Genomic DNA, 144,179 nt, shown 5'->3' on the forward strand with positions numbered 1-144,179 from the left:
AGGAATTGAGCCCCTGCAGGACGACTAAGTAAGGTAAGCATATACAGTATGCATGGACTTCTTACTTTGTTAAGACCGCAACTGCCTGTGTATCTTGTCTTTTTGAGTTGTTTCTTTTCGATAGATGTTGTTACAGAATTATCAACAGTTCCGTCTGACATGTTCAATCATGTTATATGCTCTATCAGGATAGGAACTCTACAACATAAGAAATATATATTTCAACTCGAAAGTTGGTATTCTATTAGGTTACAGTCTACCGGGCGGACATTTCAAATAGCTGTCCTAAGATAAATCTTCGTACGTGTGTAATTTTGTGCTCTAGCCTACGATAGCTTTCTTTAATATTCAGAAATGAATAAATAAATAACGTAGGCCCTAATCTTCAGCAGTAGATCTCCCCTCAGACCCCTCTGTTTAGTTTCGCACAGCTCAAAAACTGCTCCTCGTCTATTTTAGGTAATATGCGCAGCACTGTATGTCCGAACACGAGACGTTGACGGGTCGGAGGTCGATACTACACGCTCAGCGAATCACAACTCTTTCTTTGGCTGAGGCGTGGACATGCCTTGTTTACATCAGGATTAAACTCTCGTGAATTTTTTTTTTTTTTTTTATAGAAGCATGAACTATCTTTTTGATATAAATATGTCTTATGGCTGGGGGAGGGTCAGTGATTATTGTTTTAAGAGGAAGTACAACAAGGCAACCATCCTCTATATAATACTAATCAGAGAGAAAAACATGGAAGGGATCCGACACTTCGAAATATGAAGGTACCGGCGAAAGGAAGACATGGGCCACGATGGGCGTGAAAATGAAGGACTCCCTAGGCCTCCTGATGTAATACCGTTGTGGTCGGAAAAGAACAAGAGTTGACCAAGGAAGGTCGAATAGGATAAAGTGACGAGTCTGGCACAAGTAAGTGGAAGCAATGTCAGGACTCAGCTAAGGGCCCCGTGGTCACCAACCCACGCTCCCAAGTTCAGAGTCCCTGGGGCCCCTTTTAGTCGCCTCTTACGACAGGCAGGAGATACCGCGGGCGTTATGCTACCGTCCCCACCCACAGGAGGATTGATGGATGGCCATGACCGAGAGACATATTTATGATCATTTGATTTTCTCAAAGAGAAAAATAGTTTCTTTTCAAAATGTTCAGTATCTCAAAAATGAAAAATCCTACTTTAGGTCGCTTTCCGGGTAACGGATCACTTTGAGAAAGAGAGAGTGTATGATGGAGGATATACGGGAAGTGCGTGCGTTCTGCGGATTGATAAGCGAGGTATGAAATGGAAATATGTGTAACAGTGTTAATAATGAACACTGTGACATCAAGTAAGCACATTATGTCAAAAGACTCCTGTGACTAAGGCCGCTCTTCATCCAGGCAGTGTTGATACTGTTTTGGGGCATCTGGGAACTTGTAACGATCGGAGAGTGTTAGTTCACCGCGCAAGTTGGGGCCGTGCGGTTAGGGACGCGCGGCTGTGACCTTGCAGTCTAGAGATAGAGGGTTCGAACCCCACTGTCGGCACCCCTGCAGATGGTTTGTCGTGGTTTCCCAGTTTCACACCAGGCTGTACCTTAATCTTTTTTTTTTTTTTTTTTTTTTTTTGAGAATTTGCTTTACGTCGCACCGACACAGGTAGATCTTATGGCGACGATAGGATAGGAAAGGCCTAGAAATGGGAAGTAAGCGGCCGTAGCCTTGATTAAGGTACAGCCCCAGCATTTGCCTGGTGTGAAAATGGGAAACTATGGAAAACCATATTCAGGGCTGCCAACAGTGGGGTTAGAACCCGATGCAAGCTCACAGCTGCGCGCCCCTAACCGCACAGCCAACTCGCTCGGTGTGTACCTTAATTAAGACCACGGCCGCTTCCTTCCCACTCCTAGCCATTTCCTAGCCCATCGTCACCATAAGATCTGTCTGTTTCGGTGCGACGTAAAGCCAATTGTAAGAAAAAAGTACAAGTTATCCCTGATATTTAATCCGAGATGTTTCAAGAAGGCAACGCCGTCAATATGGTATTCAGTTTTCCTGGCGTTAAGCCATATTTGTCGAAGCACATTTTCCAACGTTGGATCAGACGACGCAGATCTTGACGGAATTCACAGGCGACCATGATATCGTCACCACAGAGTAGAGTTCAGCGGTGTGGTGTTAACAGTTCTGTAGAGATGATGTCGAGGCGAGGCAGACAATGCCGATCCCTCATGAACACCAACCGGAATGAGAAAAGTTTGCGAAGTTCTTGCACATCGGATATAACTGGTAGCTATCATCATGCATTGGGAGATAGTGGGTTCGAAGTCCACTGTCGGCAGCCCTGCAGATGGTTTTCTATGATTTCCCATTTTCACACCAGGCAAATGCTGAGGATGTACCTTAATTTAGGCCACGGTCACTTCCTTCACACACCTAATCCCATCGTCGCCATAAGACTTTTCTGTGTTGGTGAGACGAAAGAAATAGAAGATAATTATAGCTGGTGACATTCCGATACAGTAGCCAGAACATCCGAACACATACTTAAGGTAAACAATGCACTCGAAGTGCATACCAAATAATAAGGCGTTTTAGCCCAGTACTTCAAGATATAACATATGTTTTTACCAACTGGCTCGTTGCTATAAGCCTAACACTGAACCCTCCTCCTTTACTCGAACTTGGGGCGGGCAACAGCAACTACTGAGCTACTCAGCTCACCCAACAGACGCAGAGCGTGGAGTCAAAGCCAAGAAAATTAGAAATAGAAAGCCATTGAATCATCTATTAGATGTTGTTTAAAGTTACGTTTCAGGTTGTTAATTATTTTTCTTCAACAAGGCCAGTATCGTCAGAGACGTTCTTACCAAGACAACGAAAGCATTCGTTTGATGATATGCATTTCATATTGAAGACTGACAGGACTACGAGATCATAATTTTCTAATTATATTATTAGAAAATTATTTATGACGGTTTAATTGTGATTAGTTCAAATATCAGAGGTGACATTCTTTCGAGTTCGACTACAAATCCTTTTCATTTGTCTGTAAGAACGGTGTCATCGGCAAACTCCAATTTTGTTACTGATAGTAGGCCATCCAGCATTGTGTAGCAGAAGAGACAGGAAGCCTTTTAACCACATATCATTTCTCTTTCCTTCACGACTAGGAACAAGGAAAACAGTCTGACCGCCATAACTAAGCTGGTAAACATTGCGAGTTTCCTGTTAATAGAACATCACCACAAAAATGTAGATTAACTGTAAATATTGATACACGTGTCCGAAACAAAATGCAAAGCGAAGTCATCTGGGTACAGGCCTCGAAGGCCCTTGGAGGAGTAGAAAGTAGTCTTCCACTATCCGTAACCTCGGCATGAAGTGTATACCCGGCCGCCTTTGCCTCCATGAATTACCCTGGTACTCATTTTTGATGAAGGCTGAGTGAACCTCAGGGCAAAGTGTAGCCGAAATAAAACTAACCATAACTCTTTTGAAGGTTTCATTAACGAGCAATTATTAGTATGTGCTGCTACATATTCTTCTTCCACCTTGACATTATCCCAAATATTTAGGGTAGAAACGTGATATGAATTAGGCTCTTTAAAGCAGGATGCCTTTCCTGCCGTCCACCCTGCGCAGAGGGATTTATTCACTATTGCATGTATTTGTGGTGGTTAGTAGTGTGATTTGCCGAGCAACTTGGTCGTGCGTATAAGGTTGCGTACTTGTGAGCTTGCATTCAATAGATGGTGGGTTCGAATCCCACCGTCGGCAGCTCTCAAGATAGTTTTCCGTTGTTTCCCATTTTCACACCAGGCAAATGCTGAGGCTGTACAATACGGTAATTAAGGCCATGGGTGCTACCTTCTCAATCCCAACCTTAAGCAGCCGAAAGCTTCCGATGGTTTCTTTTTCTGCTAGTGGCTTTACGTCGCAGCGACACAGATAGGTCTTATGACGGGACAGGTTTTTCTCCGGGTACTCCGGTTTTACCCGTCATCTTTCATTCCAGCAACAGTCTCCATTACCATTTCATTTCATCTGTCAGTCATTAATCATTACCCCAGAGGAGTGCGACAGGCCTCGGCAGCCGGCACAATTCCTATCCTCGCCGCAAGTTGGGGGCTTCATTCATTCCATCCCTGACCCGGTCAATGACTGGAAAACAGGTTGTAGGTTTTCATTTTCACAGGGCTTAACGAAATCAACCAAGAATGACTCAATACAAAATGCTATGGAGTACTCACCCGATTTTTCCCTATTTCTATAATTTCAGCACTTTTTCTGCTCAGAGGCTTGCTCTTGAATTTGTTTAATAAATCACAGTCACTAGTCACTTTCTTTGCGTTATTATCAAGAACAGGCCTGAAAAATGTTGTAAGTATAACGTATGTGATGTGTGCTTGATCACAGTCGCGGCACTGAAACGTCTCTTTAAACTTTGGAGCGGTAAGGAATTTCAGCTTTCGGACAAGGTTACATTTTCCGAGGTACCCTAACGCCCGCGTTGTAAATATTAATACATTTTTAAGAAGAAGACGAATTTGCGTCGGCACTTTGTCGAGGAACAGAATTCCCCCCACAGTACTTACACTGTAATCTGATTCGACAAAGTGCAAGCTACGTATTCTGGAGTTGTCATTAGGAGTGCAAAGAGATCATTTTCTGCTGCTCTGTCGAGAAATAGCAAGCCTCCATTTCTCCCGTAAACTCGGATCTTTAGGAAAAAGATGAACATTTATATTTGTGTATATTTCTTTGCTGTGTCGGATGTCCAGTTACACGCAACAATAAACCATCTTAACCTACAGAATGGAAAGAGAAACTTGACGGTAATTGGCCCCAGGAACTCTGAACTTTGGAGCGTGGGTTGGCGACCATGGGGCCCTTAGCTGAGTTCTGGCATTTCTTCCACTTACTTGTGCCTGGCTCCTCACTTTTATCTATCCTGTCCGACCTTCCTTGGTCAACTCTAGTTCTTTTCCGACCCCGACGCTGTTAGGTTTCCGAGGGCTAGGGAGTCTTTCATTTTCACGACCTTCGTGCCCTTCTCTTCCTTTGGGCGATACTTTCATTTTTCGAAGTGTCGGGTCCCTTCCAGTTTTTCTCTCTGATTAGTGTTAGCCTATATAGAGGATGGTTGTCTAGTTGTACTTCCTTTTAAAACAATAATCACCACCACCACCTTGACGGTAATTTGGAAGCACATAACTAAACAAATGTTAAATGCATCTCAGCAACCATCCCTATATTGCAAATTGTGACACCAAATAAATTAAAAAACGACAAAACTCTTCATATTTCATGTTAGATAAGGCCTTACCTTATAAAATGAAGTTTAATATGTTATTTCTTCTCATAAAACATCTTGTGGTAACACACGTAATCATGGAATTCGCGCCAAACAACAGAACATAAACGCGAACCTAGCGGTGGAAAAGAGAAAAACTATCACCCCGCTTTTTATGCAAAAAATTGGCTTTCTGTCCAGGCCTTTCTTTCATCTTGTTGCCCCCAACCCAAAAGTTCTTAGAAACACTCGGAGCAAGACAGTGTCAAGCAACCAGGAGATCGCCATAAGACATATCTGTGTCGGTGCGACGTAAAGCAACTAGCAACCAGGAGACCCAGATTACCATGAACTGTAGGAGGAAGCTTATGTTATCGAGTAATTCTGAAGAATATCCCAGTGATCCTAATGTAAACCCTGACTATCTTCCTCATATAGCATGTGAAATTTCCTCTGAAAGTGGAAGTGTCGCTTGGCATTATTTTGACCATAGCAAAAGTTTCCGCCATTGTTGCTGGGGTTATGTAACTTAAGTCATTACGTTATGCTTTAGGAACCGTTATAACACACTCTTGGATATATAGCAAGTGGCTTTTTCAGTTCGAAGTTTACTCTGGTTAGTTTAAGGCCTTTGTTGACCAACATTCGCAAATATGCATTGTGTGGCTTGGCACTATATTGTTCCAATTTGAAATCTGTTGCTGTCAGTCATCATTTTTCTCAAGAAAAGTTACCAGAGGTTTATACGAGTTAACAGAAAAAACTAGTGCATAATTTTGCAGCACTCTTGTTAAAGTAATCGTTATTAGTTACATAACAGAGGATACAACATGGGTATTTCTCGTACTAAGACTTGGTGTTTTGCACTGTTTAGGTTATCCTGGATCATTCACGGTCACCGTTACATTCGCGCGAGAAAGGTCCGAATTCTAGGAAGAGAAAGAGACGTATTAAGAAGATACAGATGAATAAGAAGAGGCGAAACGAAGGAAGAGAATATGTAGCGCTTAAGACCGGAAAAGTTGTTCCAGGAGCTAAAGTTGGAGAGCTGTGTTGCTGTCCCCTGAGATTTTTGAACTTGAAGAACAACAGATATTGTCAATATTTAATGGGTTTTCGGATCTCGCTGATTTTGATAAGCAAAATGCTTATTTATTTGGATCCATTGAAGCTATTCCTGTAAAACGGAGATACAGGGCACCTGAAGGAGAGCCAAGCTACAAACAAAATACCTTTGTTTACCGAGTGAAAACCGATTGTATAACTCGGCGAATATGCAAGAAGTCATTCATGAGTACTCATGGTCTGCAGAACCACCGAGGAGGATTAAACAATATAATAAAAATAATAAAGTCTAAGGCAATCACACCTCCAGCAGATAAAAGAGGAAAACATAACAAAAGGCCTAATCGCGCTTCAGATGAAGCTGTAGCACTAGTTCACCAGCATATTAAGAGGTTTTCGAAGTATCAATCACATTACAGTCGAATGCAAAACCCCAGTAGAATTAGGAAGTAATATGAACATTAAACAAATGCATGGCTTATACTTGAAATTTGCTGCTGAAAGAAAAAACCGCCCCAGCTGTGTCAGAGGACAAATACAGACGAATTTTTAGTGAAGAGTACAATATTGGCTTCCAACTCCCTCCCTCAGATACCTGTAAGACGTTCGACTCCCTACAAGTGAAAATAGATCATGGTACCGAAGAAGAGAAAAATCTTCCAAAATTGAGAAAGAATTCCGTCTACGATCTGCAGATGCACTGAGAGCAAAGATGGTTGAGTACTGTGATTTAGCAAAAGAAAATTCTTCAGTTCATGTAATATGTGTCGATTTACAGCAGACCTTACCAATACCTAAACACACCTGTTCACTAGCATTTTATCTACGGAAATTGTGGACATACAATGTGGGAATTCATGACTGTGGTAAAAACTTAGGGTGCATGTTTTTGTGCGATGAGAGTATTGCACGAAGAGGCAGTGACGAAATAGGTAGTGCAATTTTGAAGTATCTGAGAACAAACGCCGTCGATGCTAAAAGCTTGTGAATTTTACTGATAACTACGGGGCCAGAATAAAAACTGGAATATAATGGCACTCTGGTCATGTTTAATTCATATTAAACGATTTAATGAGATCGAACACTGGTTTTTAACATCTGGTCACACATTCTTGCCATCTGATAGACACTTTGCCAAAATTGAGAAGTACCAACGAAATCAACCGCATATGTACCACCCTGCCGACTGGAAACGTATCATTCAAGAATGTGGGAGAAAGAAGAAGTTCAGTGTAACAGACATGAAACAAGACGACTTTTATGACCTGGCGGCACTAAAAGGTGGACTCCTGAACACCAGTAAAAAAGCTTGTGTAAGTGGCATGGAATTTAAATTCACAGACGTAATTTGTTTCAAATTTGAAGAAGTAATCCATGGTTTATCAAACTAAATACAAGAGTGAATATGGATTTTGAAGACTGTAACGTGCGAAAAAGAGGCAACACCACAACGTTGAGCTTGAAACAAAAGTACACTACTGTGCGAAAAGTAACGAAAAACAAACTGCAAGATGTGTTGAAACTCCTGAACTATATCCCACCTGTCCATCACCAGTTTTATCTCAGCTTGTTTCCCGACTCTGAAGACACCAATGAAGTTGAAAAAGTGTAGGAAAGGAGCAGCTGATCTGTTAGTTTTAATGTTATGCATGTGCAATTATAAGTTCCTAAATTCCATATTTTGAAAAGAACATTATAGTGAAAAGATACAAACAGACCTTTTTCCGTGATGGATTTATGTTGATTTATTTAAATTTCTTTTCAGTTGTCAGTTCCACCCCAAATTCCACTGCTACCAATTTAAATATTATTGATGGAAATTTTATTTTAACTGAAGATTGGTATTAGGTTTCATTTCTGATTAAAATAATTGAAATATCAGACATGTTTTCATTATCATAAAATAATATTCTGAAGAAAGATGTCACTCCCATTGGGGCAATAAAGTGCCAAGCCACAGTATTCTGTGACATGGTATTAAAAGTATTGACTTTTGACCCTACAAATAGCAGCACTAAAGAAATTATGTTTGCAAATCACATACAATGAATATTACTGAATCTTTCAAGGTTATTAATACATTATTCCCGTGAATGGTTCGATTTCACGATTTGAACAAACTTTTTAACTACTTTCCCTTAAAATTAAGAAAATGTTGCTTGGCACTCTTTTGCCCCTACCCCTTCAATTGTGCTGTAACAATCCCATTCAACACAGGCGATAGAATCGTTATTGTTCATTGCGGTGGACAGTTTGGTTTTATTAGTGATGCGCTTCTAGTTACACATACTAAAATGGTGGATGCTCCCGCGGATTACCATGGCAGCATGAAATAGGAAATCTTTGAAAACTGGTTTGAAGAGAAGATACTAGGACGCTTAGAAGGGTCATCTGTGATAGTTATGGACAATGCCTCCTACCAGGCCGTGTATTTAACCCTAAACACAATCAATCCTGGAAAGAAAGATCGAATCCTTCAATACATGATCCATAAAAATATTCCTGTCCCTCATCCTGTTCGTATAACAAAGTACTTCTCGAAATTATTGTGGAAAACATGCCTATTTGAGAAAGAAGAAACGTATGTTGTAGACCAATTGGCAGCCAGTTATAGACACACAGTCTTGCGCATACCACCATACCACTGCATTTTTAATCCCATTAAGATGGTGTGGGCGAAGATAAAAAGGAAGACCCCATCACCAAATCTAAGAAAGAAACCATTGGAAGAAATTATTCAATCATTGAAGAAAGCCTGTATGCTCATGACACCTGGCAAGTGGAAAAATTACATCAGTCACGTGGAAAAAATAGAAAATAGTTAACAAGAACATCCAGTCCATTTTTGATAACGAGAAGATTTGTATACAGCTAACAGATTCTTCTGACTCTGAGGAGGAAGACGACGAGGATTAAGGTAAAATTTTAATGAGGGGAAATGTAATGGGTTAATGGTCAATAGTTATGTGTATGATGATGCTGGATTTATAATGTTAAACTAGTAGTATTTCTGGTAATATTTTTTTCCCCATGGAATTGTTTATTGTACTAATTGCTTATTGTACTCTTATAGTTGTTGTTGTTTTAGTTGGGTAATTATGTTTTTTCTTTACTTTGTTATCACCCTACTGTAAGCGACCATTGCCACCTGTTCCCAATAGCGATGCATTTGTCAATAATAATAATAATAATTGCAGAATCAACAAGATGAGGTGGCATATCCGCTGACTAGGAATGTCTACAACAAAAGATCATTGTCCATCAACGCCAAGCTGTCCGACTCGCTGGCTGAACGGTCAGCGTATTGGCCTTCAGTTCAGAGGGTCCTGGGTTCGATTGCCGGCGGGGTCGGGGATTTTAACCTTAATTGCTTAATTCCAATGGCACGGGGGCTGGGTGTATGTGTTGTCATCATCATTTCATCCTCATCACGACGCGCAGGTCGCCTAAAGGAATCAAATCAAAAGACCTGCACCTGGCGAGTCGAACATGTCCTCGGACACTCCCGCCACTAAAAACCATACGCCATTTCATTTCAACGCCAAGCTTAGGCATTAATGTTCGGTTGTACGCCCGGAAGCACTGTACGCAGCAGAATGCCTTGCAATGAACAGAAAAGGTCTGATGGAGAAGCTAGAAGCTAAAGAACGAAAAATCCTGAGAAAGATTCTTGGACCAATCAAAGAAAATGGTGAATACAGGAGACGACACAACAGCGATTTGTACCAGCATATGGAGAGGATAACGGACACGATTCGGAAAAGGAGGATTAATTTTTATGGCCATATAGCACGCATGAGCATACAGAGACAGACCAATAGGATCGTTTCCTACTTTCTTAACAAGAAAACCAAGGGACCCTGGTTTATCGAAGTTGAAAAAGACCTTCAAGAAATAGGAATCACACTCGAAGACATCCAGAAACGTGCTCCTCTCCAGAAAAAGCTCCAGGGATACAAGAGGTTCCAAGAAAGGCCAAAGTTGAAAACAGGCAAGAAGTGGACTGATGAAAGAAAGGAGACTCACAGAACGAGAATGCGTGAGTACTGGGGAAGAATTAAAGCTCAAGGATGCAAACGGTTAAAATAACGTGGTCCACAGCAGGCCGAAACGAAGAAATAAAAATAATAATAATAATAATAATAATAATAATAATAATAATAATAATAATAATAATTCAGTTTACATCGAAATGACAAATAAATTCCATAAATATGTTTTGTTACTGCTCTGGCTCGTTTGGTGCTTGTTTGCTTGTTGTTTTAAGAGGGGCCTAACATCGAAGGTCATCGGCCCCACTATTCAAATTATAGATTCAAATACCTAGTTAGGCCTCATAAGGCGCATATCTTTTATCAGCCAGTTTTGATACGTAAACGTACATAGAAAAGATTACGTAGGGCCGCTGACCTTCGATGTTAGGCCCCTTAAAACAACAAGCAAAGATTACGTAAGACGAGTAACATGACACGCAATTTTCGGTAGCAGCTAATTGACTGTATCGTCCTAAGATAAGTCATATCATTTCATATAAGGGTACCTGTGCATTAAACTCATTGACTGAGGACCTCGATTTTAAAAGGCCTTTCCTGCACCACTTGTCCACTTCCGGTTCTCCATAAATCAAAGCATTCTGTCCCCAATTATGAGTATAATAATATCGCTAAAACAGTAGGGCCTACTGTTGTTTACTTTGCTCTCGATACATGCGCACTGTCAGTCCTGCGTACGCGCACGCGCCCTAATCTCTCACGTGACGTAACCTACTCACACTGTGTAAAGGATCGTGTTTCTAGCTTTCTGCTCTTCAGCTCTTGCACTTGCAGCGCATGCGATTAAGGTGAAGCAAGTACAGCTTCAGCATGAGGATACTAACCTCCATCCGCCGGTAAGTGAAGCCTAAATGATGCGTCTTTATGTTTACGTCTTGAGAAGGATTTGTACTATTGGGAAGTTGCTACGTTAAGCCACGGAAGCATTTTACTGTATACTTGCAGCCTGTCTTTATGTTGAAATCTGGTTGGGCTTGTCATGCTATGTGAAAGGAAACTTCGGTTCAATAAGGAAGCGTCCGCGAACAACCTTGAGAACACGTTGTGTTGGTGACTCGCAGTTTAAAAATTGACTTGCTGTGTGTGGTTAGGGGAACTCAATTTTAATTTCCAAGAGAAGATTGCTAGTCCGAAAAAGCTCTCGCCTAACCTGCAGCCGCTGAAACATTGGGTTGACAGACGGGGCGTGTTCATTGTCGTCAATACAATTATTTAACGATTACTTATGAAAATGAAGGGCCTCCGTGGCTCAGGCGGCAGCGCGCCGGCCTTTCACCGCTGGGTTCCATGGTTCACATCCCGCTGCACAAAGCGGAGGCGGGACAGGTTTTTCTCCGGGTACTCCGGTTTTCCTGTCATATTTCACCGCCGCTAGATGGGGCTTCAAACATTTCATTCCTGACCCGGTCAAATGACTGGAAACAGGCTGTGGATTTTCATTTTCATGAAAAGACAAGACTGTCGATTTGCTGTCTGGTTGGAAAATGTGCTTTTCATTTGAAAATTTAAACAGGTTGCTGTTGTTTCATGCATTGGGCGTGGGATATCCTAACCAAAGAGAGAGTAATTCTGGTATCTGTATTATTGATTTATTGAGGCTAGAATTTGAAATAGATCGTTCATGGTCCATATGTTATGTAACCATCCCAGTATTCGCTTCAAGTTGACGTTAGAAACCGTTTGACAGTTGAGGATGGCTGCGAGTGCAGTTTTAATCCACCACTCTTTAAAATCTAGAACGACTACTTCACTTAGTTTTATATAGGCAATATTGATTTTCAAACGTTTAAATCTTATCTTGACTTTATTACTTCCTTAGCTGAATGGTAAGTATAGCAGCCTTCAGTTCAGAGGAGCTCAAGTTCGATTCTCGGCCTAGTTGGGATTTTAACCGCATCTCTCTGGCTCGAGGACCGGGCGTTTATGATCGTCTTAATCCATACAGCTTTATTTCATCACAACACACGTTATTACCAACCACCACAGAAACCTGCAATAATGAATATAATCCTCCACTGTAGGTCGCCGTCGCGATAGAATTAATTAACGGCTTTGCCAACTAGTTTTTTTGTTTTGCTACTTGCTACTTCTTTAACGTCGCACTAAGACATCGAAAGTTTTCGGCGACGAAAGGATCGGAAAGGGCTCTAGGATTGGGAAAGTAGCGGGTGTGGCCTTGATTAAGGTACAGCTCCAGCATTTACCTAGTGTGAAGGTGGGGAACCACGGAAAACCATCTTCAGGGCTGCCGACGGTGTAATTCGAACCCACTGTCTCCCGAATACAAATTCCCAGCTGCGGGCTCTAATCGCATGGCCAACACGCTCGGTATTATACATTGAAAGTATACATTTAAACGTTAATTATCGTAGTGATTCCTCACCAGTCCGCCTCTGTGGTGTAGTGAACTAATCTTCGGCTCTGCCGAAGAATTTCCAAAGTGATACGGGGGCTGGATCGGGGGCCACTCAGCCTCGGGAGGTCAACTGAGTAGAAGGGGGTTCGATTTCCACCTCATCCATTCTCGAATTGGTTTTCCTTGGTTTATCACTTCTCCTCCAGGTAAATGCGTGGATGGCACCTAACGTAAGGCCACGGTCGCTTCCTCCACTCTACCTTGTCTATCCCTTCTAATCTTCCCAGCCATCCACAAGGCCCCTGTTCAGCACAGCAGGTGAGGCCGGGGGCGAGGTACTGGTCCTCCTCCACTATGGTATCCTCCTACCCAAAGTCTCACGGTCCAGGACACTGCCTTTGAGGCGGTACAGGTGGGATAACTCCCTGAGTCCATGGGAAAAAATCAATCCTGGACGATAAACGGATTAAGAAATAAAGAATTCCTCATTAATGTTGGTATTAAGTGGTTTCACATTAATGATAGTGAGCCTTTCAATGTAGTTATAATTATATCTGATATTACAGTTAGATACGTACAGTTTAAAAGTATCCACTTTGGAATAGTTCCTCTGGCTCCTATCATTAATCTCACAACTTCGATATTCCCAGTGACACAATTTTTCCTTCAGTGTCAGACCCATTCAATTTTTTCTCTCTGGTTAGTGTTACTAGAGTATGTTTGCCTACTTGTCTTTCCCCTTAAAACAATAATCACCATCACTCATACAGTTGGCGTCAGGAAGTGCATCCGACCCTAAAACAACTAGACCATATCCATAACGAGTGCTGACCTCAGTAAATTGGGAAAAAGCGTCAGGAAAAAGTCTTGCGTCTTACCGACACTTTGAGGTTGTTTCGGCGGCGATGAGAGGGGAAAGAGGCAGGACTGGGAAGGAAGCGGCTATGGCCTTCGTTTGGTGTGAAAATGGGAAACTGCGAGGAAAACGTTCAGGGCAGCCGAGGTGGGGCTGAAGGAGGTAGAGTTCTGGCCTTCTGAGCTCAAGTTGACGAGTTTGATCTCTGCTCATTCCGCTGATATTTGAAGGTGCAAGTCAGCCTCATGAGGGTAGATTTATCGTAACATAAAATAACTCCTGCGGAACAATATTCCGACATATCGGCGTCTCCGAAAAGCAACGTAAAGCAACTTGTAAAAGAAAATTTTCAGATTGGGAACAAATCCACAAAAACTCATGGTAAAGGAAATGGAAGATTCTTTCTCGAAGACAGATTTAAAAATTGAGAAAGAATTCAGAAAACATAATCTACGATCTCCTTTACTGTACGTCGAATCGACACAGATACTGTAGGTCGTATGGCCGTGGCTTTAATTACGGTACAGCCCCAGCATTTGCCTGGTGAGAAAATGGGAAACCACGGAAAGCCATTCTCAGGGCTGCCGACAGAGGGGTTCGAACCTAGTATCTCCCGAATCCAACCTCACAGCTGTGGGCCCCTAACCGCACGGCCAACTTGCTCCTTAAAACATAATCTAGTCGTGATCATTAAACGGCAATTTTGTTATACAAATAGGAAACCTCGCCTGGAGAGTAGTATCTCAGTAAGGCTCATGAAAGTGTGCAGAACGTAGCAGAAATATGCCTTGAGAAACTACTACTAATACTACTCAGTTTTTATGTCCTACTAACTACTTTTACGGTTTTCGGAGACGCCAAAGTGCCGGAATTTTGTCCCGCAGGAGTTCTTTTACGTGGTAGTAAATCTACCGACACGCGGCTGAAGTATTCGAGCACCTTCAAATTCCACCGGACTGAACCAGGATCGAACTGCCAAATTGGACCGTCGAAGCTACTCCACCCAGCCCTCAAGAAAATCGTTAGCTCTGTGACTCACCAAGGTAGAGGGCATGATTCTCAAACGGGCAGTTTTATAGAACTACTGCAGTTTCATTTCCAAGATGTGTCAGAATTAAACTCATAGATTCGGAAACAACGGAAGAACTTCGTGGATGGAAGACTCATTATCATGGCCAAGAATATCATCCAGAAAAAAATATATCTTGATATTAGTAACCATCTTCCTTTTATATGATTCATAATCTACAATGGAACAAGATATATTAGTGGCAGACAATTGAGTATTTGCGTAAGATTGGTAACTGGTCGCGTGACAGCAGCACAGTCGCCTTGTCACCCAGTCAGTCTGCTTTTCTGAAGAGGTTTAATGACATCCAAGGGCTCCGGACTGCTTTCGATTTATTTATCATACCTTTTTCCTATTTTTGACTGGTAATATTACCCATTACCTCCATCTTGAGCCGATAGATCTGCAGTGCAACACCCGGCTCGAGGATGAAATATGCACGATTTTTATAAAACACTTCCTAACAGGAATGGTCTCGGCTGCACAGGCAAGCTGCTGAAGTTCTTTCATTGTTTGGGTCTATATAATTATGTGCGTGAATGTTGGATTGTTTGTTTTAATCTTTGTAATTTTTATTTTATTTTATGAAATTGACCAAGCGCTGGTAACGTGCAGTTAACGGACTTCCACTTGGACACCTCCATGCAACTATCGCGAATCCTTGTTTCCCACATAGAACATATTGTACAGTCTGTATGTAAGTGAAGTAACACGCATCTCATGTCGCAGTGTCCATTGTTTACCTGACAAGAGTAAATACATATGCCTACCTGTAAGCAAAGTGTTTTTTAAATTACAAAATACATATTATTTTTGTGATTGTGTTATGCTTGATTACTAGAGTTGAGTAACCGAGTAAAAGTATTTTCACAAAGTAAATATTTACTAATCCTCCTGTTCAATGCGCCATATTTCATATATAAAGATGACGTTTCTAATATTATCCACACATGTTTCGACTCATATGTGAGTCATCTTCAGTCGATATTTAAATTAAAACGTATGTTACATTTAAAAAGAGAGTCTGATAAAATAATTTCCTAAAATTACTCTCTTTGTAAGCTCCTTGTGACATATTGGTGTTACTAAAACACACTTATAACATATAGACCAATGTCCTATAGAAGTGACCTCCTCCTACTGCTTCATCATTATTTCCCTCTTCCTTTCACAGATCTTCTTCTTTTTCTTTTTACTAATCCTTCTCTTCACCTCTCAATTGAAGGCGATATTTCGGTGTACTGTAGAAATGCATACATTTTCTGAACATCCGTTTAAGTAGTAGTTATAGTACTCATTATCCATATTATTTTTAATGTGCTCTCTACGTACGATGTGTATTGCATAGATGATATGATTTTTCTTTTTTTAAAGTGTGGTTACTTTTATTAATATTATTATAGTACTGATAGTACTTTAAGTGTTCTAGGTTAAGACTGGTTAAGTGTAAGAAAGGGAGTACATTCCTAATTTTGCCAGAATAAATAAAACATATAATAATAATAATAATAATAATAATAATAATAATAATAATAATAATAATAATAATAATAATAGATACGGGGTTACCCGTGGAACGCAGAGGTGAAAGAAAGTGCCGGGGTGAATGGGTCTAACTACAATGTCAAGAAAGAATTTAAAACTGAAATGGAAGGTTATATTTTTGAAAAGCAACAAAATAACAAATTCTCACTTAGTGAGATAACAATTACAAAAACAGAAAGATCCAAGATTACAGTACTTTAACTCTCTTGGGCTACAAGCCCCTAATTTTACAATTTTGAGTTCCCAGCTCAAATTTACAAAGAGCACACATTTACACAAGGGCAGGAATCCCTCAATACATGGAGTGCTTGCTCCCAATACACAATATCAATCCTCCCAGAGGCACTTTTACAACACTAGAAAAGAGCGAACGTGCTCTCAGTTCTCCCAAGCCTACTCAAGGCAACATTACATGAAAATCTACTAATCACAGGCCTTACAAGGCACTATTTACAAATTTGAAACAGGGGTATCTTGTACCCAACCTATTGGGCCGTTGCGGAAAGAAACAGGTTAAGTAAATGGCCCGAAACACAAATTGAATGGAGGCGAGTACTTGCACTCCTAAATATGCATTCTTAAAACCTAAGGGGCACTAGGCCGATGAAACAGGGGCTATTCCCAAACTATGGAGGTGACTCGTTTAAGAAAGTAATTTACCACATTACAGAATGAAAAATAGCAATAAACGTAGTCATATCAAACCAAGATGAAGGGGAGTTCGAGAGGGTACATCACTCTCTATCTCCGATTTACAGTTAAAGATTTATGAAATTTTTACATGAGCCGAAATAAGATTTACACTTTAAAGAAGTTGGTTACATAGTTAAAGTTTCGAACCTTTCCCTCGGGTTAAACTGCGGAGCTAGCCAAAAAGTAAGATGTTAGATGGCTATTACCTTCTGAAGAACTGCTGCCTGATGAAAGAGGCGCTTCCCGCCTCCTGCTTGACACACACACTTAGTTAGATGACGATCCAATGGCCAAGAGACGTGAAAATCCGCAGTTTATAAACCTTCGGGGAAAGTTCGAGACCTTTCACGAATAAACTAGCCACACCCTCACAATTTATTGGTGGATTAAAAGTTACGCACAAAATCGAAGAAGAAGGTTGTGATAGGTGGAAAATTAATTACAGAAATTATTGATTGGTTGGATTCAAAACTGGCGGAAAGAAAATATAAATATTGCCAACCCCAAAATAAATGAACATCAATTAGTAAAAAAACTTATGAATACAAAACTTCTCAAATTAATAGTTCTTTCGCTTCGCACCAGGGTTCATGATCATAGCTTTTTAGCAGTGACATCTGTTGAAGAAAGTCCAAACTTCTTGATGAGGGGCAAACAAAACAAATAGAAATTCACTTAGTACAGGAAACTTCAGAATAACAAAATTATATCAGATTTTAGTGGTGACATCTTCAGCATAGTTTTAAGTAGGTCAAGTTTCAAGTTCACGGTTTCTCCAGTAGAGGAGTTCTTTCTTAAATGTGCGGTATAGAGGTGTGCCCCCCGGTACAATAATAATAATAATAATAATAATAATAATAATAATAATAAACGTAAAGCAACTTATAAAATAATCAAAGTTAAAAATATTTAAAAATATTTTATCAGGCTGTTTTTAAATGTAACGTACGTTTTTATTTAAATCCACTGAAGATGTCTCACACATGAGTCGAAACATGTACGGATAATTTAAAAATTCATATTAATAGATGGAGTGTAGTGTATTGAACAGGAGGATTAGTAAACATTTGCTTATGAAAGTGAGAACGTCGATACGGAATGAAATTTATATCATGTAATGAGTAAAAGTAGTCGAATTACTTGTAACAAATACATTCTTTAGTAATTTTTACTTGTAATAATTACTTTTCACAAAATGTAATTTGTTACTCGTAATTTACTCATTGAAATAAAAGTGTAATCGTTACATTCTAGTAATCGATATAAATCGTACCGAGAGTTTGGTAACTTTGGAATCCCAGCATTCGCAAGGCATCTCGGCAAGGGCGATCACATACGATACGATGCGCACGTGTTCATTTACTCGCAGCTTGTAGTGGCTACTGGTTGAGATTTAGGTAAGCGTGTACTAAAAGTTTGTGAGTTGACACCTGGTCGATAATGGAACCGGAATAAACATATGACGGCGAAGTTGTTAAGGAATTCTTATTCACCTATTTGAATACATATTTTGAATTAATTTGTACCACCCAGCGAGTTAGCCGCGCAGTTAGGATTGCGTAGCTGTGAGCTTGAATTCGGGAGATAGTGGGTTTGAACCCCACTGTCAGCAGCCCTGAAGATGGCTTTCCGTGGTTTCCCATTTTCACACCAGGCAAATGCTGGGACTGTACAGTAATATTAAGGCCACGACCATTTCCTTTCCACTCCTAGCCCCTTGCTATCCCATCGTCGCCGTAAGACTTATCTGTGTCGGTGCGACGTAAAGCAAATTGTAACTTAGTGATAGTAGTCACTTAATATGCCTATGGAAGAGAAAAACAGAAGTAACATATTTTTCCTTGCAAACTTCGGTATCAATCCAGCAGCACGTCAGGACGATGCCCTCATCTGTTGACTGGGTTTGGTAGATGCGAAATTCCGTCCGGCGAACCAGTTTTGAAATGAGGGGGACATTGCGATCCCAGTGAATTGCCAGATTTGACTTGTACACGCATGCACGGAAATGGTGTCCCGATATAAACAAAGCATGGCGCCTCCCCATCTCCTCACTTAACGCATTGCTGCAGGTAGACAGTCCGCTACAAGACTGTTGTGATTGAAATGGACACAGTGGTGGATATATAGCAATACACACACTGTGCCTTCAGCCAAGGCCGCACTAGATATCTATCTAGTTGGCCTTGCTTCAGCACTACCCGTTCACTCCCTTCCCCTCCTTTTCGGTACTGGAGTGACCTATAACACTACCCCTTCACTCCTAACCTTTTCAATACTAGAGTGGGGCAGTGTTGATTGTTTCTTTTGGGACACCATTTCTGTGCATGCCTGTACAATGGCACACTGGTCATGCGCCGCAGTACCTTGTTCTGAAACACTTGAAGGCGACGCAGTGGATATAAGCTTAGTAACGACTTCTATACAAGTAATTGTATGGTGTTCTTATTTTTTTATCGCTGATCGGTCAGCACCTTGGCTTTCAGACCTCCGGGCTCGTGTTCAATTCCCGACTGGGTCGTGGGATTTTAATCTTAAACGGTTTAATTCTCTTGACTCCGAAACTGAGAGTTTGCCATATTCCCAACATTCCTGGAACTAACGCACCACACACAGCACTATCCTCCACCACAGTAACTCGAATTTTTCATACGTGGCCGCTCTAATCAGGGTCTGGCTTACAATCGCTGAATCCAGCTGTAATAGACATATGAAAGTATAATATTTTTAGGCAAATTCTTATCTACATTAATAACAGATGATCTACCAGCTAAGACCGGTATTTATAATTCTACAATTACACTGACTGACAGAGCAAATGCAACACCAAGGAGGAGTGGTTCGAAAGGGATGAAAGTTGGGGAAAAAACAGAGACGGCACGGACGAATAATTGATGTTTATTTCAAACCGATATGCAGGTTACACAATGCGCACGGCATCGACTCAGTAGGACGTAGGACCACCGCGAGCGGCGATGCACGCAGAAACATGTCGAGGTACAGAGTCAATAAGAGTGCGGATGGTGTCCTGAGGGATGGTTCTCCATTCTCTGTTAACCATTTGCCACAGGTGGTCGTCCGTACGAGGCTGGGGCAGAGTTTGCAAACGGCGTCCAATGAGATCCCACACGTGTTCGATTGGTGAGAGATCCGGAGAGTACGCTGGCCACGGAAGCATCTGTACACCTCGTAGAGTCTGTTGGGAGATGCGAGCAGTGTGTGGGCGGGCATTATCCTGCTGAAACAGAGCATTGGGCAGCCCCTGAAGGTACGGGAGTGCCACCGGCCGCAGCACATGCTGCACGTAGCGGTGGGCAATTAACGTGCCTTGAATACGCACTAGAGGTGACGTGGAATCATACGCAATAGCGCCCCAAACCATGATGCCGCGTTGTCTAGCGGTAGGGCGCTCCACAGTTACTGCCGGATTTGACCTTTCTACGCGCCGACGCCACACTCGTCTGCGGTGACTATCACTGACAGAACAGAAGCGTGACTCATCGGAGAACACGACGTTCCGCCATTCCCTCATCCAAGTCGCTCTAGCCCGGCACCATGCCAGGCGTGCACATCTATGCTGTGGAGTCAATGGTAGTCTTCTGAGAAGAGCGGACGCCGGGAGTGCAGGCCTCCTTCAACCAATCGACGGGAAATAGTTCTGGTCGATATTGGAACAGCCAGGGTGTCTTGCACATGCTGAAGAATGGCGGTTGACGTGGCGTGCGGGGCTGCCACCGCTTGGCGGCGGATGCGCCGATCCTCGCGTGCTGACGTCACTCGGGCTGCGCCTGGACCCCTTGCACGTGCCACATGTCCCTGCGCCAACCATCTTCGCCACAGGCGCTGCACCGTGGACACATCCCTATGGGTATCGGCTGCGATTTGACGAAGCGACCAACCTGCCCTTCTGAGCCCGATCACCATACCCCTCGTAAAGTCGTCTGTCTGCTGGAAATGCCTCCGTTGACGGCGGCCTGGCATTCTTAGCTATACACGTGTCCTGTGGCACACAACACGTTCTACAATGACTGTCGGCTGAGAAATCACGGTACGAAGTGGGCCATTCGCCAACACCGTGTCCCATTTATCGTTCGCTACGTGCGCAGCACAGCAGCGCATTTCACATCATGAGCATACCTCAGTGTATCAGTCTACCCTGCAATTGGCATAAAGTTCTGACCACTCCTTCTTGGTGTTGCATTTGCTCTGTCAGTCAGTGTATATGCTGGAATGTTACCTCTTTTCGAATCGGGTAGCATTCTTTCCCATTTACAAAGTTAATTTTGAGAAATCGCCCCATCATACATGCAGTACAAAAACCAACCGCCGAGCGAGAGGAATTAACCAGATGCGATTAAAAACCCTGACCCAGCCTCACGTACGTAACGGATGTGATACGAATTCGCCTGCCAAAACAAAATTTTGGGCCCCCTCAAATGAAATGTAAAACCCATTAATAACTAATATGGATGTAATTAAAGTAGGTAGAACTGCTGCAATATATTTTCAAATTATATAAACAAAGGGAATATTCAATATTGTAAGATTATTAAAAAATATGTTTAATAGATTTAATTTGATGTGCCTCCATAGTCTAACGCAGGGCCTCTCAGGGTGTATGCACTGTGCATGGTGCAAAAGACGACTTCGCTTAGTTGACCAGAGTGCAGACCCCCACTCCTCGATTTGGAGCATTAGCGCTGTCTCTCTCTTTCCCCACGCCTGACTCGCTCGCTCCCCCTATCTCCCTCTTCTTCACTTGCTCCGTAGCGCTCCAAATCCGAGCTGAGTAGCCCAGAGACGAAGCGTTGGTCCAAGCCGAGTGGGACCGATGCACTGTGCAATTGGGCGTTTGAGAGGCCCTGGCTCTAACGACTAAGCTGCTACCGGGCGAGTTGGCCTTGCGGTTAGGGGCGCGCAGCTGAAGGCTGGCCTCCGAGAGATAGTGGGTTCAAACCTCACCGTCGGCAGCCCTGAAGATGGTTTTCCGTGGTTTCCCATTTTCACACCAGGAGAATGCTGGGGATGTACCTTAATTACGGCCACGGCCGCTTCCTTCCCATTCCTTGGCCCTTCCTATCCCATCGTCGCCATAATATCTATCTGTGTCCATGCGACGTAAAACAAATAGCAAAATAGTAGCCTAAGCTGCTGAAATGCCAACCGTACATCACTTAGCTGTTCGTACTTAAAATTTGTTTCATTTTTCAGTAACTACAGAACTATACTCTGTAACTGATACCAAAGTTTTACGAAAGTGATTACAACACAGAAAAATATATGAACAAAAGTTAAATCAAAAACTGTTCAAATCAAATTTGCAAAATATAAAACCGCATAACATAAGCCTATAATGTTTTACCTTCGCACAAAGAGAGCTAGTTCGGAACTGAGCTGAATGATTATTATTGTTCCTGGCATTATACAGTGTTGTCAAATAAATGTGGGACAAAAGTTAAATGTTCAGCAAGATTTGTGCGTAATAAGATTTCGGGTGCATTACACATCTAGAAAGTATCATTTTCTAAATAAAATGATATTTTGGTATCAATGTTCATTGCTCAGCCGGACACGACTTCACGACATCGCTATCGCCGCAATACGAAGTTCAGTGACCATACTCCGCAATCATCTATATAACATCTGAAGAACCGTATTTGCAAATTTATTCCTGAGCCTTGTGGTGATTTTTCTACCTGGCACACTAGCAAAGACACTAGCAAAGTCAACAGTAACTTAGAAGACAGAATACTGTATAGTCGACATACTTTGTCCTTGTGGCAGCCTCCGCATGGGGTAAGTTGTAATAATAATAATAATAATAATAATAATAATAATAATAATAATAATACACTGATCAGCAAAAGATGACGTTCGGTGATATCTTGGTATTCAGCACGCGTTCTAAGACAACTGAAACATGTTGATTCACAATGTACCATTTGTCTCTATCATCCACCGTTCTTGAGATATACGACAATAACCATTTACGGTACTTATGTTTGTCTTTAAAAGTAGAAAAGATCACAATATAAAGTTGGAATACAAGAGGACAAATTGGGGGCAAATATTCATTTATATGAAGGGGAGTTAGGAATTGGAATAACTTACCAAGGGAGATGTTCAATAAATTTCCAATTTCTTTGAAATCATTTAAGAAACGGCTAGGAAAACAACAGATAGGAAATCTGCCACTTGGACGACTGCCCTAAATGCAGATCAGCATTGATTGATTGAACATTGTATCGAGGAAAAACAACTCATAGACAGGAGATTCACTAGAGCAGTGATTGCTACACGGAGTATTAATTAACATGGTTTTAGCTAAGATTGCCAACGGCCATAGCCGTGTTGAAACACCGGATCCCGTGAGATCTCCGAAGTTAAGCAACATTGGGCGTGGTCAAGATTTGTATGGGTTGCCACGCGCTGTTGTTGGGGGTAAGGGAAAGGAGAAATGGAAAGGAACTGGCCACCCTACCGTGTGTAAACTCCGGCTCAGGCACACCTCTGCGGAGGTTCGGACCTGCCTTCGGGCAGAATACAACCTTACCTTACCTTACCTAGCTAAGATTAGTGTAAAAGTACCACATGACACTTGTGTCCCACGCAGCAAAACAGATTTGGTAAATTTATGCAACCTCTGGACGCCTTAATGCCCGTCATAACGATAAACATTAGAAACAATTCTCGAAGAATACTGTTCCATGAAAACTTTGTTAAAATTTTCAAAACCTGACGTGATAGCGCAAAACGGTTTTCAAATTTGAAATCAATGTGAAAAACTGCAAACGGGCGAGTTGGCCGTGCGGTTAGGGGCGCGCATCTGTGAGCTTGCATCCGGGAAATAGTAGGTTCGAACCCCACTGTCGGCAGCCCTGACGATGGTTTTCCGTGATTTCCCATTTTCACACCAGGCTGTATCTTAATTAAGGCCACGGCCGCTTCCTTCCTACTCCTAGGCCTTTCCTATCCCGTCGTCGCCATAAGACCTATCTGCGTCGGTGCGACGTAAAACGAATGTAAAAAAAAAATCTGCACTAGAAACAGGAAACATCGTATCAAATATCTGTCCCTTGTAAATCAGTGTTATTTTTAAATAATTTGGTGCAGGTCTTTTGTGTGGAGCGTGTCGCGGTCTTGCGAGAGACGGCAAAGGCAAGCATTGTTTACAGCTCTGCTGTGTTACACTCAACACAATTATGATAGCAGGTGCTAGAAGCAACCAAATGACAATTCATCTACGTATTAATTTTAAAACGAACTATTTCGACTGATCCTATAAAACCGCCCTCACCATTTCCATGCAGAGAGACAATAGGCCTCTTAAAGGCTCGGGCCCGCCTGCATTGCAGGCGCTAACGTTACGCCCTTGCCCAGCCTGGAATCGAACCCGGGGTTCTATAAACCGAAGGCCACTACGCTGACCATTGCGAAAAGGAGGACTAAGCTAATCCAGAGAGTAGCCTATACGAGTTAACCTCAAATGTTGGCGATATAAGCGAGATGATATGTATTTAGGTTAATAATGTTCCGGGGTATCTGTGGAACGCAGAGGTGAAAGAAGGTGCGGGCTTGAATGGGTCTAACTACGATGTCAAGAATAGATTTAAAACTTTAACAAAGGTTATATTTCTTTTAGAAATTCAAACTTAACGATTTTTCATAAGAATGAAACATCAGGTACAATAACAATTAGGAAAATCCAAGATTAGTGAACCTTACAGATGCTGGGCTTCAAACACCACGCTTTACAGTTTCTGAGCTCCCAGCTCAAATTTACAAAATAGCACAAATTTATTCAAGGGAAGAAATCCCCTAATTCATGGAGCACTTGCTCCCGAAATACAATTTCTAGCCTACTAGAGGCACTCGTTAATCTTACAAAAACTTTGAAAAAGAGCTAACAGGCTCTCAGTTTTCCAAGCCTACTCAAGGCAACATCAACTTACAATTCCGGGCCTCTCAAGGCACAACTTACAATTGGAAAATGATTATACAGGCGTATTTAATACCCAACCTACTGGGCCTTCATGGAAAAAGAATAGGTTAGATAATTGACCCACACATAAAATGCATGGAAGCGCACACTGCGCTCCAGATAATGAAACCTTAAAATCCTAAAGGGCTATAGGCCGATGAAACAGGGGCTATTCCCAAGCTACTGAGGTGACTCGTATAGAAATTACTTTAACACATTGTAGAAGGAAAAACAGTTACAAAACGTAGTCGCCTCAAACCAAGATGAAGGGGAGCTCGAGAGGGTACATCACTCTCTATCACCGATTTACAGTTAAAGATTTTATTAAATTTTACATTAACCGGAAGAAAGTTACATATTAGAAACGTAGGTTACATGGTTTAAAGATTCGGGGCTTTCCCTCGGATTAAACTGCGGAGGTAGCAAGAAAAAAATAAGGTTATATGGCCATTACCTTGTAGATGTTGTAGCTGCCGACGAAGAGGCCGCCCGCCTCCTGCTTAACACGCACACTCAGAAAGATGGCGATGAATTGGCCAAGAAACGTGAAAAGCCGCAGTTTATAAACCCTCAGGGAAGGTTCGAAATCATTCAAGACCACACCCTCTCAATTTAATTGGTTAATCTCAAAATTACACTCAAAATCGAACAAGAAGCCTGTCATAGGTTGAAAATTAATTACCGAAATTTTTCATTGGCCAGATTCAAAACTGGCGGAAAGGAAAAGGAAATATTGCCAACCCAAAAATAAATGAACATCAATCAGTAAAAAATACTTAGGAATATAAAACTTCTTTGAATTAAAAGTTCTTACGCCTCGCACCAGGGTGCATGATCATAGTCTTTAGTAGTGTCATCTGTGGAAAAATGTCCAAACTTCTTGATGGATAGTAAACAAAACTAGTAGAAATTCAGTCAGTTCAGGAAACTTCACAATAACAAAATTACCTCATATTTCCGTGGTGACATCTTCTGAGTAAATTTCTAAGTAGGTGTAGTTTCAGTTTCACTGTTTTACCAATAGAGCAGTTCATTTAGGCGCAGAATTTGAATGCGCGGCGTTGGGGTGTACCGGTACCTCCCGGTACAAATAACTTCAGGACCAGCATTCGCAAGGCATCTCGGCAAGGGCGATCACATACGATACGATGCGCACGTGTTCATTTATTCGCAGCTTGTAGTGGCTACTGGTTGAGATTTAGGTAAGCGTGTACTAGAAGTTTGTGAGTTGACACCTGGTCGATAATGGAACCGGAATAAACATATGACGGCGAAGTTGTTAAGGAATTCTTATTCACCTATTTGAATTCATATTTTGAATTAATTTGTACCACCCAGCGAGTTGGCCGTGCAGCTAGGGGCGCGCTACTGTGAGCTTGCGTCCGGGAGATAGTGGGTTCGAATCCCACTGTCGGCAGCCCTGAAGATGGTTTTCCGTGGTTACCCATTTCCACACCAAGCAAATGCTGGGGCTGTATCTTAATTAAGGCCACGACTGCTTCCTTCCAACTGCTAGGCCTTTTCTATCCCATCGTCGCCATAAGACCTATCTGTGTCGGTGCGATGTAAAGCCACTAGCAAAAAGAAAAAAAACTTCAGGACCATTGACACCGGTACCGGTACTCGGACCTTTTTCCTTTCTCTGTAATTTTATTGCTCTGTGGTATCAACCACTTATCGAGTATATTTGATACGTTATATAAGTTCTTAATGTCTTGTACTGATCGAGATACGTTCCTCTTAATATTATGACGACGGTATTGTGCACTTGACTATTCCTTGACGTTGTCAGTATCATCAACAGCCTATAAAAACGTGAGTTATTGATAACACCGTATCACGTAATGTGCTGAACTGAACAGATAAGGGATGGCAGTGAACATCTGTGCTAGGCTACTCGACACAAACATAGATCTATTATTACGATGTCTTGTAAACTGCTGCCAACATCGACAAAATCTGCGTTGGATCAAAGTAGATAGCTCACAGCAGTGATTATTGATTATTGATTCATTTCAACGGGTAGGCTCACTGGTTGGTGTTTACTTCAAATCATCGGTCCTATAACTTAAAAAGATTTCTGAACCCCTGAAGAATGGGTAAATATAATAAAAGTGGGGCATTTCTAAAGGCAGAAAAAGATCCCTAGATATTAAGATTTTCGATGCTCTCTGAGTGAATTTCCATTTTTTTTTTTTGCTAGTGGCTTTACGTCGCACCGACACAGATACGTCTTATAGCGACGATCGGACGGGAAAGGCCTAGGAATGGGAAGGAAGCGGCCATGGCCTTAATTAAGGTACAGCCCCAGCATTTGCCTGGTGTGAAAATGGGAAACCACGGAAAACCATCTTCACGGCTGCCGACAGTGGGATTCGAACCCACTATCTCCCAGATGCGAGCACACAGCTGCGCGCTCCTAACCGCACAGCCAACTCGCCCGGTGAGTGAATTTCGACAGAGAGGTAAAAGTGAAGATTGCCTATCAGTTGTTTACCTGGGCCGATGACCTAGCTGTTAGGCCTCTTTGAACAACAGCATCATCATCAGTGTTGTCTGGCTCCATGCCTAAATGGTTAGTGTGTTGACTTTTGGTCACAGTGAACCTGGGTTAGATTCCCAGCAGGGTCAGGAATTTTAACCATCATTGGTTAATTTCACTGACACGGGGGCTGGGTGTATGTGTCGTTTTCATCATCATTTCATCCCCATTACGACGCACAGGTCACCCACGGGATGTCAAATCAAAAGACCTGCACCTGGCGAGCCGAACATGTCCTTGGACACTCCCTGCACTAAAAGCCATACGCCATTTCATTTCATTTCATTGTTCACCTAGACTTTTCTCAAATGTTTTCAAAGGAGCCTTGGAAATTTATCACACATTTCCCTTGATAAATTATTCCAGTCCCTTACTTCTTGTCCTATAAATTAATATTTGTCTCAATTTATATTCTTAAATTCCAACGTTATTATGATCTCCCTTACTTTTGAAAAGCTCCGCTCAAGCTTATTTGTCTACTAGTGTCATTCCACGCCATCTCTCCACTGACAGCTCGGAACAAATCACTTAGTCGAACTTCTTGTCTCCTTTCTTCCAAGTCTTCACAGCTCAGAGTTTGCAACATTTTCGTAATGCTACTCCTTTGTCGGAAATCACCCAGAACTAATTGTGCTGCTTTTTTCTGGATCTTTTCAAAGTTCTCGTATCCAATAGTCCTGGTGTGGATCCCATACGATGGTACCATACTCTAACTGGGGTCTTGCATTAGACTGATACGCCCTCTCGTTTACACCCTTATTACCATGACTTCCGTTTACCATCATACAATTGTCCGCTCTCCATCTCAATAACATCGCCCCCCTGCAGCTGATCACAGTCCCGCAACATATTTACTATTCATACTCTATACAGAATAAGTCCGACTCATTGGCGGAATGGTCAGCGAACTGGTGGGAGATCAGAAGAATGCACATGCCCAGTGAGGGACGGGGCGAAGGGGTTTTCACCGGCAGAGCCAGTGACTCAATTGTTACAATAGCAACTCTGCTACTCTCCATGCGACTTTATATTATCTTCTACTGGCAGCTCTTTGCTCTTGTCAGTTGTAATCCATCAAATTGCAAAGTGTGAGTAAATGTTTTCATGTAGCAGATATGAGAAGATAAGAGCCGATCTGTGTAGGCAGAACAGAAAGTTCGTGCTTGCAGGCCACATTCCCCATTCTTGCATTCTTCTCATCTCTACACAGTACTGGCCTTCGGTTCAGAGGGTCCCGGGTTAGATTCCTGGCCGGGTCGGGGTCGGGGTCGGGGTCGGGGTCGGGGATTTGAATCGCTTCTGAATAATTCTTCTGGCTCGGGGACTGGGTGTTTGTGTCCGTCCCAACACTCTCCTCTTCATATTCACTACCAACCACCACAGAAACACGCTATAGTGATTACATCCCTTCATATACTGTTGGTGTCAGGAAGGGCAACCAGCCGTAAAACAGGGCCAAATCCACATGCGCGACGCAGTTCGCACCCGCGACCCCACAGGTGTGAGAAAAGCGGTAGGAAAAGAAGACTCTATACAGAATAACATCATCCTTAAATAGCCTATTTATGATTCCAGCTCTTTACTCATATCAATCTACATAGGCCTAAATGTACTGGCCTTTGGTCCAAAGGGTCCCGGGTTAGATTCCTACGCACCATGATACAGAAGATGAAAAAGTACAAGTTCAGGAATGAAAAAATCTAAGAGGAGGTGGGAATAGGAGACTCCCTACTACAGAGGATCCAGAAAGCAAGACTGAAGTGGTTTGGTCATGTGAGGATGACTGCAAGCAGGATTGCAAGAAGAGAATATGAAATAGAAGTAAAATGAAAAACACCAGCGGGCAGACCCAGAGGAAAATGGACTGATCTGGTGAAGAAAGATCTCGAGGAGGGAGGACAAGATTGGGAGAAGATTATGAGAGAACAGTGCTTCATGGACAGATAAAAATGGAGGGGGATCGTACACCATACCGGACAACTGGATGGTCAACGACGACGAAGATGATGATGATGATGATGATGATGATGATGATGATAATTAGTTAATTCCTATGACTCGACGACTGGAGGTTTGTGCCGTATTCAGCATTATAATTCATCATAGGTAGAACTCCATCCTCACTGATGCGCAGGTCGCCTATGCAATGACAGCTAGAAAGACCTGCACCAGACCTCTCCGGAGGTCACACGCCATAAATATATATTGTATATATGTAAGAAAACATAAAGGTCCAATAATACTGCCCTATGGGACACCTTTCTTAATCATAACAGGATGAGGTTAAACTTCACCTACTCTAAAACCTCACCTTGGGTACTCAAAAGCCTTTGATAGGTCAATCACAATACAGTCCATTTGACCTGAATCTAAAATATCTGCTATATCTTCTTGGAATCCAACCAGTTGAGCCTCACTGGAATAACCTTTCCTAAACGCGAGTAATTTTGCAATCTTGTCTGATATAATCAGATATAATGCTTTTCTAGAGCTTGAAAACAACACATGTCAAGCTGACTGGTCAGAGCCCCGCCATCGGCTGTCCTGAGAATGGTTTTCTGTGGTTTCCCATTTTCACTTCCAGACAAATGACGGGACAGTTCCTATTCATAGGTCACAGATGATTCCTTCCACCTCTTTAACCAGTTCCATTCACCATCATTCATTTAGTCTTCATTAGCTCCTCAACTGAGGGTGGCGTCAGGAAGGGCATCCTGGCGTAAAACATGCCGTAGAAATTCATCTCATCTGATCCCTGACCCCGTATCAAGAAACAGGACTAAAGGGTAGACATGCATTATTTTCCGTAACTTTCGAGACCCATATTTCAGTTGTCCTTAGAGATAGAAAATTGATTAAGTTTTTTTAAATAAAGATATTATTCAGGCCATTTAATAATATGTACTATAAGTATTGTAAGATGGTCATTGCAATGTTAATTTTCTTTATTTTGAAATGTAAAAAATATCAGTGACATAAGTAATTAGTAAAGAAATGAGATTGAGAACAATTTTATATGGTGTTTACTGGCTTGAAAAGTTTTGGATTCTCATTCTTCATTAAGGTGTGAACACACTTGGGAGCATATTGTGACTCGTAAGTGTTGGCGGGGTTCTGAGCGTAATGCGAGCATTCCTTGAGCTGCTCGGTCTTGAGCCGACTGGAGTCGGTTTTCTATGCGAGAACAAAGGGATGCTCGCGCTCAGTGTGGACGGCCAAGGAACGTGCTCGCAAGTTTGTACATGGCCATTGAACATCCTGTCAGCATGGCGACCTGGTTGGATGAAGATGTGCTTAAGTTAATAGTCACTTATCGGACACATTCTGTTTTATGGGGCCCGACAAATGGGGATCACTTTAAATAAATGAGAAAGAGGATGCATGGCGGGATGTTGGTACAACAATTGGACGACCTGCAGATGAATGTAAGACAAATATATTTCTTTGTTGGGATCACAGCGGAGGGAAAGGAGCAAAAAAAAAAAAAAAATTACTGAATGAAACAGTGAAGAAGATAACTATAAATAAGTACTATAAGGAGAAACTATTTTCCACTTTATGTGCAAAACGTGGTTCGAAAATATACAAGTTAAAAAAGGAATTACAAATTGGTTAAAAAGTTAAGGAAAATAAGAAGTACGAACCCATCTAGAGCAGAAACTGGGGAGTGAATGTACGTTTCCTGTCTTGAAATTCTGTGACCTATTCCGTTCAGAAAATTATCAAAATCAGTAGGTGACATCCTGGTAAAATTTTTATATTGACCACTGACACTCTGGAATTTCATGTCCATTATTAATTTGGACCCACTCCTTTTCTTGTATAGCTCAGTGTGCCAGTACCGACGGGTTTATTTTGCTTTTGCTTACTTAAATAGGCTATATTCATAGCTGTGCCACTGGCTACCATCACAGCAAGCAGTATTTTGTTTGTTTAGAATACATATTTTGAGGAAACAAGACATACATACATACATACATACATACATACATACATGCATACATACATTATCATTATAGACTGTTATGCCTTTCAGCGTTCAGTCTGCAAGCCTCTGTGAAGGACACAGACATCCTATTCGCGCAAATGGCTCAAGCAGTGCTTGCGAGCTGCTCGGCTCACAATATGCTATTACATATTACTATGGCGGGGTTGAACTCCCACAAGAAGCATGTGGCAACTCAACAAGTGAACATTAAAGCTGCGCATATTCAACTGCATTGCATAGGTTGGTCATGCCGGGTTGCTTCACGTTCAGGCGCAAGTTTCGAAAAAACTGAACGAAGAAATTCATTTCCACACAATTATAGGAAGACCCCCTAAAGTTCTGTAAACACAGTCCATCTCATACTTTGCAGAGGAACCATAGTGACTGTCAAATATATGTTGTTCCTTTCAAACTGGGGAAGTTGGCCTAATTTAATAAACATATTTCCAGAGCATGCTAATGAATAATTACATTCTTAAGACAGTTATTATTGCATTCTATATAGTACCTTTGTCACTGTAAAGAAATGAAAGTAGAATTTTTAAATAGTTTGTTCACAATATTTCACTCAAGAATGACTGTCAGAAAAATATGCTGCACCGGTATTCAATATTTAATATAATAAAAACTTTTGACCAGGGATGGTACCTAACTTAAGGCTATGGCCACTTCCGTCACTCTTTCCTGCCTATCCCTTTCAATATTACCCCCCCCCCCGCACAAGTCCCTTGTTCAGCATAGCAGTTGAGGCCGCCTGGACGAGGTACTGGTCCTCCTCCTGGGTTGTATCCCTGACCCAAAGTCTCATCTTCTAGGACACTGCCCTTAAGGCAGTAAAGGTAGGATCCCTCGCTGAATCCAAGGGAAAACCAACCCTGGAGAGTAAACAGATTAAGGAAAGAAGGAAGAGAGAAAAGAAAGAAAGAAAAACCTTTGAATAGAGGAAGCTAATATTGTGATATTTACAACCAATTTACTTTTTATACATGTTACTTCAAAATTTTAAAAATACACATTGTTTGTGCGGCCTAATTTTGCATGAAATGCTCGGAATGAGAGCACATGATATCGTCAACAGTAAGAATCGATTGTGCGAATATATAGCTTGATTTTATAGACATTGTCTCGTCAAAAGATACTCAAATGCATAAATGATGATGATGATGATGATGATGATGCTAGTCATTTAAAAGGGCCTAACATCTAGGCCATTAGCCCCATGCATAGAAGAAACATCAGATCTGTTAGGCCTATAGAAGCACACATGCAACATAATAACCTGTCTTTCATACTTTAAATGTCAAATAAAAATCATACAGAAAATCAATTCAGCTGAAGGAACTCACTATATGATGTAAGAGAAAGAGCTGCTCTCATTAAAGGAAACACGAAAAGAAGGTGACTTTCGTCCGACTCCTTGATTGAATGGTCAGAGTTGAGGCATTCGGTTCAGAGGGCTCTAGGTTTGATTTGTCTGATTGATTTTTCTGGATCGGGGACTGGCTGTTTGTGTTTGTCCCGACACTTTCCTCCTCATGTTCAGATAACACGCCACCATTACCAACCACCACTGAAACACACAGTAGTGAATACATCCCTTCGCATAGGGTTGGGTCAAGAAGGGCATCCGGCCATAAAACAGGGTAAAATCTACATGTGCGACACAGTTCATACCCGTGACCCCACAGATGTGGGAAAAGAAGAAGTTGAATTTCCCGACATCTATTTGACAGAGTACTGGGCTGAGCAACTCAGAACGATAGAACGTTGGTCTTCAGAGCCCAACTTGTCAGGTTTAATCTTGGCTCAGCCTGGTGGGTGCTCAGATATGTCAGCCTCTTCTTGGTAGATTTACTAGCACATTCAATAACTCATGCAGGATAAAATTCTGGCAGCTCAGCATCCCCAACAGCATAAAAGTAATTAATGGGATATAAAACCAGTATTATTATTATTATTATTATTATTATTATTATTATTATTATTATTATTATTATTATTATCATTATTATTATTATTTAATGGCCTCAGGAGAGGCCTGGTACAGCTCTTTTGATTAGACGCCGTATAGGCGACCTGCATGTCTGTGAGGATGGAGCCCTATTTAAGATGAACTCTAATGCTGAAAACATCACAAACACCCAGCCCCCGAGCCATAGGAGTTAACTAATGGAAATTACAATCCCCGACCCGACCGGGAATCAAACCCGGAACCCCTTGAACCAAAGGCCAGCATGCCAGCCAGCCATGGAGCTGGACATTATTATTATGACAGCTCTTGAATTTTTGGCAGATTTGTTTTATCTCCCGTATGCAGTTATCAGACTGTGCTTCATAAATAAGCTTCTGATAAGTTCACCTGCATACACCCCAGCGTCAGTGGGTAGGGTCTGACACATCCCACTCTGAAGAGTCTAGTGTCAGACCTAAGACGAAACGCTGGTTAATAGAGCAAACGCCGGAAAAACCATCCATCTAATTTTTGATCTGATCATCAAGAGATGTTTCATCTCTTAGTATGTGAACATAGTAGATTCTTACAATGTTGAATAAATGTAATGTTTGAAGCACACCAGATTTCAACCAGTGCTAATTGAACTCAGAAATAGAATTAGTTGTTCGTCTATGGGGTAGAAACTGTGATGGTTGGTTGCAGAGTACTACTTGCCATTACCTCCCGATTGCCAGAATTGCTTGTTTCCATTACTGAAGCCTGTACTTTTCATCTGACTACGACTTATTAATAAAAAAGACATGCAAAACTAATGTTCTAGGCCGTGGTAGAGTCAAACAAAATTTAAGTAGCCATTTAATGTTTACAACATTTTTTGAATACTTTTATGTGTGTGTGATAGCCGGTGGCTTCTCACCCAGGCAGCTGTTGTGAGAATCCCTGCCAGTATATGTGCGTTTTTGTAACTACTAGATGTGTCTCTATGGTTGGCAATCCACATAATACGTGTGGTCCTTGGCTATAATGACGATATCACAGTCATATAAAACAATAAGCTTGCTTGCTTTGTATACCTTTGCAATATTAAATTTAATTAAGTAGAATATATTTTCCATCTTTGTCTCTCTTCCTATATCTGTTCATGTGTCTTCCCAACATCCCAAACTATTTCACTGAAGTAGTAACTTATATCCAAGGAGAGTCAGTAAAAAGTTCTGAATTGTTTAACAAATCATCGTCATCAGTTTACAGTTCCAGTTTCCTGGGTACTGTTGATGAACCTCTTCCATTCTGTGTCCATGAGATATGTTCTGTTCTTATGATGTCCCCCAATGTCCTTCCCTGATCTGCAATGTCTATCTTTACGATATCCATCCAGCGGGTTCTCGGTGTTCCCACCATCTATTTTCCTGCCACATGTCTCTCCAAGTTAACATAAGTTGTCCTTGTTGGCTCCATCCTTATTACATGCCCAAACCACCTCAGTGTGCTGACCCGATCTAACAATGATGCCTCAATCTCAGCTTCCTTTCTAACCATGTCATTTCTTAACTTGCCCAGTTTGGTTTTTTTAAATTGTGGACCTGAGGAGCTTCATCTCAGATGCCTTCAACCTTGGTGGGCCTTTCTTAGTGAGGGTCCAGGTTTTGATACAATAGGTTAAGATTGGCATGAAATACTAATACTAATTAAACATCACTAGCTTTGATTTTGTTGGTACTTTGGGATCCCAGAGGAGTGTTCGTATTTACTGGTTCAACAAAGTCAGCCCTTTAATTAGTCATGGAATTATTTTCTCCATTGATTGATTCCCTTTGGTGATAAAATGGCTTGAGGCATAATACTTACATCACCTTCATCTCCTGTATCAAGGATCAAGAAGATGAATCTTCACCTTTATAGTGCTCATTAATTACTAGTTGTCTACAAGATATGAATTATTTTACATTTACCTGACAATAACTATAATTTTTCAGATTAAGTACAAAAGTCAATGGAAGGCCCAGTTACTGGCACACACCAGGCTCTGAACCTTTGTTGGGTCTGACAATAGGAAAGTTGGTGGAGCACGCTGCAAAGCAATGGGGTGAACGAGAGGCCTTGGTGTCTGTACATCAAGGACATCGGCTGAGCTTTAGGCAAGTTCAGGAACAGGTACACCAATAATCTATGTCCACCATTTATGGATTCTCTAGTTAAGATTTTACTGTATTTATATTATTTGTTGGTGAATGGTGAAAGGGTACAGATAAAAATGTGATCAATAAGACAAGACTTCTTCCTGAAACATTTGTGTTGGGATGTTATATAATTTCGCGTGGCTATTTCTAGCCGAGTGCAGCCCTTGTAAGGCAGACCCTCCGATGAGGGTGGGCGGCATCTGCCATTTGTAGGTAACTGCGTGTCATTGTGGTAGAGGATAGTGTTATGTGTGGTGTGTGAGTTGCAGGGATGTTGGGGACAGCACAAACACCCAGCCCCCGGGCCATTGGAATTAACTAATTAAGGTTAAAATCCCCGACCCGGCCGGGAATTGAACCCGGGACCCTCTAAACCGAAGGCCAGTACGCTGACCATTCAGCCAACGAGTCGGACATTGGTATGTTAAAATGTTGGAATGTTAAAATCCAGTGGCTAGATTAGATGTTGGATGGATGTAGGTCTACTTAGTTCATTTTTAGGCTTTAAATGTTTATATGTACTAAGAAATTAATATGTAACTCTCAGTGGTGCTAGTGGAGGTGTATTACACATTCATAACAGACTAATGTTATTTATTTATTTATTTATTTATTTATTTATTTATTTATTTATTTATTTATTTATTTCCCACTAGCTACTTTTACAGTTTTTGGAGTATCACACTTTGAATGTACAGCAATGGTGGGAGATTATTTTATCTGAAAATGCTAAATATGCTCTTCTTCCACCTCAAGGACAGCTGAATACATTATTCTTTTTCTTCTTTTTAGAGTTTTTCCTGTGACAGTACAGGTCTGCTACTTTGCACACCATCCTCCATTTAGTCCTGTGAAGGGTATTATCAAGTCTGATACCCACAATCTTCATGTCCTCCGTGATATCAAGCTACCATTTCCTGGAATGACCACTTGGTCGATTTCCTCTTGGGTTCTACTGGACAACTGTCTTATTAGTTGATCAATCATGTCTTCTTATGATATGTCCATAGCTGTTGAGGTGAGCTTCTTGCATCTTGCCAAAAATTGGTGCAACACTCATCTATTTTCTGATGTGGTCAAGTTTCATATGTCATCGCCATAAGACCTATCTGTGTCGGTGCGACGCAAAGCCCCTAACAAAAAAAAAAGTTTCATATGTTCTAATGACCAACGGACTATTTCCATACCATGGAGGGCTTGCTTGTGTCTTAATGAGGCTGGCTAGCATTCTGAACCATAGAGCTTAACAGGTCCAACCATGGATTTATACACTTTCTCCTTCAGGTGTTTGGGCAGTTTCTTGTCAAAGAGAACTCTGCCATTTCAACTATGCTGAGTCTACTTGTGCTCAAGCATCAAAGAAGTGTTTTACCATCTGACTGTTGATGTAGAAACTGATGTATTTAAATTGGGCAGCCTAATGAGATCTTGACCATTAACCTTCACAGTGCCATCTGTTTGTGGGTCACATTCAAAGTAGTCAGTTTTCTTAATACACTGCATCCAGCAAACATTGTGTTCTAAATGCCATTGGATTTCATTGGATTTAAATGTAATGTACTTCTTCAAATTGTTCCATATTTGTGTAGTTTGTGTAGTAAAGAGCCCCCCCCCACCACCACCACTCTCTCTCTCTCTCTCTCTCTCTCTCTCTCTCTCTGAGTGCCTTGTCTTCAGTAGACATTGGCACTTATCTTGCTCCACCACACAGCATAAGAACTTGGTCTCCAGAACCCAATATTATTCTCGCCTTAGTCTACTGTTGGCTACAAAATGCTTCTTCTTTTGGGTCCTCTTCTGCCTATCTTCCCTTCGAGAATTACTCTGAGGAGTTGACATTTCTCATTCTGTGCAATATGGCTTAAATATTTCATTTTCCTCTCCCTTATTCATCCTGCGTGGAAGAATTTCAATTGATTCACAGTGTACCCAAGGTGTCTGAGCACATGGTGATAATTGATAACACTTCAGTTCAAATGCTTTTATTAGCTGTATTGTCTCTTTTCTCAGTGTCATTGCTAGTCAGAAAACACAGAATATTTTTTATTTGATTAAAGCATTCTTAACTTTTTCATTGCAGCTCTTAATTTCTTTGGCTGAATCCCAAATGTCATTCCTTTACCTGTATAAACATAATTTTTGTACTGTATTCCTAGTTGTGAATAGTGGTTCATGGGTATGTGAAGTGGGAAGGATGATTGGTACACATCACCTGAATATTGTCACAGTTTATTTCTTTTTATCGTGATTTAAACAATTTCTAGCAGGCTATTTTGCTATGTTATCTGTTTACACCATTACAGGTTGATCGTCTTGCTGCAGGGCTGCTGAGCATAGGAATGAAGCCTGGAGACCGTCTTGGGATCTGGGGCCCTAACTCAAGTGAATGGTATATCACAAGCCTGGCAGCTTCACGAGCAGGTCTTGCTCTGGTGAATACAATGAATTCTTAAATGCGTGAAATTGTTTCTCTCTCTTTTTTTAATATATTTTATTTTGCTGTACGTCACACTGACACAGATAGGTCTTATGATGTTGATGGGATAGGAAAGGGCTAGGAGTAGGAAGGAATCGGTCGTGGCCTTAATTAAGGTACAGTCCCAGGATGTGCCTGGTGTGAAAATGGGAAAACCATCTTCAGGTCTGCCGACATTGGAGTTTGAACCCACTATCTACCAATTACAAGCTTACAGCTGCGTGACGCTAACCGCATGGACACTTCCTTGGTGAAATTGTTTCATTCCAGTGTATGAGTGTTATATTTTAGGGGCTAATAATCTTATTGTTTAGTTTAGATGTAATGTTAATTTATTCCCTTTTCTTCTTCTTGCCAGGCAAGTTGGCCATGCGGTTAGGGACGCACAGCTGTGAGCTTGTATACTCTCAGCAGCCCTGAAGGTTTCTCGTGGTTTCCCATTTTCACACCAGGCAAATGCTGCAGCTGTACCTTAATTAAGGCCAGGACCACTTCCTTCCCACTCCTAGGCCTTTCCTATCCCATTGTTGCCATAAGGCCTATCTGTGTCGGGGCAACGTAAAGCAAATTCTTTCTTCTTCTTGGCATTTTTCTTAATTTCTTGGGGAACATTTTCATGGAGGAATACCCTTTCTGATGCCAACCCTATTTAGAGGGATGTATTCTCCATTGTGTGTCTCTGTGGAATTCCCTATCATTTTCCTAATTTACTTTCCTAAAACTGTTCCAAAAAAAAAAAAAAAGAATTTGACAAATACCGAAACACATTAGCCTGAAGCAATTTTCATGGGGCGATATGCCCTAATGTTGTCTCGAACATTAAATGGAAATACCAAGCTGTTGTTTTACTTACAATTATGTCATTGCTAGTCAGTGCTAATTTGTAATATTATTAAATTTCAGTTTGTTTGACCATGGATTCTTGGCCCTAAATTTTATGTTCTGTTGTAGTGGTCCTCAGTGTTACACAAAAACAATGTTGTGCATAAGCTGTCACTGTTTTGAAAGGGGACTCTGAGTCATCTCATTCTCGTGCTCCAAATCAAGAATTAACACAAGTCTGAATTGTGAAGCGTAATCTGAAGAGAGCTATTGATCCTCATAAGTTCCCTTTTGTCATTGTGAATATGTTAACAGAAAGAAAAATTCTAAAAGAAGCTTTAAGAAGGCAATGAAATAAGAATCTATCACCAAATCCAGTGTCTCTAGCAGAATTAACTGTCATTTCTTAACTGTCATTCCCAATCGATACGCCACCACTTCAGAAGGTAAAAGATTCCTTCTGTATGGCAATATGATAAAAATCGTACATTGGATTACAGAATCAAAATGTGAAGTTCTACAGAGGACCACAATAATCTGACACTCGGTAGTCTGGCATATGCATTAGAAATTGTTTTTATTTGCACAGTTACAGTTGGACATGTTCAGGAGATATTGGAACCGTTTGGTGTTTCATCAGTCACTGTCATCTGCCTCACTGTGCGAGTATGCTCTAGCGGGATCAGCCAGTCACTATCTTGCCTTCGTACCAGTATCACTACAATTCTTTGTTCATGTAGACCTCCAGTTACAATCCTTACATTTGCATCAATGTAGTGTGGTTTTAATATACAGTTATTTAATAAATTCATTGTACTGTGTCAAAGTTTAGTTGTGTGTATCACTGTCCAATAGACTACAGCTCAGTGAAAAGTTCATATGTACAGTGAATTTTTTTTCCAAACAGAACATCTTATGGGCTGAGGCTTTGTGAGCCTTAAACACTTTGTGAAATTTGAAGAGAGGAGTCAACAATACAACATTACTGAAGTTAAGAATATCCACATTACACAAAATAATTTCTTAGCAGACAAAGTAGGGGTTCTCATACTACGAAAAATGTAAAATTAAGCAATTTCCCTCAATTGTGCCAAAAGTTGTAGGGCTAAAGGGCCCAGAAAGGTTTCAAATTGTGAGTCTTGGATAGCTCTATCAAACTAAAAAAACAAATTTTGAAATCACTTCCGGCTAAATGCTGTTCTGGAAAAACAGCCTAAAATTACTTGTTTCTTTACTTGTTTTATTTTTGATTCAAGTCCTAAACAAATTAACTCATTTACATTATTCTTTCTGTAATATGTTCCTTGGTTCAATGCCCTCAGACATGTTTGAAAAATGTCTACACCGAATGTAGTTATAAGGGCTTAAGTGAAACTGCATTGACTAACATTGGTGCTTATATTAGTGCTTGAGTGAAACTATGCATTGACTCATATTAGTGCTTGTAGTGGTACAAAAAGGCAAACTGGTAACCTAATCGACCGGATAATGATGATTAAGAGAAGGATTGTAATTTTTAGGAATAATTAAATATTATATTCTCATACTTCATTATATTGAATTTACCTAAAATTCTTAGCTCATATTCCTAGGATTTTTTTACATTGAGTTGCTTTCTTGAAGGGATAGAACTGTGGATTTTTCAAAATTGAGCTCAGTCCAAGAAACAGTTAAACATCCCTAAAATGTTTCAGAGGGCTCAGAAGAAGAAATTCAAGCTATCCATCAGTGATGGAAACCAGTTCCACATGTTCCACACTCTCAGCATCATCAGACACCTATGCTAGGCCTATAGACAGTGGTTCAGATTGAACTGTACCAAATTCTTGGTATTTAACAATTATTATATGATTAAAATTAACTTGTTCTTGGTTTTTTCAAAGTCATGGTGCTTTTTATTTCATAATAGATGTACAAAAAAAATTACATTGAACTTTGCTGAAACTTCAAGCCTTAAACTGTGCAGTACAGTATTTTATTTTTAATTCAGTTTTTTTCCAGTAGGGCCTACAGTGCAAAATGATCTTATTATACTGTAATATCTTCTGTTGTGTTTAATAAATAACAATTATTCAATATTGTACCGGTATGTTAAAACTGCATGCCGGATTATCACAGTCTTACTGTACTTTTGTTTTTAGACAGAACATTGAACATTAGCAAGCCCAAATCTATTTGTTCAGATATATACTATTATCGGGTTCTTTCAAATGTCAGGCTCGAAGACAAGCCACAGAAAATGTATGTACCTTTTCCTCTCACTTCTGTTTCCCTTACCAGGAAATGAAGAAAAATTGTGTACCATAGTCTTAGGTTCTAAGCAGTCTATAATATGCCAAATACTTAATATTTATGATGTGATAAGAATTTGGGTTATATTCTAGTCTTTTCAGTGGTGCTTTATTTAATATATTATAATAATTTGCATTGTAGACTTGGTAGGAAAGAAAGAAGGAAAGAAAAATGTCAGAAATGGGACAAGGGTTGGGCTCACACAATTAGTTCTATCTAATAAGAAAATAACAGTTATGTACTGGTATATTATTGTGATCTTTCACATTATCATCAGATTGGGCTGATGACTAGATGTTAGTTTCCTTAAAACAACAATCATCATCAGTATCTTCTGATTCATATTATACAGTGATTAAATGATCATTTGCATGAAGAATGAGGTACTTATTATTTTCTTTTAAAGGTGCTCATCAATCCAGCTTATCAGCCATCAGAACTGGAATACTGCCTTAATAAGGTTGGTGTTTAAGGCACTAGTAGCTGCTGAAAGTTTCAAGTCTCAGTAATTATCATGAATATTGAAGAGGATAGCACCAGAACTTGAGTCCTGTACACCTGGTCATCTTAAAAGTGAAAAAATTCCTGATCTCACCTCATTCATCGTAATAAGTCAGCAGCAGCTACCGTGAGTAAAAAAGTTTATCTTTACTTCATTCCATGGAATTAAGTTCTGGATTCAAGTGTTTCTCTGTCTTTTTCATGATTCTTACTTTTCCATCTTAAGTCATATATAGAGAGATAGGAACATTGTCCAGTTTCTTGGCTGATTGGTCAGCATTGTGGCCTTTGGTTCAGAGAGACCTGGGTTTGATTCCTGGCCGAGCTGGGGATTTTAACTGCGTATGGCTCCTCAGGCTTTGGGATTGAGTATTTGTATTTGTGTTTGTCTTAATATTCATATCTCATCTATACACAACATACGGGTACCATACCAACAACTACCACAAAAAACACGCAATAGTAAATATATCTCCCCCATACAGGGTTGGTCTCAGGAAGGGCTTCTGGCCGTAAAAAATAGGCGAAGTCAGCACTAAGTACCAAGCACAAGAAACTGGGAAAATGGCCAAGTGAAGAGAAGAAGAAGAAGAAGAAGAAGAAGAAGAAGAAGAAGAAGAAGAAGAAGAAGAAGAAGAAGAAGAGAAGAAGAAGAAGAAGAAGAAGAAGAAGAAGAAGAAGAAGAAGAAGAAGAAGAAGAAGAAGAAGAAGAAGAAGAAGAAGAAGAAGAAGAAGAAGAAGAAGAAGAGAAGAAGAAGAAGAAGAAGAAGAAGAAGAAGAAGAAGAAGAAGAAGAAGAAGAAGAAGAAGAGAAGATGAAGAAGAAGAAGAAGAAGAAGAAGAAGAAGGAATTATTTTTTTTTCCCCTCCAAGGTTATGGATTTACTCGCTTGTGGCCGACATTCGTCAGTCTGTTAGTCTCACTCATTTAGTGTATCTGTGTAGTTCAGTCTAGTGTGGCTGTTACTTTCTTAAACATTAGAATGACAGGATGGGCCGATGACCTCAATGTTAGGCCCCTTTAAACAGCAAGCAAGCAAGAATGACAGGATAATTGTGGGAAGAGGGGAGAAACAGAAAGAGAACACTAGGACAAATATGAAGACACAAACGGCCAAGAACAGTCTCCCACATCTTCAATAGATTTCAATTTAATTTAAATTCAGTTATTTATTTTAATTCACATTATTCACAAATTATAATTGTTCAGTCAACACTTCAGTTGAATCCCACATAAGCAAGCTTGTGTATGGGCTTGTATACAGTGGCGACAATTAGGTGGGGGGTGAGTGGGAGCAGTTATGAAGAAAACATTATATTTTTATTCCATTTTAGCTGTCAGAAACTAGGAATTATAGGAATTATTTTTTAAAAGTTTGCACAAACCCTGTTGTCTTATCAGTAAATTCTTTCCTTTAATTTCTTTAATCATCAAGAAAAGTACATAGCGGAAATACACACAAAATGTTGTTCGTTGTGACTAACCAAATTGTACAGTGCCACATCAAGTAGTGGAGACTCATGCAGAAGCACGTAGCATGTGCTGTGAGGAAGGGTAGCAGGGGTAATTTTTTTCCAAGGTCATGAACACTGAGGTATGATTCACTTGCTTGCTGCCCGCATTCAAGTCTGCTAGTCGTACTCATTCAATGTATCTGTGTAGTTTGATCTAGTGTCTGTTACTTTGTAACGTGTGTACTCAAGTAAGTTACTAAATTATTTTTAATTGTATAAACATGCCATACTTCTATTTAATTGTTATACATGTGTAATTATTGTTCCTTTGGTGAAAGTTATTGGATCAAAATCTTTAAAAAACCCTATTATTACTGCAGTTAAGTTGGTATACTGTGAACCTTTACCTCTCCGTCAAAATTCACTCAGAGAACATCACAAAACCTACTATTTTGTGGCTTTTTAAATTTTTAAAATTTTTTTGGTGTACCCCCTACCCACACGCTATGTTTCTCAAATGATGTAGATGTTGATTCCCATAGGGAACCTGAAATATTTGTCTCGAATGAGTAAATTTATAATACCAATAAAAATGGTCCGTTATTGGACATCATCAATTTTCTAGCTAACTCATTCCTGGTTGCCAGCATTTCACCCCAGTGTGCTTAGTTGGGCTCTTCAGTTGGTAAATAGCACACCCACCAAGACGCATGGCTAGTGCATACTGTGGAGGCCGCTGCATACGCTACTTGGAGCCACCAGCAGTGCCAATGCACTATGATAGGCTTGGTCTCATTACCAAAAATTGATGCCTGCCTGGCCATCAGGTGATGTAAATGTTGATTCCCATAGCGAACCTGAAATATTTATAATTTATAATGTCCAATAATGGACCATTTATATTGGTATTATAAATTTACTCATTCGGGACAAATATTTCAGACTTGCTATGGGAATCAACATCTACATCACCTGATGGCCAGGCAGGCATAAATTTTTGGTAATGAGACAAAGTCTCTCATAATACATTGGCACTGCCGGTGGCTCCAAGCAGCCTATGCAATGCCCTCCATGGCGTGACACACATCGCTCACAGCTCTGGTTGGAGACACCATTACGAGGAGGACCAACACAGGACCACTTCACTTTTTTGTCTGCCCGGGTGCCGCCTCATCTCTAACTTGCAGCTCGCCAGCGTCAACAAGCACATCGGCCTGACACCACGAAGGAAATTGGCCTTCCCATCATGTACACCTGCATCGCCTGTTATATTCCTCCTCCTATCTCCGAATATGACCTTGAAAAGGAACTCCGTCTACTGGGCGTCTATAGTGTTTCAAGACTTCTTGCTGGCCTTGAACTTTCTTCGGATGTTCTGTTGTACATCCCTAATGCAGATGACTTCCGGTACATCAACAACGGAGTGGTTATCCATTGCACCCTCCATTCTACTGACTCTACGGCTCCTAATATTCTGGCTCAGCTCCTGGACAATACACCAGCTCAGCCTTCAGCAGCCACGCCACCGCAGGAAACATTGCCACACCAGACTTCGTCTTCTCTTTACACTGCATCAGTAAAACTACTACCACCACTTCCACCTCCATCACCCTCACTTTGTCTGTTCCCATCTCTTCTTCCATTCCCATCACCACAACATCCATATCTCATCCTTCCCCGTCCGTCCCATCCCTGAAGAACCTAGCTCCCAGCCCGCACCCCTTGTACCTCCAGGAGAGGAAACTGCCACAGTTCCAGTTGATACAGCATGTCCACCATCGTCCCCAATGCCGCCTGGCAGCACCACCACCTTCAGCTGTGTAGCCCGCGGAGTAGAGCCGAGTATTCCACCGGAAGACATCGCCCACGAACTTCGCCGGACAGGACTACCGGTCCGCAGGGCATCCAGGATCTTCAATGCCGATGGCCCTACCTTCTTGGTTCGACTTCATCTTCCAACCTCCACCGACCCCGAGTGCCTCTTTGAACATGGACTGCACCTATATGGTTGCCATCATCGTGTAGAATATTCCCACCGAGCTCGATAGCTGCATTCGCTTAAGCGCGGCCAGTATCCAGTAATCAGGAGATAGTGGGTTCGAGTCCCACTGTTGGCAGCCCTGAAGATGGTTTTCCGTGGTTTCCCATTTTCACACCAGGCAAATGCCGAGGCTGTACCTTAATTAAGGCCACGGCTGCTTCCTTCCACTTCCTAGGCCTTTCCTATCCCATCGTCGCCATAAGACATGTGTCGGTGTGACGTAAAGCAAATAGCAAGAAAAATATTAATAATATTCCCACTCTCCCCCTCAGTCTCCGAACCGCCCTCACACATCTCGATGACATACTTGGCCAGCCCCTCCTCCCCTGTCTCACCCACAAACTTGTTTTTATCCAACCCCCTTCTGGTTATCTTTCATCCCCACTGCTTAACTTTGACCTCCTCCGTCTCCTCCTCACATTGCTCGTGAATATCTCCTCCTTATTCTACCTCCTGACACTCCACATTTTCCCTCACACCCTCGTGTAACACATCGCTTTTTCTTTCACATCCTGGGCACTCCACATTTCCCCTCACACCCTAGTTTAAATTTTCTCTTATACAAGAATGTATTTTAACCAATGAAATAAATAGAGCAGTTGTCCCCTACTTAGGCAAAGACACACTTCCTTTCCCATCTCCTACTTTTTCACATACTATACCCACCTCCTTCTTCCATCAACTCTACCCAACCCGCCCGCATCTCCTGGCCAGAGAGAGGGTGTAACCCTCTAGGTGGCCCACTCTACCCCTTCAGGGTGGGGAATGAAATCATTGTGGGGGGGAAAGCCTCCACGGCATCTTACCTCGACTTCCTTAAAGTGAACGGAGGACTACTTCTCCGCAACTTCTCTTCTTTTTTGTCGGCCGGGTGCCGCCACAATTTTATTTCGCACCCCGCCGACCATAATCAAGCATATAGGCTGACACCAAGTTGGAAGTCAGCCTCTCCACCACCATGATTAAATGAATTATTAACAGCACTGATCCCGCAATCTCCAAAGACATTCGCAGCCACCTGCGCTCAGCCGGCGTTCCACTCCACGATGCCTACCGGATGTTGGACGGCACCACTTTATCGCCATCATTACAAATTCTTTTATATCTACCTACATTGGATGTCTGAAAGCACCTCCTTGACACCGGAGTAACTATTCATCAACAATACTACTTAGTGGAGCCAACTCCTCCGTCTGTACTCACCCAGCTCACTGCAGACCCAACTACCCTGCCCGTCATAAATCAGCCACACCCTAGGACATTGCCACAGCAGTCATCGTCTCATCCCCCTTATTCACTCACCCCTCCAATTACAACTACCACCTCTATGACGACTACAACAGCAGCCTATACCCCTTCCCATATTCCCGTCACTACGGTCACGACTTGCCATCCTTCGCCCATAATGTCATCATCCCTACCTATTTCCTCATCTTCAGCACAACCTCATCCACAGCAATTCTCTGAGAACACCTCGGTCTCCACTGCCGCAGTCCCGCCTTCATCACCTCCATCTTCACACGCTGCCGAAGAAGCAGCTGCCGCCGCACCATGGTCACCGCAGTCTCCACCGACCAGTCCCATCATGTGTAGCTGCGTGATCTGTGGCGTGGATCCTGCTCACTCCAACCGATCACTCCTCCACCAACTGCAAGCAGAAGGCGTTCCAGTTCGTCGTGTCTTTCGGATCAAGAACACCACCAGCCCAATGTATATGGTACGCATCCACCTCCCCACCGCCGAAGATGTCCAACGCCTTATTGACAATGGAGTCTACATCTTTTACCATCACTATAAAGTTGAGCCATCTCTTTCCCCACCTCAACCTGTTCGACATCCCCCAAACAATACCCATCGTCGCACCCAGCTGCCCCCTCCTTATCAACCCCCTCCCCCAGTGTGTTCCCCCCTCCCACCAACTAGCTTCTTCCACCCGCCACCTCTGCCACTTGAAATCCTACACTTTTTAACCTCTTCCCTTTGCAACCTCACCAACCTCACTACAATCCTGCACCTCTTAACCCTTCATCTTCACCCTGGAACCCTCCTCTAAACCCTCACTTCTAGTGCACATCTTTTCTTTTCCCATCACCGCGTTTACCCACCTTCCTTTTCCACCACAACTTCTAATTCACAATCACCACTACTGATTGTCCCACTTCTAATTTTCAATCACTGCTACTGCTTGTATACATTTCTTACATTATATACATTGCATCATAAAATCATTTCAAGTGGCTAAAAGTTGGTTTAATGGGGAGTAATGGGATCTCTTCTCATGAATTCCAGTTCTTCCTTGTCTTAGCCATAGACAAGCTCATTTCTGCTCCGAGCTTCATCAGGAAGGGAGGCTTTAATACCCACTGAGGGGACTTCTTGACAGATGTTTAAACTTGATGTGGGTGTAGTGGGATAAGAAGATAGCTGGATAAGCACAGGAAAAGGGAAGATACACTGAGGTATAATTCACCCACTTGCCTTCAAAAACATCCTTCTAATATTTACATCAATGTTTGAAGTAAGCATTTTCTTTTTGTAAGAAAGGCTGTTCTTGCTTGTGGTAGTCTGCATTTTATGTCCTCCTTATTTCTGACATTGTCAGTTATTCTACTTCCCAAACAGATACTTCCTTTAAGACTTATTTTCCTGCTCTAATGTTTCCTACATCACCTGACTTCATTCAACTGCATTCTATTACTTTTGTTTTTGATATTTTCTTCAATTTTTCATCTCCTTCTCCAAGACTTTGTTCATCAACTTCTCCAGATCTTCTGCAGACTCAGGTAAAATAACAATGTTGTTGGCAAATCATCAAATTTCTCTCCTTGAACTCTGATTCCTTTTTGAAATTCATCTTTAGTTTCCTCTTCTGCCTGTTCTGTAAAAAATTGAAAAGAAGAGGGGACAAACTACAGCCCCGTCTCACTTTTTTCTGAAAAACTACTTCTTTTTTTCCTTGCCCACAATTCCTATTACTTTAAACTGATTTTTGTACAGATAACCCTTCTTTCTCATCAGTACAGTATTTGATTTCACATATGGAGTTACAAATCAAGGGGAAGAGAAGCTGAGGAATATCCAAATTATGATGGATGGATCTTGTTAAGAATAATACACCACAAAATGATAATAGATGAGGAATGTCAGAAAATTAGAATGAAGTAAATAGAAACCATTTTTCTCTAACTAGATGCATTTGGATGAGGGAAAAACAGAAATAGCAATACTGAAATAAAAATATATACTTTTAAAATCAACAGTCTTTTCTTCTTTCTTTTTCTTTTCCTACAGCTTTTCTCACATCTGTGGGATTGCGGGTGTGAACAGTGTCGCACATATGGATTTGGCCTTGTTTTCTGGCCCGATCCCTTCCTGACACCAACCCTATTTGGAGTGTTTCTGTGGTGGTTGGTAGTGTGGTGTGTTGTCTGAATATGAAGAGGAAAGTGTTGGGACAAACATAAACACCCAGTCCCTGGGCCAGAAGAATTAATCAGAAATGATTAAAATCCCCAACCTGGGCGGGAATCAAACCCAGGACCCTCTAAACTGAAGGCGTCAACGCTGACCATTCAGCCAATGAGTTGGACTTTTAAAATCAACAGTAAACGATTTTTATCTACCTTTTTGCTCCCATAATTGTTATTTAATTCTATTCTTGATGATGTTGAGCAGAATTTTTGAAGCAAGAGCATCTGCTGGCCAACAAACATATAGATATTCAAACTCAGAAGGGCTTTGCAAAATCCTTTGTATTGGAGCATGTGTCTGTATGGTTGTGAAAGCTGGACATTAGGATTGCAAGAAAAGAAAAGACTACAAGCAATTGAAATTTGGATCTGGAGAAGAATGCAGAGGATAAGTTGGACAGCGATGAAGAGCAATACTGAAGTCCTTAGAGAGATAGAAGAAAAATGTAATCTGATAACGGTAATTGAAAAACAGAAAATAGAATTTATTGGTCTTCTGCTGCATGAGCAGTTCCTTTGTAACATCACTGAAGGAAGAATTGCTGGAAATAGAGGAAGAGGATGACCCAGAGTGTCTTATTTCAAGAACCTGCTTCTGAGGATGAACTGCAAGACCTATGCTGAGGTGAAAAGACTGGCCCAAGATAGAAATCTATTGCTGCGGTGACAAGGCTTAGCCTTTAGAATATGATGATGAATTGTTACTTAGACTGAATGATTTGGCTGCACGGTTTGGGCCACGTAGCTGTGAGCTTGCATTCAGGAGATGGCGAGTTCCAATACCACCATTGACAGTCCTGAAGATGGATTTTTGTAGTTTGCCCTTTTTCACACCAGGCAAATGCTGGGGGTTGTATCTTGATCAAAAACCATGGTTGCTTCCTTCCTAGTCCTAGCCCTTTCATCTCCCATTGTTGCCATTAAGACCTGTCTGTGTCAGTGTGACGTAACACCAATACATAGCAAAACAAAAAAAAATTGTTTCAGAGGTGCTTTCAAGTTTAATGAGATCCTGGAGTCTTCGTCACCCAGCTTGCTTCAAGAAGTACAGAAACTGCAGGATGTTGTTCAGATGGATGATCCCTGTAATATTCAGTTTACATCAGTAAGTAAAACCATTCTCAATTGTTTAGCAGTTTAGTAAAAGGAGAAAGAATTAGTCTGAAGTACTTTTTTCAGGCAGGGTTTTTATGAGGATTAGATAGATATTCTTTTAATCTACAGATATACAAGTGAATTGATAATTCTGTTTGCACAGATACAGCAGTACTCTGGTAATCCAAATTAATTGGAACATTGGTCTGTTCAGATTACAGCTGCAGTATTCAACCAATCAACCACCTCTGATCTGCATTTAGGGCAGTCACCCTGTTGGCAGATTCTCTATCAGTTGTTTAACAACGCTTTTCTTAAATAATTTTAAAGAATTTGGAAATTTATCAAACATCTCCCTTGGTAAATTATTCCAATCCCTAACTCCTCTTCATATAAATTAATATTTGCCCCAATTTGTCCTTTTGAGTTCCAACTTTATCTTCATATTGTGATATTTCCTACTTTCAAAAACACCACTCAAACTTACTCGTCTATTAATGTCATTCCATGCCATCTCTCCTCTGACAGTTCAGAACATACCACTTAACGTTATAACTGTTAGGTCTTCAGTCCGTCCAAACTAATTTATGTTTTCTCTTTTTAGGTAGTTTATAAATTTATGAAAAATACATTTACAAATTACCTGAAAAAGGAAACATAAGATAACAAAATTATACCTGACAAAGATAGAACTTAACTAAAATAGAATGTAATGTTTTATTATATATATATATATATTTTCACAAGAAGATCAGCACACATACTGTGTGTGACCACAAGGATCTTGAAATTTACAAAAATGCTAGTAGACATAATGTTACAACTTGGAAAAAAAAAAACTATTTGTTTACTCAAATAAAAAAACTGCTTGGACTCCTACTTTACAGAATACAACACATTACCTTTAAATATCTGGGGAGTACAATATCAAATGATGGAAGTACCAAGAATGAAGTGTTGAACAGAGTGCAAAAAGGATCCAACTTCTTCCATCAAGTGCGGAATATAGTATGGGACAAGGGAGTTCCTCAGAGGGCTAAACAGACCCTGTTTAAGACTTATCTCCTGCCCATCATGACGTATAGTCTGGAGAGTTGTATCATACATAAAAGAGAAGAAAGTCAACTGCAAACTGTTGAAGTGAAGTTCATTAGATCAGCTGTACAGAAAACAAGGAAGGACGGATGCAGGTGACTCAAACACCAAGGAAGTATTTTGAAAAGATTGTTCCAGGGCGAAGACCAAATGGATGCCCTAGAGAAACTTGGTTAGATCAGATAAGAAAAGACCTAGAGAAGAGAGGAGAAACATGGGATGCCCTAGAGAGAAAAGAATCATGCCAGGACTGTAATAAATGGAGGCACATCATTCTTAAACATCTTACCTGGCTCGCTGGAAGGAATTCATGATGATGATGATGATGATGATGATGAAAAGTAGTGGTGCAAAATGCTTAACGGGTATTTGGTAATGCCTATTATGATGTTGTTGAGTGTATTTCTGGGGTTACCTAACCTTTTCAAAATGTTCCAGGTATATTTTGTAGTACCTCCCCTGCTAACTAGTAAATTACCGAGCAAGTGGCTGTGCGGTTTGAGTCATGTAGCTATCGTACCCCACTTTCAGCAGACCTGAAGATGTTTTTCCATGGTTTCTCATTTCACACGACGCAAATGCTGGGGATGTACCTTAATTAAGGCCATGGCCACTTCCTTCCCACTCCTAGACCTTTCCTATCCCATCTGTGTCAGTGCAACATAAAGCAGATTGTAAAAAAATGCTATCAAATAACAAACCTTTAAAACTGATCAATGATCGAGTTGGATGTTGTAATGTTTGCTTACTGGTACATATATGGGAGGCATGCTTCATAAATATCACTCTTTTCTGTGTCTATCTCAATTGCCTGCCCAATGTCTTGTTTCAAAACGTATAGTGGGATCCAACACTAAAGCAGTGTGCTATTTTGAATGAATGGCAATGATGTCGGCTCTCCTATTCGACCTCCTAGAAGACACACAATGAACGTCTTCCTAAACTTGCCACTTCATTTCTCTTAATGCTGAGCTAGATCTGATCTAACCCTGTGATGGTGATAATTCCTTTACAGTGCTTCATTGGGACAGATACTAAGCACATGTCCCAAAGTTTCAGTCTCACCAGTCAGGATGACTGTAGCGGGTTGTACTTGTGCTCAAACCGCCAAGATGTTGGATGACATTTTAAGGGCGTTCATCCACTCTGAAGACGATAGTCCACTGTGATTATTCACCCAAAAGTTGTCTTTGGGTAAGTCAGCATAAACTGAGACACACCCCTTCCTCTCCAGGAGTGAGAGAGGATGATTACCCAGTTGTACTTCCTCTTAAAACAAAAATCATCACCACCACTACCACCACCTCTCAAGGAGTGAGAAACCCTCATATGAGAGGCTTTCTCCATTAAGATTCTTCTTAATCACCTGCCAGTGCAGTTGTTGTTATCAGCTTTGTTGATATTTAAAATGCCAAAGACAGATTTCCTCTCACTCTGTAAGTCTCTGATAGAGTGGAGGTGGGCATCTTTGACTCACAGCAGACAGTTAAAGATGTTGAAGTATTGTAAGGAAGCCTCCCATTTAGCTTTCACAAGGCCCAGTCTCCGACAACTTCTTGCAACATATATCATTCCATCTGGACACTCGTAAGGCAATTCTGAAAGTTCATCATCAGATGATTCTGATGATTTGATAAAAATGGAATGACATGTTTTGTTCCTGTAAGAACATTATCAGTGGTCACAAGACCAAAAATTCCAAATCCAGCTAGGCAAGGTGCGAGGGATAAGCCTGCAAAGTCATTTTTTTACTTTTTAAATCAGCATTTTTCAATCTTCAACTTGATAATGGAACTACAATAAAGCAACTTAAATAAATGGAACAATGCAATACATTTTGGTTTAGGCTGAACATTAATGAAACATTGTTTTGACCCCACGCCCCTGTACGTATATTGGAAAATGCCTACCGACCTAAAATCAAAGATATGTCACACATTGCCAAGATCAGATACACTGTAAGGTATCGAGTGCTGGCCTGCCTCCAAGGAGCTTGTTCATCTTGAGTTTCAGTGCTAAAGTGACAATGTCTGCTACTGTACATCATTTTACAATGTATAACATATTATTTGAAGAGTAAATAAAAAGCAATGGTATCTTTTTCACAGGGAACTACAGGAAAACCCAAGGCTGCAGTTCTTAGTCATCACAATATTGTCAACAATTCTTACATTGTTGGAAAGCGCTTCCAGTATAACAATGAGGTGAGTTGATTATGTCTGTAAAATAAGTGGATACTTATTTGTTGCTTACAAGATCAATTTACAAAGTCCAAAGTTCAATAGAAGAAGAATTGCCCATTAATATGTTAATTTTGAGCGCAGAATAACAAGTTTAAATCATCCAGACAGCTTGTTTTGAAGTGAATATGATAAAAAGCTACTTCTGTTGTACATTTCCTGTAATCTTTCTCCTTTAAGTTTCACGGCATATTGATTTTTAGTTTTGTATGGTAAATATGCAAGCTCAGTCAAGATACATAGACTTACTTATCTTAAAGTGTCTGAGGCTAATCTCTATTGTTTTTCAGAGATAAGAATCATGACATTTGAATCATGAATTGTTAAAAGGGCGTTCTGAAAAAACTGAGGAAAAACTGTATCCTGCATTATTGCCTTACAGAAGCAAAAACCTCTTGTAATAAGTTTGGCTACTTCTGACCGACCTCTATAACTCCAAAAATTGAATATAAAGTTCATTCTTATACATTTTGTTATGTTTAAAGTGCATTGACTTAAGTTCTTTTAGCAATTGTCTGGCTCCATGGCTAAATGGTTAGCATGCTGGCCTTTGGTCACAGGGGTCGCAGGTTCGATTCCCGGTAGGGTCGGGAATTTTAACCATAATTGGTTCATTTTGCTGGCACGAGTGCTGGGTGTATGTGTTGTCTTCATCCTCATCACAATGCGCAGGTCGCCTACGGGTGTCAAATCAAAAGACCTGCACCTGGTGAGCCAAACATGTCTTCGGACACTCCCAGCACTAAAAGCCATAGGCCATTTCATTCTTTTTTAGCAATTCATTCAGTTTTGCTTATTGCATTAAAAAAGTGCCATTCTTTGAAAATGAGCCTTTATTTGGGATATTAAACAAAGTATTTATTAGTAATTGTAGTATATAATGCATTTACATTAATAGAAACAGTCAGTCTCTGAAAATTTAAAAAAAAAAAAAAAAAACTTTTATAAATGGTATAGTGGAATACTCAGTATGAATTTTGGAGGAGTTATTTGTCAGTATTATTGGAGTGAGGGCATATTGTATACAAATCATGATATATGCTGCCATGACCAGGCCAGGGATACAGAAGAATGAAAATCAAATATAAGCAGCAAAAATGAAATTTCTAAAAGCATTTATAGAAGGCAAGACTCCTTGGCTGAATGGTCAGCATATTGTTCTTTGATCCAGAGGGCACCAGATTTGATTCTTGGCTGGGAGGAGGATTTTAACTGTTTATGGTTAATTCCTGTGGCTTAGGGGTTGGGTATTTGTGTTTGTCTTATTACACTTCTCTTCATCTACGTACAATACACCACAGAAACAAGCAATAGTGAATACATCTCTGCATATAGGATTGGTGTGAGGAAGGGCATCTGTCTGTTAAACTGGGCTAAACCCACATCACTTGCCAACCCCAACAAGTTGGAAAAAAGGCCAAGAAGAAATTGTACAGAGGCAAGGAGAGGTAGAGTGAGAAATTACTGAGGCACAATATTTAATAATAATTTTTATTTATTTTTGTATTACAAGGGAGTGTGGAAAATCTTGCATGAGACACTTGTGAAGGGTCCACACTCTAAAAGGCATGTGGATTCATACCCACTAAAAACCATAGACCCTTTTCCCACAACATGCATCTCCGCTCCAGAAACACTCTCTCATTACTTCAGGGTGGCACTGTGCTTGCACTCACTCAGGCTTCTTCGTCTTTGTCTTCATCTTCATCTTCGTCTTATTCTTCTTCTTCTTCTCCCTCTTCCTTTACTGGTGTTCATGAGCATCCACATCCCTCTTTTTTCCATTGTAGGATACTTTCTGCATATACAGCTATCTGATCTCAACATTCTTGGTTCCGTAACATCACTAGAACAAATAGATTCTGGTGTCAGTTCTCCTTGCTCAATTTCTAACACCTTCCTTGTATAGACCAATGCTCACATACAGAAAAAGTATGAAGTACATAGCCAGCATCAATAAATACACACTGGATTACTTTCTCTGCTTATTCTGTGTAGAAATTTTCGAAAATATCCGTGACCTGTCAAGAGCTGCATAAGGTAATAGTTAACTTCGCCATGTGCCTGTGCTACCCAATTCGCCAAACATGGTAACAGCCACTTAGTCCATTTCATTCATGGATCTTCCTCCCATCCTTGCTGCCAACGTTCCATTCATTGGCCGAAAGCCAGCTTCTTAGTACGTTTCTTTCCTAACTCTCCTTGAGTATGCCAGGCTTTGCCATCCATTCTTTTATAATGGGAATTAACTGAGGGATGTTCCACCATTCAACACAATGTATAAAACATGACATTTATTTTATGTATTTTATGTCAACCATTGTAAATATATTTAAGGCAGTTTTCCTGTTGATTGTTATCAGGAGCCTTTGATTTATTTACTTATCGCAAACTGATGATGATTTCAAGGGAATCAAAACCAGTTTTCGCTCAATAAATGTCATGTTTTATACATTGTGTTGAATGGTGGAACATCCCTCAGTGAATTCCCATTATATAAGTTACACGTCAACACAGAAATGAAAATCATAACCTATGATCCATTCTTTTACGCGTCACATCGCTTGATTCGCCTTCAATTGAGCCAACTCCAAATTTTGAGATACCATGAAAACAGCTATACCATCAGCATAACCCACTAAATAATAATAATAGTAATAGTAGTAATATTATTATTAATAATAATAATAATAATAATAATAATAATAATAATAATAATAATAATAATAATAATAATAACACCGAGCTCGATAGCTGCAGTCGCTTAAGTGTGGCCAGTATCCAGTAATCGGGAGATAGTGGGTTCGAGCCCCACTGTTGGCAGCCCTGAAGATGGCTGTACCTTAATTAAGGCCACGGCCGCTTCCTTCCACTTCCTAGGCCTTTCTTATCCCATCGTCGCCATAAGACATATCTGTGTCGGTGCGACGTAGAACAAAAAAAAAAGAAAAGTAATAATAATAATAATAATAATAATAATAATAATAATAATAATCTCAAATACTGAGTAGCAGAACTTCCGAAGAGATACCATGTAGACGACCTGCCTACCAATTCTGACATTTTGATTGTGCTACTATCTACAGTAGCAACACAAGCAGAATTCTACCTGATGGTTCTTATTGCCAAGTTCATTTAATTTTGTTGGATGACAACTAGATGCACAACCTGTGATCTTTGAATTGTCAAGAATTTTGGATTTTTGATCACCCTTTAAAAATTGACTACCTCATTCAGAATCAAGCCTGTGATATGAATCACGTTTAAAACTGAATAAGCAGGATGGTGGAACAACAGAACAAAGTGGAGAGGAATCATATTTGCTCCCACCCAGTGTCAACTGGAAATGGGATGATGATGATGATGATGATGATGATGATGATGATGATGATGATGATGATGATGAAGCATAACTATGGTAGGTTGCACATATCCTCTGAAGAGCAAGATTTTCTTCAGCATGGAAAAGTTTGGAAGAACATCCATGCCTCTCAAAAGGACACTGATTCAAAGAAACAGTAGGCCTATGTATGAGTTTAGAGCCATGCTACCATTAAGACATACTGAGACACATTCATGCCTTTCTTGCCTCCAGATAGCTCTGAAACATGGAAAATGGTGCAAAGTATCCCCCTGGGAGCAAATTCACCCCATCTTATGGTACTGACATCTTATGGAATTGACAATGAACACAATTATACATAACTCACTTAATTTACTAAATACACTCATGTTCATAAAAACCAGAACACCTTGAAGGACTAGAGATAGGAAGTTCATATTCACAGGACATGTGCATTAGTATATTCTGAAGAAACTTTTAGCATTTGAACTATGTCCGCCCTCAGGTTCAAGATCCACATTGATATCTCAGCATACCACCACCAACTGATAAAATGTGCCTGCAGCTCTTGTTGTTGCTATAAACCGAAGGTAATGTATCAGTGTGACTTGAGCAGACTTGCAGGATGCATTGCAGATGTATGTGAGAACCGTACCATCAAATGAGTGAGTTTGAAAGAGAGTGCATTATTGGCAAGAGAGAATGTGATGCATCCATGCAGGAAATTGCTGCTCTTGTGGGATGAAGTGTGTCGGCAGTGCAATGGGTGTGTACAGAATGGTTTACAGAAGGCCGCAGAACACAACGAGATGGGTCTGATGGCACCACCCATCCCGAGAAGATTGACACCTCCTCTGAATGGCAATGCAGGACAGAACTGCATCCTCCTCGGCTCTGGCACAACAACGGAACAGTGTAACACATTGTACACTATCAGGAGTGACAGTCCATCGCCGTTTATTACAGTCCGGGTTACCAGCGTGTTGTCCATTTCTCCACCTACCTTCGACTAATGTGCATAAAAATGCTAGACTGCAATGGTGTATGGTGTATGGAACGATGTCACTGGAGATAGGAATGGCAACAGATAGTGTTTTCAGTCGAATCCAGGTACTGCTTGTTTGAAAATGATGGCCGCATTTTGGTTCGCCGCAGATTGAGAGAGAGGCATCACATTGACTGCATTCGCACAAGACAAACAGCACCAACTCAAGGCCTTATGGCATGGGGTGCTATTGGGTACAACCACAAATCACAGTTGGTGCATGTCCAGGGCACTGTGACCAGTTTGACTTACGTGGATGACATCCTGCAACCTATCCATACCCTTTCTGCATGACACACCAGACGCCATATTTCAGCAGGAAAATGCACGACCACATATTGCTGCATGAACACGTGCCTTCTTGTTGCCCTGGCCCGCCTTATCACCAGACTTGTCGCCAAACAAAAATGTGTGGGATATGGTGAAACGACAGGTGCGGCGCTGTGACCCAGTGCCAACCACCGAAGATGAGCTGTGGAACTAGATGAATGCAGCATGGATGATTATACCCCCAGGATGCCATTCGCGCCTTATATGCATCGATGCCATCACGCATGGAACAAGTTATCAGTGCCCATGGAGGACCCAGTGCCTACTGGGCAACAGGCACACACCGAACCTAGGTGACAGAAATGCTAATCTTTTCTGCAGAACATATTAATGAACATGTCCTGTGAATATGAACTTCCTATCTCTAGTCTTTCAAGGTGTTCTGTTCTTTATGAACATAAGTGTATATGTTATATATAACCAAATACCGGTACTGTGAATTGCATTACCTTCTCGAAGATATACAGATTGCTATACAATGATGCATGAAGTCAGTTGAGGCCACTTTAGTCATCTTCAATACCTCAGCAATTGAGAATGTTAAGTCTTCAGCTATTGTGAAATAAGATTTCCCCCTCCAAAACACATTGAATGATTAACATAACTACAGGTTTTTGCCATTTTTGACTTATGAACACTTCCAGAGTCAGCAAACTGTGTCAATCATTAGGGGGTTAATTATTTCATAACCAAATTTGTGTTTTATATGTGTAATGTATGTATTATATCACAATAAAGTTCAAAACTTGAATACCTTAAAACATACATTTGTGTTGTTATATCACTCTGACTGTAGTTACATTAGTCTGATCCTAAGCTAGTGATTCATATGATATAGCCTATGATGTGATGTGATGTGATCTAAAATTCACAAGTCCTAGTTAAAACACTGAGAAATTGAAGGTATTTGCATGTAATACTAATTTAGACTTGACAGAACATACCTCAAATACTGTACTTATCTCAGTAATTCTCTGCAGTGGCATCGCATTTGTTTACAAGTTCCTCTCTTTCACTGCTATGGCTTCTGCAATGGCTTGCTGGCATCCCTGCATCATGGTGCAACGTTAGTACTGCCTGGACCAAGCTACAAACCACAGGAGTCCCTTGTTGCCCTTGAACAAGAGAGGTAAGATGCAACACAAACATTCATGAGGTATAACTTTTTCTCTTTGTCCCATACTAACTGTTGTGTACCCTTCATTGATGGCTTAGTTTTTGTAATTGCAGCAGTAATGTCATCAGAAGAGACAAAACATTCATTAAATCATTTGCCAAAAGAAGAATGATGAATAAATACTTTTCCTTCAAATACATTTTTGGATGACTTATGATATAAACTGAATATGTTCTAAAATATAAATTAATGTGTTTTAAAACTGAGGTATCTTATTCTGTTTTCCCTTAATAGATGCACAGTAATCTATGGTACACCAACCATGTATGTGGATTTGTTGAATGCTGCTAAAGAAAGGGAAAGAAGTTCAGCTTCAAGTCTGAAGATGGCTCTGAGCAGTGGAGCTTTGTGTTCTAGTCAACTTTTCCAGCAAATGAAAGATGAGTTCAAACTGGAAAAAGTTTGTGTAAGTTAAAATTTCTTTTCTGATGGCAGATAATATTAAACAATGAAACAACTATTTATGTGTGTCATGTGTGCCTTAAAGTTTAGAAGATCCTGATTGGTACCAAATGAGAAACTTAGATTGTAAACTCTGTGTTAATGTTACATTCACAAACTGTATTAAGTTCCCAATCTGTAAGTTTCATTTTTAATGTAATGTACCAATGGCTTTTAATTGAGGAAGTTGTCATCAGTTTACATTAGTTGGGTAACTAGCCTCCTCTCTCAAAGATACAAGTTAATGAAGCGGGACAAAGAAAAAGTTGACTTATCTAAGCAAAGACATGAAATATATACGCGTTATAGATTAAAGAAACGTGAAGAGAAAAGGAATAAACAAGTGACAAATCAAATCTAAAATAGAAAGAAAGAAAAGAACATGAATAGGAACACATATATAAGGTAATCACAATTTTTACTTGAAATACAGGGCACATGCCAGCTCTACAGTATGGTTGTTCTTTGTGGATACTCTTAATGTTGTTGCTTCTACTGCTATTGTCAACATTCTTGATAAAATCATTATAATAATAATTTTATCACTATATTAGCTTAAATTACTGGTACTGCAAGATTAAAACAGACTGTTCTGGAAAAAGTCACATTTTTTCAAGAATGAATCTTCTGTAATAAGTCTTGTCAAGAAGCAATCTTTGTTACAAGTTGCTAACATGCCATTGGAAAGTTTACAATAGCAGTCAGCATGGGTTTGAGTACATGATCATGATCACTGAAAAGTCTATATCAAATTCATAGCTGAGAAATCCCTTTCTGTTTGCCTTTGAATGGTTCAGTCTGTACTTACATGTGGTATACCTGCTAGGCATACCATAACAGCGGAGAACATGAGTAATCTACAGACATAACATCATCGCCATCATCATCATCATCATCATCATTATTATTTCGAGCTCCGGTTTCTCAGGTGTGGTGGGAGGCTTGTTTTGGTTTTGAAAGCTCTCATCCATCTCTGTAATCGGCTTGATGTTAGGTGCTTGAGGAACCATACCTACATTTTTTGTCAACTTCTGCAATACCTTTGAGCTGAATAGAGATTTCATCTATAACATCGCAATTACCACACTCAAGCAGTCCATCATGATCTTCAAGAACCATGCTCGTGGACCTCAAATAAATGTTGACGTGCCTCACTCGACTGCGTACACTTATCATACGATCGCATTATCTACTGTATCTATATCCATTATTGTTGTTAAGGTACTCTTTGTCCTTGGGCAACCTGCAGCTTTTGCAGTAAGATTGTATAATAATAATAATAATAATAATAATAATAATAATAATAATAATAATAATAATAATAATAATAATAATAATCAACAACTCTGTTCAGCTGGCTTGCTAGGCCTAAAACTGTAGATCAGAGGTGCTCACGCTGGGCATTCCGTCCCGCGGGCGGCCAGCACTGCAAGTGCTGGTAGGCAATGAGCGTATGCTATTCAACCACTGTGTCGTTGTGGGTATGTCACAGGCTAGGTTGGATGAAGTTCTCCCAGTTATTCTTGATCACTGCTGCTATACCTGAGTTTGAAATGGAGGCAGAAAATAATGAACCGAGCTCGATAGCTGCAGTCGCTTAAGTGCAGCCAGTATCCAGTATTACATGTGATAAATATCATTCTTGATCCTTATTGATGATGCTTGAATGGAATAATGGATTAGGTGGTAAATTCAATAAATTAACTTATTGATATTATTCCATTCAGTATCCAGTAATCCAGGGTTCGAGCCCCACTGTCGGCAGCCCTGAAGATGGTTTTATGGTTTTCCGTGGTACCTTAATTAAGGCCATGGCCGCTTACTTCCACTTCCTAGACCTTTCCTATCCCATCGTCGCCATAAGACATATCTGTGTTGGTGCGACGTTAAGCAAAAAAAAAAAAAAATGAAAGGAAGAGGGCAGAAATCCACGTAGTTTTTAATTTATGTTGTAAGAAATAAGTTATTTATGTTAATTGCAGTTTATGTATTTTGGCCAGATATAATAAAGGTTAGGCCTACATCCTCAAACATTTTTATAATGTACGTAATGAATTACAATTTTCACTACTGTATTTTAAGAGATGCTTTAGAAACAGTTCTAACATAATATGGAGTAAAGGTTTATTAAATATGTTGCTACATTGATTCGTGCAACAGTGATATTGTATTGAAAAGGTGGAACATTTTTCCTTTTTTAACATTGTTACTATTTGTTCAATACGGATCAGTTATGAAGTTTTTAACTTTAAATAAAGGTGGATAAGCTATTGCTTTTGGTTGTTTGGGTTTAAATTATCTGATGAACTCACCAACAATCCAGTCATGCTTACCGGCAATCAAATCGGTGATGTTATTTATTTGAAGGCATACTGTATGTATACCATATTTACATTTATATTCTCAGCCATAGACGCCCAAGAGAGTTTCGGTTTACTCGGTCTGCCATCTAGTGGGCCTGGAGTAAAATGGAACATCAAAATTGACGCGCAGACAGCCAGATGGCGTCAAATTGAAATGTCTGCACACGGTAGCTGAGGCCATATAATAATAATAATAATAATAATAATAATAATAATAATAATAATAATAATAATAATAATAATAATAATAATAATAATAATAATGTACTGTAATCTTGGATAGTATATATCTATGTCCTCACTTCTGATGAAACTCCCTCTCGCCATTCAGAGGCTAGCTATTATCACTGGATATCCGGCTCCATGACTAAATGGTTAGTGTGCTGGCTTTTGGTCACAGAGGTTCCGGATTCGATTTCCGGCAGGGTCGGGAATTTTAACCATAATTGGTTAATTCCCCTGGCATGGGGAATGGTGTATGTGTTGTCTTCATCATCCTTTTATCCTCATCACAATACGCAGGTCACCTACGGGCTTCAAATCAAAAGACCTGCACCTGGCGAGCTGAATTCTTCGGGCACCTCCTGGCACTAAAAGCCATACACCATTTCATTATCACTGGAAGCCTGTTAAATTTTAAATACTCTTTTCAGAAATTCATTGAACAGGAAAAGTCATCAAACACTACAACACTGTGCAAAATCATTGTTGCGTTATGCAATTATATTACTTTTGATTAATGGATGCTGATGGTTAAACTTTTACAATAATATAAACAAATATATTCTCCTATTCAATACATTTTGTTTTCATATTGATTAGGAGGATATAATAAATGTTTAAATTATTGTAAAACAAATTGGTCTACTCGCATGCAGTATGATTACATGGGACTTTTAAAAAATGGAAATATTGTAATTCCCATCCACGGAATTGTAAATCATAGCTTGTACACTTAAACCCTGTACCTTTGTAGATTGTCACACAAAAATTGTAACGTATCAGTTTTCTTTGAATGAATAAATATAAGAAAGTAAAATTGACTGTTTGTATCGAGCGCAGTATACATCAAACAGGAATATCTTGGAAAGGTCATATTGTTATGATTATAGAGTTTTATTTTCAATATTGTACCCCAAGCAGCACTTCGCTGAGGTAGTGGAGGAAAGCTTCAAAATCACAATCGAGCGTCAATGCTCCCTTGCTTCCCTGCAAAGTTTGTTCGCTCTCTAACTTCACTGTGACGTATGCTTGCTACGTAAAATGCCCACATTCACGTCAGCCCAGCCTGGCTGCACTGGGCACCTAGCTGAGCACCTGTGCTGTAGAGGATTTTTTGTCCGGGTAATCTCTCTTAGCCTTTGGCAGTTCCCTCCCACACCTCCAAGTCAGCAATGTTTTGGTGAATTTGTGTGTTGTTTCCTACACAAAGGCTTCACCAAGCCTCCTAAGGGAGAACTCCTCCGCCCTTAGCCATTGGTTCTCCCTTAGTTTGTCGGGTTTGGTGTTGGCTGCCCAACCCTCAGCCAGAGAGCCGCAGATAGTACCGTCTACTGTCACATACAGTAGCAGGCTGCTCCTGACCTAACCTGTGACTTAAAATGTGATTTCTAAGATTACTTTTGTGAGAGAACGTACTACCACATTCATCACAATTGAAACACTTTTCACTGGAATGAGAGTGAAAAATGAAAAACTACAACCAGTTTTCCAGTCTTTGACCGGGTCAGGGATGTAATGAATGAACCATATATATAGGCTATTATTACAATGGGGTCGCCACTCCCAAAGTGATTTTTTATTAATGACTGATAAATGCTATGAAATGATAATGGAGAGTGTTACTGGAATGAAAGATGACAGGGAAAACTGGAGTACCTGGAGAAAAGCCTGTCCCGCCTCTGTTTTGTCCAGCACAAATCTCACATTGAGCGACCAGGATTTGAACCACAGTATCCAGCAGTGAGAGGCCGATGCACTGCCGTCTGAGCCACGAAGGCTCTGGAATGAGAGTTTAGGTGTCTTTTAAGATGAAATTTCTGATAAGACATGCTAATGCATTTATTACAGCTATATGGCTGTTCTCAGATTTCTTCTTGGTTTGAATGTTTTGCAGCAACTACAGTATGGCATGAATGGACTGGACTTCTTGTCAATATTCCAACATTCTCCACACACATACGCACGAGGTTTGTTTGGGCGCTGGCTTTATGGAGTGGTTCAGTGACAATTTTTGCAGTATTATTTTCTTCTTTGAACATGGGACCAGTTGACCAACTGTATGTTTTTCCATGAATATTTCATTCTTTACATCTGCAGCAGGCTCATATGTGTTCACCTATTTTTGTCCTGACTCCACCAACTCTGATTTGGTTTCTTCTTTCAAATGTCATCTCTAATACTAGTTCATAATTGTCGAATGTTGTACTTGCTGTTCCTTCAAGCCAGACTAGCTCCTCCTTGATCTCTTCTTGAGTGTACTATATATTATTTGTGCCTATACAGTTAGACATGAAATTTCAGGACAGATTGGTCTATTACAGGTTATAAACTTCATTCCATACTTATGGTTAAACTTTATAAACAAATATTATATTCTCCTCTACAATACATTTTGTTTTTGTATTGATTAGGGGGATATAATAAATGTTTATATTATTGTAAAACAGATTGGTCTGCTTGCATGCAGTATGATTACAGATATCAAATGACTATGGGTAATTAGTGACCTGTGGTTGATTTTAACATACTGAGGGCAGAGAAAACTTTCACACATAAGAATGTTGTACTAATGTTTACTCTGCTAAAAACAGAAAGAGATTACAGCCCCTTGTGTTAAAGCTAATAAACCATCACTCTCCCTCCATTCAATAACTTCACCCTGCATTGAGTTAATAGCCCAACAAATTGAACTGATCTTTCTCCAGAAATCCCTCTCTGTCCCTAAGATATTGATCCTTTCTAATGTTTATCACTTGTTTATCACTCGGCTCAGAGATGAGGTGGAGGGAGTTACTCTTTCTTTACCTTTCGCCTATACCTCTGCTTTCCAGAATAGCTTTTGATTGTGCTCTGCAAAGCTATGGAACTCACTGGCAGGGTATGTCAAGTACTTAGCTCTTTGAAAATTTCAGTTGTACATAAAGTACCATATTATTTAAAGGAACTGCTGCATGTGTCTGTAAGTATGTGGAGGATTGAGCGAAGGACAGACTGGTAGAGTGAAAGGAACTACAGCGTGTGAGGACATGAATGAGTAAATGGGTGATTAGAATGGGTGAATAGCTGTCAACAGAGATAATGAATGAGCAGTGAGAAATTATGTATACACCAGCATTACCCAATGCATCTTCACCTGTGATAGTTTCAATTGTAAAGGCTAGCAATTTTATTTAATGACTTACTCATCAATGCCAAGAATTTAGTGTGTCGTATAAATCAAAGTCAGTTTTGGTATTAAAACATTGCACAAATTTACTAATGATAACAATAAATTATAAGAAAGATACACTTTCCACCCCTTGTAAGTTGAATTTTAAAAAATGCAGAAATTATATTTTAGGCATTTATATGAAGAATGCTTTCTTGCAAATACAAAGTTGTATTTTACTTCATGGTCAAGAAAATTTAAAAAACAGGTAAATTTTGAATATACCTTATTTCAACCCTATAAAATCAAAATGTTTTAAGACATTTTCTTGGCACACTTTTACACATGTTTACAAACATATCCTTAAAATGTTATCTCTAACTTTAATAGTCTTGGCTCGACTTTGATGAGTGAATGAATCAACCCTTTTTCCCTTATATCTCAAATTTCATAAAATGCAGAAATTGTATTTTTTTTTAGGTACTTATAGGAAGAATGTTTTGGTACAAAAAATGTATTATTTTCCAGCCGAGAAAATAGACAAAACATTAGGTAAATTTTGAATAAACTCTTGTTCAACACTTCGCACCCCTTGTAAGTTTAATTTTAAAAAAATTCAGAATTTGTATTTTTAGGTGTGTATATTAAGAATGTTTTAGTGCAAAGATGAAGTTGTATTTTATTTCGTGGTGGAGAAATTAAAAAAATGAGGTAAATTTTGAATATATGCTTGTTCAACCATTTGCTAACTTGTAAGTTGAATTTCAAGAAATGCAGAAATTATATATATATTTTATGAAGAATGTTTCAGTGCATATTTCTATATATAATTTGATTTAAGACTTGTTCATTCCTTTCCATTACTTATTAACCATTGAGCATAGCATGAAATATAGAAGTTAAATTAATTAAATTCTACTAACTTTTTTTCTTTACTTTCATTCATATTTTGATAAATACATAATGTATTATGAATTCCTGCAGTCGGTGTATGGTCTGACGGAGACAAGCCCAGTAGTTTTCCAGTCTCTGCCCAGTGATACGATGGAACATATGACTGAAACTGTGGGACATGTATCAGAACATGTTGAGGTGAGTTTTCTTTCTTTTTGAGTGTGCTTTATGATTAAAACCATAACTAGGATAGTTTCTTCCGCAGTGGATATTCTTCTCACGAATTGTTGCCTGAATATCAAGCAGATAGGCAAGTTCTTAAAGTAAATATTGATTCCCAACTAGTTGACTATTGAAGTAGGAACGTCTACAATTGTATAGCAATGATGGTGATGATGATGATGATGATAATAATAATAATAATAACTTTAATTTTTTTTTGCGAGGGAGTGTGAAAAATCTTTCAAAAGACACTTGTGAGGGTCTGCACTCAACAAGTGTGTGGAGATTCTTACCCACTAAAAACCACACACCCTTTTCCCATGATGTTTTATCTTGACTTCGCAACATTACCGACACGATGCATTCTGGTGTCAGTTCTCCCTGCATAACTTCTAAGCATCTTCTTTGTGGCAGCCAATGAACACACACAAAGAAAGTATGTAATGCATCATCAGTATCACCGCAGTATATGCACACTGAGCTAGTTGCTAGCCCTAGTCTATGGAGAAATTTCCGAAAGTATCAATGACCTGTCAAGAACTGTGTGAGATAGTAGTTCAATTCATCATGATTTCGGCCAATCCATGCACCCAGAGCAGGTATCAGTCTTTTTGTCCATTTCCCTCTAGAATTGTCTTCCCATCTCGTTTGCCATTGTTGCATTCTGCAACTAAGAGCCAAAGCCTTTGCCCGTCTCCTTCCTAGCTCTCCTTGTGTGAGCCAAATTTCTTGTCATTCGAAAGCCAAGTCAATAGGACCTGCTGCTGCTGCTGCTACTACTAGAATCGCAGGTTCTGATACTGTACGATATGTGCATGTAATTTGTAAAGCTGCTTTCCGTTGTACAGCCACAATTCTCGTCCGATACTTTGCAATTTTTAACGATTCATCCAAAACTTCTGAATCGTATAGAAGTATTGCTTTGACAGTCGACATAAGAAGCCACCTTTTACTAGATTTCGGCCCCTTGATATTTCCCATGAGTCTGCTCAGTGCAGTCATGATTTTCGCTGCCTTATCTGTTACCGGTTGAATGTGGTCTCAAAATGTAAGCTTAGTATCAAGTGTTACACCAAGATTTTTTGTGCTCCTAGTTGTTTCAATGACTATCTGCCCAATCTGCATCGGTACAACAGTATCAATCCTTTTCCTCATCAGGAGGAAAATTTCTGTTTTGTGATCTGTGAGTTCTAACCTGTGATTTATCATCCATTCTTTAACCCGTCGCATCACCTGATTCAGTTTAAACTGAGCTAACTCTAGGTTACGAGTTACTATCAGGGCAGCCACGTCATTACCATAACGCACAAGTTTCACATCTTCTGGCATCTCCAGCCGTAACAAACCATCATACATGATATTCCAAAGGTTTGGTCCAAGAATTGAGCCTTGCGCTGCACCAGCTGTGAGCCATTTTCTTCTCTGACCATCTTCCGTGTCGTATAACAATGTACGATCTTTCAAATAGTCTCGCAGTATGTACATGAGAGATTCTGGTGCTTGAACATTTCTTGTAGAGCTTCCAAAATATCACTCCATCTTGCCGAGTTGAAAGCATTTATAACATCTAGGGTTACAAGAAGCATCAGCTTTCTAGAGTGATGATTACCCATTTGAGCTCATTCTGCTGTCTTCACCACTTCCTTCACCGCATTTAGCATTGAGTGACCTCTGCGAAATCCATGTTGTTGGTCAGATAGATCGCCACCTAATCGAACTGCTGAGAGTATTCTCGCCTGTAGTAGCTTCTCTAAACCTTCCCCAGTAGTGTCCGGCATACATAGAGGTCTGTAACCCCCGGTTTTACCTTTTCTGATCAAAACCAATCTAGCTGTCCTCCAACGAAAACTAAAAATTTACGATTTCAAACAATGATTATACATTCTCAACAGCAGCTGGGGACATAATTCAGCTGCCACCTTTAGTACTTCTGCTGGAATACCATCTGGTCTAGGGGCTTTCTTATTTCTAAGGGAATTAATTGCTGTTATCAATTCTTCAGTTGTAAAAGGTAGTACATTATCTAGTTCTTTCTCGGCCTCATCACCAGTCCTCTCTGCATGATCAAGGAATAGTGTGTCTACTATTTCTTTCATGGTGCGTGGATCCTTGATCGGGCTTGGCATTATCCTGAATTTCTTCATAATAATTACATACCCTAATCCCCATGGATTTTCATCCACTTCCTTAGACATTTCCCACCACTTGTCAGCTTTAATATTTTTAATTGTATTTTGCAGTCTTTTCTTCATAGACTTATACTCTACTGAGAGAGCTTGATCTTTGTGCCGTGCTCTTTGTGTCCTTCGTTTGAGTCACAGGCATTGTTTCCTCAGCTCAGCAATTTCTTCATTCCACCAATATGCTGGATGCTTGCCTCTCTGTTGTTTGATTCTGGTCATTGATGCATCACATGCTTGCTGGAGGAGTCTCACGGTGTGTTCCATGCATTTATTAGCAATTATGCTCCTTTTGTATCCATGACATGTATCCATTATACAGTCCATTCATTATACATTCCATTCTGTATTCTCTCTATCCATAGTGGCTATGTTCCATCTTTCTGGCTTGCGCATGTTAATCATTAAATGCGGAGTCTCTTGAAGTACACGAAAAATGATGTACTGGTGATCGCTTCCTGCATACTCTTGCCATTCAGTTATTCTAGACGCAATGTCTTTAGAAGCAAAGGTTACGTCTGGTATAGTTCCCTGACATCCTGGTCTCCGGAGGTTCTCACATTACCAACGTTGATAACCATTAATCCCAATCTGGCGCCCATCTCCATTGTACATCACCCTCTAGAATCTGTTTGAGGCATGTTCCATTCTACTGCTTGAGCATTAAAGTTACCAGCAACAACTAGGTTATTGTTCATCCCTTGCAGAGCATCTTCAAACCCATCTAGTTTCTTCCGGAAGTCAGAAATAGCCTTATTCAGGGTAAAATAACAGCTGACAAAAATTACCTTACCAACTTGGACCCAAACAAACCCATCCCTGCATCCTTGATTTATAACTGAATATTTTCCAAGATTTGGTATCCATATCGCAGCTGTCCCTAGATTGTCTGAAAACCAACCTGGTTGATCTCTGTCTTGATATTGTTCACTAAGAATCAAGATGTCTGCTCCTGTCTCATAGGTCATCTGCGTTAGTAGATCATTGGGTTGAAAGATCTGTACCATTCACCACTGCTTTTTGGCCTTTTCTAGTGCTTCATGAAACACGATACACTTGCCTGAGCCAAGAGCATGATGACGTTTTGACTCTTCAACGTCCATATCTGTGCAAATTATGTGTCAGGGATTCATTTTGCATCCTACTGCCTTGTGACCAGCTTCCCCGCACTTACAGCAGAGTTTACTTCTGTCCACTTCTTTCCAGTTTCGGGCTTGATGCCCATATCACACACACAAAAAAAAAATAAAAAAAAATAAAAATAATAATAATAATAATAATAATAATAATAATAATAATAATAATAATAATAATAATAATAATAATAATAATAATAATAATCTCCTCCTCCCATTTTCCATTGGGCCAATGACCTTAGATGTTAGGCCCCTTTAAACAGCAATCATCATCATCATCACCATTTTCCATTCACAGCCGAATAGGGACAAATATGGTTCCTCTCCATTTTTTTCTGTCATTCCACCATTCCCTGTGCAGATTCTGCTCTTTTATGCTGTTTTGGACTAAATCCATCCATCTCAGTACTGGTCATCCCTGGCCTTTCTACCCCTTCATTTGCCTTGCCATCATCTCTTTAGCATGACCAATCTGACTAAGCCCACTTTTCTCTATTTTATCACTTAAATTTTCCACTTTAATTTTTTTTCATTAGACCATCAAATTAAGGACAAGCCCATGTACATGACATTCGTAGACCTAGAGAAAGCATTTTGATAATGTTGACTGTACGAAGCTATTTGAGATTCTGAAGATGATTGTGATCAGATACCGAGAATGAAGAAATATCTACAATGTGTATAAAAATCAGTCTGTATTGATAAGAATCAAGGGCTTTTAAAAAGAAGCAGCAATCCAGAAAGGAGTGAGGCAAAGCTGCAGTTTGTCTGCCCTCCTTTTTAATGTTAAAAAGTACAGGCAGTAAATAAAATTAAAGAGGAATTTGGAAAGGGAATCAATATCGAAGGAGAGGAAATCAAAACCCTGAGATTGCCGATGATATTGTTACTTTATCTGATACTGCAAAAGAACTAGAGAAATTGCTGAAAGGTATGGACAGAGTCTTGGATAAGTATAAGATGAAAATAAATAAGTCCAAAACAAAAGTAATGGATGCAGGTAATGATGCAAGTAATATTAGATTAGGAAATTAAGTTTTAAAGGAAGTAGATGAATATTTTTACTTGGGTAATAAAATAATTAATGATAGCAGAAGTAAGGAGGACATAAAATGCAGACTAGCACAAGCAAGGAAGGCCTTTCTTAAGAAATGAAATTTACTCACTTCGAACATTGATATGAGTTAGGATTTAAAAAGATGTTTTTGAAGACTTTTGTCTTGAGCATGGCATTGTATGGAAGTGAAACAGAAAGAATAGATATTTAGAAATAAAGAGAATAGAAGCTTTTGAAATGTGGTGTTACAGAAGGATGCTGAAGTGAGATGCATAGATCAAATCATGAATGAAGAGATACTGAATCAAATTAGTGAGAGGAGTTCAGTTGATCTAAATTTGATGAAGAAAGGAGATAGAATGATAGGACACGTCTTAAGACATCCAGGACTTAATCAGTTGGTTTTTGAGGGAAGGGTAGGGTAAGAATGGTAGGGGTATACCAAGGTATAAATATGTCAAGCAGATTAGAGCAAATGTAGGATGCAGCAGTTATTTAGAAATAAAAATGTTAGCCCAGGATAGGGCAGCATGGAGGGCTACATCAAAACAGTCTATGGACTGATGACTCAAACAAAAACAACATTTACTCATTTCTCTCTTTGTCTCTTCCTGTTTACTGTACCGTACTTTTCAAGAATTTAATTTCTCCCACCTGTATTTGGCTGTTCTCTCTTTGTCCGGCCAGGATTCTGTTACTCCACTACAGTAATGGAGTAAACCATATAGCCAGCATTTCAACACTGAGATTTTTATGGCGGTAAATAACCCAATCTAGTATATAGACGAATGGTTTTGGGTGGATAAGTTTACTTAGGTGGGGTGATGAGCTCCTCAGTTTAAGAAATGGCACTGGAACCCATCAAACAGCATCTGTTCCCAGGTTAGGGGTTGCTTGAAATGTATACTCCATGTTAGGAGCAAGTGAGGCAAGTCCCTCAAGTTACGTAACAGTGCGGCCAAGTTATGTAACAACGCAAGCAAGTTCCACCACCTGGCTGCGACACATAACTTTCCAGAATTCTCACGAGACAGCCAGGGGGCTTACCTCAGCCACAGAGGGTAGAATATATAATGCCAAGATCAGTAACCAATCTTGTAGTGTGATTTCTGCCTGGGAGACTGATTACCTCGGATCGAGTAGGGGTATTTCAGTCGCCTTAACAAAGAATACTGCAATGTATTTGAAACATTGACAAATTGTTTGGAATGTACCAAAAACAACAACACAGTTCAACACAGAAGAAGAACCAAATAACTCTATGAAAGCTTCACTTCTTTAGGCTATATGTTAAAGCTTTTCAATTACTAGTTATTCAGATTTCATGTAAATAGGAGTAGATTTCAATAGGATCTCCCCTTGAGTCAACATAATGAAGCTGGAGGAAACTCAGCTTCATTAGAGATACAGTATTTGTGATGAAATTTACTGAAATTAAACAATAATTCAAGTTTTATAAAGAAGTAGAGAAATTTTTAATGCTAATTTAAAATGTTTGAGAGAATTTTATATTATACTCAACTTACTTTTACTACCATAAATTGTTATTTAATTTTTTTCTTGCAGGCAAAGGTTGTTGACCATTCAGGTAAAATGGTTCCTATGGGTACCCCTGGAGAGCTCTGGGTCAGAGGCTACTTCACAATGCTTGGTTACTGGGAAGATGAGGCGAAGACAAAAGAAACTATGGCTCCGGGCAGATGGTTTAAAACAGGGTAAGTTTCTTTTCTCTTTAAAATTTTGCATTTATAAAAGAGTTAAAACTCAGAGTGTAATCTTAAAACTCATTCTTGGTTCTGCCTTACATTCATCATTCAAGAAAAGTAAAATATAGGCTTATTTATACAATCAAACCTGCTTAAATGGACACCTCCCTATGTGGACTTTTTTCCATGGAACTGATTTTTTTTTTACATAAGACACGAGTTAAATAAGCCTCATTTCTTGAATTCCAGACAGCGGACTCTGCCATTAGTCTCATCCACTTGTCTCAAGCAGACACTATGCATTCCAGGACACTTTCTTTACATAAGGCTATGTCATTCTTCCTCTTAATATCATTCTGCAGACTCACACGAATTCCTTTTGAATATTTGTACAATTTAGTCCAAGGAAAAGAGAGATAAAACATATGTAGGAATGTTGAAGTAGCCGTGAAGTTAATTGTTCTGTACAGGACTCTTTCCAAACCTTTCGTTAAGGTCACCTTGTGTTCTAATTAGTGTACATTCTGCAAATTCTAGTTGCCCGGGAATGTTAGCAGTGAGCTTACTCACAAGTTACCAAGGGATTTTCCAGGATAACTTGCATCATTCTATTCATAACTCAGATTGTCGCTGATAAGGTTGAGGTCGGGTAGTTCAGTTAAACTTGACAAGGAAGAGACTTTCATGTGCTGCTTATCGATGCAGAAATACCGTAGCATTTCAGTCACCCAGCAAATATGAGTAGGTGGGACGACCGTGTATAGATCTTGATACAAGGAATTAAACTTAGTGTGAAAGGACTTCCAGTGAGAAAAACTCTCTGAAAAATTAAACTGTGGGAAAACACAATTGAGAAGAATAAAAATGACATTTTAAGTGAGTGGGAGGAAAACGGGAATTGAGGGATGAAAAGAAAGTGAGAGTCACTTTTTGCAGAAGTGAACATTGCGATATATGACTGGTTCAAATGTATGCCAGCAAAGAAACTGAATGATTGTACCTATGTTAAAAAAAAAAATAGCACGAGAAATCACAAATAACTTGAAAGTTGAGTTTAACTGAATAAAGAATGTGTGTGCTATGCTGGATTATCCCTTTCCCTGCCAAGCTAAAATGCTGCAGTACTGCTAAAACTGCCAACCTAACTTAAGGCAAAATGTAAGGTATTACTGAAAATGTTGTACTTGCTTCAGTTTTGAAGCTATATAGATGATTTTTATTTTTATTTTTTATGATTCATGATATATCCCTGTATATGTCCTGTGATTTACTTTGTTGGTGCTTATGTCTGTATGTTAAAAAAAAAAGAATTATTAATTTCCACTTTCTGTATTTATTTTGCAAATTTGAATTAGTATTTGGCATAGTAATAATTATTTCACATACATGTTAATGTCACTGTTGGAATCAGTAAACTGTGTTGTCTTTTAATGTTAAAAGTTTTAAATATCTATATTTAAAAATGTCCAAAGGATTTTAATTTTTTGAAATTGAAAAGTGCGGTTAGGTTCGTCGTCATGTTGACTTGCATTTTGCTGGTTAAAATTATGATCATTGTCATTTTCACTTTTGTCAGCAGCAGCAGTAGTAGTAGTAGTAGTAGTAGTAGTAGTAGTAGTAGTAGTAGTAGTAGTAGTAGTAGTAGTAGTAATTTGAGGAGGGATAACATCTGCCACATGAACTGTTAATGTCTGTCACTGTTTTCATCATTGGAAGATATATCGCTGTCACTTCCTAACAACATAGCCTGAATGTATTTTTAACACAAGTGCTCCAAATAATATTTTAACATCTTACCCTACACAAATTTGCAGTATAATACGCAAAAACATGATAAAAGCAATACCTCGCATCAAACAAACTTGCTACGCACCTCTTTATTTTGATTATTCTGAATAGTTTCTAACTATTTGCCTGAGAGATATTACAAGTAATTTTACAGCCTTTACATTCATTACAACTTTGCAAAGTAATCATTCAGCTGGGTGTACAAATTTAGCACAATTTTCTTTACTGTAATATTCTCAAAACATGAATAAGGTGGATATTGTTTGTCGTTAAAATGTTTGATGAATTTTTACAACCTTCTTTTAGCTGACACCTCTGGTAATGGAAGTTATTTCATGGAGCTGAATGTGTCTGCAGAAGAGAGGTTCGACTGTATGTTTTTCTTCAAATGATCACTGTCAAATTCTTGCACCAAAATGAAATGTTAGAAGCACAGCAAAGCCATATCTCCACTCAGGCCATTAAGGTTTCTTCTGGAGTGGAAGGTGAAAGCTTCCATTATCTGTAACCTTGTCTCAGATAGGATACAGTGATTAGCTCTAAGTCTGTGCCAAGTCCATTAGATGTAATGCGCATGTGGCTGCAGGTTACATGCATAGTTTGGTTTGCTTAGTCACCAGTGGGGAAAACAGGTGATCAAAGAATTGTAGTAGAGATACAAATACTCTGGTACAAGTATAAGTTGACAAGACTGTCGAAATGGAGCACATCATGCACCAGTATCGCTGTGCTCAATTAATACATGCCAAACATTTCTACACTTCATAACTTTAAAACTCATGCTCTGTATTATTCTCAAAAATGTGTCTCTTTTCTTTGATAATGGTATGTTTTCTTTTAACTTTTTAAAACCCCTCCTCACACCTCTCTTATCAACTATATGGTATTGCATAATAACCCTACTTTTACAGCCTTCCTTTCTCTTGCCTTTATTTTGAACTATGACAAAAACAGCTTCGTGATCACTTATACCATCTATCACTTCAGTTTCTCTCTAGAGATAATCTAGTTTTATCAGCACCACGTCTAGAATATTTTCCCCTCTAGTTGGTCTTATCACTTTCTGATTCAGCTCCTCTTCCCAGATTAACTTACTCCCCACTTGTTGGTCATGCTTTCTGTCATTTGGACTACCTTCCCAGTTAACATTTGGTAAATTAAGTTCACCTGCTACAAAAATGTACCTTTCTGTGTTGTTCTCTACAAAACTAATTATATCATAATTCTGTATTTGTGTCAGTGTTACCCTTCCAAGTTTGTACATCCCAAAATATAAAGTAGCCTGTTATCTTTAGAGATGAGCCTTACACCAAGAATTTCATGTTTCTCATCCTAAACTTTTTTGTAGCTTACATGTTCTTCTTTCTCCAGTATGAATATACTCCCCCTCCTATTGTTCCCATCCTATTTATGTTGTTTGAGTCATCAGTTCATAGACTGGTTTGATGCAACTCTCCATGCCACCTTATCCTGTGCTAACCTTTTCATTTCTACTTAACTACCAGTATTGCATCCTGCATCTGCTCTAATCTGCTTGTCATATTCATACCTTGGTCTACCCCTACCGTTCTTAGCACCTACACTTCCTTCAAAAACCAGCTGAACAAGTCCTGGGCATCTTAAGATGTGTCCTATCATTCTATCTCTTCTTCTTGTCAAATTTAGCCAAATCGATCTCCTCTCACCAATTCGATTCAGTATCTCTTCATTCATGATTTGATCTATCCATCTCACCTTCTGTATTCTTCTGTAACACCACATTTCAAAAGCTTCTATTCTCTTTCTTTCTGAGCTAGTTATCATCCATGTTTCACTTCCATACAATGCCTTGCTCCAGACAAAAGTCTTCAGAAACATCTTTCTAATTCCTATATCAGTGTTTGAAGTGAACAAATTTTTCTTAAGAAAGCTCTTCCTTCCTCGTGCTAGTCTGCATTTTATGTCCTCCTTATTTCTGCCATCGTTAGTTATTGTACTACCCAAGTAACAATATTCATCTACTTCCTTTAAGACTTCATTTCCTAATCCAATATTTCCTGCATCACCTGCCTTTGTTCAACTGCACTTCATTACTTTTGTTTTGGACTTATTTATTTTCATCTTGTACTCCTTACCCAAGACTTCGTCCATACCATTCAGCAGCTTCTCGAGATCTTCTGCAGTCTCAGATGAAACAACAATATCATCGGCAAATCTAAAGGTCTTGATTTCCTCTCCTTGGATTGTGATTCCCTTTCTAAATTCCTCCTTGATTTCCTTTACTGCCTGTTCTATGTAAACATTGAAAAGGAAAGGGGACAAACTGCAGCCTTGCCTCACTTCTTTCTGGATTGCTGCTGCTTTTTCAAAGCCCTCGATTCTTATGACTGCATAAGTCATAAATAAAAGAAAAGTTCCACCTAATCAATACAATTTTATTTTCAAATGTAGGACCGGTTTCGATCCCTCAAAAGGTCATCCTCATGCAGTTCTAGTGTAGCTGAGGATGACATTTTGAGGGGTCGAAACTGGTCCTACATGTGAAAATAAAATAGTATTGATTAGGTGGAACTTTTCTTTCATTTATGACTTATGGTGACTATCAATATGGAATAAAAAAAATGAAATTTATCAATCAGACTGATTTTTATTCAGATTTTAGATAATTCTTCGTTCTTGGTATCTGATCCCAATCACCTTCAGAATCTTAAATACCTTGGTCCAATCAACATTATCAAATGCCTTTCCTAGATCTAGGAATGTCATGTGTGTGGGCTTGTCTTTCTTAATTCGATCCTCTAAGATCAGACGTAAAGTCAGGATTGCTTCACGTGTTTCTACATTTCTTCTGAAGCCAAATTGATCTTCTCCCAGCTCAGCTTCAAGTTGTCTTTCCATTCTTCTGTAAATAATACATGTTAAAATTTTGCAGGCATGAGGTACTAAACTAATGGTGCAGTAGTTTTCACACTTGTCAGCACCTGCACAACATTCTTCTGAAAATCAGATGGCACTTCTCCTGTCTCACACATCTTACACACTAAATGAAATAACCTTTGCAATGCTGGTTTCTCCTAAGGCAGTCAGTAATTCAGAGGGAATGTCATCAATTCCAGGTGCCTTTTTCCTATTTAGGTCTCTCACAGCTCTGTCAAACTCTGATCTCAAAATTGGGTCTTCCATTTCATCAGCATCAACACCCTCTTCTTGTTCCAGAACCAAATCATCTAAATCTTTAACTTGATACAACTGTTGGATATGTTCCTGCCATCTTCCTGCTTTGTCTTCTTTCCCTAGAAGTGGCTTTCCATCTGAGCTCTTAATATTCATACACCTAGATTTCCTTTCTCCAAAGGTTTCCTTGATTTTCCTGTATGCAGCATCTACCTTTCCCAGGACTATACAGCCTTCGACATCCTTGCACTTCTCCTTCAGCCATTCTTCCTTAGCTACCTTGCACTTTCTATCCACTTCATTCTTTAATCGCCCGTATTCTTTTCTGCCCTCATTTCTAGCATTCCTGTATTTTCGTCGTTCATCAATCAGGTCTAGTATCTCCTGAGTTATCCATTGATTCTTAGTTGATCTTTTCTTCCTTCCTAATATTTCTTCAGCAGCCCTAACTGACTTCATTTTTCATGACTATCCACTCTTCCTCTAGTGTGTTTCCTTCAGCCTTTTCATTTCGTCCTTGTGCAACATGTTCCTTGAAACAATCCCTCACACTATTTTCTTTCAACTTTTATAGATCCCATCTCCTTGCATTCCTTCATTTCTTCAATTTCTTCAACTTCAGATAGCATTTCATGACCGACAAGTTGTGGTCAGAGTCCACGTCTGCTCCTGGGGAAAGTTTTGCAATCCAACACCTGGTTTCCAAATCTCTACCTAATCATCATGAAGTGTATTTGATACCTTCCAGTGTCTCCAGGTCTCGTCTACGTATACAGCCATCGTTTGTGGTGTTTGAACCAAGTATTGGCAAGGATTAAATTATGATCAGTGCAGAATTCAATCAGCTGACTTCCTCTTTCGTTCCTTTGTCCCAGTCCGAATTCTCCTACTGTATTACCTTCTCTTCCTTGGCCTACCACTGCATTCCAGTCTCCCATCACAATTAGATTCTCGTCACCTTTTACATATTGTATTATATCTTCTATCTTTTCATATATTCTTTTGATTTCCTCATCATCCACTTAATTAATAGACATGTAGACCTGCACTATTGCGGTGGGCATTAGTTTGGTGTCTGTCTTGATGACAATAATTCTTTCACTGTGCTGGTCATAGTAGCTTACCCCGTTGCCCTATTTTCTTACTCATTATTAAACCAACTCCTGCACTTCCTCTGTTTGATTTGTGTTGATAATTTGGTAGTTGCCTGACCAAAAATCCTGTTCTTCCTGCCAACGTACTTCACTTATACCAACTACATCTAACTTTAGTCTATCCATCTCCCTTTTCAGATTCTCTAACCTACCACAATGATTCAGACTTTTAACATTCCACGCTCTGACTCGCAGAATGTCAGTATCCATCTTCCCAATGATTGCCCCTCTCGTATAGTCCCCACCCGGAAATCTGAATGGGGGGACTAGTTTACCTCTGGAATATTTTACCTGGGAGGAAGCCATTATCAGTACATCATTCATACAGAGAGAGCTGCATGTCCTCGGGAGTTAGTTATGGCTGTAGTTTCCCGTTGGTTTCAGCCATGTAGCAGTATCAACACAGCTAAGCCATGTTGAGTATTATTAAAAGGCCAAATCAGTCAATCATCTAGACTACCACCCTTGCAATTTCCGAAAGGCTGCTACCCGCCTTTTGATGAACCATTCGTTAGTCTGGTCTCTCAACAGATACCCATTTGATATGGTTGCACCTGTAGCTCGGCTATCTGCTTCATTGGGACATGCAAGCCTCCCCACCGCGGCAAGGTCACATGGTTCGCAGGGGAGGATCCTATTTATAACAATTTTTATAAAAATCATTCTTCTTTGCACATAGCCAATGTGTACCTAGAGTTAGAATTTGACTTCCAACCATATCTGATTTTTCATACCACCTGCACATTATCTTCTCACTTCTGCCTACAGCCTTAGTAGTCCTTTCCAAGCTTTCTATAATGGAATATAGGAATATTGAGTCCTCTGCTCTTTTTCTCCTTACATAATTTTAAAACAAGCATCATCGTCATCTTTAACCACCTTCAGTTGCCTGGGTGTGGTATAGATCATCATATATGAATGCAACTGTTGAAAACATTCCATCACTTTAGGCCTTATGGCAATCCATATGATGATCCCACTGGGGAGAAACACTGATAATTTCACAATTGAAAAGGCTATTGCTTCCTTCAGGGAAATTAATTTTTGATTGTATATGAGCTTCATACTCGGAAAATGGATCACTTTGCTTGATTTCTTTGGAGATGTTTTCATTCTATCAGGAGCTACAGTTTTGTTAGCTAGCACAGGAGTAATTAAAAAACAAAAAAGGCAACTGATCTGTGATGTAATTCATGACAACACTATTTCCCTGGCAGTTCACTGGTGTTTGACTGTATTGCTCACGCTAAGATAATAGATTACATCACACTGTTTACAATGAGTAGTCCTGCTTTCTGGCACTGGTAAACACTCATCATCATCTTGAACCAGCTCAAGTTTTTTGGGTGCAGTGAATGAGCACTCTCCATTTACTTCTGTTTTTGTAAATGTCTTCTTCTATAACCTGCTGCAAATCCAGACCTCGTCCAGCAAGATCGTTTCTAATCTGATCAATCCATCTCATCCTTGGCCGACCTCCTGATCTCTTGCCTTTGAGTTCCTTCTCGATCCACACTAAGCTGTTCTTTTAAGGTTCATTTCTTTGAGATGACCAAACCATTTCAGCCTGGTTTCGACACAAATCTCACTAAGGGAATTTTTTTCAATTTGACAAGATGGCATATGTAGTCGTTTGTTATTTTGTCCCTCCTTGTTTTCTATTCTTAAGAAATTCATTTTCCTGCTTGTAGTTTGCTGATATTTCAGTTGGCTTGGTGCAAGTTTCTAGACCGTATGTGGTAAATGGTACAAAAGCTCTTACAGAGTATTTAGTTTGATCTTAATGGATTTTGCTTATCCCAAAGAAGTTTTCTCACAAGATGATAAAACTGTGCTCCATTCTATACTCTACTAGTGATTTCTGCAGATGATCGGCTATCTGTTGTTACTACACTGCCAAGATAACAGAACTGATGTACTTGTTCCAACTTTGATCAATCCAGAGTGATGTTAGTATGGATTTTCTGTTGACTAACTGGTAAACACTCATCAGAAACCTAATATGCCATAATTATGTATGTGTTGTATTGAACTGGAAAGTGTGATAGCTGTGAAAACAAATTTAGTATCTCTTTGTTGACATCAATGATGCAGATGCTTAATATTGTTGTTGCCCAGTTTACAAAATAGCAGGTTGATCCTGGCTTAGGTTGGTGACATTTGAGGGTGTTAAGCTGGGACAGCTCTGACTCATTAACTTTTGGCATGGTAAAGAACTCCTGAGAATGTGACACTATGATTCATGCACTGGTAAATCTAATGATATGAGGATAGTCTATATTTTGAACCTTGATATACCATCAGACTGAACTGAGATGAAACCAACCCAGCAGTCTGTTACTATGTTAGTGTGCCTAGGTCTCTACAAATTTTCAAGAAGGTATTGTTATGCATTGGGAGGGTAAATAAACAAGACATAACCCAGCAGCATCCTATTTCTAAAATGATTGCTGATGACAGATGATTGCTGAGCTCACAACTTACGCAAGTGCACAGGACACACACTTACATGGTTTGTACATGCTCTCTCTTTCTTAGTTTCTCATGTTTTATCTACAATGACACATGCATTCTAACCTATTACAGCCTAAAAACTTCAATCACTTACACTACACTCCCTCAGCTGCTCGGTCCGTAGAACTCCACTCACAGTCCCATGTCAGCACCCAGTATTGTTGTCCTCCACACTGCACAGGACAGGCCACGTCCTCTTCCAGCAGCTGGTCCAGGACACTCACATGCATGATGACAGGAACACAGAAACGAGTCCTCGGCTCCAACAGACTGACACCTCAGCCCAGGCTGTCACTAAAACACTGACTGCACTCTTCATTAATTCACACCAGCTAAACACAAACTGACTGAAACCGGTAGGTCTCACCTGACTTAAATATCTGGGCTCACACCATCTAGATGCTTCCAGAAGGGACACGCCTCCCAGAGTCTTCCCGAAGGCGAATACTCTCCGCGCACCATCCAGACTCTTCCATAACGCCGGAGGTCTCCAGTGAGCAAGCAGGACAATCCAGATAGCAGTGGTGGGGGCGCTGACCAATCCGCAAGCGGCTCCCCTCCGCCTGGTGAGGGGAGTAGGGGGAGGGTGGGCCTTCCTTGGTGCTGAGCATGCGGTTGGACTTGGCTAGCTCGTGCTACTTCTCGTGGTTGTACATTGGCATGGTGGACGCAGTGGCTCACCATGCCACAATATCCACTGACAGTACAGCTGTACACTGAAGTAATAGACAGACCCCACATTTTTAGGCTGTAATAGGTTAGAATGCAAACTAATTTGGTTTATTAGGAAGTGTCATCTAGCCCATTCTTCCATTATGTAACAGGAGTAACATAAATTCAAGGGATTAAGATGGGCCATACCCCAAATGTTTATGCAAATAACCTTTGTGCAGGATAGACTATATTTTTTACCCGCCTAAAAGTCCAGACACTAGTAATTGATTACATCACACTTCTTATAGTGAGTAGTCTTGCTCGCTACCACTGATAAACACTTGTCAGACATGTAGTATCATACCCACAGTATATCTCATAATTGTGTAGGTATTGTAAAGAAGAGGAAATTGTGATAGCTGTGAAAACAATATTTGGAAGAATTATAGATGCAGTATAGTAATTCAGTTTCAAGGAGATATTTGTGGTCAGGAAGATATCTTTTTATATTAAATGGAAAAGCACACAATGTGTAAGAGTATAAACTTACTCGCTCCAGAGCTTTGTCAGAGAACAAGGCCTTTTCAGGCACTCCAGGGTGTGGTAACGACCACAACATTTTTCACACTATTGGCACACACAACCATGGTTTGGTTCATGAAAACTAGGTACAACACCTGCCTTATGATTGAAGCTATGGACTGCTGCACGAGTCACTGTATGCCTGAGATCGAAGTGGCTTTGACACCAATTGTCTGTTGTTATTGTGTCCGTTATATAAAAGTTGCTCCAAATTTCTGTCTTAAATTTTAATTCATGTAACAGCTCTCGATATTCTTTTGTAGATTGTAGCGTCATAGTATGTCGTAGGTCCTCAATGAAGAAAAGTTTTCGAGTCAGTTCTATATAAGTCTTGAGGGTGTGTGTTTAGATACACACAGTGCTCTTTTAAGGAAAATTGCTTTCACTCTTTCTATCTCTCTTAGGTCTAGCTTTTTCAGGAAGGTCCATATGATTTCAATGCCATAGGAAGATATCCTCCTTGTCACAGGTGAACATGTAGTGGAAGTGGAAAGTGTTTTTTGAAGACTTTATTTGTAAAGTATGATATAATGTTTTATTTGTAATGACCTAACCTGTACTGTGTAATATTTGTAACATATGTATTTGTAAATAGTAGATTTCAGTTCTGTACTTCCTGAAAGTATCTAGAAAATTGTTGAACAGGGTGTGTTGCCTTTTGTGGGTTATGTGCTCTAGAAGGAATTTTCTAACTATTCTGGAAATGGAAGATTCATGAACGTGTGTATTCGAGAATGTTAGTTAAAGTTCGCGACGGGAGTAGGAATTGTGATTGGTGAACCTAGGAGGCAATGGGCGGACTCATGCATTCTGATTGGCTACTCCAAGGCCAGGGGTTTAACTATATATAGAGAGCAAGGCAGCGTTCGTAATAATTCAGTCTTGTCTTGGCCTGATCTACCTTAGTCTGTGTTGGTCTGTCTGAAGTTTTGCGTCGTGTGCGACGCCTTGCTTCTGGGATGGCGCACCTTTGGGTAAGCACTCTTACTTTCCGTTCCGGTTAAAATTTCCGAAATGTTCGGTTGCTATTTCATATAGGAGTCTGCCCTAGCCTAACCTAGATTCGCCAAATTAATTATTTACAATGCCTTAGCTTTTCTGCTGGGCTTCCCTGTTTCCTTTCTAGGCCTTCTCATTTCTTATTTCACTAAATATGTAGATTGTAATTTAATATATTTACCTTGGGGTTTGCCTCTGGTAGTTCAGTGTCACTTGATGTACGCTAGAGTTTAGGTGAGTACGTTTTCTTCACTGTAAAATGTAATTGCTTTTACTTTGCTTTTAACCTACTAAATTGCATTGTACAATTGCTTTGGTAACTAGATGTATAGTTGATTCAAAATTTTGAATTTGCAGAAAAGCATTATCAAAGAACCTCTAAGTTATGTGTATCACAGAGCTTATAGTTCGTATATTGTAAGTTGGTGGATTTTGTTTCGGAATGTATTTGTAAAATCTCACTTGTAAATAATATTTTGCAACATTAAGGATCACGGCAAATTATTTAGGAAAACACAACCTAAGCCATGTCCATGCCCTCAGTAGATCGTAGTTCCTTCCACCTTCCTGGTTTATTATCCACTAGTTGGCCCTACTGATATCTACGTATTATGTTGTTGGCAGAGATCCGCATAGTCCAGCATGTTTCTCTGAGTGTGTAGTAGTTTCGGATATTGTGTAGTTGCGCTTACTTCCCTCCTTTATTGTGTTTAGTATTTGTTTTGTGTAACCACTGTAGTAAAGGTTACACTTCTATCAAGATAATGGACTTGCAGCTCAGGCTTGGATAGAGCCCCCCCATTTTTCTCCTGAGTTCTTATTCTTTTCCTAGCTATAATTCACCTTTATCTTTTTGTCTCTTTCCTTTTTCTTTGTTTATCTTTTTTTTATCTTACATTTCCTACATCAAGGGTGAGGATATGTCAAGATGCCCTGTGAATTCGTAAACTATTTGAAGCATTTTCATAAATTTTGACTTGTGGATACTGTTAGGATTCAGTCACACAAATCACGAGTATGCTCTATAAATACTTTAATTAAGGCCATGGCCACTTCCTACCCACTTCTAGCTCTTTCCTATCCCATTCTCACCATAAGACATATCTGTGTCGGTGCTATGTAAAACAACTTGTACAGCAACTTTTATAATATTACAAAATTTTCAGATGATTAACATGGCACTAAAGACTTACCTTTTGAGAATGCCTCATGTATTTCTTGCTCAATAAGATAAGTGAAAATTCTTTCAGGGACCAGTTTGTTTTGCGAGAGGATGGCTATGGCCTTGTGGTGGGGCGTCTCAAAGACATGATTAATCGAGGAGGTGAGAAGATATTTCCCAAAGAAATAGAAGCATTTCTTGAGTCTCACCCAGACATACTGGAAGCACAGGTATGGTATTAATATGTCACTAAAGATTTCAAAGGTGGTTTGTGACTTCATCTTTTTCATATATTTCTTGCTTAATAAGATAATTGACAAGTTAATATTTACTTACATCTGATAAGTGATTTTGTAAAAATAAATTCTGCTTGGTGTTAAAGGGTCTTGAATCAGGTTTAATTAATTTATAGTGATTTTTAATAGGAAAAGTGATATACTTGGATATAGTAATGAATGACACTCATCAATGTATGAAGATGTGGAGTGTCCTTGTCCTTTTGTGTTTCATGCTTTTACATGCCTTTTCTTTCTTTTGCTCCCTTTTTCCACACCAATCTGTTATTATGTTTATCCTATTATGTTTTCCTGGCCTAGTTCCTATCTCCCTGTATATAACTTTGTTCATCATTGGTTTTGTTACTTTCTATTTCTTTTATTGCTTTATTGTGCTCTTTTAGTGCAGAAGAGCCAGTGGAGAGTTTGGAATGGAGATCAGCGTTGGCAAGACAAAGGTCAGACAAACAACTTGCCACGTCTGAGACAAATAGGAGACTTTGAAGTGGTGAGCAGATTCGATATCTTGGTGCCCGAATAACGAACAAGGGGGGCTGCTTGGATGAGATCAGGAGATACCTTTCATGGCATGCAATGTGATGGTGAAGGGGGCGAAGATTTCGAAAGACTGAGCCATCACTAACAATACAAGAATACCAAACTCAGGCTGGTAAATGCTCTGGTTTCCCCATCGCACATACGCAGCTGAAACTTGGACAATTCATAAAGCTGACAGGAGGAAGATTGAAGTGCTGGAAATGTGGGTGTACCATCGAGTTCTAGGAGTATCCTGGATTGAGCACTGGACGAATGCTTCTGTCCTAGAAGAGCTCAAGATCAAGGACAGGCTTACGAAGAAGATTTGCCAGTCCTATCTGCGATACTTTGGCCACTTATCATGGAGAACTGGAGATATGGAAAAGCTGATAGTGGAGGGCAAAGTGCAAGGAACTAAGACCCAAGGTAGAGCTCCAGAAAGGTGGATTGACCAGACGAAGGAGTTGGTTGGAAGATCTCAACATCAAGCGATGGATCTAGTGCAGGATAGAAGAGCATGGCACAAACTCTGCAACTGCACAAGATATGCCATCACATCCTGAGAAGGGTACATGGATAGGAGAGAGATACCTATCATTTTGTTCCAGTACTGAGTGCCTCAGTAAACATTTGTCTGTTCTGAAAATGTGTACAAGAGACTTCCTTGAGTAATTTCAAAACTGTGAAATCTACCAGAAATATAACAGCTTAGTTGAAAAGAGGAACATCCAAAGAGTCTACCCAAACAGCGTTCATAGTCATTGGATGCAATAATGAGTGGCTTTTGCATCCACCATTTTGTAGTGAAATCAAAGGTTGGCACATGCAGTAAAATTAGTAAATCTCAGGACTGAAATGTGATAGCATGTTCCATAAAGTGTTGTTCATTTGTCTACATGAGATCTATCAATACCTGTGACAATATTTGTGAGAAAACTGGACTATGTGGGAGAAAAAGTGTGAAATAATCGAGAACTTTGTGAAAATTTTTACAATGTCTTTTTGTCCATGCTTAGTGCAAATGAAAGCAAGTCGGAAGAATGACTCAAAAGGAATTGAATAAGCCTAAGATGTCCAAGGATGGCTGTGAGAGTCTACTGAAAATGTAAGAAAGACAGCCCAACAGAGGATCAAGAACATCTACTGCTCACATCTAGCATATGACCGGCTCAGTGGCTAAATGGTTAGCATGCTTGCCTTTGGTCTGAGGGGATCCTGGGTTCGATTCCTGGCCGGGTCTGGCATTTTAGCTTTCATTGGTTAATTCTGACGGTTCAGGGGCTGGGTGTGTGAGCCGTCTTCAGCATTATAATTCATGACAGGTATGGCCCCATTCTCACCGACGCACAGGTCGCCTATCAGGCGTCAACTCGAAAGACCTGCCTCTCCGGAGGTCACAGACTATTATTATCTAGCATATGGAAATAGATACATCTGAAAACACTCTAAAGATGATATCACAACTTTCGCAAGAGGTGGGCCTAGCTGAAAAAAATATCTCTGAATTAAACTACGCACATTCACTTTTTCCTAATACCCTCCCAACACATGTAAGGTGCTAAAAATACTGAGGCTCTGGCTCAGAGAGACCCCCCACCCACCTCACCTTTTTCTCCTGTGTTCTTATTCTTATACCAGCTGTATTCATCTTTATCTTCTTATCTCTTCCCTTTTCCTTTGTTTATCTAGCTTTCTTTTTATCTTACCCTCTCCACATCAAGACTAAAGATCTGTCAACGTAGCTGTAAATGAGTGTCATTGTCTGTCCTGGTGAAGTTAGGAAGTGGAAAATTCATTATCAGAGGCTGATAAGAAATGGATGTAGAATAACTAGGAGTGATAAGAAAACCCACCTATGTGAAGGGGGCAATGTGTACAAAGACGTGGAGGTTATTCTTGTTCATTTGTGTTTTGATGTTTATCCATGTCTTCCTCCTCTTTCCACACCGACCTATTATTGTATTTACAGTAATTGGATAGCTTATGTCCAAAGTGATGTAAGTCTAAAACGGATGATATTTCATTTGTGTTTTGATAAAATATTTTATAGATTCTCTCATCATATAGTGAAGATTTTCCTCAATACATCTTATATCCCATGTTAATAGAGATCTGAAATCTATATTTATTTGCAAAGTGGCTTAGCTCCAATGTGTACAATGTGTCTTATATCCCACTTGAGCAATCCACTGGCTCTGAGTATAACAATATATTTGGAGAATTTGACACTGTATATATTCTTGGCAGGAACTGACATCTCTGTACATGAAAAACCTCAGCTAGTGAACATATTAAATCAAAACTGGATTTTAATATCTCAGAATTGAAATCTATTCAGATAAGTGCAAACCAAGCAATCTGCAGTCCACATTTTTAGGGCTGTTAGGATGTTCTCACACATTGTTGAAGAGCATGTTTCTCCAATAAGTTTATGTATGCTAATTTGTATTTTTAAAGTTTTATTCATGTTTATTTATTATGCTGAAGATGGCTCGAAAAATGGCCAAAAACTAGTACTGAATAAAGCATATTCATGTCAATTGAATTGTGTTGATCAGGAGGGACAATCTTTCCAATTCTTCTTTGTCATCAAGTTGAATGGAAAGGAGCTGCAAGTGAAGCCCATGAACAGAAACTGGCAAATAAGTTAATTTGGGAGGGAGGATTTACACAAGTAGTACAAGAACCGACTCGTCTCAATAACTTACTAGATGTATTCTTGGTTAAACCATGGGAAATTGTTGATAAAACTGAGGTAATTGAAGGAATAGGAGACCATAAGGCTGTAATAATGGATGTAGGACTCGTACCAAAAAGGCTTAATAAGAGGGTTACACAAGACAAGAAATTGTACAGAAAAACTAAAGTTGATGAATTTGGGACTTAACTTAACTCACAATTCAGTTGTTGGATAAGTGAAGGGAGTAACGTGGATACACTTTGGGCTAAACTTAAAGGAATTATTTGGGAAGGAGAGAAGAGATTTGTACCTGTTAAGAAGGGTAAAATGACCTCAGACCCTGTTTATTATACAAGGGAAATAAGAAAATTAAAAAGAAAATGTAGAATAGTAAACAGGAAAATCAAAGAGGGTAGGGAGAGTAGAGAAACTAGAAAACAGCTAATGAGGGAACTGAATAGAGTGAAAAAGGAAGCAAAAGAGAATTATATGAATGGCATACTTCAAGAGGGTAATGACCACAAAGGGAAATGGAAAAAGCTGTATTCATATATCAGGAATCAAAAAGGAAAAGGAATCCAAATTCCTACAATGGTGGGAGAAGGGGGTGAACACTATTTAACAGATACTGAGAAAGCAAACCTATTTAGTAGGGAATTTAGAGATTCAGTAGATGATTGTCAAGAGTTGGAAACCGAAACAGAAGATAGAGAGGGAGAGAGACAGAGGGAAACAAGAAGCTTCTCATTCGCAAACGAAGATATTTTCAGAGAAATCCAACTTCTTCAGCAAGGAAAAGCAGCAGGGAGTGATCAAATTACTGGGGAGGTATTAAAGACAATGGGGTGGTACATAGTGCCTTATTTAAAATTTCTCTTTGACTATGTCATAAATAATAGTGTAATACCAAAGGAATGGAAGGAATCTATAATAATACCAATTTATAAAGGAAAGGGTGATAAAAGGAAACCAGAGAACTACAGACCAATCAGCCTGACCAGTATAGTTTGTAAAATTCTGGAGAGTTTAATATCGAAGTACATCAGAGGGATATGTGATGATAAAAATTGGTTCATGAGGAGCCAGTATGGATTTAGAAAGAAATTTTCTTGTGAGGCACAACTGGTGGGATTTCAGCAGGACATATCAGATCAGTTGGATTCAGGAGGTCAGTTAGATTGCATAGCCATAGATCTTTCCAAAGCCTTTGATAGAGTGGAACATAGAATATTATTAAAGAAATTGGAGGGAATAGGATTGGACGTAAGGGTTACACATTGGATAAAAGCATTTCTAAATTCAAGGGCTCAGAAAGTCAAAGTAGGAAATAATGCATCTCAGGAAGAGAAAGTTTGGAAGGGAATTGCACAGGGTAGTATAATCGGTCCGTTACTTTTCTTAATATACGCAAATGATTTAGGGAACAATATAACATCAAAAATAAGATTGTATGCAGATGACATAATTGTTTATAGAGAAATAAACAACATTGAGGATTGTTCAGAATTACAAAGGGACCTTGAAAGTATCCAACAATGGGTTGAAGAAAATAATATGAAGGTTAATGGAGGCAAATCAACTGTTACAACTTTTACAAACAGGAGCTTTAAAACTGAATTTGAATATACTTTGGATGAGGTAGTTATCCCAAAAGATGGCAAGTGCAAATACTTAGGTGTGAGATTTGAAAGTAATTTGCACTGGAAGGGTCATATTGATGACATTGTTGGGAAAGCATACAGATCATTACATGTCATAATGAGGCTACTTAAAGGATGCAACAAAGAATTAAAAGAAAAAAGTTACTTGAGTATGGTTCGTCCATTATTGGAATATGCAAACAGTGTTTGGGATCCTCACCAAGAATACCTAATAAAAGAAATAGATAGTGTGCAGAGGAAAGCAGCAAGATTTGTAACAGGGGATTTCAGGAGAAAGAGTAGTGTATCAGAAATGTTAAAGGAACTTGGGTGGGAAACTTTAAGTAAGAGAAGGGAGAAAACTAGACTTACAGGATTATATAGAGCCTATACAGGAGAAGAAGCATGGGGAGATATCCGTGAGAGGCTTCAGTTGGAAAATAATTATATCGGCAGGACTGACCACAAATATAAAATTAGAAGGAATTTTAGCAGAAGCGATTGGGGTAAATTTTCATTCATTGGGAAGGGTGTGAAGGAGTGGAACAGTTTACCAGGGGTAGTGTTTGATCCTTTTCCAAAATCTGTACAGATATTCAAGAAGAGAATAAACAGCAACAGAGAAAATAAATGAAATGTTAGAGGGCATTCGACCAGTGCAGGTTATTGTATATAAAAAAATGTGTGTGAATAAATTAATTCCATCCCCTGGTCTAAGGAGTTTGGACAGCCAAAGTAGGGGACTGCCTGTAGGGGTGAAGTACAGTGGGGACTTCGAGGGCCCTGGGACCGCTACGGTAGCTGTGAAGGCCCTTCAGGAACTCTGAAAAGTGGTGGCAAAAGGGGCTCTGGTTAAGATGCAGCAGGTCGTTATGCTACTTAGGATCCAGAACGGGTAAAAAAAAAAAAAAAAAGTAAATAAATAAATGCAATGTAAATATTAATGTTATACCAGTTGTATAGTATCATTTGAAGTAATTCCACATACTGTATATCAGTTGACTATATTTGTAAGTAGGACAGGATATATTATAAGTAGAATTTTGTAAACAATATAAATTTATTAAGGATGAGCTGTGTGTTTAATAGAAAACATTGTTAGCGTAAATTGTATAATATTGTATTATAGGAAAAATTTTCTTCTCTTGTTAATTTAATATTTAGTGCTTGACAATAATGTATTTTAGTGTACCATTTGCCACCGAGGTAGACACCTCATTTGCAAATAAAGAGATTTTGATTTGATTTGATCATGTTTTGCATTTCGTGAATTAATGTCACTTTAGAAATAACCTTTTCAATTTGTGCTCCTATCTTTCTGTACATATTTGTTCCCTTCATAACTCAGACTTCCCCAATAACCAAGAAAACTATATCAGAGTGTGTGTTTACTGGCATATTACGGAAGATGTGTGATGACAAATCCTAATCATTTCTACAGTGAGTCTCGCATAAGAGTTGGCTGGCTGTGAGGTAGTCAGAGCTCTCACTCCTGAGCAATTGAATACAATATACTATGATCATCATCATCATCATTATCATCATTGTCATTTTCATTTCCTCTTGTCCAGCTCCTGCCAAGTCAGGATGTTGATGGTATACCATCACTCATTTTTAGTCTGCTGTTATGATAGGATCACCAGTCCCAAAGACATTTTAGAGCTACTGCCAGCAATTATTCAGGCCCTCCTTAAATGGGGAACAGAGCCCCTTGCAGCCGCCCCTAACATGGGAAACAAACGCTGCTGATGAATAGTGTACTCATACTATTCCCTGAGTACTGGGCTGCCTCTTCCATGTTCTCAATCATTCCAAAGTCCATCTTCTTCGCTGTAGATTCCGTTAAAGTCTCCACTTGTAACCCTGAGCTGGGACCCTTACCGGATGCTAATACACACCGGTTCAGTGTCCTTTGGGACTCACACTGGCAGGGGTGCCACTCCCTGCGCAGGGCTGCCTCTGAAGAGGGTTCCTACTCGTACCTGCTACCTGCAATTGAATACAATATATGTGCAACTGAAACCACAAACTTTGTAATGATTCAGCTTCTCATAATGAATTACAGTTACAGTTACAATGAAAATAAATATGTACTTTGTCACAGGAGATGTTGGAAATGTCCTCCTTCTGCATCCACACAACTCTGTCTGCATTTTGGGAAATTTTCTTTCACATGCATCAGTTCAGCTTCTGAAATAGAGTTAATTTCTCTACTGATATTTTCTTTCAGTTCTTCTAATGTGTGGGAGTTTGACCTATACACTTTATTTTCCAAATTCCCCCGTAAATAATAATCGCTTGATATGAGATCCTGGGACCATGAGGGCCATAACCTCTTACTAATTACCCTATCTTTAAAAATTTCCTAAATAGAATTTAAAGGCTCTGTAGCTCTGGAAAGTGGCAGTCTTGCTGGAAATATCTAGACTGACATTCAGTATTGCTCAGTTCAAAAAATGGTGTATCTTTTACCTGTAGTGTTCTACATTAACGGTATCTGCAAAAAGTATTGACCCTATTATCCTGTATGCATTTACCACGCACCACACCCTGATTTTCTCGTAATATAATGAGGTTTCATGAACTAAAGTGGATTTCTCTGAGCTCCAGTACTGGTCGTTTCATGTCAAAACATGGCCATGTAAATGGAACCATGTTTTGTCAGAGAAGATTGTTAAATTTGTAATAATTACCCCACCATTAATATGCCTCAACATCCAGTTACAGAAATGTACCTGACTCTTGTTATCATGTGATGGCAATTTGTGGATAAAAGTAGATTTGTACAGTTTCAATTTTAAGAGTTTGGTAGCTTGCTACGCTGAGCTCATTGAAACTGCTGTTTCCTATGAAAGCCTTCAAAGAGAATTTTTTAGGAGAACTTAATCATTCTCCAACTTTTGACTACTTTCTCCTCAGTAAGCACACACCACTTTTCTCTTTACTTCTTATCGAGAATCAAAATTGTTTGCCTAAATTTATTTACAGGTTTCCACGTGGCTTGTCTCCTTGGAGGATGCACATCTGTGAATTCTTCAAAAATCATCATCAAAGTTCCCTGTAAGATGATGTAATCACATATGAATCACACATAAAAATCCAATGCTGTAAAGTGTACTTATCTTATGACATTATTACTTGTAACATACAGTCCAAACACTTGTAAAATCTAAACACTCAAATCCCTTCCGAACCCGACACAGGTTTGCAAGGTGCATGTATTATCAGCACACTTTATCTTGGCGCATTTGTGTACGGGGGTGAGGAGTAAGGAGGGAGCTGTCCCGGTTACGATAGTGCTACCAACTGAATGAAAATTAAATCTGAATACAATCGAGAATATGATCGATCGATACAAGTTTCTAAACCGTTATTATCTTAAGCCAACAACTATGTCACATACACATTATATACCATTATATAACATTTCTCGATGCAAATCTTGTTCCCAGCATGAATTCTATAGTTTGGCTTTGCTGTGTAAACAACAACAGTACTAGTACGTAAAGTGTACGCCAGATGTCGCACAACGATGCTTAAGCGATTCATAATTTGTGTTTCAAAGGTTGCCAGTACGAATCTTGAAGATTGCCGAGGTTGACCGATTCAGCATTAGGATGTAAATGCACCAAGATAAAATGTGCCGATAATAGTTTCCACTCTGCTGTGGTGCACTGACCAGCTGGCCAGCCAGCCAGCCAACTCATATGTGAGACTCACTGAAGTATGGAAATGCTTTAGGAGTTTTTTTTTTTAATGGGTAAATATTACATATCAAGCCCAGCACTTTTATTTCAAGGAGTTATTAGTGATCAAGAAGATATCTTTCTGTCAGAATAGAGGAATGCTTTTTTTATTCTGTTATGAAAAGGATTTTTAATTACAGAAATGTGTATTTTCAAGCTGATATTCAAGAATGTAAATTCTGTTATTTTAGCAGTGAGAAAGTTATCATTTGAATAATAAATGTCCAATTATTCTTATCATGTTTCAGGTGTTTGGCATACCAGATGCTCGTCTAGGGGAAACTGTTTGTGCTTGCATCCGGGTGAAAGAAGGAGTGACCCTCTCGCCAGATGATGTCAAATCATTCTGTAAAGGAAAGGTGAGTAACTGTGACTTTATTAATAAATTTATTTTATTAATAAATATTATCTCAATAGATCAGTGTTAGAATTTTGTTTTAAAAAACATCTCAGCACCGTCATAAACTTTTTCAAGACTTTATTTCAGATTATTTAAGCACAATGGGCAGTCGTACTGAAGACTCTTAAGAATTTTCTTTTTTGTAATTTCAAGTCAAATTTAGAATATAGGAATTTAAATATTAAATCTTCTGTGTTTAGTAGACAAGAAGAATTTGAAGCCATGAATAATAAATAGTGTATTGAGCTGATTATAAAATGGACTCATATATAAGACAACCCTGAATTGTATGGTGTCATACATCAACTGACCAAGTGCCAAAATGGATTTTTTTTAAAGATTATTGTACCATCTGGTAGCTAAAGGTGTAAACTTTACATAGGTTATTATTCAGACTTTTATTCTCGATATGACTTCGCGGGAAATGAATTTTGACCTAAAGCCAACCTCTCAATCATTAAATTGAAGTTTTGCATCAAGTGACCAACCACCATTTCTGAGTCTGAATTACGCATCTAATGACCACACGACAAGCGTGCAGTCGCTTGGTCGTGTGATGCTAAATGTAGATTCCCACACAGGTTTTCTTCCCTGCGGCATACGCCCAAAACCTAAAATCTTCCGATATGGAAAAATCGAAGTTGGATGAAAAAGTGGAAACATTTCGTTTTGACCTTGAAAAAAACACTGCCATTGTCCACTATTTCCACAAATGTGTGCCAGTTGTGGTTATATAACTTAGGGATTCATATTGGGAAAGATAATAAAGGTCATTTTTATGTCTGATTGGAAGGAAAAGCAGGACGAGGGGGTCAGGAGGTTGGATCCTGCTTGTACAAGCATCTCATGGAAAACATGCACAACGCCAAAGAAGTCATATTATGGTCATATTCTTGCGGAGGCCAGAATCGTAATATAAAGTTTGTTCTACTTCTGAAAACAGTTTTGGAACGACACCCTACCATTGAAAAGATTACACAAATATTTTTATTTCCAGGCCATAGCTTCCTCCCTAACGACAGCGACTTTGGAGATGTAGAACATGCCTTCAAATTTCAGCAGCGCCTCTATACCACCGAAGACTACATAAATGAATGTAATGAAGATGTGCCGAAAGAAGAACCTGCTTGTTGTGGACAGAATGACCGAACCGGATTTTCATAGTACAGTTCATCTGGAGAAGCGCATTGTAAATGGAAAGCAGGCACAAACAATGAGAAGGTAAACTGGCTGCATGTGAGAGAAATAGACTTGAAGAAAGATAAACTTTTTAGCATTTTCTTCAAAATGCATGTTGATGCAGAACGCACTGTTCAAGTGAACATTAAGAAATCTACAGTTGGTCGCAGCTTCAGAATGAAAATGGATCAGCTCTACATGGTCTGCTCACTGTTATGGCCCAACGGAAAACCAGTTTCAGAAGCGAAACTGAACGACCTGCTCTCTCTCATGGAGCTAATTCCCAATGATGCTAAGCCTTTCTATAGGGGCTTGTTTAGTTATTCTGGAATAGACAATGATATAGATGGGTTTTAATATGGAAATATGGATTTTGAACTCAAAAATTCTTAAAATCCTGCGTTATATTACACTTTGAGAAACTGTGTGTTTTTGATGCCTTAATACTATGATCTAGCAGTGTAATATCTATACTGCTGTATATTCTAAAATTCATGTTTTTTCTATGTCATGTTGTATGCTGTTATGTATAATTTAATCCTGTACTTAAATAAGCAATAAAATTAGTTAACAAGTACCATATTTTACACTGCATTGAATGTTTAAAAGTCAAATCTATCACTAAATGACAATTTTATTTGTTGGTCAAGTGATGCAAAACAAAAACTAATGTAACCGCAATAAAGCATCAAGTGACCAAGCACCATTATATCAGATTACGATGATATACTTCAAATATCCCTAAACTGAATACATTAAGAAGAAAATGTATGTTTTTATCTTCATTTTGGTATATAATACCCCACATTTCAAAGGAAATATGAATTAATACAAAGGATTTTGCGTTTGTGTCAATATCTCAAAATCTACTTTTGGCGCTTGGTCAAGTGTTGCATAACACCATCCAATTGTGAAGTTATTTGACATCCAGAAGGCCCATGACAGCATACAAAGAGAGCTTATTTGGGAGTGCGTGAGAAAGTTCAAAGTTCAAGACAGTCTAATTTCAAAAGTTAAGGTGCTTTATGAGAAAACCAGAAGCTATGTACAAGTTGGTTCTGGACTATCAGACTGGTTTGAGACAAAAAGGGGAGTACAACAAGAAAAAGGGCAACAAGACTTAAAAGCATTTGCATTTGCAGATGATATAGTAATTTGGGGTAACTCAGAGAAAGATGTGGAAGAGAGACTGCAGGGGTGGAGTCAGGAGTTTGAGAGATATGGATTAAACATCAACAAGGCTAAAACGGTGGTGTTGAAGCTACAGAAGGTTGGCAATCAGCCAGAAATCATGCTAAATGACACTATGCTGGACAGTGTCACAGAATTTAAGTACTTGGGTAGTATAATGTCCAAGGACAACTTAGCTAAATATGAAGTAAACAGTTGAATCAGCAAAGCAGTACATTTTTACCTCCAAGTAAGACAGCTACTATGGGATAAACAAGTACCACTCTAAACCAAGATGACACAGTATAAATCATACTACACCCTTATCCTCACATACAGCCTGGAAACCGCTACATTAACAAGAAAGGACAACTTGAAACGCCAAGCAGCAGAAATGAAGTTCCTACACACAATGATCCAAAAGACCAGGAAGGATAAAATCAGGAATGAAAAAGTCAGAGAAGACGTAGGACTAGAAGACTCCTTACTCCAGAAGATCCAAAAGGCAAGACTGAAGTGGTTTGGTCATGTGAAAAGAATGAGTGCCAACAGGTCTGCAAGAAAGGAGTATGAAAAAGAAATAAGGGGAAAGAGACCAGTGGGAAGACCTAGAGAAAAATGGACAGACTTAATGAAGAAGGATGTAGAGGAGAGAGGTCAGGATTGGGAGCGGATTGTGAATGAAGAATGGTTCGTGGACCGAACAAAATGGAAGGGGCTCGTATACCACACCTGGGAAACTGGAGTTGGTCGATGATGATGATGATGATGATGATGATGATGATTTGCAAAAAATATTAAATTAATGTAATTACAATATTTTCTCTCTCATATAACTAAAATAATGTAATAAGCACTAAAATAGATTCAAGAACAAAAGTTTTTAATATAAAATATTGTGTCTATTTTATTAATTAATGTTGATAGGTGATCAAATTTATTGACGTAATCTGCACAGTAGTAATGACATCATAAATACAGTCCCGAACCCTGCATAATTTGTTTACACAAACCTACGCTTCCCTTAAATGCAGTTACCAGACCTTTTAACTCATGTGACACCTCCAGTGACTTCACAACTTATTAGATAACCCTGGTTTCATTTCTCCTCCATGAATCCAGTAACAAGCCTTTCAGTTTTGTTAAATGTTCCTGTCTTTGACCCTGTTTCTATTTATGTGTCAGTGTTTGTAGGCTGGAAGGAATTTTATTTAATGAGACATTTGTACATTAAATAAAGCAAAAATAATATGCACAAAGCGGTGTGAAGTATTGCATGACTAGACACTATGAAAGTTATCATTTAATATCAAAGTACAAAGTCGTCCTCAGGTTTGCAACGCAGATGAATGGATCATGAGCCATAATCTTCCGAAAGAGGATCCAGCTTTCAGTGGCTGCATGTGGTTGAATTAAATAGTATACCAGGGAACTGGTTGATCACCAGTTATTGGATGTATCTATCACCTTTTTTTTTTTTTTTTTTTAATGATGTAGTCTAACAACCAATAGCAACACTATCACCTTTGATGTTATACCATACATAATTCTGTCATAACTTACGGTTTCAAAACACTTAATTTCTCCCAAAATGCATGACCATCTACAGCACCGCACTACGATAAAGATAACTATATTGGTATTATAAATTTACTCATTCGGAACAAATATTTCAGGTTCCCTATGGGAATCAACATCTTTATCATCTGGTGGCCAGGCAGGCATAGGGTTGTCATAAGGTTCAGGATGAAATTCAGGACACCAACATAGACAAGTTCCAACCGCAGGCACAGACTCCACAGGACCACTTGCCCCCATGCATATAGTAGTACGGGACACAATCGTGTTTTTGCTTCCGTAGCAATATTTGATATATTCATCCTTGTCCCAGTGCTCAAGACCAAAAGTTGGCACCTTTGGTTCCAACGAGTATATTTGGGTAATTGCATGTGAACTGCCCCATCCATTACCAAAAGACAGCTTTGTTATAGGCTGTTAATGTTAAAAACCAAATAGAGAAATAATAAGAAATTATACTTTAACTAAAATACCTACTTTTCTTTTTTTGCTATGGGCTTTACATCGCACCAACACAGATAGGTCTTAAGCAAATACCTACTTTACAGACAACTCCAAAATGATAAAATATTCAACTTTATTTACATAGATTTTTAAGTAAGAGATGGGACATTCCCTTTCATAAATATTTGAGAACATTTTAAAATTATTTGCTCTGATTTTTAAAATTCAGGACATTTAGGGATTTTAAAAAATTCAGTCAAGACATCGGGACACATACTCAAATTCAGGACAATCCCGCTTTTTTCAGGACATATGGCAACCCTAGGCAGGCATCAATTTTGGAAATACCGGGCGAGTTGGCCATGCGCGTAGAGGCGTGCGGCTGTGAGCTTGCATCCGGGAGATAGTAGGTTCGAATCCCACTATCGGCAGCCCTGAAGATGGTTTTCCGTGGTTTCCCATTTTCACACCAGACAAATGCTGGGGCTGTACCTTAATTAAGGCCACGGCCGCTTCCTTCCAACTCCTAGGCCTTTCCTATCCCATCGTCGCCGTAAGACCTATCTGTTTACATATAATTATAAAATATTTGTTTAATGTCAACCTAGTCAATACTTACAATTACCACTATTGTGGTTAAATGATTATAAATAATTGAAAAATCGTGAACATGTTTTGCCCTTCTTAACGGGCATCATCAGCACTATGAACAACTTTAAAAATAATAGTTACATTTAAGATTGTCTTACAATAATCAATCATATAAGATTGGAATAAAATGTGACATTAAAAGTTGTTTTTGATACCATTGTTAAAAAGTTATAAGTAAATCTTATAAACAACTAGTTAAAACAATTGTAGGTAAATCTCATAATCTAGTCTAAAAATTATATATGTTAATGTTGGTAGAAAGATTGTCAAACAGCATTCGTCTGAAATTGAAATGGATCCATTTTCTTTAACATTTGGTGAAGGTCCATATTAAGCTGTATTCATCAGCATGTAGAAATTCAGAAATAAAATATATACAAAACAAGGGTTCTAATTAATCATGTAGTAGAAGATTAGGTCAGGGATGATCATGGTAATTCTTCTTGAGTTAAATTGGTAATAATAATAATAATAATAATAATCGTATGGCCTCAGCTACCGTGTGCAGACATTTCAATTTGATGCCATCTGGCTGTCTGCTCGTCAATTTCGACGTTCCGTTTTACTCTAGGCCACCACTAGATGGCAGACCGAGTAAACCGAAACTCTCTTGGCGTCTATGGCTGAGACTTTTAGTGAATTTTGTCGGGTAAACACCAAATGTGTCACCAGAGATCTTTTACATGCCGACATCGTACGACATGGAGTGTCGAATGGACTTTTTTCCGCCCTTCAAAAATCCGACTACCTCTGCCAGGTAACCAGTCGAATAAGAATACGTTGAATTAAAAAATACACGTCGTAAATTCACGACGATGCACTGGATTGAAGATATTATCAGTATAGTTGTAGTATATTTTCAGTGATTAGAATGTTGGATAGACTGTAAAGAAAAATATAAAAATGCATTTAAAGTGTATGTACAAAAATAACAGTTGTGGTTGTATACGGTTATGGGTTACGTAAAAATGCGTACTTACTCGAATGCCGTAGAGTGTCTAACTTGTTCTGTTGCTAGCGGTAATCTGACTGGCGTTTCTACTACGTGTATTGTATGGGTGTGGCGGAGGGAGGGGGACGAGTTGAGGGAGGGAAGAACTGGGCGGATTGGTACATACTGGTGTCGATATGGGAGGGGGATTATTCGGAGGGGGAATTATAGGTATGGTATCTAGGGGCGTGTTTGAAGTTGTTGTATTGGTAATTTTTAAAATATGCAGGATTCTCTTTTGATTTGGGATAACTGTTTTCAACAACTTAGGTATTAATGTGTACAAAGGACTCTTAATTTCCGTGTTATCATTAAGGTTATAATACTTATTAAACGTTTTGTCCAAATAAATATAGATATTTTCAAATTCGTTCAGCAGTTTTCCCTTGTTAGTATTCTTTATTATTGTTAGATCTTTTTCTATTGTGGTAAAATGGTGGCCTGTTTCTTTCATGTGTGTACTCATAGCAGAATATTTGTTATGTTTTTTGGCATTGAAATGTTCCAAATACCTTGTAATAAAACTTCGCCCAGTTTGACCAACATATGAATAACCACACTGTGAACAAGTCAACCTATAAACTCCTGAATTCTGATATTTGCTGTTATTATTATTATTATTTATTTTATTATAATTTAAAAATATTTTCTGCATAGTATTGGTTGTTCTGTAAGCTATGTTTACATTATGTTTGTTGAAATTATTGGTAATTTGGTGGATCATTGGGCTATTATAAGTGAAAACGGCATATTTATTTTTGCTAGGTTTATCCGGTTTGAGGTTAGTGGACAGTTTGTTTTTTATCTTATATATCAGACAGTTTATCATTTCAATTTTGTATCCATTAGTTACCGCAAGGTTTCTTATGTAATTCAATTCAGTTCTCAAATTTTTGGGAGACCTATCTGTGTCGTTGCGAAGTAAAGCCCCTAGCAACAAAAAAATCAATTTGGAAATGAAGCGAAGTCTCTCATAGTGCATTGGCACTGCTTGTGACTCCAAGTAGCCTATGCAGTGGCCTCCACGGTATGCAGTAGCCATGTGTCTTGGTAGGTGTGCTATTTACCAACTGAAGAGCCCAACTTAGCAGACTGGGGCAAAACGCTGGCAACCAGGAATGAGTTGGCTGGAAAATGTATAATGTCCAACAATGGACCAAGTATACTGGTATTAAAGATAACTACGTTAAAAATACATCATGTAGCTAGCAACTTCCAAAGCCAGCATCATTTATTGCAGAGATAACTGTGTTATCTAATGTATCGTCTAGCCAGGGTGAATGGAATAATATCGTCCCTACTCTGGCAAACTAATGAATCTGCAAATTGTCAAAAGGTTAGGAGAGCTGAAAGAAGTTGTGATTACTCATGTCAGATCAATGTTTATATTTAATGACTGGTTTTATGTGTTAGGCATACAGAACGAATTTCAGATGTGAGACTTTGACCGAGGGTAGACAATATATAAATAATAAAATATAGACCAAAACTTAAGAACTACAGATTCCCTAGTTTGTCACTTTCGCTAGTTTGCCAGAGTGGGGATGATATGTTACATTCATTTTAGTAAAAATGTGTACCGGGCTCGATAGTTGCAGTCACTTAAGTGCGACCAGTATTTGGGAGATAGTGGATTCGAACCCCACTGTCAGTAGCCCTGAAAATGATTTTCCGTGGTTTCCCATTCATTTTAGTAAAAATGTGTACCCGATAGTTGCAGTCACTTAAGTGTGACCAGTATTTGGGAGATAGTGGATTCGAACCCCACTGTCAGTAGCCCTGAAAATGAATTTCCGTGGTTTCCCATTTTCACACCAGGAAAATGCTGGGGCTGTACCTTAATTAAGGCCATGGCCACTTCCTTCCCAGTCCTAGCCCTTCCCTGTCCCATCGTCGCCATAAGACCTATATGTGTCGGTGCGACGTAAAGCCAAGAGCAAAAAAAAAAAAAAAAGTAAAAATTGTTACATTTAGATGAAGCCTTAAACTTTTCTTTATCTTGACCTATCTTTTGGACTAGACTAACGATTGATTGAATGAGTGGCTAATTTTCTAGAAAATGGAACTCAGAAAATTAGAGCATTTGAAGCATTATCCAATTCTCTAGTGACTAAGAACGGGGGGGGGGGGGGGGGGAGTCTACAAGGCAGTATTTTTGGACTTTTACATTTTCTTATACACAGTATATAAATGATAAAGAGTATATAAGTGGAATCAGATGGAGTAATAAATTATTGTGAGCAGTGTTGCGAGATGAACAGCAGACAATGTTATGATGGTAAACAGGGTGAAAAGTCGGGCTGTAAGTTTCACCAAGAGGAAAAGTTCTCAGTTCTTGTGCTGATGGTGTAAAAGTACCTCATGGGGATTACCTGTCCCCCATCTGTAATTTTTTTCATCCTAAGTAGAACTATTTGAACAATATTCTGTTGTATTAATGATGGAGAATTACTTCCTTTCAAAAGATGCTTCTCAAATTGTGTAACTATTATTTTACTCTACTGTAGAATCATGAAACAATTATTTCTTTGTTTACAGATTGCTCACTTCAAGATCCCCCATCTAATTCGCACAGTCAGTGAATTTCCCAAGACTGTATCAGGGAAGATCCAGAAATTTATGCTGAAGGAAATGCTGGTGAAAGAAGAAGGAAAAAAAGCAAAATGATTCAACTTAAATAGTGAAATCTGAAACATTGGTATCTTCAAAATATTCACATCAGTGAACTTAAGAAAGTGTTGAATATGATATGACTGGAACAAGCTCTAAACTGTGATCCAATTTCCTTTGTTTTATCATTCAGATGATGGTTTACTAACCAAACATCGTACATGTTGCAGTAAAACTAACATTCAGTATAAATGTAATTTCCAAGCTAACAGTGCAGAAAATGGCATAGTTGTTTCATGAATTCTGTATATGAGGATGTACATTAGCTCCAGTTCAGAAACCTTGTTTCAGTTCTTTCCTGAAGTGCTCTGTAATGTTTCTATGTGCAGTTACTTAAGTGCGGCCAGCATTCAGTATTCGGGAGATAGTCGGTTTGAATCCCACTATCGGCAGCCCTGAACATGATTATGAATTGCAGTGCTTTGTAAATCAGATCTGCAGATATACTGTACTGCGACTTTGCTACCAGTATTAAAGCATGGAGTAAATGATGCAAAGGTTTGTAAAAATTTGAAAGGAAAAAAAAAAATTATATGGGGAACATACTTCTAGAGGATTTTTTTGTCTAGTAACTTGTCACTCCACTATTCCTATTCTTCCCTATTTGTACAGTCTTCCTTGTGCCCCCAGATCAGACTTTTCCCTTGTAGGTTAGAATTTGCACATCTTTAATGATTACCTCACAGGCTGATGTTCTGCTATAGTTGTGGAGTCAGGGATTTCAGAGTATCATACAGTAAATGGTTGTTTAAATAACAGTTCAGTCTCCATTACTGACCTGACTACATTGCTGAGAAAAACATTTCAAAGCCAATTTGGTGCTTATGGCACAAGATCTGGTGTTTTAAAATCTCATGTGGTGTACCATAATGTAAAGTTATTGCAATGCCTAAAATATAGTGATTTTTAAAAATGAAATCTGCTTCATCCGTTGCTTTAACTGAAATTGCATGCAATCAGCTGCTACAGACTTTGCTGGTCTTGACTTCCTGATAGTAAGCAAACATTAAATTAAATAGAAGTTAAATGTGCTCCCATTATGTATACAGTTTTGGCACCACATTTTAAGTAAATGATACTGAACTATTAAAGTGATCAGATATATAAAGCATGTTTCTTGATGGAAGTAATGATTTTCAGTGACAGAATTATCATGAATTTTTATTTGGCTGAAAGGTCAGCGTAGTGGCATCTGGTTCAGCTGGTCTTGGGTTTGATTCCCAGCCAAGTCGGGAATTTTAATCTTAAATACTGTCCTCCACAACAATAGAACAGAGTTTTTTTTATACATGACAGATGCCCTCCACCCTTGTTGGACAGTCTACCTTACAAGAATTGTACCTCAGAGTCCTGCACAGCGGCCCAGCCATCTGCTTCGGAAATAGACGGGAATGGATTTTAGAAGGCTCGAACATAAGAAGCCTGTGACATCATCGCACGGGTCGGGCTGGGCAACGCTATGTTGTTTGCATGTGGTGAGCCAAGGACAGCACTGTGGTAGTTCTATGGGCTGACTACTTCGATGTGTACAGTGTACTGCGTGTCAGTGGAGTGCGTTGCATTATGGTCGAGTGGAGATGATCATGTTTGCTGCGGTTTTCTATTTAACCTCCCCGTCTGTCCTGTTTTCGGAAATGAATGCAGTCTGTAGCTTCAAAAGGGAAGAAAACTTGGCAACAAAATGTGAAGTAAAGGAAAAACTAGAAGACTTCTGAACCGGATCCGAACATCAAAAGTCGTATTTGGTTGGTATTCAAGCCTGTAGTTGACAGTGATGGGAAAGACGTCCATTTTGTGTACTGAACGATCTGGACAAGGCATGTATGAATGACAAACATTCCAATCTTCCACTCCACGACTATGCCATGATCTGTCAAAGTAATGAAAGAAGTTTGCTACGTGGGCTGACGTTGAAGATAGTCATGTTCCAACAGATGAGCTGGCAAGAGTTTTAAACCAAAATTGTGCAGTGGAAGAATATATAGCATCCTAGTGGAGGATAAATGAACAAAAGAATCCAAAACTTTAGCAGTTCACCAAGAAAGTATTATGTATGCAAGTGACAAGTTCAGCTTCAGAGAGAAATCTGTTCAGTGGGCTTCATTCTCAATGAATGGTGATCTTTTCTGCACCCATACAATGTTGATGCTTTTCTTTTTATTCACAGTATTTCCACCACCATTAACCGATGACCAATATATGACGTACATCAACTAAGTAAAAACCGTGTTTTTAACAGTGTTCAGGTTTTTCATATTGTTTTAGTTTGTATTTTAGTTCATTTTGAGTTAAACATGAAAGAGACCCCTTGAATATGCATTCCCTGTGGGTGGGGGTGGTCGAATAATACCCACGGTGTCCCCTGCATGTTGTAAGAGGCGACTAAATGGAGCACCATTGACTCTTAATGTGGGAGTGTAGATTGGCGACCATAGGGCCCATAGCTGAGTCCTGGCATTGGCTCCATTTACCTGTACCAGGCTCGTCACTTTCATATATCCTATCCGACCTCCCCCGGTCAACTCTTCTTATTTTCCATTCCCGATGGTATTAGGGCAACCGAGGCTTATGCAGTCTTTTTTTCACACCTTTCGTGGCCCTTGTCTTTCTTTGGCCGATGTCTTCATTTCTCGAAGTGTCGGATCCCATCCATTTTTTCTCTCTGATTAGCATTAATAGAGGATGGTTGCCCAGTTGTACTCCTTTTAAAACAATAAGCACCACCACCACCACCACCACCACCACCACCTTCAATATGCTTTGTGTTATTTAGATTCATTTTCAGTTAACTTGATGCCAATTGCATGCAAATATTAGAGTTTCTAATGAAGTTTCCATTTGTGTTTTATTATCATCTTTATTATTATTATTATTATTATTATTATTATTAATCATCTCGTGGCACAGACCAGAGAGAAGTGTAGCTTCCACTGAAGTGCCAGTCTCAACCATAGTTGTGACAATATGGAAGCTGCTAGGGTATGGGTGGTGCTGGGGAATGACATTCCGAGCACAACCAGTGTGTCTGAAGGTTATGAAAGGTGTTGCTCATAGGGTTTGTCATGCTACAATAGCACTTTCTGGCCCAGTGAGGAAAGCAATGACAAACTAGCTAACTTCTCATCTTGTCTAGTATGCCTCATTTTGGTGCTGCCATTGGTTTTTGTGGTTTTCCTATAACTATTTTAGGATCCAACCAATAATTTTATTATTATTATTCTGCGGTATTCTGTGGAACACAGAGGTGAAAGAAGGTGCGGGCCTGAATGGGCCTATCTACAATAGTCAAAGATTAATTTCAAATCGAAACAGACTTTCAACGTATTAGGTCGTGTTACGTACATGTAGTTAGTACGTGTTGAAGAGATGGTAAGTACAGAACAAAAATGGCCAACCGGATCCACATGTACGTAACACGACCTAATACGTTGAAAGTCTGTTTCGATTACAATGCGGTCGTGAAAATTCAATATTCATTAATTTAAAACTTTAAAATAAAGGTTATATTTCTTTTCAGATCTCAAACTTAACAAACAACAAGAGAAGAAACAACAGATTTCAGGTACAGAGTAGAAAAAGAGAAAACCTAGAAAAGGTTCATTACAAATTTAGCTCCCTATTTATAGAAGTCGCTACATCACTAATCTAGCATTCAGACAAATGGACCAGGAGATGAATCTCCCAATTTCCTTTACAGGATATTCAAAACACAATTTTCAAGAGCACTTTGCTCCAACGGTTACAAATTACGGCCTTCCAAAGGCACCACGCAATATTACACAAATATCTATTACATTACAAGAAAAGAGCCACAGTGCTCTACAATTCTACCCAGGAGACTACGTTCCCAACCCTTACAGCCTGATTAAGGCAACCTTTAAGTTTACATTAGAGATTAGAGCTTCTTTGCTCAATAAAATTACATTTCTAGGCCTCTCTAGGCACAACCTACAATTTATAACACCATATCATTTGCATTTTCAGTTTACAGAGGGGTATAGAGTACCCATTCTACCGGGCCTTCATGGAAAATAACAGGCTCAATTACTGGTCCAAAAATCAAAATGTATGGAGGCAAACACTTGTGCTCCTTGAAATCGGAAATTAAACCCCTACTTGGGCTTGTGGCCCAATGATGCAAACAACTGAGGTGACTAGATGGACAAGTTAATTTACAATTTACAAGAGAAAAACAGTTTCAAAATCGTAGTCACCTCAAGAATAATTGAAGGAGAATTTGAGAGGGTAATGCACACTCTATCCCCAATTTACAGTTTAAGTCCTTAGGACTTATATGAAATTTTACATGAGAAGGAAGGAAGTTTACATTTTAGTAAATTGACTGTTACATAGTTAAAGATGGGAACCTTCCCCTCGAGTTCAGCTTGCAGAGATAACTACTGAGATAGAAAACTTGTGGCCATTATCTGGGCTGGTTTTCTGCCTGCCGAAGAATGAGGACCCCCCGCCTCCTCTCTTAACACACACACTCAGTAATATGATGATCAATAAGACAAGTTAGCTCGAAAAGGTATCAGTTTTTTACCCGAGAGGAAGGTTTGAGAAGGCTTGGGTCTAAATCCAGACACACCCTCTTAATTTATTGGACAGACAAAAAGTTACAAGAAGCCTATGATTGGCTGAAAATTAAATACACAAAAATTATGATTGGCCAGACTCCCAAGCTGGCAGGATGAGTAAGAAATGTGGCAAACCTTGAAGTATCAAAAATAAGGAAAGTCAATTCAGTTCAAAAAAACCTATAAACACAAAATTTCTTTAAATTTCTAGTTATTCCACTTTGCACCAGAGTGCATGACATCAGTTCTTTAATAGAGGCATCTATGGAGAAAAGACCAAACATTTTGAAATAGTTGTTGCAACCAGTGATACACCAAAAAAACAGAAGAAATCCAGTCAGTTTAGGAAACTTTAAAACAACGCATTACTCTACCACTTTAGTAGTGACATCTTTTGATCAACGTCCCAACTTCTTGTACTAGATGTTTCAATTTTTGTATGTTAGATAGCATTCTTCAAGGTACTTCATTTAAATGCACAGGTTTGAGGTATACCTCCCAGTACAATTATTATTATTATAATTTTTTTTTTTACAAGCGAATGGACCACTAAGGATCACGCTACAACTTCATTTCTTTATCTTCATGCGGAGTTTTCTCTGTGTCCAATACTCCTCCATGCGTTCGCTGGCCTGCTTCTGTTGTTCATCTGTCCAGGTTCTTCCGGTCTTCTTAGCTCTTCCTGCGGCTTGAACACCTTCCAAATTCTTTTGTTTTCGTATAATCCCAATAGGAGGGGTGAAAAGGGGTGAAAAATGGGTTGAATGCCTTTAATGAGGTTACTTATATCTCAGAAACTGAAGATATTACAGACCTGAAAATTGGTGTTTAGGATCTCCTTCAAAAATAAAGAAACAAGTACCTTTATGTTTTTGGAAAATCCAATTAATGGGGGGTGTGTGTGAAAAGGGGTGAATTTTTAAAATCAGTGTATCTACATCTCAAAACTTTTAGTGTTTATAGATGTAAATTTTGGTATTTAGAATCTCCTTTAAAAATAAAGAAACGCGTATTTTTTTGTTTTCGGAAAATCCCCATAGAAAGGGTGGAAAAGTGTGGAAAAGTGGTTGAATGCCTTTAATGAGGCTACTTATATTTCAGAACCTGAAGATATTACAGACCTGAAAATTGGTATTTGGGATCTACTTTAAAAATAAAGAAACATGTATTTTTTCGTTTTTGAAAAATCCAAATAATGGGGGGTAAAGAGGGAGGTGAATTTTTAAAATGAGTGTGTCTGTATCTTAAAACTTTAAAAGTTTACAGATATAAAAATTGGTATTTAGAATCACCTTTAAAAATAAAGGAACATATATTTTTTGTTTTCTGTAAATTGCAATAGGAGGGGTGAAAAGGGGTGTAAAATGGGTTGAATGCCTTTAATGAGGTTACTTATATATCAGAAACTGAAGATATTACAGAATTGAAAATTTGTATATGGGATTTCCTTTAAAAATAAAGAAACACGTATTTTTGGTTTTTGGAAAATCCAATTAATGGCGGTTAAACAGGAGTGACAAATTGGGGTGAATTTTTTGAAAGACTATATCTACAGAATATCTGAGAAACGTAAAATATTACAGAGGAAAAAAGAAGGTATTTGGAATCTCCTGTAAATGTAAAGAAACATAGGTGATTTGTTTTTGGAAACTCCACTTAAGGGGAACTAAGAAGGGGTGAAATTTTAAAATGAGAATTTCTACAGTATATCTCAAAAAACTTCACATGTTACAGAAGTGAACAATGGTATTTTTTATTTCTATTAAAAAATCAAGAAACATGTATTTTTAAGTTTTCGGAAATACCACTTGGGTGGTGGTGGTGGTGGTGGTGGGTGGGGGGGCTTAAAGTGACTGAAAATGGTGTTGAATTCTTTTAATTAGGCTACTGATATCTCAAAAATGAAGATGTTACAGACGTGAAATGTGATATTTGGAATCTGCTTTAAAAGTAAAGAAACACCTATTCTCGGAAAATCCAATGAAGACGGGGGTTAGGTGAAAGAATTAAAAAATTAATTGACTTAATTTTATGAGAATACTTACATCCAATAAAAACTAAAGTTGTTACAGACGTGAAAATTGGTATTTGGATCTCCTTTAAAAACAAAGAAAAACGCGTTTTGGGTGGGAAGTCATCTTAGGGGGGCGGGAGTGAAAAGGAGTGGAATTCCTTTCACGAGGACACATAAATCATAAACTGAAGAAGTTAGAGTCATGATAATTGGTATTTAAAAGATCCTTTACTATTAAAGAAACAAGTTTTTTCGGAAAATTCACTAAGTGGCGGGGAGGGGTTGAGGAGTGTGAAAGGAAGTGCAAAAAAGTTAATTATTTTTATGGGGATACTTATATCTCAAAACTGAAGGTAACAGACGTGAACATTGGTGTTTGGAATCTCCTTTAAACATAAAGAAACACGCCTTCTTTTAATTTTTTTTGGGGGGGGGGGGTAAATAAATTTAATGGCGGTGGGATATAAAAGGAGGTGAAACCAATTGATTTTACTGTTGATAATGTACTTATAAGGAGCCTCCGTTGCTCAGGCTGCAGCACGCCGGCCTCTCACAGCTGGGTTCTGTGCTTCAAATCCCGGTCACTCCACGTGACATTTGTGCTGGACAAAAACGGAGGCAGGACAGGTTTTTCTCCGGATACTCCGGTTTCCCCTGTCATCATTCATTCCAGCAACACTGTCCAATATAATTTCATTTCATTTGTCATCCATTAATCATTGCCCCAGAGGAGTGCGACAGGTTTCGGCTGCCGGCACAATTCCTATTGTCGCCGCCAGATGGGGGCTTTATTCATTCCATTCCTGACCCTGTCGAATGACTGGAAACGGGCTGTAGATTTTCCATGTACTTATTCTGATTATAAACCGATCATTTTTAATCTTTCCTGGGTTCGTTTTCAAGAGCCATCTTTCCCTTCGGAGAACGTTCTTAGATTACAGTACCTTCTCCTGGCATATAAATAAAAATTTAAACACATTTGAAATAAACGATTGGAATGAGATTGACCGTCCAGTTTTTAACCTCTATAATAAGGTCAATAATGCACGGAAGTATGTCATTCGTATGGCCAGAAATCCCCCACACTTGCCTACACGCGACAATGGTGCTGGTCACATTCTCAACAATGACAATGGCAGCAGATGTAATTTACCGCCAAGTAGCGGTCTTGCATCTTGCTGTGGGGTCCAGAACATCTATAATAATAATAATAATAATAATAATAATAATAATAATAATAATAATAATAATAATAATAATAATAACAATAATAATAATGTTCTGAACCATCGTCAAATGTGTGGACCACGCTGGAAACGGGTCCTGGACGGGTAATGACTAAGAATGTAGTCCGGCTGCGGGTTCAGTACCGCCAAGGCACCCAAGACGACACCACGCCGGATTTTCTGAGATTTAATCCATATTAAAAATGCTTATAGGAAAAGATGGCAAAGATTTAGGGACCCAACTGACCGGGTGGAATACCTGGACCTAGCCCAGCAAGTATGAAATCGATTGCTGGAAAGAAAGATTGGAAGATGGGAGGAAACTTGCTGTAATCTATTAGAAAACGAGTCAGATTGCTAATTTCGGCGGATTATATATAAAACAATAAGCATTCAACTATAAATTCCTGTATAATACCGTAGCGAAGCACGGGTATCTTGCTAGTCATCCTATATTATTTGAGTAAAATGTAATTCATACTCATATATCAAATCACTGGTAATTTCGTTTCACCAGTAATGCCAATACCTTTCAATGCCCTGGGTAGGGTCCCGCCGCTTCCCACTTCCGTTCCTTTAGTTTTCATGTTTCCTAAACTGATACATCAGGAGGTAAGGAAAATTAAATCAAAGCTACATTTGAAACTTAAAAACTTGAAATAAGAAGGAGATCGTGCTTACCTTGGAGGGACCGAGGACCCATCAGGAGGGGAAGACAACTTCTCCCATCGCCGGTCAAAACTACAAGACTGAGGGAACTAGCTTGGCTATGGCCAAGTGGCCAGTGCCGGAAGTGGTGAAACTGCAAAACAACCAATGAGCGTGCCCGCATTTCTAGCATTTGCCAATAGCAAATGGTTTTATTATGGCCAATGATGGCCTAGAAAAAACTGCTGACAAAATACCGCCTGTAGCTTCGAGAAATTTCCATACTGATGAAACTGGAAATTCCTCGAAGCATCCTACAGATCTTACACGTGCAAGTACACCATGTCTAAAAAGTTATAAAACCCCTATTTTTACGGAAAACAATCTTATACATAAAATCGCCGAAAACCAAATAATTAAAATTTTCTTCTCTTAAAAACATACATACAAAGAACAACCAAGACATTTTTCATTTAAACACACATGAAAAAACCTCCTTTTAAAATATTACACTTTGAAGTCCAACAAATAAACATATCAACATACAAAGATAACATACATATGGTACTTCTTTTCTTCCCACAGTCCAATTTATTTTTTCTTCCAAAGTTTCTTACAATCATGACATTATTAATTCCAGCCACTTTTCTAGTTTTCAACTGTTTTATCTTACTGTAAATGTCACTGTTATCATAGGTAAATTTTAATACTTCTCTAGTATTAGTCACCACCTCTATCTGGACATTACCCTTGTAACCAACTGAAAGTGAAATATTGCAGTTGAGTATTACGAGTGACAATATGAAACATTTCTAGCACCATGGCACTTCGCTCAATTCAACCACACATCATAGTGTTTATTGTATATTTGTTTTCATACTGTTTTTACTGCTTATTAGAAACATGTTTTAGGAATTCGTCAAAAATTTGTGTATTGTTTTAATATGACTGATGATGACCCCAAGTAGGGTTGAAACTAGTCCCAAGCAACCCATGTAATGTAAATACACACAATGTAAATAAAACTATGTATTGAATAGGTGGAAAATCTTTGTTTATAATTCATATGTAATATCAGTTCAATACAGACCAACAGCATGAATTTTATAACCCTTGACACACTCCAGTTCCGTGAGAATATTTCTGCATCCATGATATCATTTCTCAGTCATGATTCAACTCCTATTACAATATCTGTTAAGTATACACCTATTAAATTACTTAATTCTATTACTTTCTTTACAATACTTCTACAGTTGAGCATTAAGATAGTTTTGTCATCCCTGCTTGACATCCAGTTTGCTGTGACCTTATCACCGCTCCCTAGGCCACCCTGTTTTCCTGAATGTACCTCCCCATAACCCTTCTAAACAAAATTTCCTAACTTATATGTACCACTGCAGTTTAAGTTGAGGCCATCTGAGCGTAGATCCCTATTTCCTACTCACCCATTAGGATCTAGCAATCTCACTCCCAGTTTCCCACATACCCAGTCCATCGTCTTATTTAAATCCCCAATCACCTTCCAGTCAGTATCCTTCCTACACAGTATTCAACTGATAACAATATCCGCTTCCTTAAACTTCACCCAAGCTGCATTTACCAGATCCCACACATCCCCAACTATGTTGGTACTTATAACTGCTTGTCTTACGTTGTTAGTACCAACGTGAAACACTACCACCTTCTCCTTTCCCTCCTCCTTCTCTTCTACTTTCCTCAACACCTGCCTCAACCTAATTCCTGGATAAACACTCTACCCTAGTTCCCTTTCCTCCACACACTTTCCCCACATGTCTAACAATGGAATACCCCATGACCAGAGCCTCAATCCTACCCACCTCATCAGCTCTATCTTTCCTGACAGCTGCAGAAGCTACTTCCTCCTCCCTTTTCTCCCTCCCATGACTCTGTTCCACCTGTGTTTTCCTATCCACTACTCCACATTTCCCTTTCCTACCCTTTCCCTTCCTCCTTCTTTCACACTTCTCAGCAACAGTTTCCTGTTCCTCATCTTCCCTCGGTTGTTCTAACTGCAGTGACTCATACCGATTTCTCACAGACACCTGTCCTAAATTCTGATCCTGAATAGAGCCCTTTGCCTGCAATCTCCTTCCCCTTCAAACATTAGATCACCTGTCTTCTCCAATTTCCCCCTTTCCTTCCCATCCCTCTTTTCCACCTACTGTATCCTGTACATTTTTTTAGGGAAGCTTACTTTCCTTCCTGTCCTCTGGAAGAATCCGAATTATCTCCCTCAAACTCTCCAACTCCTCCCTCATACTCCTCAATGTCTGGCCAAACCCACAGTTCCTACACTTGCACTCCTTAGCCATTCTTTTCAGAATAATGAACAGAAAAGAAAAAAGAAAATAACTTATTCTGTGAAAAATAAAAATGAAAGGAAAGAAATATTGTCTAGGATAGTTCACAAAGATCACACGACAATAATGCAATTAATATAGGCTGCTACTACACTACAATGCTACTTAGTTGTACTAATTTTCTTCCCCCTACAACACTCTAACAGAATGAAAATTGCTGTAAATTACTGAAAACCGAAAGTAATACACAAGAATTTCACAATTCTAAACTACAGCAGATTTCTAGTCAGAGAGTTACTACAGATACCACAGCCGTGGCGTATACTGAGGGCTAACAAGGCTATCAGTGAAGCCCAAACCTCAACTGAGAATGATGGAAGTCTAAAGCATATTATAATGTAAGTATCTGACACATTGTTCCATTGACAAAACTTGAAAGAAGTGAGAAAAACGTTGCACATATTTCTGAGAGTAAGGCATCGGAGACTGATCTTGCATCCCAGACTCTCATCCCTCTCCTCTCGACGCGCCACATGCGGCTTGCTGTTGTATATCGGATGGGAGTGGGACGGGGAGGAATAGGTGTGCTAGGCTTCGGTTCGTCAGATCGCCACTGCTAACTATCAACTATGCGTTACTCATCGTATGTACTGTACTTCTTCACCTCATACTTCTGACTTAATTATAGAGATAACAGAGTGCTGGTATTTCACTCCCGTTTACTTCTACATCCTTGTAGGAAGACCCTGCAGGACTCCTGTTATAGGAATAATATAGTTTTATTTTTATAGGTAGATCTGCTAAAATGATATGCAATCTTTCAGGTTTAGTGTTCTCTTTTGTTGATTGGAATCGAACCCGTGATCATGGTTCGGACACCATCACTGATCTCCTTAGGAAGCTAATTAACCAGTGAACGATGGGTAAGACCACTGTAAAGTCAACATTTTTATTTAATAATAATTAATAATAATAATGCATGACATCTGTATAGGCTTCGTGCAGACCTAATAAGGATGAAATGAATGGCAAAGACATCATAAACACCCAGTCATCAAGCCAGGGCAATTAACAGCATGAGGGGGTTCTGAGAATGGAACCGGGGCTATCGGACCAAAGGCAAGCATTCTATTCATTTAGCCACAAAGCCGAACTTTAATTTGCTAAACCTTAGGCTACCATCTCGGCAGTAGCTTGTGAAGCAGCCTTGACAACACAGCAGGCTACTCTGGTGGCTATTGGCTGCAGCTCAAATTGCTTAAGGTTTGACGTTCACTAAACCAACTATCGAAAAGGGTTAACCTAAGTACAGGGGTAGCCCACCTCTTGATCGCAAAATACGCCACTGTACAACAGATACTACAGATATTGTACTACACAAATGTTTCACAGTAATAGAATAAACGCACTAATTTCTAATAAAATACTATAATATACTACAATAATTTTAAACTACCGGTACGTTCAGATACTATAATACACTACAATAATTTTATACTATCTTCAGACGTATCCTAATTACAACAGGTTATTAAAAGCGTAAACAGAAATGAAAATTACAAAATTCAAGTTTGAAATTCGCAGGACTACTCAAAATAATAGAATAAGCACTCTAATTTCTAATGTTACTACAATACGCTCCAATAATTTATAAAGTACGTTCAGACGTATCCTAATTACAATAGGTTATTACTAAGCACAAATAGAAATGAAAATTGCAATGAGGCCTAAAGTTTGGAATTTGCAAGAACTAGCGGTAGATACTCAAGGATTATCAACAAAATTAAAACACATAGACAGATTATTATTAATGTAGTACTAGGCTAATAGAAATGAAACCTGCCGTTTGGTTAAATGCTAAAGTAAGGTATCAAAAGGGTTACCGTACACACGAATATAACAGGCAAGATACTATCTACTCAACTGAAATGTGATTATGTGATTATTACAGCTTGTGAGGATGGGGTTTTACCTATGATGAATTCTAGTGTGTTGCCTCTGTGGTGTAGTGGTTAGTGTGATTAGCTGCCGCCCCCGGAGCCCCAGGTTCGATTCCCGGCTCTGCTAAGAAATTTCAAAAGTGGTACGAGGGCTGGAACGGGGTCCACTCAGCCTCGGGAGGTCAAATGAGTAGAGGCGGGTTCGATTTCCAGCTCAGCAATCCTCGAAGTGGTTTTCCGTGGTTTCCCATTTCTCCTCCAGGCAAATCCCGGATGGTACCTAACTCAAGGCCACGGCCGCTTCCTTCCCTCTTCCTTGTCTATCCCTTCCAATCTTCCAATCTTCCCATCCCCCGCAAGGTCCCTGTTCAGCATAGCAGGTGAGGTCACCTGGGCGAGGTACTGGTCATCCTCCCCAGTTGTATCCCCGACCCCGTGTCTGAAGCTCCAGGACACTGCCCTTGAGGTGGTAGAGGTGGGATCGCTCGCTGAGTCTGAGGGAAAAACCGACCCTGGAGGGTAAACAGATAAAGAAGAAGAAAAGGAAGAAGAATTCCAAGGTTTAAGACGGGACACATACTCAGTTTTCGAACCAGAGGAATTAAAGTGAAAATACCCGATCCGGTCGGGAATCGAACCTCGCACACTTTGGATCAAAGGCCAGTATGCTAACCGTTTTGCCGGGTAGCCGGACAGCGAGCTAGTAAGAGATGAGCAATTGTTGAATTTGTGTGAAAGTTAATTAATGGTTTCTAGTAGTGCTACATTTCATTAAAATTGAAAGTTTTACTGGAGTGAGAATAAACACTATAAATTGTCAAGTACAATGTGGACGTCACATGTAACAAGAAGTCGCTACTGTGTGATGGAGTGTAGACAGATAATCTTATTTGCAGAGTTACTGAGACCTTTACCTGAAGTATCATGGCTCTGTAATTTTGTCAAGCAGATATTTCCTTAATCGAGGTTAATAACTTGCTCAGGAGGCAGCTCTTAAAGAGTGCAAATTGTCACGCGGTCTTGTTAATAAGCCTCTGTCACACAGGCTTCATTGCAGGTTACTAGGTCAGTAGATCTCATTAATGATAAGTGACCCCATTTTTCTGTACTAAAAGAACTTCTCTTCCAGGTTGCTAACATTTGCTCACTCTTAACTTTAGATGGCTTAGGTCAGGATACAGACATTCAGTTTTCAACGAATATAAAAGTAGTTCTGATTGATTCAATAGAACAACTCTGAAAAACAATAGACCCTATACTTCCTTCGTCTTCAACTCAAGGGATTAATGAGAATATGAAATGTTATCAGTCCATGAAACACAATCTATATTTATAAAACATAACATGTACTGACTGACTGACTGACTGACGGACTGATTCATCATCGCCGAGCCAAACTACTGGGCATAAAGAAATGACATTTTGCGGCTACATTTATATTACGGTGTAGGTTTTCACCAACGAAGAAATTTTTGCTATTCCATCGCCAAGGGGGGTGAAGAGGGGAATTAATTTTTAAAATGAGTGTACCTATATCAAAAAACTTAACAGATTACAGACGTGAAAATTGGTATTTGGAATCTCCTTTAAAATTAAAGAAAGACGTATATTTTGTTTTCGGAAAATCCACTTAAGGGGGTTAAAATAAATGAAAAGGGTTAAATCCTTTTTATGAGGGAACTTATACCTCAAAAACTAAAGATGTTACAGACGTAAAAATTGGTACGTGGAATCTCCTATAAAAATAAAGAAACACGTGCTTTTTTGTTTTCGGTGCATCTCCTTTGAAAATAAAGAAGCACGTACTTTTTATTTTTGGAAAATCCACTTAAGGAGGGGTTGAAAAGAAGTGAAGAAGGAGTTGAATTCTTTTTATGAGGATCCTTGTATCTTAAAAACTGAAGATGTTACAGGCGTTAAATTAGTATTTGGAATCTTCCTTATAGTAAAGGAACACGTACTTTTTCTACTTGAGAGAGGACTGTTTCTCACATGTACAGTTCTACGTCGCATGTTCCAGCCTGGTCATCTTTGCCCCAAAAGGCACAACCACAAACGTGGTTTTCAAAGAGGTTCTGGGGTAAAAGAAACGCAGTTTTTCGATGAGTTTTTACACTTTAGGGATTTTCAGATAATGTCTTGGTGCATTACGGAGGAACGATTACTATTAACAAATTACGAAATTTACGCGAGCGAGGCCGCGGGTAACTGCTAGTTTTTAATACAACGAAACGTCAAGACAGAAAAGCTGATTTTGTAATGTATGAAGTCATATCTTTTCAGTTTCGACTCAATTAATTTATAACTGTTAGGTTTTCCATCCTACAGAAACTAATTTTGAGTAATACATTTATAAAGTACCTGAAAAAGAAAATAACTTCATTAAAACAGAATGACCTGTATCGTTCCTGAAAGAACATCATTATTAGAGCCCGGATTTTTAAGCATTAATAGGTTAAAATGCAAATTTACTCAAGCGAGTAGCAAGTATAGTCTACCTTCACAACGATTAAGCTATCCGGTTTGCATGAACATTAGGGGTACGGCCCATCAGAACCCCTATAATTTATGTTACTCTTGCTACATTCCCGAAGAGCGGGTGGCCGACACTCCCTGCTAACCAAATTAGTTTGCAATCTAACCTGTCACCGGGCTTTAATAATTATCAGATCACACTCAAATGTTTATAAATGGATAGACATAAACGTTTCAGGATTCAAGTTCGTAAGTATTTAAAGTATGATGCAGGTAATATTAGAATAGGAAATGAAGTCTTAAAGGAAATAGATGAATATTGTTACTTGGGGGTAAAATAACTAATGATGGCAGAAGTAAGGAAGACATAAGATGCAGACTATCACAAGCAAGGAAGGCCTTTCTTAAGAAAAGAAATTTGCTCACTTCGAACATTGATATCGGACAGAAAGATGTTTTAGAAGATATTTGTCTGGAGCGTTGCATTGTATGGAAGTGGAACATGGACGATAATTAGCTCAGAAAGAGAGAGAATAGAAGATTCTGAAATGTGGTGTTGCTAAAGAATGCTGAAGGTGAGATGGATAGATCGAATCACGAATGAATGATATTGGATAGAAAGATGTTTTAGAAGATATTTGTCTGGAGCGTTGCATTGTATGGAAGTGGAACATGGACGATAACTAGCTCAGAAAGAGAGAGAATAGAAGGTTCTGAAATGTGGTGCTGCTAAAGAATGCTGAAGGTGAGATGGATAGATCGAATCACGAATGAAGAGATATTGAATCGAATTGGTGAGAGGAGATCGATTTGGTTCAATTTGAAGAGAAGAGATAGACTGATAGGACACATCTTAAGACACCCAGGACTTGTTCAGTTGATTTCTGAGGGAAGTGTAGGGGGAAAGAAGGGTAGAGGTAGACCAAGATATAAATATGACAAGCAGATTAGAGCAGATGTAAGATGCAGCAGTTACGTAGAAATGAAAAGGTTAGCACAGGATAGGGTGGCATGGACTGCTGCATCAAACTAGTCTATAGACTGATTACTCAAGAAACAATAATATACGTATTTAAATATAAATAAACATTGGCAGATCGAGGAGCCTAAAAGTCGTTGAGAAAAAAACAGAATTACATGTTTTTCTTAATCAAGAGACCAACATTGAATTAAGATTCATATGCACGAACAAAAATAAAGTTTTCTTTGTAATTATAAAAATTCTTAATAATAATTTCGTGTGCCTGTTGCTAGCCTGGTGCAGCCCTTGTAAGACAGACCCTCCGATGAGGGTGGGCGGCATCTACCGTGTATGGGAATCTGCGTGTTATTGTAGTGGAGGATAGTGTTGTGTGTGTTGTATGAATTGCAGGGGTGATGGGGGGCAGGACAGTATCCAGTCCCAGAGCCTGAGGGATTAAACCATTTAACGAAGGCGACTACGCTGAGCATTCAGCCAAGCAGCCGAACATTTATCAAAATGATCATACTGTACATTTGTTTCGTTACATTCCATGCTCGTTGCTTAAGAGGCTTGAGAGACAGCCGTTTCCCCCTGTGGCTGGAGGTGGTAGAAAGCACCCACTGTATCCCCTGCCTGTCGTAAGAGGCGACTAAAAGTGGCACCAGGGGCTCTGAACTTTGGAGCGTGGGTTGGAGATCACGGGACCCTTAGCTGAGTCCTGGCATTGCTTCCATTTACTTGTGCCAGGCTCCTCTCTTTCATCTATCCTATCCGACCTCACTTAGTCAACTCTTGTTCTTTTCCGACCCCGACGGTATTACGTACGGAGGCCTAAGGGAGTCTTTCATTTTCACGCCCTTTTTGGCCCTTTTCTTCCTTTAGCCGATACCTTCATTTTCGAAGTGTCGTACCCCTTACATTTTTTCTCACTGATTAGTGTTATATAGAGGATGGTTGTCCAGTTGTACTTCCTCTTAAAACAATAATCACCACTATCACCAGAGACAGCGGTTCAATTTCTGTCTGTATATTTGTTCCAGTATCACGTGAGAGCCGCAGGAGTACAATTTCGTTAACTTAGATTCTGTGCTCAATTAGATTACTCTATACGAAAGATAAATGGAGGCTAAGAGGGGGACTGAAATAACTTTTACCTCATAATTTAAAACAATTGACTACTTTAGAAAGGTTTCAAACAAAATTTATTTTGAATTTAAATTTTCTAGCGACCTGCCCCAACTGATAGGTCTTAAAAGATTTCCTTTGATAGGTCTTAAAAGATTTCCTTTTAAACAACATTAATGCTGTTTTCCTCCCATAGCTTACCGTGGGGTTTTTCAAGGCCCTCCCAGGTGCCTGCTTGTTAGTTCTCTCTCTCAATGCCACATTTAAACAATGTCTGTGCTTTCAGTAGAACAACGACAATTGCGAAACCATATTTTCAGTTTATAGGTATAAATGGTGTCTCCCTTTGTAGTGTAGTGGTTAGTGTGATTAGCTGCCACCCACGGAGGCCCGGGTTCGATTCCCGGCTGTGCCATGAAATTTGAAAAGTAGTACGAGGGCTGGAACTGGGTTCACTTAGCCTCGGGAGGTCAACTGAGTAAATGGGTTCGCTTCCCACCTCAGCCATCATCGAAGTGGTTTTTCTTGGTTTCCCACTTCTTCTCAAGGCAAATGCAGGGATGGTACCTAACTTAAGGGCACGGCTGCTTACTTCCCTCTTCCGTGCCCATCCGTTCCAACCTTCCCACCCCCTGCACGGCCTCTTATCAGCATAGCACGTGAGACAGCCTGCGCGAGGTACTGGTCCTCCTCCCCAGTTGTATCCCCGACCAAATGTTTCATGCTCCAGGAGACTGTCCTTGAGGCGGTAGAGGTGGGATCCCTCAGTGAGTCCGAGGGAGAAACCAACCCTGGACTGTAAGCAGACAAAGAAAGATATACATGGTAAAGGGTATTTGTATTTATTTATTTAGTAATAGATACAGTTTCGAAGTACTCGGTTTTTCACTCAAACAATGTAAAATATTAACAGTAAGAAAGCAAATAATTAAAGGTAACGATGAGGGGATTTAATATTAACGAGTTCTTTAGACCGAGCTCGATAGCTGCAGTCGCTTAAGTGCGGCCAGTATCCAGTATTTGGAAGATAGTAGGTTCGAACCCCACTGTAGGCAGCCCTGAAAATGGTTTTCCGTGATTTCCCACTTACACACCAGGCATATGCTGGGGCTGCACCTTAATTAAGGCCACGGCCGCTTCCTTCCCACTCCTAGCCCTTTTCTGTCCCATCGTCGCCATAAGACCTATCCGTATCGGTGCGACGTAAAGCATCTAGCAAAAAAAAAGTTCTTTAGAAACTAAATAACAAGAAAGAAACAAGAATGAAACCCGGATATAATCACGTCCGTGTCATTTGTAACGTTCTAGTCAGGTTGTCAACAGGAAATCAATAGCTTACTATTTTAGTACCGGTTTACATTTCAATTAGGTTTTGAAGAGATGTCAGGAAATGAAGATATCGATGTCATTAAAGGAATTTGCTGTTGTGGGAAGTCGGTAGAGTATGGGGCATTGCTTGAGTGTTAGGAGCACACGACGAAGATGGGATAGGTGTCTATTTCGGATCCTATAGGTATCTATTTCGGATCCTGAGTGGAAGAACATGTAACAGAGTTGTGCATGTAAGTTTACCTATCATGAAAATATCTGTAAAAAATAAAAAGCAGATAATGATTTTGAAGTACGACCTAATTTCTTTGGTGCAAAACTGTCTCAGGTCGGCTTTCAAAATGTGCACAGTTCAAACATATTAGGGGAACTTGTTTTGTAACGTCTGGTATATGAAAGTCAATTTGGTAGATGGGGTTCCAATAGTCGTACAGCATACATTGAGACCTTAGCTACTCAGGTTATGTCAAATCGAAGTTATACTCCATCTGTAGGCGTAGCCATGCATTATACTGTCAAATACCCATCAAAACAAATTGAATAGTGGTGCGTCCGTGTGTCTGTGTCGTTGTGAGGTACACAGACCACTGCGGTCATGTGAGCACGCTGTACGTAAACCAGCACATCGCATGAGACATCTTAACGAGGTTCAAGTCGCAAGGGCCGACACTTTGATCCAGGAAGGATGGACTTTTCGTCGTGTTGCTGTGGATCTCAGTGTCTCTCCGTCAGTTATTCAATGCTTGTGGAATCGCTATAATGAGACAGAGCAGTTCACAAGGAGGGTTGGACAAGGTCGTGGACGCATGACAACCACACAGGATGACCGATATCTGACCATCTGTGCGTTGCGGCGTCGTTCAGCAACTGCCAGAGAACTGCAACAAGACCTCAGGGGGGTCTTTGGAGTCACGGTGTCTGGAACAGGTTAGGAAAAGTGTCCTTACGACCCAGACGTCCCCCAGACGTCCTGTTTGAGTGCCCCGTTTAACGCATCAACATCGTGCAGCTCGCCTTCTGTTTGCCCGTACCCACGTCAACTGGCAACTTCGCCAATGTAAACCTGTGTTCACAGACGAGTCCAGATTTCTCCTGTCACAGCGTGATGGACGTCAACGTGTATGGAGGCGCCGTAGTGAGCATTACAAGCCAAATTTTGTCCAGGAAGGCGAACGATTCGGACAAGGTTCTGTAATGGTGTGAGGTGGCATCAGTATTCATGGCCGTACGGATTTTACCGCTGCGGGGTACATCGCGCAGATACTGCTACAACATATGTTGGTTGCTGCAAACAGTATTAGGCCTGAATTCGTACTCAGGACTACAATGCCAGAGCTCATGCAGCGCGCATCACCAGACCTGTCTTGCGACAATTGGACATTCAAGAGATGGAGTGGCCAGCAGTGAGTCCCGATCTTAATCCCATCGAGAATGTGCGGGATAGGCTTGACAGAATTTTTCGTGTGCGTCCTGTTCCACCACAGACTCTCCAAGACCTCGCACAGGCTCTCGTTGGAGAATGGGACCTGATACCGCAACGTGATCTCCGTCGACTTATACGGAGCATGCCACGTAGGTGCCAAGCTGTGATAAATAAATACTGAAGCTCTACAACTGTGATAAAATTCCACCCTGAAGGACGGTTATCACTTTGTTTTCGCCCCTGTTTGGACATTTCCGTTTGTGTTCCGAAAATGAACGCGAATCCATCGATGTTATTTTGTATACATCAACGGTAAAGAATAACGGTTCAGTTGGTAATATACCTGGGTGTGAGGTATTGTTTTGTGGAGCACGTCATACATTGAAAAACATGTTCCCGTAATTTTTTTGAACTGTGTAAGTAAATAATGAGAATACGCGGTTAATTTTATAAGCGTTTATAGGAGCAGTTGATGAACAAATAGGATAGAGTAATAAGGTTACTGAGGTGAATAAACAATTAATTTTGATAAGGATTTCGTGATTAATTTCAAAATATAATTTCTAATTTTAAGAGTGATTTTTTTCTGCAAACTCTTACTTAATAGTGCCTGCCTTTCATATACAGGTATACATCGTCGCGTACTTTTTAGAGCATTTTATGGCTCCGAATATTTGTGACGGATCTTTCATATATGGATATCTACTGGTGTGAGGCAAAAAACCTGGCGGCAGAGAGAGAATTCTTTCGACCGATATGCCACTTGAGCGAACGAGTGAGTGAGTGAACTTCAATGTAAGCGGAGAAAATGTGAGCATCTTGTGAAACAGTCAAATATCCAAGAAGTCATATTTTCATACAATAACTTATTCTTTTTAGTTTCAATAAAGAACATTTGAAGGTAAAAAATAATTTCGACACCCATGTTACTCATCAAACCTATAGTAATTGAAGATACGCTAAATTATTATTGTTGTTATTATATTCGTTTGCGTCCATTTGAAGGCACGTTTAGCAAGAATCACACATTAATGGACCGGGAGAGTTGACCGTGCGCGTAGAGGCCACGGCCGCTTCCTTCCAACTCCTAGGCCTTTCCTATCCCATCGTCGCCGTAAGACCTATCTGTGTCGGTGCGACCTAAAAGCAAATTGCAAAACATAAAAACAATAAAAAAATTTAAAAAAATCTGTTTTGTCAGCTTCTTCTCATCCATTCTAAACAATCAATCTTTCGCTTTGCTGGTATAATTCTCCCCTTCCACGTAACCTATAACCTACTGGCCATCCATGAGTTTTGGACCCATTATCTTGCGGAAGATCTTTTCTTCAAATTATCGGCTTCTCTTAGTCTCGACATTCCTGTCATTCGAAGATATTATTATTATTATTATTATTATTATTATTATTATTATTATTATTATTATTATTATTATTATTATTATCCATTGCCCCAGAGGAAAGCGACAGGCTTTGGCAGCTGGCAAAATTCCTCCCTCGCCGATAGTTGGGGACTTCATTCATTCCATCACTGACCCAGTCGAATACGTGGAAACAGGCTGTGGATTATTATTGTTATTATTATTATCATAATTATTATTATTATTTCTTTATTTGTCTCTCCAGATCATCGGGGTTTTTGTGGTGTCGCTGGAGCCTCCTCAGACTCATTTTGGTTTTGGCGAGGGGTTTAAAGCTGGATACGCTTCCCGACGTCACGTGAATTTTGAGATGAAAATTTCAACCCGAGATAAAAGGGGATTCGAACAACATTCTTTCTGGTGGGAAGCCAGCAGTTAATAATAATAATAATAATAATAATAATAATAATAATAATAATAATAATAATAATAATACCGGAGGTACACCCGCCCCGCGCATTTAAATTAAACGTCTTGGAGAATGCCATCTGAAATATAACCCTTGCAACATCTAGTACAAGAAATTTTTGATTATTTCTCAACAGATGTCGCTACTATAAACTTAATGTTGTGCCCTCTGGTGTAAAGATGAACTGTTAAAATTCTAGAGTAATTTTGTATGTAAAGGTTTCCTAAACTGCAATGTTTAATGTTTGTTTTTGATGTTCAAAAGTTATCAACACTTCTGTCTTTTCCCGCCAACATAAGATGTTGGCCCATGAAAAATTTTCTACAGTTATTTTTCTGCTCCCCCTGTAGGTGGGGGCGGTAGAATAACACCCACGGTATCCCCTGCCTGTCGTAAGAGGTGATTAATAGGGCACCTGGGGCTCTGAACATTGGAGCGTGGGTTGGCGACCACGGGGCCCTTAGCTGAGTCCTGGCATTGCTTCCACTTACTTGTTCCAGGCTCCTCACTTTCATCTATCCTATCCAACCTCTCTTGGTCAACTCTTGTTCTTTTCAGACCCCGACGCTATTAGATTTGCGAGGGCTAGGGAGTCCTTCATTTTCACGCCCTTCTTGGCCCTTGTCTTCCTTTGGCCGATATCTTCATTTTTCGAAGTGTCGGACCCCTTCCATTTTTACTCTCAGATTAGTGTTATATAGAGAATCGTTGCCTAGTTGTACTTCCTCTTAAAACAATAATCACCACCACCACCACCATTTATTTTTCTGCCAATCAAAACTCTCTGGTATTTATTTTATTTTCCAATGACAATTGGGGTTGTGTCATGGTCTTAGCCCAGAGTTTTCTGGAACTTTCCACTATAAAAGTAGAGTGCTTGTGGGCCATGATGTCTTTGTGATCGCTCCAGTCTACAGTCTAGTGTGTGTTCGTAACGGAGGCGGGGGAGCCTCGTGCATCTTCGGGAGGTCCACCAGTTCAAGGTAATGGGAGATTTAGTATAACTATGTGATAGTCCTTGAAAAATATCTCGAGGGGAAGGTTTCCAATCTTTAGCACTGTAACTGTTCTTTTCTCAACTGTAAATCTCAAACCTTAAATGTAAATTTCAAGCAATTCGAAAGAACTTAACCGAAATCAGGGAATAGAGAGTGAGGTACCCTCCTGTATTCACTTTCAACTTGATGTTGAGGTGACTATGGTTCTGTAACCTTTGAAAACTATCGAGTACATTCTGTAACTTAAATATTTTTCTTCATCTAGTCACCTCCGCAGTATAGGCTTCACCTCTGTAACGTCAGGCCATTAGCAAGTGTCCGCCTCTTTACCATTTTGATTTTCGTCCAGTAACTGTAACCTTTTGTTTTTACCGAAGGCCATGTAGAATGGCTACTTGTTACTCCTGTTGAACTCTATTTCATTCATTTCATGTTAAAGGTATCAGACTGTTGAACAGTTAAGACAGTGAATACTGTTTTATTTTGTCAAATGTAGGTTGTGCCTGGGATAGGCCGGGAAAGTGTAAATTGATGGAGCAATAAGGTTATTCCTGTTGATGTAAAATAAATTGGGAGATCCGTCTACTTGACTATTGATTTAAAGGAGCAGTAGTACACGGGAAAAAAATTGTTATTAGGGAGATTCAAGCTCGAGGTTGCTAATTCGTTATTTGTTGATTGTTCTGATTTCCCAAAATTGTTACCCTAGCTCATGAGCTAAAATTTTGTACTTGAATTGTAAAGTCCAACTTTTGAAAAGAAACCACAAAAAAGGAGAAAGAAATACAGCTCTGATTTTAAAGTTTTGTCCGGCTCCATGGCTAAATGGTTAGCATGCTGGCCTGTGGTCATAGGGGTCCCGGGTTCGATTTCCGGCATGGTCGGGAATTTTAACCTTAATTGGTTAATTTCACTGGCACGGGGGCTGGGTGTATGCGTCGTCTTCATCATCATTTCATCATCATCATCATCACGACGCGCAGGTCGCCTCCGGAAGTCAAATCAAAAGACCTGCATCTGGCGAGCCGAACTTGTCTCCGGACACTCCCGGCACTAAAAGCCATACGACATTTCATTTTTTTAAGTTTTAAATTCATCTTCTGACTGTTTTTATATCCACCCATTCATGCCCGCACCTTCTATCAGATCTACGTTCCACAGAATCCCCGGAACAACAACAACAACAATAATAATAATAATAATAATAATAATAATAATAATAATAATAATAATAATAATAATAATAATCTAGCACCAAGAGAGCTAAAAGTAAACCAGGGGGCAATCAAACGGACAGATAAGTTTAAATGTCTTGGCGAGTGGATAGAACCAAACATTTCTGAAAAATGAAGCTCTCGCGTCGCTCATGAATAAAATGGAAATGGCTTATCAACTAACCAAAGACGTTTACAACAAAATGTCCTTATCCTTGAACGTAAAACTCAGACATTATTGCACTGTTAAAGACCAGAGGCTTTTTGTATGCATCGAAATGTCTTGCTATGAACAGGAAAGGCCTGATATATAAAAAGGAAACGAAAGAAAGAAGGAAAGAAAGAAAGAAAGAAAGAAAGAAAGAAAGAAAGAAAGAAAGAAAGAAAGAAATATATTAAGGAGAATTCTTGGCTCAATTAAAGAGAAAGATGAATGGCATAACCATGAGCTGTATACTCATGTCCAAAAGATCTACGATATCATGCGGAGAAGTAGAACTGCATTTTATGGCCACTTGTTAAGAATGAAACCCACACGATTATCGAACCAGATCTTTACCTATTTTCAAGAGAAGAAGACCCAGCCAACTTGGTTCAAGGAGGTGGAAAGGGACTTGCGCGAGATGGGAATCACTTACGAAGATGTATACAAAAACGCAACCCACTCAGGGGAAAATTAAAAGACCACCAGGGCTTTCAGGAAAGGCCAAAGTTGAAGACGGCAAAGACGTGGACGGTAGAAAGTAAAGAGCAACCCCGGCAACGAATGAAGGAGAACTGGGCAAAGATCAAAGTCCAGAGAAGACATCTGAAATAACGTGGTCCTTGTTGGCCGGTACGAACGAACGAAAGAACGAACGAACTAATAATAATAATAATAATAATAATAATAATAATAATAATAATAATAATAATAATAATGTGATAAGTACTGTAATTTAGCTGTTAAATGATGAATGACGTCACTCCAAGTTTTGTAATTACACGTTTGATCTACATACAACACAGGTTATTATGGGAACTGTAAACTATGGATTGTTCACACTGATTGTTTGCGCTCCTGTGTTTATGACTATCGTGTCCTGAGCAGAAAGCACGCGTGCTGCACGCTGTGTTGACCAAACATCACTTACCTGCACTACTTTTCTACGTGCTGAGTCGAGATCATCCTATAGTAGATCAATAGACTTCCATAACACACGCATATCTTTGATGAGACACGCGAAGCTTCTCAGTATTGCTAATGTAATCAAGATCATAAAAACGAAGGGATATGAGTTTTTAGCATTGTTGTCAGAAAAGGGGCTTGCAACCCTCTATCTCTTATGTCATTTAATTTTTTAAAGCGTAATTAATGTACGCCTATAATGGCAATGCAATTACGCTCAAGGAAGTGGAGATGATGGAAAATTAAGTACAGTATCATAAACCAGCAAGATAAGGTGCAATTAGACCTGAATTGTCAAACATAGTGGGAAGACAGGGTTGAAATAGATTCATAGAATAAATGAATTAGCACAGAATGTGAATAAGGTACCTTCTGACTGGACGAAATCAGAAATGCACCTAAGTAAGGGAACAGGAAGGAGTGCAACAACTATTGATTTATTTTCTTGTTTACCATACCAGGCAAGAGGTTCACAGGCATATCAGGAACGAGGGTGTGATCAATAGTGGAATGTAAATTGGATGAAAACCAGCTTGAATTCGTACCGCAGAAGGGCTGTGAGGACCTTATTTTCAGTAACCATTTAGTAATTGAACAATATTATGTGAGAAATAGATAGTTATACGCATGTTTCGCAGATCTAGAGAAGGCGTATAACAGAGTACCAAACGAAAAAAGTTGTTAGCCATATTTTACAAGTTGCTTTACGTCGCACCGACATATATAGGTCTTATGGTGACAATGGGATAGGGAAGGCCGTGGTCTCAATTAAGGTACAGCCCCGGTGTTTGCTTGGTGAGAAAATAGGAAACCACGTAAAAACATCTTAGGGCTGCCGACAGTGGAGGTTGAACCCACTGTCTCCCGAATGTAAGCTCACAGCTGCGTGCCGTTTACCGCACGGAGAACTCGTTCGGTGGGCATCTAGCTGAATTTACTTACTTGAGCCAGGCTGCTAACGTTCATTTTTATATCTGGCCTCGCTCGGTCATCTCTTGTTGCCTTCAATCCGTAACGGTATTAAGCCTACAGTACTTTCCAAGTTCCCGCCTATCGTGATATTTCCCTTTCTTTTGCTGATACCCTCATTTTTAGAAAGGACGGCTCTCTTCCATTTTTACCTGTGGTCAGGGGATGGCTGCCCAGTTTTACTTCCTTTTGAAACAATATTCACCACTACCAGCACCACCAACGATCTTTGTGCTTTGTGGAATTTACCCAGCTTAATTTGCCCTGATGCTGTAAACTGAGTGATCTCCAGGACTATGCTGTCATCAAGAAGTTGAAGTCTCGTCTCAAAATATCACGGCTTTCGGATGAGAAATCCGACCTGTATACAGTAGAACCTATGTTAGCTGAAACAAAGGGGAATAGGTGGTTTCGGTTAATGAACATTTTGGATAGTAATTAAAATATAATTTTGTAGTCAAGTAAGATATTTTTGACGTTTTAGATTAGAGTAAATGAAGAAAATAGGCCGACACATACAATGCTAACAAGGCAATTTAATGAAACCAAACAATTGTACAGTGAATATGCTTATACTGTACATACTGCACTACATTTTTGAAAAAGACTTCCACTTTTTTGTGTGTTTTATTTTCGCATCATTTTCTAGCCGCTATGTCACAACACTGTTTCATCAGCGGCACGTTAGAAGGCTTTGCTTTCTTTACATCACGAACTGAGTTGGCAAAAGAGAAGGGCAGGGGGCAGTCAAGGTCAGAATTTAAACATTCCGTTTCTCATCCGCTACGTCATATCTTAACATAGCAAACAATAAAACTAATGAAAGAGCCAGAAACAAACTGTACTCGCAATGGAGAAGGGAAGGAGGCAGTCAAGGTCAGAATTCAAGCATTCTTTTGCTCAGCCCCTTTGTCATAACTAAAGCCCGGATTTTTATGCAGTAACAGGTTAGATTTCAAACTTAATTTGGTTAGTAGGAAGTGTCGGCCACCCGCTCTTCTATAATGTAGCAAGAGTAACATAAATTATAGGGGGTCTGATTGGCCGTACCCCTAATCGTTATGCAAATCCCATATCATAATCGTTGTGAAGGTAGACTATACTTGTTACTCGCTTTAGTTCATAACATAATATGACAAAGAATGTTCCTTCAATTCGTTTTTACTGAGAATATTTATTTTCAGTCGTTTCGGTTAAACGCTATTTCGGTTAAATGTGTTCCGGATAACAGAGGTACTGTACTTCCTTCTGGGTGCACCAAGTATGTCTTTACTACAGCCTCGGATAGGCACCTCGTAAGTAAACTGTGGTGTAGGTGTACTAACTACCAAAGATACCTCAACAACTTGACAACACTGGGCATTAGCAAATGTGCACAATATATTTAGCAAGACAGCGTTTAGGAAATCATTGATAAGTTAATGGTTTCTATACAGCGACTGTTGTTGAATATGGATATCTTTTGACGGATGAAGTATTTCTCTATCACCGAGCGAGTGGCTGCTTAGTTTGTCACGTAGCTGTCAGCTTGTATTCGGGAGATAGTGGTTTAGAACACCATTGTTGGCAGCTCTGAAGATGGTTCTTCGAGGTTTCCTATTTTCAAACCAGGCAAATGATGGGGCTGTACCTTAACTAAGAAATAAGCTATGGCATATTCAATCCCAGTCCTAGCCCTTTCCTATCTCATTGTCGCTCTAGGATCTATCTGTGTCGTGCAACGTAAAGCAAATGGTAAAACATAAAAATGAAGAGCTCCCCGGAATAAGGTTCGTAACCAACACATTTTTGAAAAGTGAGATTTCAGTGATCCGCCTCTGTGGGGTAGTGGTTAGAGTGATTAGCTGCCACCTCCGGAGGCCCGGGTTCGATTCCCGGCTCTGCCACGAAATTTCAAAAGTGGTACGAGGGCTGGGACGGGGTCCACTCAGCCTCTCGAGATCAAATGAGTAGAGTGGTTTTCCATGGTTTCCCACTTCTCCTCCAGGCAAATGCCGGGATGGTACCTAACTTAAGGCCACGGCCGCTTCCTTCCTTCTTCCTTGTTTATCCCTTCCAATCTTCGCATCCCCCCAACAAGGCCCCTGTTCAGTATAGCAGGTGAGGCTGCCTGGTAGAGGTACTGGTACTTCTTCCCAGTTGTATTCCCCGACCCAATGTCTCATGCTCCAGGACACTGCCCTTGAGGCAGGTGGTAGTGTGGGGATCCCTCGCTGAGTCCGAGGGAAAAACCAACCCTGGAGGGTAAACGGATTAAGAAAGAAAGATTTCAGTGGAAGTAGGGTGTATCATGACGCCTCTATGCTGTGGTGTCGTCTTATGTCTTACATTTGAAATTCAAGCTCGTTTACAACCAATATAACTTTGTTTTCTGTGGTGTAAGGATCATAAGTCAAGATGGTGTACAGAGCTTGTGTTGGTCTATCACCAGGTGTGTCCGACTTCTTGGCTGAATGGTCAGCGTACTGGCCTTCGGTTCAGAGGGTCCCGGGTTCGATTCCCGGCCGCGTGGTGGATTTTAATCTTCATTGGTTAATTCCAATGGCTCGGGGGCTGGGTGTTTGTGCTGTCCCCAACATCCCTGCAACTCACACACCACATTTAACACTATCCTCCACCACAATAACACGCAGTTACCTTCACACGGCAGATGCCGCCCACCCTTATCGGAGGGTCTGCGTTACAAGGGCTGCACTCGGCTAGAAATAGCCACACGAAATTATTAATATATTATAACCAGGTGTAATACATAATTTAAATGCGGGCCATAGAGGAAATAACATTATATCTATATAGCGTGATTCAGCTGCCCCTTCCAATAGTTTTATGCAACCCACAATATTCATTCCGTCCTGAAAACATGTGCCCTGCCGGTATGCTTAGACAACACAACCGGATATCTTGGTATTTACCGCCTCACCATGATAGGACGCCGTAATGTTAAACTCGCATTAAACACTGGAAGATATGCGCGTACCTTCTAGATCATACGAACCTGACACGCTGGCGAAACCCTAAATTGATATTGTGACCGCAGTAATCCTAACACTTGCTATATTGAGGCCAATGACCGTCGATGTTAGGCCCCTTTAAACAACAAGCATCATCATCAATACTTGCTATAAGCTGCCGAGTATGCGTACGGAACCGTAGTTTGTAAAGGCGTGGCAGGGCGGACCTGCATGTCAGATCCGGGACGAAGATTACAAATTTTTGAAATATTTGTGTAATACGTACGCAATGTAAGTTCAATGTCCGCTTTCATGCATATTGTGTGGGAATTAATGTGTTTATGACCCTAACAAGTTAGCAGGCTGGACACATACAGACTGGACAACTGCCCTGACAATGTTTTATCGCAGCAAATGCTCTATGTGATGACCGTTTTGGTTTATGTACATTCGGTCCCGGTGTCTTGCGCGCTGAAACATTCCAGGTGTAATTGCTCGGCAGGCGTCCGTGATAAGTTGCTGGAGCTGGTCGGGATTTTCGGGCGCTTGGATGTAAATGATGTTCTTCAAATGTCCCCACAAGAAGAAGTCAAATGGCGTTAAATCCGGTGATCTGGTGGACCAAGAAGTAGGGCTTCCTCGTCCTATCCATTTCCCTGACAGTACATAGTTCAGATGGTTATGAACGGGCAAAGTCGAATGTGGTGGAGCTTCATCCTGTTGCAACCACGACGTCAAACGATCGTGCAAGGGCACATCCTCCAGCAACAGTGGGAGTTCCTGACGCAGAAAGTGCGTGTAGCGTGGGCCCGTCCAATGGCCCTCAAGGAAATAAGGTCCGATCAGGCGATTCCCCAAGATTCCACACCAAACATTCACTCCCCATCGTACTTGATGGGCCGCCTGTCGCACCCAGGGAGGATTGTCCGGACTCCAATACTGCATGTTGTGGCGATTGACGTTCCCATTATTGTGGAAGCGCGATTCGTCCGAGAACAATATATGCGATACGAATGCTGCATCATTGTCCAGCCTGCCTAATAGGCACCGACAGAACTCCATTCGAACTTCGAAATCCCGCTCACTGACCTCTTGGTGTAGTTCAAGGTGGTATGGGTGAAATTTATGTTCATAATGTATTCGCCAGACGGACGGCTGGCTGGTGTTCACCTGTCGTGCTGCCTCCAGAAGGGCCTCTTCTGTTTCACCCGATGTAACGGGCCTATCATGGACTGGTGGCTGGTTGGAAATCACGTCTGTTGTCCTTAGACGACTTTCAACACGGTGGAATGTCGTAGCAGCCGGGTTTCGCCTGTCGGGATACCGTTCCAGGTACAGACGTAGTGCGCGTTTTGTCTTGCTTCCACATAATTCTACTGTTTGAATGTAGCAAACGTGGGCCTATGTTGACGTATTCAAACATCATACCGATGAACAATATTTGAACGATGCGGGATTCGATCCACCGCTGGCACGTTCCGTCGGTTGCTAGGCGAACGTCTAACCACATCCTCTACGCTATACCAGTGGAAGTAGGGTAGTAGGACGACCAGAGCAGAGTACATACGCCATCCGTTTCTGTATTAAAGACATTAATTACTGCTCTGTCACGTAATTTTGTGCATTGCTTCCCCTCTTCGTAAGACCCGGTTACGAGGCACGACACATTAACATAGTTACATGGTAAAAGGACGTTGCTACATGATTTCAAGGCGTTATGTTTTGCGAATGGATGATATAACATCTCGCTAGGGTTCAGAATCGTGTGCAAAATGTGCTCACTGAACATTAGTACCATAGAGTACGCCTGAAGGGTAATAGCACCCATATAACCATGTACACGTTGGTTGGGTTGCAGTAATCGATATTGGAAGGGGCTGCTGAATCACATTATATAAAATCTTTATATCTAAAAATGAATGTTTGTTTGTATGTACTGTATGTCTGGGAGGGACTCAAGAAATACTGGACCTATTTCGCTGAAAATTTCACAATTTGTTCTTATTACCCCTGGGAGGGTTTAGGAAGTGGTTTGAACGAAATCTGATGCGTAGTTCGGCATCGAGGATGAGAAGGTAAAAAAAAAAAAAAAAAAAAATAGGGGAAGGTAAGTAAACTGCATGACAAGTCTGATTAGCAGGTTGCCGAACCAACAGTATGTAAAGATTTTAATGTGTTTCTTAAAACTTATCTGGTATATAAAAATGAAGAGTACAATTATAGGGGGTGAGAAGGTGTGAAGAAAGAAAAAATCGAAAATGACAGGGGTTACGGGTGAATTTGTGTGTGTAAGTTTGAACATAGTTCTCTACCAAACTAGATAAACATATAACTTAATATCTGGAAAAATTATTGTAGGGGCAAGGAAGGGGTGAAATGTAGAAATCCGAAAAATGACCGATATTAGTGGCGAGTTCATAGTCATAGTCTAGAAGATGAACCGTGACACTCTGGATGCCGTTTGAGTCAAAGTTCATTCCCAGTCGGGATGGGGGCTAGAAAGGGTGAAAAGAATGTCTAAAATGACCGAGATCATGGATGTACGTGTGCATATTCCAGTATAGCTCTCAACCAAACATGGTACTCATATGAATTACTGTGTGGGAAAGAAAACTGTTGGGTAGGACACCCCTACGGGCGGGGTTTGAAAGGGGTTGAAATATTAAAATAATACAAAACGACCAATATTAAAAGTGAAAACGATGTATGTTAATAAATATAGGTTTTTTGCATTTAATTAAACGGTTTAGAAATATCTAACGTGGTTGAATTATTAAACGCGGGCGAAGCCGCGAGCACCTGCTAGTTATTTATATAAAAATGAATGTTTGTTTGTTTGTTGGTATGTCTCGAATGGACTCAAAATCTACTGGACCGATTTCGCTGAAAATTTCACAATTTGTTCTTATTACTCCGGGGAGGGTTTAGAAAGTGGTTTGAATTAAATCCGATGGGTAGTTAATTTTATGTAATTAATTAAGTTGCAAAGCCGCACCAAGATTGGATCAACTTGATGGACAGATTGTCGCTAGGCGATAGCAGCTTACGCTATATTACGATAGTCCGGTAAGGAGGATATGGGAGGATGGGAACACGCCGCCATGTTTTATAAAGTGCCTTTCTTGCTAAGAGGCTCATTGCAGTGCCTGTTATTTGGAAATAGCAATCCAACATGCCGTGATCTAGGTGTACTTTTAGGTCACAGGACTAACTTTGATAGGTAACTTAGCTGTCTAATAGATCAACAGTGGAATGCCGCGAGTTATCACCCACTCCTAAGGAAGAGCAACTGGGGATTCCGAACGAACAAAGGAGAGTTTATACCTAAATAATCTATATATATGCGGGTTTGTACCAGTCTCACCCCAAACCATTGGGGCGATTTCTACCAAACTTTGGTACACTTCTGACTTAGTATCAGGAGACAAACCGCGTGTCGGTAAGACACGCCGGGCACAATAAGGGGCGGGGGGTGAGATATAATAAAAATGATCAAAAATAATGTCGAATCCATACTTTTTGGGGTCGCTGAGATGAATAGTGACACTCCGGATTTCTTAAAAGTCCAAGTTCAGCCCCCTTTGTGGAGGGGAGTGAGATATAAAAATAATCGGGAATAGTATCGAATCCGAGGTTTTAGGGGTCACAGATGAACAGTGACACTTCAGAATATTTTTTGGCCCAAGTCAGCCCCCTTTGGCATAGCAGTGAGAAAAGGGGAAAATAAAATGACCAATATGACCGAGATTATGGATGTATGTGTGTATTTTAAAGCACAGCTGTCAACTACATTTGGTAACAATATTAATTACTATCTGTGAAAAATGCTGTGGGGGTAAGATACCCCTAGAAACTCTAGGCGAAAGGGTGAAATACAAACATGAATAAAAACGACAAACCATAGTGTCGAATTCATAGTTTTCAGGTCTAGTGGAGTGATTTGAACCAAACTTGATACACTTATGAATTACTATCAGGAGACAAACTGCGTGGTGGTATGACAACCGTAGCACCCCTAGGGGTGGGGGTGGGAAGGGGTGAGATGGAAAATAATGAAAACTGGTATCGAATCCTTTCTTTTCGGGGTCGTTGAGATGGATAGTGACACTCCGGATTTTTTAGAAGTCTACGTTCAGCCTCCTTTTGTATAGGGGGTGAGAAAATGTGGGAAATAACATTTCCAAAATGACCAAGATATGGCCGTATGTGTGGATGTTCCTGCATTGGTCTTAACCAAAACTGATACAAGTATGGCTTACTACATAGAAGATAATACCTTGGGGGGCAAGAGACCTCTAGTCTCCTTGGGTAGTGGTGATATGTAAACATAATAAAACATAACCGATATTTGTGTCGAATCCATAGCTTTCAGGGTCGCTAAGATGTTCTATGACACTCTGGATGGCGTTTAAGACAAAGTACACTCCAGTCGGCAGCGGGATGAGAACGGCTGAAGAAAGGAAAATGTCCAAAGCGGCCAAGTTTAAGGACGTGTGTTACACATATGACTTACTATCTGGAATAAATTACTGTTGGTGTAAAAAATACAAATCATAAAAGAACATAGAAAGAGAATAAAAATCTTCCGGGCTATTATGTTGTGGTCCACTCCTCCCGCTTCTTCCAGACGTTTTGACTACTGCTGCGGTAGTCATCTTCTGTGGCGTCGTGTAGATACGCTCTCGAGAGTAGTAGTAGCAGTATCAGCAGTAGTCGAAACGTCTGGAAGAAGCGGGAGGAGTGGACCACGACATAATAGCCCGGAAGATTTTTATTATAATGACACCGGCCGTGAAAGCCTTCATACTTTAATAAAACATAGAAATAGGTGTGAAATATAAAAATAATAGACAACGACAAATATTAATGTACAGTCCATAGTTTTCGAGGTCACTGAGGTGAATAACGACACTCCGGATACCGTGGAAGTTCATGTTCAGCTCCATCAGCATGGTGATAAGAAGGGGTGTGATCCGGGGTTACCCGTGGAGCAGGAAGAGGTTAAAGAAGTTGGTGGGGTGATTGGGTCTATCTACAATAACAAAATTGAATTACAACTTCAAAAGGTTATATTTCTTTTCCAAAAACAAACTTAACAATATTTTTCACTGAGTGAACATAACAAAATAGCAATCTTGAAACACGACTGAGAAAATCCAAGATTAGATAATTTTACAGATTCTGGGCTTCAAGCCCCTCATTTTACAATTCCTGAGCTCCCAGCTCAAATTTACAATTCAAAATGAGAAGTAATTTAGTCAAGGGCAGAAATCCCCTAACCCAAAGAGCACTTGCTTCCAAAATTACAACATCCAGCCTTCAAGAGGCATTCGTTACTCTTACAACATTTTGGAAAAAGAGCTAACAGGCTCTCAGTTTCTCAAGCCTACTCAAGGCAACATTGCATGAAAATCTGACAATCTCTGGCCTTTCAAGGCACTATTTACAAATTGAAATATTATTACATAGAGGTATCTCGTACCCAACCTACAGGGCCTTTGTGAAAAAGAACAGGTTAATTGAACGGCCCGAACACAAACAGAATGGAGGCGTACACTGCGCTCCAGATAATGAAATATTAAAACGTATAGGGCTCTCGGCCGAAGAAACAGGGGCTAATCCCAAGCTACTTGAGGTGGCACGCATGGAAATAACTATAATACATTACAGAAAAAAGAAAGTTTGCTAAATCGCAGGCACCTCAAACCAAGTTGAAGGGGAGCTCGAGAGGGTAACTCATTCTCTATCCCCGATTTACAATTTAGGATTTTATGAAGTTTTTACATTAGCAGAAAGAAAGGTTACATTTTAGAAAAGTAGGTTACATAGTAATGATTCGGACCTTCCCCTCGAATAAAGCTGCGGAGGTGGCAAGAAAGAATGAAGTTATGTGGCCATTACCATATAGATGTTCTGGAGATCGAGGAAAGAGGCGGCCCCGCCTCCTGCCTTAGCACACACACTCAGAAAGACGACGATCAATTGGCAAGGAAACATGATAAGCCGCAGTTTATAAACCCTCAGGGAATGTTCGAGATCATTCAAGACTAATCAGGACACACCCTCTTAATTTTTATTGGCTAACACAAAGTGAACAAGAAATGCGGGATAGGTTGAAAATTAATTAAGAAATTTCATGATTGGCTAGATTCAAAACTGGCTGAAAGAAAAGGAAGTATTACCAACCCAAAAATAAATAAATATAGATCAGTTATGGAAAACCTAGAAATACAAAATTTCTTTAAGTTATAAATTCTTCCACCTTGAACCACAGTGCATGATCATAATTTTTAGTAGTGTCATCTATAGAAAAATGTCCGAACTTCTTGATGTATAGCAAACAAAACACGCAGAAATTCAGCCAGTTTAGGAAACTTCACAATGACACAATTCCTCAATATTTAAGTTAGTGACCAATTCTGATTAAAGTTCTAAGTTCATGTAGTGTGAATTTCCACTTTTGTTCGATAGAGGAGTTTCTTAAGGTGCTGATTTTGAATGCGCAGCGTTGAGGTGTACCTCGCAGTACAGGGAGGAAACGAAAATGACCGAAATTATGGATGTATGTGAGTTCACTCCACCATAGCCCTCATGCAAAATTAGTACGCATATGACTTACTATCTGAAAAAAAAATAGTGCTGGGGCAAAACACCCCTAGCACTCCTAGGGAAGGTGGTGAAATATAAAAATAAACGAGAATGACTGATATTAATGGCGAATGCATTGTTTTCAAGATCACTGAGTTGAACTGTGACACTCTGGATGATTCATACTTCAATCTGAATCAGTACGGAGGTTGAGAAGTGGTAAAAATGAATGCAAAAATAACCGAGAATATGGATGTGTGTGGCTATTTTCAAGAATAGCTCTCAACGAAACTTGGTACACATATGAATTAGGGCCTACCATCCGGATAAAAAAAATACTACGGGCCGATGACCTTCGATGTTAGGCCCCTTAAAACAACAAGCAGCAGTAGCAGCAAAGTATACTACGGAGATGAAACATTCCAACCACCGCTCGGAGTGGGGAGTGGGAGGGGATGACATGTGAAAATAATGGAAAATAACCGATATTAATATCGAATGCATTGTTTATGTGCTGCGGGGATGAATTGTGACGCTCTGGATACTGTTTAAGTTCACGTTCAGCCTTCATTGAGATGACGGGCTGAGAAGGGCTTAAAAGTCAACAGTCTAAAACAGGGCCTCTCAAACGCCCAAAATCTCACTCATGCAAATTGAGGTGCAGAGTTCCTGTGCACAGTGCATCGGTCCCATTCGGCTCGGCTCGGACCAACGCTTCGTCTCTGGGCTACTTGGCTAAGCTCGGCTCAACTCAGCTCAACTCGGCGCGGATTTGGAGCGCTACGGAGCAAGTGAGGAAGAGGGAGACAGGCGGAGCGAGCGAGACAGGCGTGGGGAAAGAGAGAGACAGCGTTATTGCTCCAAATCGAGGAGTGCGGGGTCTGAACTCTGGTCAACCAAGCGAAGTCGTCTTTTGCACCGTGCACAGTGCATGCACCAGGTGCATGAACTCTGAGAGGCCCTGCTCTAAAATGACCGAGATTAGTGTTGAATCCACTACTTTTGGGGTCACAAGGCTGATTGGTGACAGTCTCAATGACAGTTGAAATCGTGTTCATCATATCAATGGCGCGGCGGGAAAATAGGCGTACGTATAGTTATCTGTTATTTTTTTTTGAAAGGATCAAATACTTCCCAGACAACTCGAGCTTCCACAAGGACAAAATTTTACTCGAAAATTAAATAATCTGAAACCTGAAATCTAAATTACTCTAAGACCGTAAAATATCATTCAACATCTCCCGTATTCAGTATTCGGGAGATAGTGGGTTCGAGACCCACTGTCGGCAGCCTTGACGATCGTTTTCCGTGGTTTCCTATTTTTGCACCAGGCAAATTCTGAGGCTGTATCTTAAATAAGGCCACGGCTGCTTCCTTCCAACTTCTAGCCCTTTCCTGTTCAATCGTTGGCATAAGACCTATATGTGTCGGCGCAACGAAAAGCAACTTGCAAAAAATAAAAACACTTCACACGTAACTAACTGGTAATAAAAATCTTAAAGGTAAACATTGTAAAACTAACGTCGGGTATTACAGCTAGTTTTGATATATTTCTTGACATTTTTATTCTTCTTCTTTCTTATGACAACCACGTACCAATTTCAATTCAATTTGTTTTCTCTTCCGTTCCTTCCAATATTCTTTTATCCTTTCACTATGCTGTTTCTTTCTCTTCTCAGACCACTTCGCACCAGGCTTCTTGTTCAATCTTCCTTGGAATCCTTGCATACTTACTACCCTCTTTCTAAAAACGTATCTGTCCATAGTTTCTTCTTCTCTTATATTAATTCTAAATCTTTCTTTACTTCTTGAATCCAGCTAATTGTTGCCCTTTTGTCCCAAATGTGCTTGAAAATCCGTTCTGTTAATCTGGAATCATCCATTCTGTAAATATGTCCTAAAAATTGCTTTCTCTTTTTTCTTATCGTTTCTGCTATGTTTTCTATGTTCCTGTACATTTAATCATTAGATATTAATTTCCATACTTCTGTTTATTGTTATTATTGTTATTCTTATTATTACACTAATATTATTTGCTATCAATTGTACAGGTTTTCCCTTCTGTTTATACAAACGTAAGACGTACTTGAAGATTATTTTCCTTTGCATCACTTCCAGTTCATACATTCTTTTTAAAACCTGAAGTTATAACAACAAAATATTGTTTTTAATAGATGATCTGATTTGTACACTTGCATATGCAATTAATCCAAGTAGTATATACCATGAAATAAACCCTTAAAATAATATCCGTTTCTGCTGTAAAAGTACTGAATTGTTGGTTACATCCTTATTCCGGGGAAGTTCAAATAAAATACTTCTAACTTAGGCCATAGCAAAATGTATCTACTTCAGGAGGCTGAATCTGTGAGTGTATGGGAATTGCTGAGGTATATGTAGTGAAAATCTTTTTGTTAATTTGGAAATCATCCATTCTGTAAATATGTCCGAAAAATTTCAATCTTTTTTTCTTATGGTTTCTGTTATGTTTTCTATGTTCCTTTATATTTCATCACGAAATCTTCCTACGAGAACTAGTGCGTTTAGATGCCGTGAAAGGCGCCGCTCATAAGGTCAGCACTTTCTGGTTCAGTGAGAAAAGCAATGGAAAACTACCTCATTTCTTATCTTGCATGTTACACCTCACTATCGCCGGCCTCGCGGTGTAGGAGTAGCATCTTAGCTGGAGGACCGGGTTCCATTCCCGGTCAGGTCAGGAATTTTACCTGGATCTGCCGGCTGGTTCGATGTCCACTCAACCTACGTGGTTGCAATTGAGAAGCTATCCGACAGTGAGATGGCGGCCCCGGCCTAGGAAGCCAAGAATAACGGCCGAGAGGATTCGTCGTGCTGACCACACGACACCTCGAATATGCAGGCCTTTGGGCTGAGCAGTGGTCGCTTGGTAGGCCATGGCCCTTCAGTACTGTTGCGCCATGGGGTTTGGTTTAGTTTTTATAACTGCATAACTTTTAGTGGTGCTATTTCATTATCCAACCATTCTCCAGGTTGATGAGTTGGCAGACGCAGGGATTAGTCATCTAGTTACTATGCACCCCGTGGACTAATCAATGTTAATCTGGAGAAGTGGGCGAACCTACAGAGGAAACGTTCGACCGGAAACTGCAAGCCACGTGTTCCATTTTGTATGGATCATTACTGCCTTGGAGTTGATGATAGTAGGTATCTAGTGATGGGAAGTGTACAAGGAAAAACAGTAATTTGGCTTAATTACAGTTACCTGAGAAATATTTTACTCAGTTAAGATTAAAATTAGTCCGCCTCTGTGGTGTGGTGGTTGGTGTGATTAGCTGCTCGGAGGCCCGGGTTCGATTTCCGGCTCTGCCACGAAATTTGAAAAGTGGTTTGAGGGCTGGAACGGGGTCCACTTATTCTCGGGAGGTCAAATGAGTAGAGGTGGGTTCGATTCTCACCTCAGCCATCCTGGAAGTGGTTTTCCGTGGTTTCCCTTTTCTCCTCCAGGCAAATGCCGGGATGGTACCTAACTTAAGGCCACGGCCGCTTCCTTCCCTATTCCTTGTCTGTCCCTTCCTTTCTTTCCAATCCCCCACCAAGGCCCCTGTTCAGCATAGCAGGTGAGGCCGGCTAGGCGAGGTACTGGTCATCCTCCTCAGTTGTATCCCCAGACCCAGAGTTTGAAGCTCCAGGACACTGCCCTTGAGGCGGTAAGGTGGGATGCCTCGCTGAGTACGAGGGAAAAACCAACCCTGGAGGGTAAACAGATAAAGAAGAAGATTAAAATTAATTAAAAATAATCAGTAAAATTACAATTACAGTTACTTTATAGAATGTTAGTCTTAAGAAAATTACTGACCTTTTTTGTCTTGGGGCTGGAATAATACAAAAGATTGCAAGGAAAAGGAATATATTCTTCAGTTTGTGAGAGTGTTTTATATCACAGAGACATTAAGTGGCTATCATTACTAGATGTCCGGCTCCATGGCTAAATGGTTAGCGTGCTGGCCTTTGGTCACAGGGGTTCCGGGTTCGATTCCTGGCAGGGTCGGCAATTTTAACCTTGTGTGTTTGAGTCATCAGTCCATAGACTGGTTTTATGCAGCCCTCCATGCCACCCTATCCTGTGCTAACCTTTTCATTTCTACGTAACTATTGCATCCTACATCTGCTCTAATCTGCTTGTCATATTCATACCTTGGTCTACCCCTACCGTTCTTACCACCTACACTTCCTTCAAAAACCAACTGAACAAGTCCTGTGTGTCTCAAGATGTGTCCTATCATTCTATCTCTTCTTCTCGTCAAATTTAGCCAAATCGATCTCCTCTCACCAATTCGATTCAGTATCTCTTCATTTGTGATTCGATCTATCCATCTCACCTTCAGCATTTTTCTGTAACACCACATTTCAAAAGCTTCTATTCTCTTTCTTTCTGAGCTAGTTATCGTCCATGTTTCACTTCCATACAATGCCACGCTCCACACGAAAGTCTTCAAAAACATCTTTCTAATTCCGATATCAATGTTTGAAGTGAGCATATTTCTTTTCTTAAGAAAGCTCTTCCTTGCTTGTGCTAGTCTGCATTTTATGTCCTCCTTACTTGTGCCATCGTTAGTTATTTTACTATTTTACAATATTCATCTACCTCCTTTAAGACTTCATTTCCTAATCTAATATCTCCTACATCACCTGCCTTCGTTCGACTGCACTCCATTACATTTGTTTAACTGGTTAATTTGGATGGCACGGGGGCTGGGTGTATGTGTCGTGTTCATCATCATTTCATCCTCATTACGACGCGCAGGTCGCTTACGGGCGTAAAATCAAAAAGACCTGCACCTGGCGAGCCGAACTCGTCCTCGGACACTCCCGGCACTGAAAGCCATACGCCATTTCATTTCATTACTAGATGAGACTAAACATGATATCCTGGAAATTTCGAAATTATTTTTTGCATCATTTTTATTTTAGTAAATGACTTTTAAGGCTTGAAAAGATTTTCGATTTACTTTGAAAATTAATTAATTGGTTCTTAAGATTCTCATTGGTAATTTTCGACGTCTTCAGGAGGAAAACATCTTTGCTTTTACTGAAAAGACGCCGTACAGGGGCATTTGAAGGATTACCTGTGTTTAATATCAAGAACAACGTTAGAATGTCCTTGAAAGTACTGGAGAAGTAAGAGCTAGTGATGCTACAGATTCTGCTGTAGTAGAACTGAAAACGTTATCTTCATCATAATTTATTTTTTCACATTTCTGCTTCTGTGCGATGTATATCAATTACTAGAATGTTATGATTGCAATTTTATATCAAGAAGTAAATTACAAGAAAAAGTTACATTTAAAAAGTAAGGATTACAAGTAAAATTTATATTTAAAAAAATAACGATTACAAGTAAAAGTTACATTAAAAAGTAACGATTACAAGTAAAAGTTACTTAAAAAAAGTAACGATTAAAAGCAAAAGTTACATTTAAAAAGTAAGGATTACAAGTAAAATTTATATTTAAAAAAATAACGATTACAAGTAAAAGTTACTTTAAAAAAGTAACGATTACAAGTAAAAATTAATATAATCGTTACAAGTCATTCGATCACTCTTATTCAATTACTTCTCAAATCTGTAGGTATCCCAATAGCATGGTGGCAATTATTATTTGAAGGGAAAGTACAGCTAATTGACCATTCTCTTCTTTGAGTAATTCAGTCTAATGACTGGTTTGCTCCTGCGATGAGTCTTCTCCAAGTGGGTCCATTCTCTACAGTACGTTTTGTGTCTGCATAGCTCCTGCATGCCGAGTTGACAAGAAATGTCAATATGAATTATTTTTTGCTCTTCCATGAGGGCGTTTCCCTCAAAATTTCCTTTCAAAATTTCCATCAACACATTCTTATGTCGAAGCCTATGTCCTATCCAAGAAAGTTGTATCCTCCTAATCTGGCCCAACAGCTGTCTCTTTTCTCGTATAATGTAAAGTACCTCAGTTGGTCTTCTTCTCCACCTAACTTATCCGTTGCTGCCGACACCAACACCACATCTCAAAGTTTTCTATCCTCTTAATATCACTCTTGGTTAATGTCCAGGTCTCAGAAAAATACAGCGCAACAGACCAAACTTCAGATATCATTATTATTTTTTTACGAAATGTGAGGGAT

At 39.6% G+C, this 144,179-nt stretch overlaps 1 protein-coding gene across 1 annotated transcript; it reads left to right on the forward strand.

Annotated features, from left to right (window-relative positions):
- The first annotated feature begins 11,109 nt into the window (after nucleotides 1-11,109).
- Nucleotides 11,110-102,388, forward strand: Acsf2 (Acyl-CoA synthetase family member 2). Its single transcript, XM_067154032.2, is given in 14 exon segments — nucleotides 11,110-11,235; nucleotides 35,357-35,534; nucleotides 37,864-37,992; nucleotides 41,557-41,619; nucleotides 41,621-41,778; nucleotides 49,604-49,721; nucleotides 52,915-53,010; nucleotides 58,745-58,893; nucleotides 59,176-59,347; nucleotides 66,100-66,207; nucleotides 72,171-72,319; nucleotides 84,405-84,546; nucleotides 93,443-93,553; nucleotides 102,146-102,388. Coding segments are annotated over 14 exon segments (1,728 nt in total). The 5' UTR covers nucleotides 11,110-11,209; the 3' UTR covers nucleotides 102,275-102,388.
- Nucleotides 102,389-144,179: the final 41,791 nt, after the last annotated feature.

This window comes from Anabrus simplex, chromosome 9 (assembly GCF_040414725.1).
Source record: "Anabrus simplex isolate iqAnaSimp1 chromosome 9, ASM4041472v1, whole genome shotgun sequence".
Lineage (NCBI taxonomy): Eukaryota > Metazoa > Arthropoda > Insecta > Orthoptera > Tettigoniidae > Anabrus > Anabrus simplex.